This window comes from Hemicordylus capensis, chromosome 15, assembly GCF_027244095.1.
Source record: "Hemicordylus capensis ecotype Gifberg chromosome 15, rHemCap1.1.pri, whole genome shotgun sequence".
NCBI classification, from domain to species: Eukaryota; Metazoa; Chordata; class Lepidosauria; order Squamata; family Cordylidae; genus Hemicordylus; species Hemicordylus capensis.
Window position 1 is genome coordinate 5,332,924 of NC_069671.1, and position 142,388 is coordinate 5,475,311.

Sequence of the window (142,388 nt, forward strand, 5' to 3'; positions counted from 1 at the left end):
TGGCGAAGTCATAACTTCATTATTGCCAGTTGAGAAATGGAGGTGGGAGTAGAAAATGGAGCCGGTCTTATTCTAATTAGCAACTGACTGGAAAAACAACTCAAACAAGATGAAGGTTTTATTATTTGGCTTCAAAGCAAAATTTAGACCTAAGCAGAAGGAACACTTGTTATTCAGAGAGGAATTATACCTTATCTATCTATCTATCTATCTATCTATCTATCTATCTATCTATCTATCTATCTATCTATCTATCAACCAACCAACCAACCAACCATATTATCATATTTACCCGAATAGAAGGCAACTCCTGAATTTAAGACAAGCCTTAAAAGATGGAGGTTAAATACAGGTTATACCTACATTTACCCAAAGGAAAGAGGACTCTGAAGAATCTGACAACTCCCCACCCTCCCTATTTAACAGGGAACAACTGGGGGGTGGAGTGGACAGATGCAGACAGGCCTTCTCTGTCGCTGTCCTGAGACTCTGGAATAAGCTCCCTGCTGAAATTAGAGCCTCCTCATCTCTGACAATTTTTAAAAAGTCTCTAAAGATGTTGAGATTCGAGATGTTGTGTTTTAATTTGTAAACCGCCCAGAGATTTTATAGAGGGTGGTATATGAATAAAAGAAAGGAAAGATGGTTCCATCGAATCCGTGTCAACTCTTGGTGACCACAGAGTCCTGTGGTTGTCTTTGGTAGAATACAGGAGGGGTTGACCATTGCCTCTTCCCGCGCAGTCTGAGATGATGCTTTTCAGCACCTTCCTATATCGCTGCTGCCCAATACAGGAGTTTCCCATACCCTGGGAAACACACCAGCGGGGATTCGAACCAGCAGCCTCCTGCTCTCTAGGTAGGTTGCTTCCCTGCTGTGCCATTAGGTGACGTATGGTATAGGAATAAAGTAAAGTGTGCTGTCGAGTTGATTTCAACTCCTAGCACCCTCAGAGCCCTTTGGTTGTCTTTGGTAGAATGCAGGAGGGGTTTCCCATTGCCGCCTCCTGCACAGGATGAGATGATGCCTTTCAGCACCTTCCTATATCGCTGCTGCCCCATATAGGCGTTTCCCATAGTCTGGGAAACATACCAGTGGGGATTTGAACCAGCAACCTCTTGCTCCCTAGGCAAGTTTCTTCCCCACTTGCACCACTTAAGCTGGTTCATGGTATATGAATAGATAATTAAAATTATAAAAAGGCAAAGCAAACCTTTTTTTTTTTTAACCTGCTCCTTTCTATAAATTGATGCACATCAAAGCAGACATGGGTGATGCAGGCCATGTGCCTTGCATGGAAGAAAAGGAAGATGGAAGGAAAAGGGGGAATTTTTAACTTGAGGCAGGGCGTGGGAGGAAAACCCACCTTTAGGTCTGCTGACACTCCTCTCCACAGAAGCCAGCCCCTCTCTGTGCGAGCCAAAGCCAAGGAGAGATCACCCCAATGGCTCCAGAGAATCTGCCTCTGCAGACTGTCCCATAAGGGGTGGCTGATCCAGCCTGCTTGCTCACACAGCCGGGAGAGGAGGGGCCCTGCTGGAGGGCGGGGGGGGGTCCCCCCTGCTCTCTTCCTTTCCTCACCCCTGTCCAGCTGATGGTTGGAAAAATCCAAACCAGGGAGCCTGAATTTCAGTGCCCTTTCTTGGGTGGGTGCAAGCAGCAGCCGAAGCAGCAGCCCCTGGTCGCTGCCTGCTGGGAGAGACAGCCTTCCCCAGGGTGGGGCTCTGATTGGCTGCAAGCTGGGGACTGCTTGCATCCTGCTCCGCCTTCCCTTTTTAATGTTTTCCCTTGGCCAGCCTCGCTGATGCAGTAGCAGCAGCAGCAGCAGCAGCTTGGGCTGACACGCACAGAGAGAGAGAGAGAGAGCTTTTGTAGTCTGGGGGACAGGCATCCAAGCAGGGAGGAGGGTTTCCCGGAAAAAGGGAACTGATTGCCTCTGGAGGAAGCTGCCACATCTGGGGAGGGAACCCAAAGACCAAGGAAGGGACCCAAAGAAGACCGAGGAGTGATCTGCAAGGAAGCAAGATGAGCACAGGCATGCGGTATAAAAGCAAGCTGGTCAACCCAGGTAAGGTGTGTGCCTGCTTTGCTGTGCTGTATCTTTGCTCCACAAAGGGTGGACATCACCTTCTAATGCTGTGTTTTCTTTTTTTCTCTCCCCCCTCCTTCTGGATTCCTTTCCTGGCCATCAATTTCTGTCCCCAAATACGACCATTTCCCCGCAGAAGAAAAACAGGTAAGCCTCACATTTTTCTTTAAAATCCCCCCTTTCTCTCTCTCCCCCCCTTAAGTTAGTGATGCTGTGAAACCAGGAAGGAGAAATGGATGCATGGGACCCTTTTTCCTTTGCTGCTAGGTTCCCTTCTCTTTCCCCTGGTACCTAATCCTGAGGGACCTTGCCGTCTGGCGTGGGAGGGGGGGCAGGGTTGCAGACGCCCATGTGTCTCTTGCAGCCAACCAGGGTGTGCAGAGGAGCCGAGATTTGGGAAGAGCTTGTGGGGGGCGGGCGGGCGGGCGGGCAGGGAGAGGAAACCTCTCTCTTCAGGATTGCTGGAACAGAAATCCCACTGAGAAGCTGAGGGTATCGGTTCTCTGCGGACTTCTGTGCATTTGGACAGGCGTGTTTGGAAAGAAGGGACTCTATTGCATATGGAGTTGTCATCATCACGGATGCCGTTCGGTCACCCAAGTGGGTCAAGATGGCAAGGCCCGACCCATGATCCTCAGGGGACGGCCCTATCATGATTAAAGGCATGCTTTAATTCTTTCCCCCACGGCCTCGCCTTCCTTGTTAGAATCGGCATCCCTTCTGCACATGCAGACATGTTGGCCTTCATTTCTTTGCAAGATATCTTGCTCTCCGGAGAGATGCTTGTTTGCGTGAGGTTGGATGGGGTGATGTAATTCCATGGCAGCAGCGAGGCTTCTCTGGCTTTGCTTTTGGTAGTCGGCCCTGAGGGGGGGGTTGACAGAGAAGGCAGGGCTCACGGGATCTCGAATCGGGCTTTGGGATTCGGTGCGGCCAGTGGAACCGGAGTGAGCATTTGGGGGTTTGTTGAAATGGAAATGCTTTTCCTTCTCTCTTCTAACGACCCTCGTCAAGTGTGCAGGGAGTGGACCGGACTGTAGCTTGGCCCTCCAGTATCCTGAATGAATCATTCCTGATGGGAGATAGAAGGAGGGTGGAAGCGGTCTTACTTGGCTTGGCCAGTGAGTGTCAGGTGGACAGAGAATGCAGCATCAGGGGAAAATAAAGCCCAATTCAGACTAACACTCTGATATCTGGGAAACTGAACATGTGTTTGTGTGAATGACTGTACCTGTGTTCATGTTAAAAGTGAAACTGGGTACAAGCCAGCCTGAGTTCCAGGGCGGGGTGGGGCTTCTGCAGGATCCAGCCATTTGCAGCCAGCTTTTGCTGGTTCCGCAGCTCCTGCTTGGAGCTCTTGTCTCCAGCTACAGCCTTGCTAGACACAGGGATGGATGGTTAGGTACATAGGAACATCGGCAGCGGCCACATACTGAGTCAGACCATCGGTCCATCTTGCTCAGCATTGTCTACCCAGACTGGCAGTGGGCTCTCTAAGGTGGCAGGCAGGAGTCTCTATCAGCCCTATCTTGGAGATGCTGCCAGGGAGGGAACTTGGAACCTTCTGCCCTTCCCAGAGCGGCTCCATCCCCTGAGGGGAATCTCTTCTAGTGCTCACACTTCTAGTCTCCCATTCAAATGCAAACCAGGGTGGACCCTGCTTAGCTAAGGGGACAAGTCCTGCTTGCTACCACAAGACCAGCTCTCTTCCCTGTTATGTACCCATCCCTCTCTTTTTTGGACTCCTCCCTTTTTCTGTGTTAAATCCTTTAAATTGCACAACTTTGGCCATCCTGCTGCCGCCGGACTACAACTCCCATCATCCCCAGCCACAATGGGGGACGCGAGTCTGGGGTGATGGAAACTGTAGTCCAAGAAGAACCTTGCTCTAAATTCTTCTCTCTCCAAGTGGTTTTTCTTTCTTTTTTCTTTTTTAAAAAGACACTTGGTTTGCATGGAACATGCCATTTATGCCACACTGGCTCAAGATAAGAACATAAGATCTCTGCTGGATCAGGCCCAAGGCCTACCTAGTCCAGCATCCTGTTTCACACAGAGGCCCACCAGATGCTGCTGGAAGCCCACAGGCAGGAGTTGAGGGCATGCCCTCTCTCCCGCTCTTGCTCCCCTGCAACTGGGATTCAGAGGCATCCTGCCTCTGAGGCTGGAGGTCTTGTAGCCATTGATAGATCTGTCCTCCAACCTCCATGAATTTGTCTAAGATCTATGAGATTAGCATTTTGGGGCTAGTCTGTCGAGCTGAAAAAATCTGCTCGACCTGGCAATTCTTCCGTTCTTCTGTGTTGGTTATAGCCCGCTGTCCTATGTCCTTTCTGGGAAAGGTGACCGCCAGATTCTGCTTACACAGGTGTAACTTGAGGAGGACCCCTTCATTGACTAGCTGTGCCAGTCCCTTGCACAGAAACCTGAAACCTCTTGCCTAAGAACAGGATGAACTGCGTTGCTAGAGAGAGAATCTCTGCATCTCCATCCTGCCTTGTATCTAGGCAACTAATGGGGATGAGATCCTTCCCCAGTGCAGCATCCCTCCAGTGGCTGTTGCTGGTGTCTGTATTATGTTGCCTTTTTTTTTTTTTTTAAGATTGTGAGCCCTTTGGGGACAGGGAGACATTTAATTTATTTATTTATTTATTCATTCATTCATTCATATCTCTCTCTCTCTCTCTCTCTCTCTCTCTCTCCATCAACCGCTTTGGGAACTCTTGTTGAAATGCAGTATATAAATATGTGAGATAGCGTCTCAGACTTTTGGTGAAGATCAAGTGTAGATCTGTGTCTGTGCGTCTTTTGCTTAAGCAGGGTCTGCCCTGGTTTGTGTTTGAATGGGAGACCGCATGTGAATACCATAAGATATTCCCCTTAGGGGGATGGAGCTGCTCTGGGAGGAGCAGAAGGTTCCAAATTCCCTCCCTGGCAGCATCTCCAAGAGAGGGCTGGGAGAGACTCCTGCCTGCAACCTTGGAGAAGCCGCTGCCAGTCTGTGTAGACAATACTGAGCTGACGGACTAAGGGTCTGACTCAAGATAAGGCAGCTGCCTGTGTTCCTATAAGTGGTGGATCCATGATGTCAGAAAACCCAGGGATTTCTCTTTCAGCATTTATGGTGTAATGCCAATGTGGGAACTTTTCCTGGCACTGTTGATGGTGCTAGGGAGAGCAGGCTATTTTACTAATGGATGGTCCCAGTATGATCTAAACCCCAGAGAGGATGTCTAAACAGTACAATCGTTTTTAGGAGCAACTCCTGGTGAGTTAGTGGTAAATCCGACATTCAGAAACATGTCCAGAAACAATGCGGGGAAAAGAAAGCCACATCACTTTAGTAGGCTGTGCATCCACTGTGTTAAGTCATTCACATCCTGCATGGGCTCTGCCTACCTTGGAAATCTCCTTCCCTGGGTCCTGTTGTGACCTTTTTAGGTGGGTGGAGAGGGCTGGCTTTAATTATTCTGTCCACTTTCCACGCCTGCAAAATGGGAGAGATGTTCTTGATGGCTACCCACACCTATGGGGGCAGAGATGTCCAGCGTGTACCTGACCATGTGATGGACTGAAATGAAGAGCAGAATCTGGCCTAGACCTGACACCCAGAACATCATTCACGTGGGGCAGGCCTGCAGAACAGAAGGCCTGAGGGCCAGATCTGACCCACGAGGACTTGTCCCCTTAGCTAAGCAGGATCTGCCTTGGTTGCATATGAATGGGAGACTTGATGTATGAGCACTGTAAGAGACTAAGATTGTCTACCCAGACTGGCAGCAGCTTCTCAAAAAATGCAGGCAGGAGTGTCTCTCAGTCCTATCTTGGAGATGCCGCCAGGGAGGGAACTTGGAACCTTCTGCCTGCAAGCAGGCAGGAGCTCTTCCCCAAGCGGCCCCTTAAGGGGAATTTCTTTCAGTGCTCACACATGTAGTCCAGGGTGGACCCTGCTTAGCAAAGGGGACAATTCACACTTCAGAAAAAAGAAGCACAAAGCCATTCCTTCCGGGGAGACAGATAATATCAACAGGATATTACAGGATACTACCGAGGAATGACTGGAGAGAATCATTTCCCTTCCCTATAAGTTTTGCACTTTGTTGTAGACCAGCATCTGCAGGAGGGCTGAAGTTGGGCCACCCTGCCTTAATGAGATCTAGCCACCCTATTGCCGGCTCCCATAATGGCTCTCTGGTTCTACTTAGAATCTACTCAGTCTGGAGGTGTTTATAGGGATGGCATGTCTGGATAACAAAGCCCTAAACTGGGGTCTTCTTGGAAAACGCTGTTGGTCCACCCAGAAGGCAGTGGCGTCGCGATCACCTGCCTACAGTGCTTCTCTGTTGAATTTGCGCCTGCAAGTGGAAACGCAAATGCTGGAAATAGAATATAGACCGAAAACTCTTGAGTGGCAGGAAAAGGTCAGGAGGCCTCAGCTGCTTGAACAAACCCTATTGCATCAACCTTGCCTTGTTGTTTATCTCGGGCGAGCATGTGGCATATGCAGCAGATCCAGTTTTCCTAATTAGTTTTGGACTCCTGGCTGCTGCGTGGCCCAATTTGTGTGTGTGCATCCGGATGAAGCCAAGGGCTGTCTCTCTATTTGAAATCTCTTTTCAGGATCCGCCCACTCTGTGTAAATGTGAATCACAGAATCAGAGGGTTCCCTTGCGGGGAGGCCATCTGTGAAGCTGTCTGCTAGATGGCTTATCCCAAGAAGGGTATTATGGGCTGGAGGCACTGAAGGTGCAGGCCTTGGATTTTTCTGGATGGGATCCAGGGACACAGGAAGCTGCCGTATGCTGAGTCAGACCATTGGTCTCTGCAGCTCAGTATTGTCTTCACAGACTGGCAGCGGCTTCTCCAAGATTGCGGGCAGGAGTCTCTCTCAGCTCTATCTTGGAGATGCTGCCAGGGAGGGAACTTGGAACCTTCTGCCTGCAAAGCAGATACTCATCTGCTGAGTCATGGTCCCATAGGAGAGGAGAGCTGGTCTTGTCACAGCAAGCATGACTTGTCCCCTTAGCTAAGCAGGGTCCACCCTGGTTGCATATGAATGGGAGACTAGGTGTGAGCAGCACTGTAAGATATTCCCCTCAGGGGATGGAGCCCTTCTGGGAAGAGCAGTAGGTCCCAAGTTCCCTCTCTGGCTTTTCCCTGATAGGACCGAGAGAGATTCCTGCCTGCAACCTTGGAGAAGCCACTGCCAGTCTGGGTAGACAATACTGAGCTAGATAGAGCAATGGTCTGACTCAGTATATGGCAGCTTCCTAGGTTCCTAATACAACAAGTATTTATATGCTGCTGACCTCAGCCTTATATGGCTGACCTCAGCAGCTCTGGCTTTTCTGGGGACAGATGGTCTGTGCAGCGTGGCAAGGGAAGACGCCCTGTGCCAAACGAGCCTTGACAATGTCTGACGACTCCTCGCTTTGAGACGTTGGCGAAAGCCCGGCTGGTAAATGCAGCTGCCAGCAGCTGGAAGTCTGCTGATCAAAGCCTGCTGAGGGACACCATGGCGCTTCTTGGGGTCTCTCCTCTCTTGAATGCTACAAATGGATAAAATGGCCTGCCGGGAGAGGGAAGAGGCCTTCTGCGCATGCGCGGTGTGGTTTACATGGAGCCCAACCTCCATGCTCAATGGCTTTTCCATTCCCAACCGCCACCGAATCTCTCAGGCGCTGCGTCCCACGATTCACAGACAGGCTGTTTCCTGACAAGCCTTTGGCTGTCCTCGGGGCTTGGTAGGGCTGCCAATTCCGACCCACACTATTCCTGGAGACTCCCCCTCACTGATATTCCCACAAGATCAAGCCATCAACAGGCTTGCTTTCAGTGGTCACCTGGAAATCAGTCTAATCCGGATCTTATCTTATCTTATCTATCTATCATATTTATATTCTGCTCTTCCTCCGAGGTGCTCAGTGTACATGCTTATTTTTTATCCTCACAACAACCCTGCGAGGTAGGTTAGGCTGAGAGAGACATGACTGGTCCAGAGTCGCCCAGTGAGTTTCATGGCTGAATAGGGGATTCGAACTCGGGTCTTCCCGGTCCTAGTCCAACACTCTAACCACTACGCTATGCTGGCTCTTGGTGGCAAAACTGAGGCCAGTTCCTGTGGTGGGAGGCACAGGAATTGGCAATTTTCTAATCTTGTTTTCACGGTGGTGGCTTGAATGGATGTAAACCGCCTCGAGTCTGTGGAAGTCAGGCGGTCAATAAATGTGATTGATAAATAAAGTAGTTAAGTACATTTATTACGGTCCTTAGACCAGCTTAACAGGTAAAATAATACAATTATAATTTACACAATATTCAAATTGCTAATACATGCTCTACGAAGTTTGGATGCAACAAAACAGAATTTGGCTACATTGATAAATAGATAAATCGATCGATAAATAAATAAATTCCTGCATGCCCCAGGCCGGTTCTGAAGGATTGGCAACCCCCGTTGGGACAGAAGATTGCTGGGGCAGCCCTTCGTCTCTGTAGGTGGTGACATAATGGGATGGGGAGACAGAAGCGTGGCAGAAACGAACAGAGAGCCAGTGTGAGAAGCTCTGCAGATTAAGACTGTTACGAACTTTGCATCACATTTTTATTTTTTTATTTTTTATTTTTATTTTATTTTTGCATTTATATACCGCCTTTCGTTAAAAAGATAACCTAAATATTTTAGGCTGGAAAAGAGTGCTGTGGGACTTAAAAGTGGCTCACGGCCTCGTAGCAGTTTAGGTGCGGATATTTATATTGATCGCAACAAAAAGTTTGCGACAAAAGTTCCCAAAGCAGTTGACATAGATATAAATAAACAGATGAATGAAATGGCTCCCTGTCCCCAAAGGGTTCGCAGTCGAAAAAAGAAACATAAGACAGACACCAGCAACAGCCCCTGGAAGGATGCTGTGCTGGGGATGGATGGGGCCAGTTGCTCTCCCCCTGCCAAATAAAGTGAATCACCTCTTTAAAAAGGTGCCTCTTTGCTCAGTTAGCAGGGCCATTTAGGGCCATTTTTGTTGGCCCTAAAGAGCTCTCTTCTGAGTTTGGGCTGCGTCCCTTTTTCTTGGACTGTGGACAACCAATGGAGTCTTCTGAGGAGCTCTGAGGAAATTCTACTCTGCCCTGAACTTCATGAGATTCTTAAGAAATTTCAGTTCTTGGGAAATATAACTTCAGCACTCTGTAGTGCCTTCTCTCTTCTGTGTATGTGTGGAGGGTATTCTCTTGCGGGGAGAGAGTCTCTCTTAGCACTTTCAAGAGCTGTTTCCAGTGGTTATGAACATGGTAGAAGAAGTGAGAATCACTCCCAAGAGCTGGGTGTATTCTCTGAGTAATGCAGCTTGGCCAGTTTGCACAGAATTTGGTAACTTGGAATAGGCATCTTTTGATTTCAGTACATAAGCTGGCTGGAGGGATTGATACCATCTGGAGGGACAAATACTCATTACGCACCCCTAGAGATGGAAAATGGGTGATAGCATTGCAATCAGTTTTCAGTGCATTATCATGCATTTATTGTCCTGACCATCGGGCCTGAAGCAGCCAAATTTGCAATGATGTTTTAAAAGCTTTTACAAAGTTGTAAAAACACATCTTTTAAAATGTCTGTCTGTCTGTCTATTTGATTTCTATATTGCCCTTCCAAAAGTGGCTCAGGGCGGTTTCAATTAAAACAAAAACAATCGAATAAACAGTTAAAATCAGAAACTATAAAACAACATAAAACCATTAACATTTAAAACAGTGTTTTAAAAACCCTGGAAAACCAGGCCAAACACAGTTTTAAAACCCTGGAAGGCTAGGCCAAACAGACAGGTTTTAAGAGCTCTCATGAATCATGTCTGAAAAGATATGACCGAGGTGTATAAAATTATGCATGGAGCAGAAAGAGTGGACAGAGAAATTCTTCTCCCTCTCTCACAGCACTAGAACCAGGGGTCATCCCCATGAAACTGAAGGTCAGGAAATTCAAGACGGACAAGAGGAAGTCCTTTTTCACACAGCGCATCATTAATCAATGGAGTTCTTTGCCACGGGATGCGGTGATCACCACTGGTTTGGATGGCTTTCAAAGGGGTTTATTATTGTTATTGATTCAGTTTCTATACCGCCCTTCCAGAAATGGCTCAGGGTGGTTTACACAGAGAAATAACAAACCAATAATATCGATCCCTGTCCCCAAAGGGCTCACAATCTGAAAAGAAACATAAGACAGACACCAGCAACAGCCCCTGGAGGTCCTGTGCTGGGGGTGGATAAGGGCCAGTTACTCTCCCCCTGCTAAATCACCACGTTAAAAAGGTGCCTCTTTGCCAAGTTAGCAGGGGAGGGTTTGACGAATTCATGGAGGACAGGTCTATAAATGGCTACTAATCTGGTGGCTATAGGCCACCTCCAGCCTCAGAGGCAGGATGCCTCCAAATACCAGTCGCAGGGGAGCAACAGCAAGAGAGAGGGCATACCCTCAACTCCTACCTGTAGGCTTCCAGAGGCATCTGGTGGGCCACTGTAGGAAATAGGATGCTGGGCTAGATGGCCTTGAGCCTGATCCAACAGGGCCGTTCTTATGTTCTAAAAAAAACCACACACAACCCTACTATAAAATGTTATTGATTTTGTCAGAGGAATGGAAGTGAAAACGGGCAGGAATGTCCTCCAAAGATTACTCCATGGAGAGAGGACAAGAATTGGTTCCTTGTTACCCTAACCCTGACTTTTGCCTTGCCTCTTTGCAAAAATGACTTCGATTTTACCCTAATTGTTTTGGGAGGTAGGAATAAAGAATGGGTGATAGAACACAGAAAGCCGTAAATGCACCAATGCTATTTGCTGTTCTGGGGAGTGGAGTAGATATTGCCAATGAGTGTTCGTCCCCCCAGATGGGAAAAATCTGAGGGGGGTGGGTGGGCTTTGTCCCCTGAGATGCTACAAATGCCCAAAATTTGTGGGCCTGGCTCATGGGCGATTTAGAAGGAAAATCTAGTTCTCCGTCTTTGGTTGTGGAGGAGAGCTTGAGAATGGGTGGGCAGCAGGAGGAGCCAGTCTTCCATGAGGCAAGGTGGGTGCCTCGGGTGGCAGATTATTTGGGTGTCAACATGGGGGAAAGATGGTGAGGAGGTGCACACTGAGGTCTTGAGCTGCTCAGGGGGACAATCTCTAGACCAATACTAGAATCCGCAGAGTAGGTCGGCTTTGAGATTGTGCTGAAGTGTTACTCCTTGCCTCTACAAACTGTTCCCACTTCTTCCCAGTCTCCATATAACCTTGTCTCTGTCTGTTGCCTGGATCTTACAGGGGGCAATCTTTCCGAACCCGCCGGGAAAAGCTAGATTTGGGCAGCAACAGTCCATTTGGGTTGCAGAATATGGGTTTCTTGCAGCAGAATTTGGCTTCTGTGCTTGCACCGTAAGGTCAACTAGGAGGGAAACTGTAATAGGTCATTTGCTGGTTGGCTTGAAGGACAAGCATGAAGTTTTGGCGACCTCTGACAAAGGGAAAATTGTGTGTCTCTGTCCGTTGACAGGGTGTTCCTTCGTACATGGAGCCATTCCCATGGGGTCAGTGAAGTGGCTTTGCGTGTGTGTGTTTGGGTGTGTTTTACGTCCACACTATATTTAGCCTTGAAGCAAAGGAGAGTGGGCACCTTGTCTGTTTACTGTTGTGCATTGCCTGTTGAGATGTCTTCGTGCGATTCAAAAAGCGTATAGACTAATGGAGTGGAAGCAAGATCAAACGTCCCAAGGCCTAGAGGCTGTGGTTGGGTTTTCTACCCGGCTAATAGTTAATCGTTGATGCATTTCCTGATATTTCAAGGTCATAATCCAGAAAGGGTTGTACTGTTAGAAGGAGTTGAGGATAATTAGATTTTTGCCGATAGGAGACTGAAGTCACTTGTGCCTTGCATTGAACCAACACACACACTTATTTCTTTAGAGTTCCCAGCCTTGGGACCCCAGGTGATGGACTACAACTCCCATCATTCCCTGCCAGGGTGGCTGAAGGGGGTGATGGGAGTTGTAGTCCAATAACATCTGGGGGTTCAAGGCTAGTAGCGCCTTCTTTAGACTATGCCCCACTATTCTAGTCAAAACAGTTTAACCAGCATTAAAATGTTGAGCCAGTGTAGAATAGTGGTCAGAGCATTGGATTAGGACTGGGGAGACCCTAGTTCAAATCCCCATTCATCCGTGAAACTCACTAGGTGACCCTGGACCAGTCACGTCTCTCCTCTCTCTCAGCCTAACCTACCTCACAGGGTTGTGAGGATAACCATATATACTGCTCTGGGCTCACAGGAACATACGAAGCTGCCTTCTACTGAGACAGACCCTTGGTCCATCTAGCTCAGTATTGTCACAGACTGGCAGCAGCTTCTCCAAGGTTGCAGGCAAGACTCTCTCTCGGCCCTATCTTGGAGATGCTGCCAGGGAGGGAACTTGGAACCCTCTGCATGCAAGTAGGCAGGTGCATTTCCCAGAGCGGCCCCATCCCCTAAAGGGGAATATCTTAAGTGCTCACACATGTAGTCTCCCATTCAAATGAAAACTAGGGTGGACCCTGCTTAGTGAAGGGGGCAATTCATGCTTGCTACCACAAGACCAGCTCTCCCTTGGAGGAAGGAAAGGAAAAAAGATTGTGCCGGCGAGTCAGTGTTGACTGCTGGCGACCACAGAGCCATGTGGTTTTCATGGTAAAATACAGGAGGGGTTGACCATTCCCTTCTCCCGTGCAGTATGAGATGATGCCTTTCAGCATCTTTCCTATATCACTGTTGCCTGATAGAGGAGTTTCCCATGTTCTGGGAAACACAACAGTGGGGATTTGAACCAGCAGCCTCCTGCTCTCTAGCAGGTTGTTACATATTCAAGGTGGTTTACAATGTGTTTTTTTAAAAATCTGTTCTAAGCACTGAACAATAAACCAGCCTCCTCCCTTCCTCCCTCCCTCCCTCCCACACACACACACACTCACACACACACCAGCAACCAGCAGAGAAAAAGCTATCTGACTTCACGAGCCCCTCCTTTATTTTGGGCAATATTCTCTCTTATAGTCTTGCAAGCAGAAGATATTCTGCTCATTCAAGGGGAGAGGGCTGGGTTTCTTGCTGACCTCTCCCTCTTCCTTATGCTGCTTTGGACACCCCACAAATTATTTATTATTATCATTATCTATATCTGGGATTCTCCATGTTGGGTCCCCAGATGTGATTGAACTTCAACTCTCATAATCCCCAGCCCCAGTGGCCTTTGGTTGGGGACTATGGGAGTTGAAGTCCAGTATCTGGGGACCCAACATTGAGAATCCATGATATTTTATATGGTCATACCACCCTTCATCCGAAGACCCCAGGGCGGTTAACCGCAAGATAAAAACAGTAATCAAACTTCAATAAAAACAAACTGCTGAAATTTTTTTAATTTTTTTTTAAAATAAATAACCTGCTCTTGAGGTTCCCCTGTAATTTCAGGGGCTGCTGAAAGAAGCAGGAGAAGAGGTCTACCATTGGCTACTAGTCAGAGGGCCACCTCCAGGCTCAAAGGCAGGATGCCTCTGAGTACCAGTTGCAGGGGAGTAGCAGCAGGAGAGAGGGCAGAGAGAGAAGTTGCTCTTTCAACAACTGCCTGTGGGTTTCCCAGCGGCATCTGGTGGGCCACTGTGTGAAACAGGATGCTGGACTAGATGGGCCTCCTTGGGCCTGATCCAGCAGGGCTGTTCTGATGTTCTTATGTTATGCAGGGTGATGGTGGTGAGGGAAATGTGTTCTGGTAAGGATGCTGTCCAATGCTGAAGGTTCTTCACTGCCACCTTAAGAGGCATTCAGGGATTTGGTAGGAGCCCGTCCTCAGCTGACTCGAATGCCAAGAAAGCGGTTGTTCATTTGGCAAAGACAGAGTAGAAAAGCATAATTATCCTCCAATATGTGATCAGCACTTTCAGTATATATACACCACACAGCATCTGTCAGGCTCTGCACAGCCTGGTGCCTTAGTGTCTTTAAGCACATGACTCACACATAGTCAATATATATATTTTTAATGAGGCCTCCCCCCAAATGAAAAAATTGGGACAGTGGTTTTTACCAGGGACCGATGCCAGAAAACAGAGACTGTCCTTGGAAAATTGTGTAAGAAATTGAGAGAGAGAGAGAGAGAGAGAGAGAGAGAGAGAGAGAGAGAGAGAGAGAGAGAGAGAGAGAGAGAGAGGTGTTACTCATAGCAAATGATGCCAGAAGCCAGAAATCACAATCTGGGGAGAATTGCTGGTGATGAGGTGTGGAGGTGTACTGAAACCTTGGAGGAGTAACAAAGAGGAAGGGTGTAACTCTCCAGAAGAGTTATTTTGAGTTTCTGGGTCAGGTATAACTGGAAAAGTGTGTCCATTTTCTCAAGGAGATCTTCAGGTGAAGTAGAAGCATAGTCTCGGCAGCAGAATCTTGGGTTGGGGAAATCCCATGGGTTTTCTCTTCCATCTGATCCTGGAGTCCTTTCCCACAAAAGTGCAGCTCATGGGGAGATCTTTTTGAGAAAGCAGGACTTATTCTTTTTTATTTTGGGGCTCTCTTTGGAGTGGTCCTTGTTAAAACGTTCGTTTGAGTGTCTACATTTGCCATGGGTGTTAGTGAACTTCCTGGACCTGGCATTCTTCAGTTGGAAATAATCATCTATTGTAGGAATTTTAAACTTGCTCTTCACCAAGGTCTCAGGAAGGGCCTCCAAGTTAAAAGTAGAAGCAGAATATAAATAGTAGATTCAACTTCTAAAAAACAACAACAAGAGAGAGATAGAGGGAGATTGCAGCTATAAAAACTACTTGCGATTTGCCGGGGGTAGGAAATGCCTGTCCAGCCAGTTTGTCTTTGATAATTGCTGAAAACGTGGGAAAGAGATCTCCTGTGGAACAGAATTCTACAGGGAGGGGGCCACCACAGAGAAGACATGCAGGAGAACCTCCCTAAAGGGCAGGGTTTCTTAACCTTGGGTCCCCAGATGTTGTTGCACTACAACTCCCATAATCCCAGCCATGACCTTGGTAGATGAGGATGATGGGAGTTGTAGTACAACATCTTCTGGGGACCCAAAGTTAAGAAACCCTGCCCTATAGGATCTTAGAGACTGGACAGGCTTAGGTGGGAGAAGGCAGTCCTTCAGATACCTTGTCACATTTTCAGTTCAGTTCTCAGGGCTTCTAGAAATTAAATCTCAGTGTCACAAGCGGATGTGTCACTTTGTCGACGGAAGAGCATGAACGCTTAGGACAGCTAACCCCAATAAATCCCCCTCCCCAAACGGAGCGATGGCTCCGTTAACCTTGTTGTTGTGCTTGTGTGTTGCCGTGGCGTGTGGTGACACACGAGGAGACACCTGATGGGGAGGCTGCAAGCAGGGAGGCAAGCAGCCTCCCGGGCTCCAGGGTCTCTCCAAGATGCCCTCTGTGCTCATGGGGGGCGCCCTGTAACTTCCGGGGGCCACGTGGCCCATGATCCCCGCAGCCCCCGCCGGCTCTATGACAGAGCCAGCAGCCGTGTGGGAGGCCGATCCGGAGCCCGCTCTCCTCGTTGAACCCCGTCAAGCGCCTCTAGGTTTCATCTGCTTTTTTACATACTACAATTATTGAGATATATTTTGACTTATTATTATTAATTTTTATTTTTTACATTTATACCCCGCTCTTCCTCCAAGGAGCCCAGAGCGGTGTACTACATACTTGAGTTTCTCTTTCACAACAACCCTGTGAAGTAGGTTAGGCTGAGAGAGAAGTGGCTGGCCCAGAGTTACCTAGCAAGTATCATGGCTGAACGGGGATTTGAACTCAGGTCTCCCCGGTCCTAGTCCGGCACTCTAACCACTACACCACGCTGGCTTAACAACTTATTGCAGGACAGTTCTGTATTTCTGGTATATGTTTGACCAATAGAGCAACACACACCTGGCAATTTAAATGGGAAGGAGAGAGCTGATTGCAGAGTAACCCTTTCACCTATTAAGATAATCAGGGGAGGTTTGGTTATGCTTACCACCAACTGGTTTGGTGACCTAAAACTGGGCCTTCTCTAGGGTTGCCCGAGGGCTCTGGAACACGCTCCCAAGTGAAACCAGAACCTCCTCATCTCTGGCTGTTTTTAAGCGACTCTTGGAAACACGCCTGTTTTTATCCGGCTTTTAGTATATAATGTTTTAAAGTTTTATTGATGGTTATTTTAATGTATTTTATACGATTTAAGGTTTTCATTGTGGTTGTGGTTTAATGGGTAAACCACCCAGAGCTTTGTACAGGGTGGTATCTACATGCGATACAATAAATAAAATAAAGGCATACAGAAAAACAGAAGGCAGGGCAGAGCCTTCAGCAAATGTAACCAAGGGTGGTGGTGATTTGGACCATGATCTTTGGTATGTGTGTTGGGCTGTTACAAGTGTGTGCCTGTTTTCGTCTGTGAAATCTTGGCAGGCACACTGTCATCTCTGAAAACAATCTCTGTGCAGTTTGGGTTCAACCGCCCACCCTTCTGTGGAGCTCAACCGAGGAAAACTCCCAAGCGTTGACTCAGCCTAGGAAAACTCCCGCGCGCCGACTCCCTGTGCAAAACCGTTTACCTAGGAAAGGATCCCAGAGTTTCTCTTCCCTGGATGTCTCTGCTAGCTAATCCCCCCCGCCCTCTTTGCTCTGCTTGGTGTGTGTGAGTACTTGCCATCTAGAAGCTGTGTGGCGGTATTATTTTAAGCCGGCTCTCATTGGCGGCCGGTGAAAAGCTTTCTTGTTTGGTGCTCTGGGCCTTTTTCCTTTGGACAGCTGCTCGCCGGCTCCAGCCAGTACCAGGATCTTTATTGCGATGCTTGCTTTGAATTGCTGATCATCTCCCGGCATCTCCGTGTTCTGTGCCTTCTCCTGCTGAGAGCAGATGTCAGTAAATAGCCGGCTTGTTTGTTTTCTTGGTAAACAAGCAGCGGTGGGTACAGATTTTTCTCTTTGTACGTGGGAAGGATAAAGGAGTTGATGGATTTGGGGGGCCAGTCAGTGCGGCTGATGCCCCACCCCTAAATGGCGGGTTGCTCCAAGCTCTATCCAAGACGTTCCCACCAGACCAACATTGGACCCACATCCAACCAAGACCCAGCCTTACAGTTTTGGCTTGGCACAACAGGGAAGTAATTTGCCTAGGGAGCAAGAGGTTGCCGGTTCGAATCCCCGCTGGTATGTTTCCCATATCGGGCAGCAGTGATATAGGAAGATGCTGAAAGGATCATCTCATACTGTGTGGGAGATGGCAATGGTCAACCCCTCCTATATTCCGCCAAAGACAACCACAGGGCTCTGTGGTCGCCAGGAGTCGACATCGACTCGACGGCACAACTTTACTTTAAGGAACCCTTACAATTTTGTTTCCGCCTTCCTCTTCTTTGATGTCTTACATAGTTTATATTGCATATATGTGAATAAGAATACAACAAATATTTATATACTGCTTTCCAACAAAAGTTCCCGATGCAGTTAACATTGATATTAATTAATTAATTAAATGGCTCCCTGTCTCCAAAGGGGGGTGGAATTGGAAGAGTTCTCAATGGTAGCTTGTCTAATATGCAGCTGGTTGAGCTCTCTAGTGTTAAACCCTCCTGGACGGATACAGACCCAAATTAAAACACACCAAATTTAAGTTCTGCCCCCAATGAGTCAAAAATATAAACATTTCCAATCAGTGTTCCCCGTAAGAGGGATTCCCAGATATCACTGACTACAACTCCCATAATTCCCCATCCAAAGGCCTTGCAGCTGGGGATTCTGGGAGTTGTAGTCAACAACATCAGGGTCTCCCTCTTTCAGGGGACACTGGTTCCGATTCCAATATGCAGCCAGTCTCGAGAAAAATGCCTCCATTTCTAAGAGATTGAGTTTTGCCTGGCTCCACAGGGGATGGAGCCGCTCTGGGAAGAGCATCTAGGTTCCAAGTTCCCTCCCTGGCAGCGTCTCCAAGATAGGGCTGAGAGAGATTCCTGCATGTAACCTTGGAGAAGCCACCGGCAGGTGGGTCTTGAATGGAAGCCATCTTGGCAAGCATCACAAACATTGCTTTGCTGCGTTCTTTGGCACTGGGCTGGCTATTCCCACCCCAGATTGTAAAAGGGATGTATTCAGTGCCAGTCCACACCCCAGCCTTAGGGAACGTCTGGAATGGCATGCCATTTGCCTTGCTGATTAACGGCACCGTTCCCTTCCAAATAGCACGCAGCAAGCTCTCATAGGAACATAGGAAGCTGCCATATACTGAGTCAGACCATTGGTCTATCTAGCTCAGTATTGTCTTCACAGACTGGCAGCGGCTTCTCCAAGGTTGCAGGCAGGAATCTCTCTCAGCCCTCTCTTGGAGATGCTGCCAGGGAGGGAACGTGGAACCTTCTGCTCTTCCCAGAGCGGTTCCATCCCCTAAGGGGAATCTCTTGCAGTGCTCACACATCAAGTCTCCCATTCAGATGCAACCAGGGCAGACCCTGCTTAGCTATGGGGACAAGTCATGCTTGCTACCACAAGACCAGCTCTCCTCTGACCAGGTCTCTTCAAAAGTCTTCTCCAGCACCCAAGTTCAAAAGCGTCAATACTTTTTCTATCTCTATCATGGAGATTACCATCATGGTAATAGCTCCTGACAGAGTCCTCCTCCTTGAATTTGTCTTATCATTTTCTAAAACTATCTAGGCAAGTGGCCATTACCATATCTAGTAGCAGTGAGTTCCACAGCTTAATTAAACATTGAGCGAAGAATACCTTTTTGTGTGTCTGTTCAGAATTTGCTGTGAATCTGAAAACCATTAAAACATTAAGATGATTAAAATAATTAAATAATTTAAGAACACAAATGAAAACTCTAAAACCCGAAGCTTTAAAATCATAAACTCATAGACCTACCTGGCTAAACAGGTATGTTTTCAGGTCCTTCTTAAAAACAATCAGAGAAGAGGAAACTCTAATTTCATTAGGAAGCGCGTTCCAAAGTCCCGGGGCAACTCTAGAAATTATAATAAAACAATTAATTTTTTTAAAAAAAACTTTAGTATGTTTTGTGGAATTTTTTTTTTTAATGCCTGTAATCCTTTCTTGCTAGCCTGGTTATGTCCCTTCCCATAAATTGTCTGTCTCCTGTAGCTGCGGCATCCTTTTGCCTGCTAACCATTCACACAAACGTACTTGTGACGATTGCAATCCAGAGCCTTCTACAGCGTTGCCCTTGAGTGAAATGCAATCTGGCAAGCCGATTTCGCTTCCACTGCATTTCTTCTGCCCTCTTCCCCGTGCTGGGCACAGCTCTGCGTTTGTCTTTTTTGAACCGCCAGATCCTTTAAAGTTAGTCGTTCCTTTGGCTGTCTGGTCTAATGAGGCATCGGGTTTTGCTTCCTTCCTTGGCCTTGAAAAATCTTGTGCAATCATTTCAAAGATGACTTTTCCATGAACTCTGGTGCTCGCTCCTGAAGCATCCTGTGGGTTGGAACTGAGCACTTCTGATTTGAATGATTTTATACGGCAGTGCCAAGTTGCAAATGCTTTTCCAAGCTGGCATTATTGCAGATCAGTATTAGAGCCTTTCCTTGTGTAGGGCTGGCTGAAGGGTTTCTGGTGGCTTTGGGGGCGGGCCTCACCTGCATGGGCCCCTCCCTATCATTTGGGTAGGTGGTCTCTGTTGCCTTCTGTGGGACCCTATAATGACATAGCCGTGTAACATGGCCACATGATTGTAATCTGCCTTCTACTGAGTCAGACCCTTGGTCCATCTAGCTCAGTATTGTCCACCCAGACTGGCAGCGGCTTCTCCAGGGTTGCAGGCAGGAGTGTCTCTCGGCCCTACCTTGGAGATGCTGCCAGGGAGGGAGCTTGGAACCTTCTGCATGCAAGTATGCATATGCTCTTCCCAGAGTGGCCCCATCCCCTAAGGGGAATATCTTAAAGTGCTCAGATGTAGTCTCCCATTCAAATGCAAACCAGGGCAGACCCTGCTTAGCTGATAGGGCAATTCATGCTTGCTACTACAAGACAAGAGCCACTTAATGGTGCAGCAGAGAAATGGCTTGATTAGCAAGCCAGAGGTTGCCGGTTCGAATCCCCACTGGTATGTTCCCCAGACTGTGGGAAGCACCTGTATCAGGCAGCAGCGATATAGGAAGCTGCTGAAAGGCATCATCTCATTCTGCGCGGGAGGAGGCAATGGGAAACCCCTCCTGTATACTACCCACGAAAATCACATGGCTCTGTGGTCACCAGGAGTCGACAGCGACTCGACGGGACACTTTGCCTTGACTACAAGGCCAGCTCTCCTGACTGCCCAGAAACAGCAGTGTCAGGAACATGAGGCGGAGATGTTTTACAGACAGATAAAGGAGGACAGCAAGTGGGTAGCTGGGCAGGCGACGGGGACGGGAGGGCACCTGCTCAGTGGCCCCCCCACCCGTTTGGACCACAGTGCTCACGTCCGCTCAGAGAAGAAGCTATTGACTCAAAAAAAGGCTGCCTCCAAATGGAGGGGTCACATGGTGGCCAGGAGTCCCGCCCCTTTCTGGATCTCAGGGCAGCCCTGATCCCAAAGCAGGTGCCTGAGCTGGATCTCCCCCTTTTCCTGAGCAAGCCCCTTGGGAAGGACCCCTAAGTCCACACGAAGGTACTGGTTTTCCAGACTTCCTGTCGGCGGCACTAACAAAATTGGCCAAGGCCCCTTTAAAGGACAAGTCCTTCCTTAGCGAAGGGGTGAGGCCCACCCACTCCACTTGGGCAGCAGCCACATTAGGCCACCAGTCAGTTCCAGGCATTCACTGGAGCAACATCCTTCTTGCGCCGAGCTCTCCTGCTTGGAGCTATCCAAGGTCCTGAGCACTAAAGCACTATGCAGGACAGAGCCTGCTCGTTCTCACACTGCGTTTGCCCAGGTTCTTAACTTTGGGTCCCCAGATGTTGTTAGGACTATAGCTCCCATCCGTTGTATATGTGAATATGTGAATCAAGCCCACAGCAAGCGATGGAGAATGCGACGGATATTTCAACCCAAGTGCCCAAAGTGTTTTGCATAGATATAAATATAAATAAACAGCTCCCTGTCCCCAAAGGGCTCACAATTTTAAAAAGAAACTTAAGACAGACACCAGCAACAGCCCCTGGAGGGGTGCTGTGCTGGGGATGGATAGGGCCAGTTGCTCTCCCCCTGCTCAATAAAGAGAATAACTACTTTTTAAAGATGCCTCTTTGCTCGGCAGAGGGAAGGTAAAGTGCCATCTCCCGCACAGTATGAGACGATGCCTTTCAGCATCTTCCTAGATCGCTGCTGCCCGATAGAGGTGTTTCCCATCGTCTGGGAAACATACCAGTGGGCATTCGAACCAGCAACCTCTTGCTCCCTAGGCAAGTTACTTCCCCGCTGCGCCATTAAGTGGCCCAGCAGGCGTGGGCCACTTAATATGAGGGGAATGTGGCTCGCAAAGGGATTCTTGGTGTGCCAATAAGGCTTTTCCCATCACGTCCCCCCTTCTGTATCTTTGACATGTTGGAGAGTGTAACTATATTCCGATCAGGTTTTGTTTATTCCATAATACAAAGAACTCTGCAAGTTTTTCAACACAAGGCCCCCAAGAGGCCAGCATTTCCCCCCGTAAATGTTATTGTCTGGAAAATGATTTTGTTGGAAATTATATTTTCCCCCAAACAGTATGTAATGGGTGTTGAGTCACAGGAAGGAAATCTACAGTGTGGGGCGAAAGAAGAGTACTTAAAAAGTCCCCCCACCCTCATAGGACCATGATTTTTAATGAGAAACTTTCTTCTTTTTGTGGCGACGCCTGGTGTATTTTATGGGAGGCATGGAAGTGCTTGCTGTGAAAACCGATGAGTCATGTTATGTGAAAACTGATGAGTCATATGAGGATTCCAGGCTCTTGAGGCTGTGGTGAAGTCCATCTTCTCACAGCACATAATTTGGAAATTGCTGAACCTCAGAAGACTCCTACTGAATTGGACTCGGGGCCCGTTTAGTCTAGCATCCTCTTTCCCACGGTGCATAGCCAGATGTTTCCAGCAAGCCCCCAATCAGGACATGAAGACAGCAGCTTCCACTGTTCCCCTTCTCCCCAAAGCTCAATGACATACTTCCTCTGAACCTGGAGATCCCATTTAACCACGATGGCTAAAATGGCCATTCTAGACAAATCCTGCTCCATAAATTTGCCTGATCCCCTTTCTAGCACAAGCTTGGGAATCCCTGCTCTAGTCTCTCTAGCCAGTGGCCATCACCATATCCTGTGGCCGTGAGTTCCACAGATATGCATTGTGTGAAGTGCTTTCTTTTGCCTGTCCCCGATCTACAGTCCATCGGTCTCATGGAGTGGGCCTATCCCCTATTTTATTAATTTGTTTGTAGAGCATCTAAAAGTGCACTGGGTGTTATTTGATCAGTGAAACAGACCCTGAAATAAAATAAGTTTTATTTCTTTTCCCTTAGACCCCCCCCCACCGGTCTCAGATTACAAATAATCACTATCTACAGCCCCATCCCATGGGGAGAATGGAGTCGTAACTCAGTGGTAGAGTATCTGCTTTGCCTGTAGGAAAGTCCCAGGTTGAATCGGTGGCAGGGAGGGCTGGTAAAGGCTCCTGCCTGAAACCCTGGAGAGTGTAGACGCCACTGAGCTAGATGGAGCAAGGATCAGGGGAAGGACCATAGCTCAGTGGAAGAGCATCTGCTTGGCATGCAGAAGGTCCTAGGTTCAGTCCCTGGCAGCATCTCCAGGTAGGGCTGAGAAAGATTCCTGCCTGAAACCAAGGGTGTGGGGAAGGACTATACTGTCTTTCTGGGGAAGTAGACCATACTGAACTATAGGGACCAAAGTCTGACTCTGTAGATGACAGCTTCTTTGAGAAGGACCATAGTTCAATGGAAGAGCCTCTGCTTTGCCTGCAGGAGAGGAGAGCTGGTCTGGTGGTAGCAAGCATGACTTGTCCCCATAGCTAAGCAGGGTCTGCCCTGGTTGCATATGAATGGGAGACTTGATGTGTGAGCGCTGCAAGATATTCCCCTCAGGGGATGAAGCCGCTTTAGGAAGAGCAGAAGGTTCCAAGTTCCCTCCCTGGCAGCTTCTCCAAGATAGGGCTGAGAGAGATTCCTGCCTGCAACCTTGGAGAAGCCGCTGCCAGTCTGTGAAGACAATATTGAGCTTGATGGACCAAGGGTCTGACTCTGTAAAAGGCAGCTTCCTATGTTCCTGTGTAATGCTCCATGCCTCTCTTTGCTTGACTATTTAGGACACTCACAGATGGCTGTCCTTTCCTACAAAACAGTCAGTCCAAGATTGTCCTGTTACTCCAATAAGAATAGAAATACGATGAATATTTATATACCGCTTTTCAACAAAAAGTTCCCAAGGCCGTTTACATAGATAGAAATAGGCAAGTCAAGTCAAGTTTATTTACGGTCAAAGACCAGAATCCAAAACATGTGTACAAATAAGAATCAACAGTGCTTACAGTAGTTTGGTCTCAGCATAACAAATTAAAAAAGCAGAAAGAGACGCATTCTTAATGTTGGTTGGTTGTAGTCGCATCATAAGAAAGTGTTTGGACTATCTGGAAATGTTCTCCCCTTGTTTTAAAAAGAGCCGAATGGCTTGATGCTGTTTTGTGCACGTGGATTTCCTCACTAACGCTTCAGAGTTTGTAGTCTGGGGTGGGGGAAAGCTGGGTTCTGTATCTGTAGTCCACCCGGATGAGGGAGGAACTCTGGTCTTGTGGCAGCGAGCATGAATTGTCCCCTTTGCTAAGCAGGGCCCACCCTGGTTTGCATTTGAAGGGGAGATGACATGTGTGAGCACTGGAGAGCTGGGAGGAGAGCTGGTCTTGTGGTAGCAAGCATGACTTGTCCCCTTAGCTAAGCAGGGTCTGCCCTGGTTGCATCTGAATGGGAGACTAGAAGTGTGAGCATGGGAAGATATTCCCCTGAGGGGATAGAGCTGCTCTGAGAAGAGCGTCTATGTTCCATGTTCCCTCCCTGGCAGCATCTCCAAGTTAGGGCTGAGAGAGACTCCTGCCTGCAACCTTGGAGAAGCCGCTGCCAATCTGTGTAGACAATACTGAGCGAGATGGACCTATGTTCTGACTCGGTATATGGCAGCTTCCTGTGTTCCTATGTTCCACTGTAAGATATTCCCCCCACCCTTAGGGGATGGGCTGCTCTGGGAAGAGCATCTGCATGCAGAAGGTTCCAAGTTCCCTCCCTGGCAGCATCTCCAAGATAGGGCTGAGAGAGATTCCTGCCTGCAACCTTGGAGAAGCCGCTGCCAGCCTGTGTAGACAATACTGAGCTGGACGGACCAAGGGTCTGACTAGGTAGAAGGAAGCTTCCTATATTCCTGTGTTCCTTTGAACCATCTCAATCCTGCTACCACTCTTTGTTGGAAGAGAAACCATGAGCTTCTGAGACAAGTTTACTTGCCGAAGTCAAATTTGGACTGGCTTGAGCAATGTTATGAAATCCTCACCTTGGGCAATCCTTATCCATTGCAGCCTGAGCGGAGAAGCTGCTGAAAGGAGGAAGCTCCTTGCTCACTATTTTGGGTGTTGGTCTTGTGAGAAATACTGAGGTTATAGCATACTCAAGATTATTCGACACACATCACGCCCAAGATTGAAATGTCCAGAGAGCCAGCCTGCAAAGTCTTTCGGCCCTGAGATGTTGCAGTAACTCAAGTTTCACTTAAGTCTAGAACATGGGAAGCTGCCATACTGAGTCAGGCCATTGGTCCATCTGTCTCAGTATTGACTGCACTGACTGGCAGCAGCTTTCTAAATTTTCAAGCAGGAGTCTTTCCCGGGAGATGCCTGGGAGGCAACCTGGATGCAAGCAGCTGCTCTTCCAATGAGCTATCTTCCTTCCCCAAACCATGCTAGCTCAGTATTGTCTTTCTGACTGGCAATGGCTCTTTACCAGCCCTACCTTGAGACACTGTCAGGACTGAACTTGAGGCCTTCTGCATGCAAAGCAGACACTTGACCTCTGAGCTCAGACCCCATCCTCAAAGGTGTGGCATGCATGGGTCTCCTATCCATTGCTGGCCAATGACCAAAATAAAGACATCTATCTATCTATCTATCTATCTGGGTCTCCCATCCAGGCACTGGCCATCCCAAGACCTGCTTAGCTTCAGCACGGTGGCTGTATTCTGTGCCCTTAGACCGTGCTCGCAAGAAACCTGAGCTATTCCCAAGCATCAAGGTTCAGAAAGCCCATTCAGTGGCTCTTGGCAGCTTTGACACCGCTGGCATAGGAACAGGATCCTTGTCCCTCCAGACCAAATATTCTTCCCGCGGAGGTCGAGGGCAGCTTCAGCTGAGGGTGAGCCAGGTCTTTGACAGTCCTTGACAAATGCTTCAGAAAACCCATTCAGTGTCTCTGTGGCAGAAAATGGGGAGAGTGACATGCCAGAGGCCACTAGCAGAGTCAGTGCCAGAGATGACCTTTTAAAGCTGGCACCAGAACAGAAACCAGTGGGGAGCTTGGATTCAAAAGTGTGTTGAGAAGTGTGAGACAAATTTGAAAAGAAGCCCATCATCAGAGATCTTGTGGGGAGGGAACCGAGAGGTATTAGATTAGGCATTGAGGCTGAATCTGGCTGGCACCAGCCTTCGGAGGGCCTCCTGCAGGGTCTTTCAGCTTTGGGGTAACACAGAGCAGGGGGCGACACTGTCCAGCCATGACTGAGAGCTGAGGAAACCGTGAGCCCTTCCTCACGATCTGCGAGAAGGGCTCAAAGAGGCGATGGGAGGATGCGTCGAAAAGCTTATCTCCCCTGCAGACGATCCTTTTCTTGTTGCTGGGTGGCCGGATCTTCCATAATGCACTGCACAAGTGCGCAGTACATTATGCGGATCCCTCCTTCCCTCTTCAAAGCCAGCTGGGAGCCATGCAGTTTGCCAGCCCCAGCCGGGCCTGGCAGACGATCAGTAAAATGGAGGTAGGAGTGTTCCCTCTTTTAACCCCGTCCAAGCGGGTGGATCCAGAGGCGGGTTTGCTGCTGAGGCGCCACCAGGATCGGGCATGATCCCGGTGGTAGACACGCACAGGCACAAGCGGGCTGGACTCCCTTCGTCTGGTTTTGCCTGCACGTGTGAATAGCTTCACTGTCTCTTGCTCTCTGTTGGCCACGAAAAAGGGTTGGTTCTGTTGCAGGTGTTCGAGCCACTGTTGTCAGATACGAGGCACTCCTCTTTCAAAGGCAAGCAAGCCGTTGCTGTGGGAACGACAGTGCAGACCCAAAGACGTGCTCTGGTTGTGACAGTGGGGAGCATTTTGCCGCCTTGCTGGTGCCCCAGGTTTCTGCCGCCTGATGCATCTGCTTCACCAGGCCTCATAAAAGGGCCGCCCCTAAGAACTCAGTAAGGAAAGGCCCCTTGCTCCTGTCTCTGTGTCCCTTGCTGCTTTGTCAGGGCCTCGACTTCTGGCGTGCAGTATTAAGGATCTCAAGCGTACTGTTCAACTGATGGAGCATTCATTGGGGGAAAAAGAATTCGTTCATTCATCAAATAGCAACCTCCCTAATCGTGCCTGCACTTGACGGGTCAAATGGAGAGAAAGCACCTCCAGGCTCTTTGGTTTCCCTGAGCCAAGGATACGAGGACAAAAGAATGGCTTCTTCATCTCCTGCCACATTGGATATGAGAAGAGGATCAGCCTTTGTTCTGTGTATCTGGCCCTGCCGTGTGTGTGTGTGTGTGTGTGTCTTGTGACACTTTGCAGCTTTGATATCCCTGGCATGGGAACAGGATCCTTGTCACTCCAGACCAAATTTTCTTCCCGCGGAGGTCGAGGGCAGCTTCAGCTGAGGGTCTTTGACAGTCTTTGACAAACGCTTCAGAAAACCCATTCAGTGTCTCCGTGGCGGAAAATGGGGAGAGTGACATGCCAGAGGCCACTAGCAGAGTCAGTGCCGGAGATGACCTTAGAAGCTGGCACCAAAACAGAAACCAGTGGGGAGCTTGGGTTCAAAAGTGTGTTGAGAAACGTGAGTCGAATCTGCAAAGAGGCCCATCATCGGATATTTTGTGCGGAGGGAACTGAGAGGTATTAGATTGGGAGAACTGATGTGGAACAACCTAAACATGGGTAGCCTAATTTGTTTAAAGAAGATTATATACTAGCTGGGCCGGGCACAGAGCATCTGCACCTCTAGTTCTCGGCCCCTTGTTCTCAGCCCTCCCCCCTCCAAGGTTTTTTCCCCTCTGGCTGGATGCTTGGCCAACTGCTTTTTCCGGCTGCTGGCTGCCCCTACTGCCACTTTCTTCCCCCGCTGGCCCCTGACGCCGCTTTCTTCACTGCCCCCTGCTGCCTTCTCACTTTCCCTGGCACTCCTCTGTTGCCCGTCTGCCCTTTTCTGCCTGTTCGCTTCCCCGCCCCCCGGCAGCTCGCATGCGAACTCTCACGAGAGCTGCCACACATGAGGTTAGAGATGGGTACGCCTAAGAGAAATATACATATAGATATTTCTATATGTAGACATTCCTCTAGTTTCCTCTCCTCTACAATCAAGAACATTTTCCGACCAGTAACAGTTGCATTCCAACTGACCTTAACAATCACAGGCTCCTCCTCCCTGTCTGCATATGGAATCTTAACTGCCCAATCACTACGGTGCTTCTGCTCACAAACTCTCACGAGAGCTGCCACACACAGGATTAGCCATGGATACGCCTTAGAGAATTATATATATAGATGGATAGATATAATGCTTTGAGGACTTTGTTGTTGTTGAAAGGCATTAAATAAACTTTTAGATAATAATATATTGTAATGCACTGGCTCCCAACCTGTGGTCCTCCAGATGTTGCTAAATTACAACTCCCATCACCCCCAGCTACAGTTTATTGTGTTTGGGGATGATGGGAGTTGGAGTTCCTCAACATCTGGAGCTGGAGGGCCACAGGTTGGGAACCACTGTTGTAATGCCCTGAGGGGGATTTGAAAACTGTACTGATGGTTAAGCCCCTGTCTCCCATTGGCTGAGCTACCCTGATGTCACAGAGAGGTAGAGCAGACTGAAAGGACCGAAAAAGCAGGCGTTTTAGGAAAGGAGGAGAAGGCAGAGCTCTGAGAAGGCATCAGGCCGAGGAAATGTGGCTGGAAGAGGGAGTGGTTCAGAGGTAAAAGCCCTATCTTGCAATGGGACAAATTGTGGAAATGGACGTTGGACGTAACACCCCCCCCTCCCCGATTACCTGATGTGCCTTGAAATCCCCCACCCCCGAGTTACAGTACTACCTGCATATACTTCATAACCTTCTGGGTTTCCAAATCCTTGTGTGTAAATCTTTGTAGATATATCATGTACAAACAACCACTTTATATATAATTGTGCTTTGGCAACGTACTGTATGCTTTGGTAGTTTGTTGGTTCAATAAAAAAATCTTGTTCTATTAAAAAAATAAATAAATCTTGTCCTATCTTGGAGATGCCACCAGGGAGGGAACTTGGAACCTAGATGCTCTTCCCAGAGTGGCTCCATCCCTAGAGGGGAATCTCTTCCAGTGCTCACACTTCTAGTCTCCCATTTATATGCAACCAGGGCAGACCCTGCTTAGCTAAGGGGACAAGTCATGCTTGCTACCACAGGACCAGCTCTCCTCCTTAAAAAGAGAAGCACGAATGGAAAGCTTTGGCCATGTCACCATTTATTATTTGCAGATGGGACCCAGCGGCAGGAGGGGTGCCATTATATTCAGCCCTTGTCGGTTTTTGCTTTCTTCCCCCCCCCCCAACCTGGATACCAAAGCCACTTAATGGGGGAATGGGAAAATGCTTGACTAAGAAGCAGAAGGGTGCCGGTTCAAATCCCCGCTGAGGATGCTGAAAGGCATCATCTCAGACTGCGTGGGAGGAGGCAATGGTCACCCCCTCCTGTATGCTACCAAAAGAAAACCACGGGGCTCTGTGATCGCCAGGAGTCGACACCGACTCGATGGCACGCTTTGCCTTTAATCTGCTTTCCACCCAAGTTTGAATGTATAGACACTGCATGGCCACACCTTGATTTATTATGCATTGATTTTTATTTTATTTAAAATATTTCTATACCGCCCAAAACATGAGTCTCTGGGCAGTTTACAATTAAAATCATTTAAAACATTGACAAACGCTAGATGATGCTAGATGAAAATGAAAAACACGGCACTACCCAGAGGTTATTAGACGCGAAGCAATGATGAACAGCCCCTGGAATTGTATTGCATTTCTCTTGTTCCACGAAGGAGTCATGCAGAGCTCATTGTCTAGCTAATGGAAATAACCCTCCAATCTGCAGTCAACAGAAGGCGGCAGCAGCAACAGCCTGGACCATAGTCGAGTGCATCCCTCTAGTGGATGCACAGAATTCTGCAAAAATAGGCAGTATTAATCTATGCACAGGCTGTGTGTGTGAATGTGTGTGTGTGTGTGTGGGGGGATTCCTTGATGAGCAATTCTAAGACCTCAGCATGGTCTGGCGGATGCCATTTAAAAGTACCAAGACACCATTTTGGAGGCGTGAGAGCTTGTAATCAATGTCTGTGGCGGTTATTGTCTCATTTCCTCTGCCTTATCCAATTTCCTAGTCAGGAGATGATGTTGCAATCTTGCACAGATGGCAGTGTGCTACGGAGAAGGCACTCACTGTCTACGATCACAGGTTCTGAGATCTTGCATATACTTTCAGTCGAAGCAGATACAATCCTTTCCATACTGGAATAATGATACTGGAATAATGACACTCAAGACAACCAGTGTTTTCTCTGATTTTTTTCATCTGTGTGCGGAATGAGTTTTGTTCTGGGCAGGAGTGTCAAGGCAGTGTGCGTGCATCCAGAATTCAACCGAGCAGGATCTAAAATTAACTGAGTGGACGTCAGAAAATGTGTGAGCATGCGCACGCCTTAAAGGGAACCGTGAAGACAACCTGGAATCTTTGGTTTGGTTTAGTACAATGTCTGGTCAGAGTGTTGATAGCCGATTTGATTTTGGTGAATTTCTTTCCCTGCAGAAAATAGTGCTTCTGTTCATGGTAGATTGTAACCCTTGGTGTAAGTAAAATAAGTAAATAACTTTTTCTGCTTCCTCCATTTGATTCCCCCCCAGCCCCTGCGCTGAAGTGTTGACATCAAACATGCCTTGAAACCCATTTGCCTTTTGACCTAATGGTTGAATGCTGCAAGTTTTCAGCTGTTGCCCTCAGGACTGATTCTGACGTGCCCAAACTGACTTGGCCCAGCTCTGCCATACATTTGATGCGAGGGATTGCTTGTTCGAAAGATGTTGGTGCATCTGAAAAGATGCAAATGAAGAGACAGAAGCCCCACGGTGCTGTAAACAGGCTTATTTGAGCCCAATGGGTGTTGGCCGACGCCTTCTTCAGGGGCAAAATATTATCCAGTGTAATCCTGTTACAAAAACACTTCTTCAAAAACAGGTAACAATATCTTAGAGTGGCCAAAGCCAATGAAGCACATTTGCTGATATCTTCTAATGTGCCATGTTAGCTTTGTTGGCTCTAAGATATTGTTACCTGTTTTTGAAGAAGTGTTTTTATAACAGGGTAATATTTTGCCCCTGAAGGAGGCTTTGGCCAACATGTGTTGGGCTCAAATAAACCTGTTTACAGCACTGTGGGACTTCTGTCTCTTCATTTGCATCTGTATTTGGTGCTTCTCGTTTTAGTTCATCTGGTGCAGACAGCCTGTCTGTCTGTCCGTCTGTCTCTCTCTCTCTATTTCTCTAAGGCGTAAAGGTAAAGAGTGCTGTAGAGTCGGTGTTGACTCCTGGCACCCACGGAGTCCTGTGGTTGTCTTTGGTAGAATACAGGAGGGGTTGACCATGGCCTCCTCCCGCACAGTTTGAGATGATGCCTTTCAGCATCTTCCTATATCACGCTGCCCGATATAGGTACCCACAGGGATTTGAACCAGCAACCTCATGCTTGCTTGGTAGGCAAGTCATTTCCCTCGGTAGGCAAGTCATTTTCTCTCTGCCACTAGGTGGCCTCTAAGGCGTAAGGCGTACCCGTTGCTAATCCCATGCGTGGCAGCTTTCGAGAGTTCGCGGGTGAGCTCCTGGCCGGGGGAGAGGAAAGCCGCACCACCGGCGGACAGGCTTGCAGGAGAGGTGGGAAACAAAACGGTGGTGGAGGGTGGAAGAAAACAGTGGCGGTGGGTGGGCAGGTGGGGGAAAGAAAATGGAGGCAGTGGACGGGTGGGAAAAGGTGGTGGGCAGGGGGGAGAACTAGAGATGCATATGCTCTGTGCCCGACCCAGCTAGTACAAATTATTACATCTTTTATCCCAACTCTCCACATTCATGCTTACATAAGAACATAGGAGGTGTTAGACCAAGCCTACTCAACTTTGGCCCCCCAGCTGTTTTTGGACTACAACTCCCATAATCCCCAACCACAGTGGCCAATAGCCAGGGATTATGGGAGTCGTAGGCCAGCATCTGCCGGAGGGCCGGAATTGAGCAGGCCGGTGTTAGACCATCGGTGCATCTAGCTCGGTAGTGACTACCCAGACTGGCAGTGGTTCTCCAAAGTTTTAGGCAGGAGTCCCGCCCAGCCCTACCTGGAGATGCCAGTTATTGAACCTGGGGCCTTCTGCATGCAAAGCAGATGCTCTGCCACTGAGCGATGGCCTCATCCCTAAAGCTATGGCCTCATCCCTAAAGATGTCCCCATCCCTAAAGATGGCATACTTTGGTCTCCCATCCAGGCAAAAGCTTCAACAAGATAACTGTATCGTGTGCCCTTAGACCAGGCCTGCTCAGCTTCAGCCCTTCTGCAGATGTTGGCCTACAGTTCCCATAATCGCTGGCTATTGGCCACTGTGGCTGGGGATTATGGGAGTTGTAGTCCAAAAACAGCTGGGGGGCGCCTAAATTAAGCAGGCCTGCTCTAAGATGAAGCTATTTCTTTAAGAAGGGAATTGAGGTCCTGGTGGGTGAATCTCCACGACATGGGAGAACATTTTATGAAGGAGATGGTGGGAAGAGAGGAAGGTCCTTCTAATAATATCCTGGTCTTCTTAAATTTCTTATCAAAAGGCAAAAACGTAAAGCCCAAAGCAATGGCTTCATGTGTGATGGCTGGAAGTGAAGCAATAAGGAGGCAGCCCGAACCTCTTGGCGAATGGATGGATGGATTGATTAAGTGCCATTAAGTTGGTGTCGACTCCTAGCGACCACATCGAGAGATTCTCTCCAGGATGATCTGTCTTCAACTTGGCCTTTCAGGTTTCTCCGTGGCGCATTCATTGCTGTCGCCATCGAGTCCATCCGCCTTCCTGCTGGTCATCCTTTTCTTCTCTTTCCTTCAGCTTTTCCCAGCATTATGGACTTCTCAAGGGAGCTGGGTCTTCGCATAATGTGTCCAAAGTAGGATAGTTTGAGCTTGGTCATTTTGGCCTCGAGTGGAAATTCTGGATTGATCTGTTCTATGATCCATTGGTTTGTTTTCCTGGCTGTCCAGGGTCTCCTCAAAAGTCTTCTTGGCTATACCAGATTAGGTATGCCTCCTCTTGGCTATACCAGATGTTAATCCAGTTCCTAAACTACCTGCTCTCTCTGTAGCAGCGGATCGTATGCAGAATGTGTGTCCGTGCCCTAGTTACTTGTCATCTCTGACAAAAAAGGTTCCCGCCTCCCAAAAGGCAGACACTACCATAGAGTTCAGAAGATCCCAACCTCCGGGTCTCTTTCAAACTCACTTAAAGAAGTGAAACAAAATCTTTGTAATTCAAGGAAGCTGTTTGGGGCTGTGAATCAGGAGCGGCTAATCGTGATGTGATGCAACCAACAGCTGTCATGTGAAAGGGAGTTTCAGGCTCTTGGAACACTTCCCAGTTCCCCACTCTTTCCTACTTCTGAACAGCCCGCTCTAGTTCTATAAAAGTCTATTTTTAACGTCCGGAATGGTGTGGTGTCAGGAAAGCCAATTTGCTGGCATTCTGGTTTTCTGTTCTTCAGAGGCCTCCAACAGTCTCCATTCACATTTTCTCTCCAGTGGGAATTAAAAATTCAGTGTATGGTGTTCCTAGGGCCAAACTCCACATTATTTTGAAATGCATAGCGTGGCCCTTGCCTGCTGACTGAGCAAAGAGGCACCTTTTTAGAAGTGGCGATTCGCTTCTATTTAGCAGGGGGAGAGCAACTGGCCCTATCCATCCCTAGCACAGCATCCCTCTCTAGTGGCTGTTGCTGGTGTCTTATCTTATCTTTCTTTTTTAAGATGGTGAGCCCTTTGGGGACAGGGAGCCATCTTTATTTATTTATTATTGCTCTGTGTGAACCGCTTTGGGATCTTCTGTTGAAAAGCGGTATATAAGTATTCTCCACCGCTGCTGTCATCCCCATCTAGAAAAAAGAACAGGCGAGCTGCACACTGCCTGCACTTTTTGTTAAATAATCAATCAATCAATCAATCAATCACTCTAACCATTGCACTATACTACTGTACCCATCGTGTGTGTGTGTGTCTTTTAAATGTTTTGTTTTTTTAACTAATGTTTTACTTTCTGTTTTTATTCTGTTGTAAACAGCCCAGAGATGTAGGTTTTGGGCGGTATAAAAATATAATTAAGTATAATAAATAAATAAATAAATAAATAACTCGAACAAACAAACAAACAATAATAATAATAAAGGCCAGCTGCACAGATCTGAGCTGCAACCACCCTGTCATTAGAAACAAACAAACAAAAACAAACAAACAAACTTGCTCTAACCACTGCACCATACTGCCGTTCCCCTCCCGGGCAAAGACAGGCTGGCCGCACAGCCCTGAGCTGCAGTTTCCTTTGTCATCTTTTTGTTCCTTCTTTTCCCTTTCCCCCACTCTTGCCTGCTCCACCCTCTCCGAGGAAGACTGCAAGAGAAACCGAGGGGATTCTAGCCAGCTGGCTGTTGTGTATGCTCTCTGCCTTGCAGAAAGCCCTGGCCTCTGGGTGTGTGGTGTGTGTGTGTGGTGTGTGTGGGCGGGGGTGGCTGCCTTCTGGGTTTAGTCAAAGCTGGGAGGGCCTGCATGGGCTGGGCTTCCTCTTTTTTTGGCCCAGGGTGACTCCCGGTCTGGCCTGCCGTTGGTTATTATGGATTCAATCATTATTCAGGAGCGATTAGTGGAGCGGTTGCTTTCTCCCAGGACACAGACCCAGAGAAGCCACTCAGTGAAGCTGAAGGTACCAGGGTATATTTATAGTAAGATCCCAGCCGGAGAGCGGGAGGGGGTGAGAGCATGGTGCCCGAGGAGAAGCAGTTAGCCCCAGAAGAGACCCCCGGAGGGCAGAGGAGCAGAAGCAAGCTGGTAAGGAGGCTGCCGCCGAGGCCGGGGCCGGGAGGGGGCAGCGGATGAGGGACAAGGGAGGGGAGGCTATAAAAAGGCCAGGGACAACAGGCCAGCCGGTTCCAGTGCCCTTGATCCAGCTGACGGCTTCCCTGCTGCTCCGATGTGGATAGGTGGGCAGGGAGGGGGGAAGACACCGTTGCCGCAAGAGCGGGGTCAGTAGGTGGTCCCTGGGGTCTCCCGGAATCAGCCTCCATCTCCGAGTGACTCTGTTGAGAAAAGGAAATGGGGGAAAGGATATTGCGGAGGGAAAAGGTCTCTGAGAATCGCTTCAGGCAGAGCTGATTCCTATTCGCTTTGAAAGGGGGGGTCTGATTTCATCAGCCTGTGTATGAATGAGTGTATGGGTGGGAGGGTGGGTGGGAGGGGGGCTTCTTGGTTTCTCCCCCTCTCTCTTTCTGGGGGATCTTGACCGGTGACTTCTTCCACACTGTGGCCGGCAGCAGAGAGGGTGCAGATGGTGAGTTGCCAAAGGGGATGGCGGTGCCTTTCTGACCCAGTTGGGGTATTTTTGGGTCGCTTGATTCCCGTTGCGCCGAATGACAAACACCGGCGTTAATCCGCGGCAAGGAGGGAAGCAGGACGTGCATCATTTGGCTGGCTGTCGTTTTGCTTGGGGCGGGGGGAATTGGGCTGGAAGACAAAGACGTTCCCATGTGTTCTGCCCACCTTTCTTTCGGACGCCAGTTCCAGGCGGCTTGGGCAGGGGATTGGTCCCAGGGGGGTGGACACAGCCACAAAAGACCCTCTTAAAAAGACAGATGGCAGACAGCTAGAATTTGCACGGGGTCTTGCCTTGGTCTGTCTTCTTGGTCTGTCTTCCAAAGCCTTTATAAATAAGGAAGAAGCAGAAAGCGGTGGACGGGGGAGTACAGGCCCTTAATTCCCTCCCACAATTCAACCCTGGAGAAGCCCCTGCCCGTCTGTGTAGACAATATTGATCTAGATGGCCCTATGGTCTGACTCAGTAGAGGGCAGCTTCCTACGTCCCTAAGCAGCATCACTGCTGGAGATTCCATTTCATAGACATTGCTGTTGCATGTCCCAGAGTGCATGGGCCGTATCGTATCCTTTTGTAATCCTCACGACAAACCTGCCAGGTAGGTCTGAATTGTGAGCCCCAGATTGTCACGGCAGGGGGTGGACCGGGCTGAGAGAGCAAGGGCTTGCCTTGAGAGCGCAGGCGAGATTCGAACAAGGGTCTTCCTGTACCAGCCTCTTAGCAACTCTGCTAGACTACTCTCTGGTATTGGCTATGCCAAAGAACAATCATTTGCCAAACAACTAAAGGCCATTGTGGCTGGGGATGATGGGAGTTGTAGTGTGACGAAGTTTGAGAACCCCCTGGCTTATGTTTAACGATAGGAGAGCTGGTCTTGTGGTAGCAAGCATGAATGGTCCCAGGGGTGTAGCTAGGGGAGAGGGGGCCCGTGTTCACTCCTCTCCCCAGCAGCCCCTCGGAGTGAGGAAGATAATAAAGAAAATAGGGATGGATGGAGCGGTGGGGGGGGGGGCCCTCAGAAGCTTGGGGGCCTGAGTTCTTTGAACTCATCTGCTCAACTATAGCTACACCCATTTATTGTCCCCTTTGCCAAGCATTTAATTGTAAGGTGAAGTTTGCTGTCAAGTCGATTTCAACTCCTGGTGCCCACAAAGCCCTGTGGTTGTCTTTGGTAGAATACAGGAGGGGCTGACCATGGCCTCGTCCTGTGCAATATGAGATGATGCCTTTCAGCATTTTCCTAGATCGCTGCTGCCCGATACAAGACACATACCAGCGGAGATTCGAACCAGCAACCTCTTGCTCTCTAGGCAAGTCATTTTCCCGCTGCGCCATTAGGTGGCTTAAAGTTGTGCCATCGAGTCGGTATCGACTCGTGGTGACCACAGAGCCCTGTGGTTGTCTTTGGTAGAATAAAAGAGGGGATTACCATGGCCTCCTCCCGCGCAGTATGAGATGATGTCTTTCATCAGCTTCCTCTATCGCTGCTGCCTGTAAGACTACATGTAAGATATTCCCCACAGGGGATGGGGCCGCTCTGGGAAGAGCACCTGCCTGCCTGCTTTCATGCATGGGGAAGGTCCCAAATTCCCTCCCTGCCAGCATCTCCAAGACAGGGCTGAGAGAGACTCCTGCCTGCAACCTGGGAGAAGCCGCTGCCAGTCTGTGAAGACAATACTGAGCTAGACAGACCAATGGTCTGACTCAGTATATGGCAGCTTCTTACTCCTGTAACCCACTTTCCTGATTTTGGGTTTGTGTTTTTTTAAAGGTGGTTTTCTTTAAGGTGAACGTGTCCATTTGCAAATGGGTGCCGGATAGCCCCTTTGTAATTTTCCTTCGGCGTCCTTAGCTATGCGTTCATGTGACCCAGATCTGGCATCATGTCCGCCTGAGAGAGATTGGCCAGAAAAAAGAAGACAGTGTGAGCAAAAGGAGCCAAGGGGCTTTTCCTGGGAAAGATCTTCCTGCCTGCATCTTGTGCCTAAGAATGCCCAGGGGGAAGCACGCTAATGTCAAACTAGAAATGCTCAACTGGAACATACGACTATGCTCTTCTCCTTCTCAGAGAGCAGCTTATGAGAACAGGCCGTTGCAAAAACTGTAAGGATGGATCTCTAACGACAATCCATTTCTGTCGTGATGCTGGATCCAGAGTCGCCTGAATCCAGGATTGTGACTAAGTGAGGACTGGATTTGTGCCGTCATGTTTTTGAAGTTTGCCAGATTCATCGCCAATATTACGATCACCTGTTCTTTATAAGAAAACCATGGATGTGCTTTCCATGAGAGGATTTACAGTTTGATGTTTGGGTTCTCCCCGTCGGCATTTTGACATTGTCCTTTTTACTCCCTTTGTTTTCCTCCTCCTTTGTTTCATGGATGTCTTTGTGCCCTTTTACAGGCTCTTTTACTGATGCCTTTACATTAGAACAGCCCTGCTGGATCAGGCCCAAGGCCCATCTAGTCCACCATCCTGTTCCACACAGTGCCCCATCAGATGCCTCAGAGAAGCCCACAGGCAAGAGGTGAAGGCAAGCCCTCTCTCCTGCTGTTGCTCCCCTGCAACTGGTACTCAGAGGTGGCCTGTAGCCCTCCGACTAGTAGCCATTGATAGACCTCTCGTCCATGAAGTTATCTAAACCCCTCTTAAAGCCGTCCAGGTTGTTGGCGGTCACCACGTCTTGTGGCAGAGAATTCCATAAGTTGATTGTGCATTGGGTGAAAAAGTATTTCCATTTGTTGGTCCTAAATTTCCTGGCATGACCCCTGGTTCTAGTGTTATATGAGAGGGAGAAGAATTTCTCTCTATCTACTTTCTCCACACCATGCATGATTTTATAGACCTCTCTCATGTCTCCCCGCAGTTGTCTTTTTTCTAAACTCAAAAGCCCCAGGTGTTGTAGCCTTGTCTCATAAGGAAGGTGCTCTACATCTAGTGAGGAGAGATATTCGTCATCCTCATGTTTAGGGTTGACAGGCATTGGCCTCATAGGATAGATGTTCATGGCCCTCAGAAACCGGGGCGGCCATTACATGAGGCAAGGTGAGGCCATTGTCCCTGGTGGCAGATTACTGGGGCTTCAATTTCCCCCTGCTTCTGCCATAGGAGCAGCTCCGTGGGACTGATCTGACCCTTGCCAGCTTTACAAGGAACACCGTTCCATGCACACCTTGCCAGAAGTACAAGGAGAGAAGGGGAGGGTGCTGGCTACCCTCCCCCCCTCTGCCCCCTGTTCCATTTTCAAGGCTTGCAGGAGGAGGAGAGCTAGTCTTGTGGTAGCAAGCATGACTTGTCGCCTTTGCTAAGCAGGGTCCACCCTGGTTTGCATATGAATGGGAGACTTGATGTGTGAGCACTGGAAGATATTCCCCTCAGGGGATGGAGCCACTCTGGGAAGAGCAGAAGGTTCCAAGTTCCCTCCCTGGCGGCATCTCCAAGACAGGGCTGAGAGAGATTCCTGCCTGCAACTTTGGAGGAGCCGCTGCCAGTCTGTGTAGACAATACTGAGCTAGCTAGACTAGTGGCCTGACTCCGTATATGGCAGCTTCTTATATTCCTATGTCTATATGTGTACAGACACATGTACACTGTACAATGTCACCTCCAGATGTGGCTAGGGAACGGATGTCAAATGGGTGTTGTAAGCATCCGGGAGAAATCTGGGCTTAGAACTCAGAATCCTCTCCAGCTCTCATGACAGTGAGGTTACCCTGTGCAAAATAATAGTGACAATGTTGCCCCACTGTGCTCGCTGGCCTTGGCATGAGAAGACAAAATGTATCCAAGAAAGGATAACGGGTTGTGTTTTAAATGCAAGCTGCTACATTTCGACTGGCGGACTTTCCTGGTAACAGTCCCTGGTAAAACTCTGGGCTGGTTCTTCCGATTGACAGCTGGGTGGGAGAGGTATCCAGCCAGGCTCTCATAGAACATAGAACATAGGAAGCTGCCATCTACTGAGTCAGACTCTTGGTCTATCTAGCTCAGTATTGTCTACTACACAGACTGGCAGCGGCTTCTCCAAGGCTGCAGGCAGGAGTCTCTCTCAGCCCTGCCTTGGAGATGCTGCCAGGGAGGGGACTTGGGACCCAGATGCTCTTCCCAGAGCAGCAGCTCCATCCCCAGAGGGGGAATCTCTTCCAGGGCTCACACTGCTAGTCTCCCTTTCATATGCAACCAGGGCGGACCCTGTTTAGCTAAGGGGACAAGTCATGCTTACTACCACAAGACCAGCTCTCTTCTCCTCTCATGTGGGGCCCCTGCTAACTGAGCAAAGAGGCACATTTTAAAAGCGGTGGTTCTCTTTATTGAGCAGGGGGAGAGCAACTCTCCTTATCCATCCCCAGCACAGCATCCCTCCAGTGGCTGTTGCTGGTGTCTATCTTATGTTTCTTTTTAGCATTGTGAGCCCTTTGGGTGGCAGGGAGCCGTTTCATTCATTCATTCATTCATTCATTCATATCTATGTAAACCGCTCTGGGAACCTTTGTGGAAAAGCGCTATACAAATTTTCATTGTCGTCGTGAGAAAGGGTTCTGTGTATCAGCAAACGCTGAAGTCGGAGGAGGGAGACGCGACTGTGTGTTTGCTAGGGAGGAGGGCAGTGGCCCTCTCAGTATTGTATTGAAGGCGGAGGGAAAGCACATCCCACCCCATCCTGCTCGGATTGCCCGTAACACACAGATCCCCCTGGGGAAGGCATTCCACAGATCCAGGGGCCACCACCAGGAAGGTTCTCTCTCTGGTAAGCTAGTCATCGCACCATTGTGGGTGGCAACAGCTGGAGAAGAGTCTCCAAAGAAGAGCTGTAAAGACGGGCAGAAAGCTGCTGGAGAAGACGCTTCTTCAAGCAGATTGGTATGGAGCCGTTGTGCATTCACATAGTCCAGAGTCAGGGTGGTGTAGTGGTTAGAGTGCTGGACTAGGACCGGGGAGACCCGAGTTCAAATCCCCATTCAGCCATGAGACTTGCTGGGTGACTCTGGGCCAGTCACTTCTCTCTCAGCCTAACCTACTTCACAGGGTTGTTGTGAGGAGAAACTTAAGTATGTAGTACACCGCTCTGGGCTCCTTGGAGGAAGAGCGGGGTATAAATGTAATAATAATAAATAATAATAACAATCCAACATATGTATAATCCACCATGGATACGCTGGATGGCTTTGGATGCCTTTAAAAGGGGCTTAGACAAGTTCATGGAAGAGAGGTCTATCAGTGGCCAAGTCTGGTGGCTATAGGTCACCGCCAGCCTAAGAGGCAAGATGCCTCTCGATGCCAGTTGCAGGGGAGCAACAGCAGGAGAGAGGGCCTGCCCTCACCTCTTGCCTGTGGGCTCCCCAGCGGCATCTATTGGGCCATTGTGGGAAACAGGATGCTGGACGAGATAAGCTTTCTATCTAGGCCTGATCCAGCAGGGCTGTTCTTACGTTGCCCATCCGAGTTAACACTGAGACCAGCCCTATTTTAAAAGCCACGGCCAAATGACAGAACAGGGACAGAACAGGGGTTTATCCGGGACATCCCTGGTAACCAGGGCTAGCTGGAATGTGTGGAGTTATCTGTGTGGCCGTACATCCTGCTTGACTGTGCGTGCAAGCAAAAGGCGGCTATTGAAGGCACTCCTGGGCCATGATCAGAGCTCCAGGATTTGATAAAATATCACTTCCTCTTGGCACAAGTTTAGAAAGCAAACGCCAGGATCTCGAAGCATAAAGACGAAAGATATTAAAACTGGTCCTTTAGTGAGGAGGGAGGTAGTATGGCTTGGAAGAAAGAAGTCTCTGTGTAACAGAAGCAGGGAGCGTCCCGCGGCACCTCTGGAGTGATCCTGAGCGATGAATGGTTTATTCACAGGGTGTCTGTAGAATGGCGCTGGAATGCCATTGGCGGGAGGAGGCCCATGAATCTCTTCTCCCCTGGAGGGCAACAGGAAGAGGCCTGCCTCGTGCTGAAGCCAACATAAACACTGAGGGGATGGTGGCTTTGAGTTTCACACGTAGCCTTTCTCAACTTAGGAGTGCTGTGGGTCTCCGAGGAGGGCTCTCTGGCCTAGAGCTGTGAGCCTCTTTGGGCCATGTGAACCCGAGAACAGCCCTGCTGGATCAGGCCCAAGGTCTTTCTAGTCCTACATCCTGTCTCACAAAGTGGCCCACCAGATGCCTCTGAGAAGCCCACAGGCAAGAGGTGAGCTTTTCTCCATTAGCAAGGCTAGAAATGCAGATTCTGAACACCCTCTAGCCCTGTTGACCCATTGCCTTTAATGTGAGGATAGGGCTGTATCTGCTTTGCATGCAGAAGATTCCAGGGATCGCACCCACCTCTAGGTAGGACCGGGAAAGACTCCTGTCTGAAACATTGGAGAAGCCACTGCCAGTCAGTATAGACAAGGCTGAGCTAGATGGACCAATGGTCTGACTCAGTATAAGGCTTCTTCCTATGTTTGTGCAATCTGTGTATAGTGTAGAGCTTTGTATGCATGTACAGCAATTCACATGTTCTGTTCAACATATGTAGAGTTCTGTAAGTACATACTAGGGATGTGCATGAATAGAATTTTTAGATTCATTTCGAACTGGATTAGAAACTGGCCAATTTGATTCAAATTCAAATAGAATTGGCCCCAAACAGGCCGATTCAATTCAGATTTGAATCAATTACACCTATTTTGGCACCTTTTTTAACCAAGCAGAGTGCCTGAATAGTTTTTAAAAGGTGCCAAAATTACCCCAAATGGTTGTTGAATAGATTCAAATTGATTCAAATTCTAATCTGGCTGATGCAATTCGAATTCGACTAAAATTACCCTTTCAAGGGGTGATTCGATTCTAATTAGAACCTGTACTCAGATTCTCTTAAAGTGAATTCACACAAACATGTACATGTGCACATACAGCATAATGTCTGAATAGGGATTCTGCCATCCCTGTTTCTGGAGAGCTAGACCGGAGATGTTTTCCACCATATCAACTTGTACTTTGCTCATCGATTTCACCCTTGGACCTTTTAAAACTTAGGATTCCCTTGAAATATCTAATTAAAGGATCACTTTATTTCTCATTAATCAGCCGCAAACAGCCATCCAGATAATATGGAGAGGGCTAAGACCAATAAATCTCTCTCTCTTTTCCAGCCTTGGTAGACATTACTTAGAAAAGCATTCATCAGCGTATCCATCAATCAAGTAACGTAACCTTTCCCAGGAGACACGCAGAAGTTATCAGCTCAGTAGCCTTTCTCTCCTCTAAATCATTATTACGGCTGCTTAAAATTCAATCAGCTAGGGCCAACAGTGAATAGTGCCTCGAATAGGCCAGTATTTTATGTCCAGTGTGCGGAGGGTATCTGTCATTGGTTTGTGCCTGGACAGACCCCGGCGTATGCCAGCTTGATATAAACCGCCCTGAGCTGTTCTGGGCGGTGTATAAATGAAATGAAATGAATTGATCTGTCCCTCCTCCACGTCCTGTAGTAGTGTGTGCGTTCAGTGATGTGTTGTGTGAAGGAACAGCTCTTTCTCTCTCTCTCTCTCTCCTTCTGACTCCAGAAGTTCATCACCTCATTTCTTGTCGTCTGTGACTGATGGCTGTCTTATCTTCTTCCTGCAGGACCATGAGAAACAGTATGTGGGCTTTGCCACGCTACCCAACCAAGTACACCGGAAATCGGTGAAGAAAGGCTTCGATTTCACCCTCATGGTTGCAGGTGAACATTCCCAGGCACCTCAATATCTTCTTGGGCTTTACGGTCGTCTCCTCTATAATAACCACCATCCATCCCAGGGCTGCTCAACTTCAGCCCTCCTGCAGATGTTGATCTACAGCTCCCATAATCCCTGGCTGTTGGCCACTGTGCCTGGGGATTATGGGAGTTGTAGTCCGAAATCAGCTGGCAGGGGGCAAAGTTGAGAAGACCTGGACTATCCTGTGTGTTAAGAGAGTGTACCTTGCGTGTGAATTGGAGTCTGTCTTTATGGCTCATAAAGTGTCACTTCCATGAAATGCGTGTTAGGGAAAGTTATAGTTCGTTAGGGGTGAAAGATCAGGCCCCGGGGCACCAGATTCAGGACAGGAAAGAGAAAATTTATTTATTTTACATATTTTTATACCACCCAAAACTTATGTCTCTGGGCAGTTTACAACAAGATAAAACATTAAAACATTAGTTAAAAACAAAAACAAGAAATTTAAAACATAGCAATTTAAAATTATTAAAAGAATATTCTAAAACAACATTAAAAACAATCAGAACAGTATCAGTTAAAAGCCTGGGTGAACAGATGCATCTTTAAAGACTTTTTAAAAGCTGTCAGAGATGGGGAGGCTCTTATTTCACTAGGGAGCGCATTCCAAAGCCTCGGGGCAGCAATGGAGACGGCCCAGTACAGAAAATGAGGACATCCTGTGAAGGTGCAGCGGTGTGGCCAAGGGATGTAGGAGGCGGGGCCTACACTAGGCAGGAGGTGTGGCCAAGGAATGTGGGGGGCGGGGCCTACACTAGGCAGGAGGTGTGGCCAAGGAATGTGGGAGGCGGGGCCTACACTAGGCAGGAGGTGTGGCCAAGGAATGTGGGAGGCGGGGCCTACACTAGCCAGGAGGTGTGGCCAAGGAATGTGGGAGGCGGGGCCTACACTAGGCAGGAGGTGTGGCCAAGCAAATTGGGAAGCTTGGTATACCGCAGGGGCGCACAACTCAAATGCCCCAGTGGGCTGGAACCAAGCATGATGGTATGTGGGAGCTGCTGAGGTCAGTTTTGCGCACATACATTATTGGATTAAAATTAATTATTAGAAATATTAATGAAAGTGAGGGGCGGAGGGTTGGAGTCAGGGCGTAAGGCAAGAGAGAGGAGGGATGCCAGGGGTGGGGCCAGCAAGGTGGGCAGGAGATATCTGCTCCCAAGAGGCCAACTGCGTTGAGGCACTGCTGCTTGCCATGGGGACAAGCCAAGAACTCTTCTCGGGCTCTGCTGTTGCTGCAGCATATTTCTACCTCTGGGCCAGCAACACCCAAACCAGACCCTGTGGACTGAACCCAGCCCCTGGACCTTATGTTGTGCCGGCCGGGTATACAGTGTGTAGGAGTAACCAGGGAGGTGTGGCATAAAAAGTGCTGGTTATTACCTATGATGCCCTTAACGGCTTGGGTCCAGGGTATTTAAGAGAGCGCCTAGCTTCAGTATTGTCTACCCAGACTGGCAGCGGCTTCTCCAAGGTTGCAGGCAGGAGTCTCTCTCTCAGCCCTCTCTTGGAGATGCTGCCAGGGAGGGAACTGGGAACCTTCTGCATGCAAGCAGGCAGGCGCTCTTTCCAGAGCGGCCCCCTCCCCTGAGGGGAAGACCTTACAGAGCTCGCACATGTAGTTTCCCCTTCAAATGCAAACCAGGGTGGACCCTGCTTAGCAAAGGGAACCATTTATGCTGGCTACCCCAAGACCAGCTCTCCTCTCCCCAGGACTCTGGGGAGAGAGCGGAATCCGGGAGAAAGACAACGCTGGCAATTTGCATGAGAAAAATCCAGCAAGGTGTCCCCCCCACCCCATCCCCCCCACCCCAGAAATGAGGACAAAAGGCAAAAATAAGGACAAAATGAGGACCATGATTTACCAGGGACACATTCCAGAGAACAGGGGCTGTCCCTTGCTAAGGAGGGTCTGTGCCTTCAGGAAAATGAAGGCCATGTGAGGGACACTCTGTGTGTGTGTGTGTGTGTGTGTGTGTGTGAGAGAGAGAGAGAGAGAGAGAGAGAGAGAGAGAGAGAGCGAGAGAGCACAGATAAAAACGGATAAAAATTGGACTGGGGGAGCAGAGAGGCGATGTCAGTCCAAGGACAGAGGCTTCGGGATGAGAATATGACCTCCTTGTGGGAGCCCAAGTTGCTCCCACGTGCCGTTCCTGAAGGGTAACAACACATTGTCTCAGAATTCAGCAGCAAAAACCTCGCCCACGCTGTTTCTCTAATGCCGTTCTTGGGTTTGTCCCTCAGGAGAATCCGGACTGGGGAAATCGACCTTGGTGAACAGCCTGTTCCTCACAGACCTCTACAAAGACCGGAAGCTTCTCAACGCGGAGGGTATGTTCCATGAGGAGCATCGGAAGCCCCCTTGGTATCCTGAGGAATGACAACACAAGTCAGGCCTTTGGTCCATCCAGCCCAGTACTGTCTACACTGACTGGCCACAGGTCTCCAAGATTTCAGGCAGGAGCCTTTCTCAGCCCTACCTGGAGATGCTGCCAAGGCTTGAACCCGGGTCCTTCTGCATGCAAAGCAGATGCTCTACCACTGAGCTTACACATACAGCCCCACTGAGAAACCAGTAGTGATTGGCTGGTTTTGTGCATGGAATGCAATTGGCTTTATTTGTACAAAAATATTTATCTATCCATCTATCTATCTATCGAAATATATTCTGCTTTTCAACAAAAAAAGTTCACAAAGTGTTTTACACAGAAAGAAATAAGATGGTTCCCTGTCCCAAAAGGGCTCCCTTGGTTGCTCTCCACCGCTGCTTAATATGAGAGCAGCACCATTTTAAGAAGGCGCCCCTTCGTCCAGTGATTAAGCTGACCTTGAGGAGGTGGGGGGACACGACTAATTCATTAACAATTTAGCATCTGTCCACACTACTTTTTCACACACACACAAAGTTCCCAAAGTGGGTTTCATAGCAAAAATGAAGAGAAGGTGGTTCTCTGCCCCCAAGAGGCTCCCTGTCTAAAGCACAAAGGAGAGATCATCAACCACAACGTTCGCTGCAAGGGATGCTGGGCTGGGCTGAAGAGGGACAGTGGTTCTCTTCCTGCTAAACGGTTAGCGGGGGTCAGTTCGGTTGTGACTGGGGACATTTTTTTTTTTAAGGGAACATCTCTCTGGCCCTAACCTCTGTTGTTGTTGTTGTTTAAATCTTTGTAAAGAAAGAATCAGTCAGACAGTAGAGATTGTGAAGCACACAGTGGACATTGAAGAGAAGGGAGTAAAGTTGAAGCTAACGATTGTCGACACCCCAGGATTTGGAGATGCTGTTAATAACACTGAATGGTGAGTGCTCCCCCTCCTCCACATCCAAACAACATATTCTGCTGTTTCATTTTGGTGATGGGAGGTATGGAGAGGCATGGACCCCTCGGACCATAAGAACGCAAGAACAGCCCTGCTGAATCAGGCCCAAGGCCTATCTAGTCCAGCATCTTGTTTCCTACCAGATGCCTCTGAGAAGCCCACAGGCAAGAAGTGAGGGCCTGCCCTCTCTCCTGCGGTTGCTCCCCTGCAATTGGGATTCAGAGGCATCTTCTGATAAGCTTCATAGCCAAACAGGGATTCGAACTCAGGTCTTTCTGGTCTTCTATATAATCTACTACACCACACAGACTGTCAAGTGAAAATAATTTTGTTGTAGTAGCAGTGGTAGCAGGGGCGTAACAAGGCTGGAGTGGGCTCAGAGACAAAATTTTAAAATGGGCCCCTCGCTGATACACACACACACACACACACACACTTCACAATATATAGCGCACTCACACTCACATCCCCATTATGAATATGGTGTATATTTATATAGTTATAAACATATCATTATCAACATAACTATATTCAGACCAAGCAAGTAAGCACGATCCCTTCCCTTGAATCTCTTTTCTTGGTGAGTTTTTCCAAAGGGGTTGTGGCACAGCCAATCTATTTCAACTGCATGAATCAGCTGCTGCACACTCATCATCCAGCCAAGGCTGCATCCGGAGGGAGGGGAGGGGGACTGTCCTCCCGGAAGGCTTCTTGCCAGCTTCTCCCGAAAACTCCACTCCCCGGCTTTACCCCTCTGCTTGCCTCGTCCCTCCACCCTCGCCTTGGGGAAGAGCGCTCCCGGCTTAGAGTTGTTTCTGCAGACAAGGGCTTTTGCTGCATGCATGCCGCCTTTGCGGTCGGCTTGGGGTTGGCTTTTCCACGGCACTGTTTCTCTCCCCAGCAGCAGCAGCACATGCAGCAGAGCTGAGTTTCCCAGGCCTGTAGCCAGCTGCAAGAGGAGAGGAGTGTGTGTTTGGAAGGAGGGGGGATTGTAACCCAGCGATCTCTGCTTGCTCCTTCTGGACTTTTCAAATGCAGGTGAAGGGTGCCGACGCCGTGCACCCGCCAGCCAATGAGAGCCTTTCTGTGAGCCCTAACCAACGCCAGAGAAGGCTGGCTGGAGACGGGGAAGGAGGAGCCTACAAGGAGGGAGGCAGGGAGGGAGGATCGAGAGACAGAGAGAAAGAGATATACTAGCCAGTTCGAAGGAAGGAATCAGGATCATAATGAAGGAAGCTCTGCGGGTGTTGGAGAGGCATGTGCCTTGCCTCTGGGGGGCCCCTTGAGGCGTGGGGGCCCCCAGGCAGCCGCCACCCCTTGCCTAATGGTGGTTACGCCCCTGAGTGGTATTAATAATAATAATAATAATAATAATAATAATAATAATAATAATAATAAACTAATAATAAACAAACTCAATGAAACTGATAGCCAGGACTGACAAACGGAAGTGCTTTTTTACACAGTGCATAATATTATTGCATAATAGAATTATCTGCCACGGGATGTAGTGGTGACGGCCACCAGCTTGGATGGCTTAAAAAGGGGCTTCATAGGATCCATAGAGGACAAGCCAGGCTACTAGTCTGAGGGCTATTGGCCACCTCCAGCCTCAGAGGCAAGATGCTTCTAATACCAGTTGCAGGGGAGCAACAGCAGGAGAGAGGGCATGCCCCTTTCAACTCCTGCCTGCAGGCTTCCAGCAGCATCTGGTGGGCCACAGTGCGAAACAGGATGCTGGACTAGATGGGCCTCCTTGGGCCTGATCCAGCAGGGCATGTTCTTAACGGCTTCTCCAAGGTTGCAGGCAGGAGTCTCTCTCAGTCGTATCTGGAGATGCCAGAGGGGGAACTTGGAACCTTCCTCAAGCAGGCAGGTGCTCTCCCCGGAGCGGCCCCTTCCCCTAAGACAGGGGTGGGGGAATGTGCGGCCCTCCACATGTTGCTGAACTACAACTCCCATCATCCCTGGGTGTACTAACTTGTGGCTGGGGGTCATGGGAGTTGTAGTTCAGCAACATCTGGAGGGCCACACGTTCCCCACCCCTGCCCTAAGAGGAGTTTTACAGTGCTCACGAATGTCTCCAACCCAGATGCAAACCAGGTGGACCCTGCTTAGCAAAGGGGGCCATTCAGGCTTGCGGCCACCAGACCAGCTCTCCTCCCTCTCCTTCCTTCCCACCACCATCTCTGTCGTTTCTAAACTGGCAGGCCTGGCCTCTTCTTATATTCACTCCAGCTGGAAGCCCATCACAGATTACATTGACCAGCAGTTTGAGCAGTACTTCCGGGACGAGAGCGGCCTCAACCGGAAGAATATCCAGGACAACCGCGTGCACTGCTGCCTTTATTTCATTTCACCCTTTGGCCACGGGTAAGATGCTCCTTCCTGTGCTAGGCCCAGCATGGCTTTATGGGTACAGCATGGTGACTGCAACCAGACTAGCTAGCAAATAAAGTTTTGATGATGATGATGATTTTTTAAAATTCTAACCGTGGTCGCTTCCCTTCTTGCTCCTCTACCCCTCCTTTCCATCTCTTCACCACAGGTTGAGGCCAGTGGATGTTGAGTTCATGAAAGCTCTGCATGAGAAAGTCAACGTTGTTCCCTTGATCGCTAAAGCCGATTGCCTAATTCCTTCGGAAATCAAGAAGCTAAAAGAGCGGGTAAGTAATGCTATGTTTTCAGGGAGTCCTCAACTGGATGATATCGGCAATTTGGGTATCCTGTTTTTTAAAAAAACTACAACTCTCATCATCCCCGACTTTGGTTGTTGTGGCCAGGGATGGTGGGAGTTGCAGTCCCAAACCAATGAGTAGCACAAACCAGTTGGTGCGGTTTGGTCCAAATTAGAACAGAATTTGGACTGAAACTCAGGTAAGTGGGTTTGATGAACCAGCCTGGACCAGTTAAGAGCAGTTCGCAATCGAACTGCTCGAACCGTCCCAGTTCATGTCAGTCCAGTTCGATCATGAACTGGTTCTGCACATCCCTACCAATGAGTTATTCAAGGTTGGATTTGGACCAAACCGCAGGTATATAGACCAGTTTGATGAACCAGCCTGAACTGGTCTAGAGCGGTTCACAATCAACAACAACAACCGGAACCATTTGAACTGGCTCGGTTCACAGCAGTCTGGTTTGATCGTGAATTGGTTCTGTACATCCCTACCAACAAGTTATCCAAGACTGGATATTGGATGTGGGGCCCACTTTTTGGCTTCTTGGTCTTTGGGTTTGAAATGCCACTTTCATTGACCAGTAACTGTATTGTATCTACCTGAATCTAAGACTAGACTTCCCCAAGTTCTTTGATGTTAGAAATTGTGTGTGTGTGTGTGTGTGTGTGTGTGTGTGTGTGTGTGTGTGTGTGTGTGAGATCTTAAACTCAGAGTGCTGTTCCTTTGGGGTAAACACAAGTATAACCTGATCCTAACCTCTATCTTTTTAAGGGGGTCATCTAAAATTCTGGGTTAGGGTTGACTTCGGGTGAACACGGGTACTTTCTGTAACCTTACCTCTTCTCTGCACATGCAGATCCGGGAAGAGATAGACAAGTTTGGAATTAAAGTGTACCAGTTTCCGGAGTGCGACTCCGATGAAGACGAAGATTTCAAGCAACAAGACAGAGAGCTGAAGGTGAGGAAGGAGCCATGACTTATGCGGAGGCAGGAACGGCAGCCGTGTGGGGGAGCTGGGGGCCAATTGACCCACAAGCTACTGATTTAGTTGGAAGAGACTGTTCCCACTTACCTCCCCATAATTTCGTGGTGGTGATGGTGGTAGAGGTCTTACACTCAATCAGTCAGTCAATCAATCAATATACTGCCTGACTCCAAAGGCTCTAGGCGGTTCACAAAAACAAACGCCAGAAAAACAAAATAAAACAAACTGTTAAAAGCAGTAATTTAAAAATTTAGAACATTAGAGATTACTAAAAGCCTGGGTTTTTTAATTTAAAAAAAAGTGTCTTAAGGGCTCTTTTGAAGGCTGGCAAAGTTATTAAGTGTCGTGAATCTGTTAGCTCGGCTAACCCAACGGGATTTTATAAGCCCCTTCAGCACTCCCCCTGAGAGTAACCAGAAAGCAGCAGCGAAACCAAATGAAGAAAAATAAAAGGCTCACAAAGCAATTAGTCAATGGATTAAGTCCCCTGAACTGGAACTAGGTACCCCTCTCTAACACTAACTGAGTAATAAGTGGAAGGAAAAGACAAAACAAGGAATGAAACAAGTGAAGAACACAGAACAAGGAATTAAGGGAACAATGCAGGAAAATACAGACAAGTCAAACTGGGACACAGAAATGGTTGAAATTCAAGAGCACACTATCTGCAGCCAACGAAGTTGCAAACAGCATCAGAGCAAAGAGAGACTGTTGAATATATATGGCTCAAGAGAACCAGCAGCCAATCAGGCTTCCTTGAGTCAGCACTTTGGCTTTCTTTCTTGGGATCTCCTACACCTACACCAAAGACTCCTACTGAGCCTGCCTCTTGAGACGTCGTCTCAAGACAGGTGAAATCCCAGGGTCTTCCCCATCAGATATCATGTCTGGCAGCTGTTGTGAATCCTCAGCTCCAGAGTCTGGTTTCTCTGCCAAATCGGCTGTGCCTCTAAGCCAGGCCTGCTCAACTTCGACCCTCCTGCAGATGTTGGCCTACAATTCCCATAATCCCTAGCTATTGACCACTGTGGCTGGAAATTATGGGAGTTCTAGTTCAAAAACAGCTGGGGGGCCTAAGTTGAGCAGGCCTGCTCTAAGCCCTCACTAGCTGGTAAGTTGTCCTGCTCTGACTCTTCTGAGTCAGAAGTCTGAGCCATGACATTAAGCCATGAATGTCTATAAGGAGCACATTCCACAGCCTAGGAGTGACTACAGAGAAGGCCCACTCCCGAGTCACCACCAGATGAGCTAGCGGTATATGGAGATGGACCTCTTTCGATGATCTCAATGTGCGGTGGGGATCATGCAGAAGAAGGCGCTCTCCTAGGCAGCAGTAAAAGGAGGAGCATTGGACTAACCCCTTTCTTCTCCATCTGGGTTTTAAAATTTTTTGACAAGGGCTATACCCCTAGAAGCCTCCTAATGGCACAGTGGGGAAGTAACTTGCCTAGAGGTTGCCGGTTCGACTCCCCACTGGTCTGTTTCCCAGACGATGGGAAACACCTGTATCGGGCAGCAGCATTATAGGAAGCTGCTGAAAGGCATCATCTCATACTGCGTAGGAGGAGGCAATGGGAAACCACTCCTGTATTCTACCCAAGCAAACCACATGGTTCTGTGGTTGCCTGCAGTCGACACCGACTCGACGGCACAACTTTACTTTACTTTACACCCCTAGAGATGGAAAATGGGTGACATCACTACAAGACTCCCAGCTTTCAGTGTGTTCTCATGCTTTGATTGTCCTGGCCATCAGGCCTGCAAGCAGCCCAATTCGCAGTGGTGTTTTAAACACACACACACACACACATACACACACACACACACACACACACACACACACACACACACACACCACTACTATAAAATTCTATTGAAGTTGGAAATGAAAATGGGCAGGAATGTTCCCCAAAGTTCACTCCATGGAGAGAGGGCAACTATTTGTCCATTGTTACCCTCACCCTTTCTCCTGTGCAAAAATGACTGCAATTTTACCCTAATTGGGGAGCGGGGGTTAGGGAAAAAGAAGGGGCGATAACACAGAGAAAGTTGTAAGTGCAAGAATGCGTCCGTCTATTTTCTACCCCTAGGGGGCAGGCATGGCCAAAAATCACTATGAGCATTCATTCCCTGAGACGGTACGGTCAAAAACACCATGGTCAAAACTTGTGAGCCTGACTCACGACTGAGGTGCGCAGAGGCCTCGCCCTTGCCTCTAAAACCCTCTTGAGTGCTCCCTGTCTTCTCTCGTCCTAGGAGAGTGCACCCTTTGCCGTCATTGGCAGCAACACCGTGGTTGAAGCCAAAGGCCAGAGGGTACGAGGGCGACTCTATCCCTGGGGCATTGTGGAAGGTAAGCCTTGTTCTTGCAAGCTAGACCGATGAATGCAAGCTGGAGCTATGAACATCTGATAGCTGGATAGAGCCTCTGGGTTCAGAGGCAGTATACCAGATTAAGATGGGTTCTGGTGGGATCTGGGAAGGCTGTTGGTATGGTCTTGGTCTATGTCAAGACTCACCGGGACTCTGACCCGGAGGAGACCAGCCAACCTCTCCAACTCTGACATCTCTCTTGCTGCTGCTCCCTTGGAGGAACCCTAGAACCTGGTGATCCAGTACCCCCCTGTAAGGCTCCTTAGGAACTCCCCGCCAACCCCTGCCCCCGATAAAGTCAAAATTAGTAAAATCCTAAAAAAAACCCCCACCCCTCCTTTGTCGTACAAGATGAGTCTGCTGTAGCAAAGGTCCAATCGTGTATCCAGATTTTGTTATGTCGTTCCAATCCTTGAAGAAGGGTGTGTGTGTGTGGGGGGGGTGTTCAGAAATATCAGCTCGCCAAGGCTTAGCAGGGATTTGAACCCAGGGCCGACCCCCTTTGAAGCTTGGCACTGCCCACCACACCGCGCTGACTCTGTCTGCAGACAGGGAGCAGCTGCCCTTCAGATCCCCACCGAAAGTACAGGACACAATTTGGAACGTCAGGTGAGTTGAACTTGTGTGCCTGAAAGCAGCCCCCTCATCCAAGACTTTCCGCGTCTGGATCATAATAATGCCTGTTGCTGGGCACAAACGCACACGCCTCTTGTCTGCTGCCTCCCCAGTGGAAAACCAAGCACACTGCGACTTTGTGAAACTGCGGAACATGCTGATCCGGACGCACATGCACGACCTGAAGGATGTCACCTGCGACGTTCACTACGAGAACTACAGAGCCCAGTGCATTCAGCAGATGACCAGGTGGGCCCCGATGCCTTCTTCCCTTAGGAACCTAGGAAGAGGCCTTATATTTTGTTCTTTTCGATGCCGGGTGGAGACCTTTCTGTTCACTTGGGCGTTTTAAAACGGATTTCTAAATGTATGTATGTATGTATTTAATTTTTACATTTTATATCCCGCTCTTCCTCCAAGGAGCCCAGTTTAAAAACTTTAAACTTTTTAAAGTTTAAAAAATGTCCTGTATTGTATTTTGTATTTTTTTGCTGTTGTGTTTGGTGTGTTTTTACTAGATGCTTTTTAATGTTGTGTTGTGAGCTGTTCAGAGAACAATTTGTTATGGTGGCCAACAGTTTTATGTATGTATGTATGTATGTATGTATGTATGTATGTATTTTATTATAGCAAGTCAGACCCTTGGTCCATCTAGCTCAGGATTGACTACACGGACTGGAACACGGCTGTCGTATACTGAGTCAGACCATTGTTCTGTCTAGCTCAGTATTGTCTTCACAGACTGGCAGTGGCTTCTCCAAGGTTGCAGGCGGGAATCTCTCCCAGCCCTATCTTGGAGAAGCCAGGGAGGGAACTCGGAACCTAAATACTCTTCCCAGAGCAGCTTCATCCCCTAAGGGGAATATCTTACAATGCTCACATGTAGTCTCCCATTCAAATGCAACCAGGGCAGACCCTGCTTAGCTAAGGGGACAAGTCATTGCTCCTTGGACCAATGGCCTGACTCTTATAAGGCAAGCTTCCAATGTTCCATCGTCAAAGAGCTTTATAATGGTATGTAATTTACTGCATTGAACACTGACACCTAGTGGTGAGATGGTGCTAATTCTGTCAAGGGGACATCTTCTCACTCTTTCTTAACAGTTTCCAAACGGCAAGTGACGTTTGACTGTGGAACAGTCTGCCTCATGCTTTTGCTAGAGTTTTTCAAACAGAGGCTGGAGGGCCCTCAGTTGGGATGCTGGAGCCAATTCCGATACTGAATAGGGGGTTGGATTGGAAGATCTCCAAGATCCCTTCCAACTCCAAAATCCTTGGTTTCCATGAAATCCAGCATGGTTTAACAGCTGCCCTCTTTCCCCTCCCATCTCCTTCAGCAAGCTGACTCAGGACAACAGGATAGAAAGTCCCATTCCGATCTTGCCCCTCCCGACGCCAGATGCAGAAACGGAGAAGCTGATCAAGATGAAAGATGAGGAGGTAAGAACCTGTTTCAGCTTCACCAGCTTGAGATGTCACCCAAACGGACCGTCATAAGAACATGAGATCAGCCCTGCTGGATCAGGCCCAAGGAGGCCCATCTAGTCCAGCATCCTGCTTCACACAGTGGCCCACCAGATGCCTCTGGGGACCCCACGGCAAGAGGTGAGGGCATGGCCTCTCTCCTGCTCTTGCTCCCTTGCAGCTGTTATTGAGAGGCATCATGCCTCTGAGGCTGACCTATAGACAACAGGACTAGTAGCCATGGATAGACTTGTCCTCCATGAATTGGTCTAAGCCTCTTTTTAAAGCCAGCCAAGCTAGTGGCCATCACAACATCCTGAGGCAGAGAATTCCATAAGTAAATGGTGCACTGTGTGAAGAAGTGCTTCCTTTTATTGGAAATTTCCTGACCTTCAGTTTCATGGGATGACCCCTGGTTCTAGTGCTGTGAGAGAGGGAGGAAAAATTATATCTGTCCACCCTCTCTACTGCATGCATAATTTTATACACCTCGATCACATCTCCCTGTAGTCGCCTCTTTTCCAAACTAAAGAGCCCCAGATGTTGTAGCCTTGCCTCATAAGAAAGGTGCTCCAGGCCCCTGGTCATCTTGGTTGCCCTCTTCTGCACCTTTCCCAGTTCTACAATGTCCTCCTTAAGATATGGTGACCAGAACTGTACGCAGTACTGATGGCACCACAGATTTGTATGAGGGCATTATAACACTAGCATTTTAATTTTCAATCCCCTTCCTAATGATCCCTAGCATGAAATTTCTGCCTTCAGAGCTGCTTTGGGACAACATTAAAAACGCCTCTCTAAAAATATTCTTTACAAACCCTGAGGGAGGGAACATGACAAAGCTCTTCCGGGAGGGCGTTCCAAAGCCGAGGGGCCACAACAGAAAAGTCCCTGTCCCTAGTCCCTGCCAACCAGATCTCTGGTAGAAGCAGGGCTGTGAGGAGGACCTGAGATGTGTCGCTGTTGTGAGAACAAGCTGAGGCTGGTGAGGGATGCTAAGAGCAACAAAAAGGGCTCTTTCGAGTATATTTGGAGGAGCGGAAGGAAATTGTAGGCTGGCTGCTCAGTACGGATACCTAAAATCTCCTTTAACTTTTGTCTTGTTGCAGTTGAGAAGAATGCAAGAGATGTTGCAGAAAATGCAAAAGCAGATGCAAGACCAGTGAGAGAAGGCAGGGAGGAGAGGCAAAGGGAACCATCCTTGTCGCCTGTCTGCCGTTCAGCCGGAATTGCGGACACTCTAGGAAGGACTTTCCCATTGCACAGAGACTTGTGAGCAAGGCTCATGCTCCCTCCAACTCAGCAGTAGCAACCTTTTGCCATCAGGATGTCTGAGAGACGGGAAGGGGGGTGGGAGAGAGATTGGTCCCTTGCGGTTGACCGAAAGCCCCTCCTGCGTTGCGAATCTAGCCAAACACAAGCCTCCATTTCCTACTCTTTCCCTCTGATGTACTAAACTCTTGTTAAGGGAATGTTCTGGTATTTACAGTCCCGATGTCTATGGCATATGAATCTGAGGACTCTGTGTAAATACTCGTCAATGTTTACTCCTAACCAAGGTGCTGTGATCTGCCCGCCACCCTTCTCTTCCCTTTAACCCCAACCTCTCGGAGGTTGTAGTAGACGCTGCAAGGCCAACGATACCTCTGAACAAAGTGCTCGTGAGGATGGGCCCAACCAGTGACCTCTCACCTGGGGGCATTCTGTGCTTTTCCTGCCACTTTGAGTGGACCAGCAGCCATTTGTGTAGATATTCAGTGAAGGCTGATAGGTTGGACTTGGGGTCCTCTTCATTGGTTCTCAATTCAGTGAAGGCTGATAGGTTGGACTTGGGGTCCTCTTCATTGGTTCTCAATTCAGTGAATGCTGATTGGTTGGACTTGGGGTGCTCTCTGATGGTTCTCAACTCGGTGAGAGCTGGTAGGTTGGACTTGGGGTGCTCTCCGATGGTTCTCAACTCAGTGAATGCTGATTGGTTGGACTTGGGGTGCTCTCTGATGGTTCTCAGTTTGGTGAACGCTGATAGGTTGGACTTGGACATTGGGTGCTCTCCAATGGTTCTCAGTTTGGTGATTGCTGGTTGGTTGAACTGGGGTTTCCTTTGATGGTTCTCAACTTGGTGACTGCTGATTGGTTGGATTTGGGGCGTTCGTCATTGTTTCTCACATTGATGAATGATGGTTGTTTAGATTTGGGGTGACCTTCACTGGTTCTCAAAACATTCCTAACTTCTTTTCCTGCTAAGAAACTCAAGGCACTTTTGCACCAGGGGGAAGGAGATATGGGCTTGCTTGTGGGGAAACGTAATACAAACCAGTTTCAGCTACACTTGTTTTAGGTGAGACAGACTACTACAGAGTGGCATTTGGATGTTGGAAGCTCCTAAATGACTGAGGTAAGAATCTGTAAGAAAAGCCGTCTAGCATCATTTCCCCATGCTGGTCCGTTCTCGTTCTCTCTTGCCAGCAATGCAGAACTCCAGAGAAAATTGTTCACCAGGCTTCTCAGTGGTTTTCCTCAGTGCTCTTTCAAGTCTTAGGTCTTCTTTAGGGACTTTACCTAAAATATAGAGCAAAATGTGTCATTTTTCCCACTTGGAATTGTGTTGTGGATTTGGAAGAAAGGTTACAGAAGATGCCACTCCTTCATTCAGATCCACTGTGCCATGCAGAATCGGCGTACGTTTTGCTTCTTCCTCCTTTTGCACTTACTCAATTGGCATCATGGGTTTTGTAACCTTAAGGCTGCGCACAGATCCAATGCTAGGAGCTGTGTAACCACAAATGCGGCATAATTGTGAGCAAAATACCTGTGCGTGATTGCTATACTGTTTATACAGTGACTGTAGATTACAAAGCCAGTGATGCAGTGAGACTGAGAGCAAGAGACACATGAAAATAAGGCCTCTTCCTTTGCTTCTGTGTTTCAGGTGGGGGGAATCCTGGCCCTGCCTTGCCCCATGAAAGGAACCACCTCTTTTAAAAAAATAAGCACTGAGGTTCTGTTATATGTGTTTCGGTGTTAACTCCTGAAACAGCGGAAGTGGAAATTCCAGAGGAGCTGAGGGTCTGTATGTGGCTTAAACTGGAACCAGAGAAACTGGCCATCTGGGACTCTTAGCAACTTAAATATGCTTCCTACCGGCTTCATAGCACACAATATTCCCTCTGGCTCTCTTTCTCTCTCTCTCTCAAAAACATCTACACAATGCCCCAAGGGTACCGCCTGCTTTTCTGCACCTCCTAGGCCGGCCACATTTTGGTCTCCTTAGGGCCCCGGCTAGGGAGCTGTTTCATGATCTCCCTCCCGCGGGGAAAGCAGAGAGAGAGAGAGAGAGAGAGAGAGAGAGAGAGAGCGCTGTTGAGCAGAGATAAGGTTGCTGTATCTGCAGTGTGGCCTGGCTTTCTGTGATGCGCTTAACGCTAACCTCATGTCCAAGAAGGAAAATCATTGGCTGTGTGGCCTTCTCTGATAAAGCAGGACTTGAGGAGTATTTTGAGAAGGTTGCATGGAAGGCGGAAGGCAAAATGTGAATTAAAATAGAGCCTAGCCAGCTCTTTTCTCCCCCTCCCTCTTGCTAGGTTGCTAGATGAAGCCCCATATGAGAGGATTCTTTCCCATAGGTATAACTGAGTCGAGGTCATCACAGCATCCGTAATTCACATTTGCAGTAGCAGAATGAGAAAGCGTTGGCGAAATGATTCTCCCTCACCCCGCAAACGTCACTGCACATATTTGCCCTACATCATGAAGAAGAAAAATTATTTTAGGCCAGTGCTTACATTATAGTTGTAGTGTGGTTCTTCCCATCAAGAACATCAACCACATAGGTGGCCATGTTTATAAAGTGGCTCAGGCAATTTTAGCCTGGAAATTCCCCTTCTTTGGGGAGTGGTTTTGCTTGGGATGCTAAATGGCTTGAACGATATGTGTTACCACTTTATACAGTTAGCTTCCCATTCAATTAGGAGTGTGGCTGAACTGAAGCACGATTTTTCTCAGGTGAGGAGGGTTCTAAACAGGAGCAAGTCAGCAAGCCCATTCCGAGTGCTGACAGGAAGCATTGCCCTCACTCTGAATTGGCCTTGTGACCTTGTTGCGTAGCCAGATCTGATTGGCTTTGCGGTGTTGACATCACACTGACTTTGTGGTCCCTGATGGGTTGGGCTCATTATTCCCAGCAAGATGATTATGATATTTTGTTTTGTTTTTTAAAATGGTGGAAAGTAACTGCCGAGAGGGCCAGCAAGTAACTAGAAAACATTTATCAGTTGTGGAGTTTGGGGGAAAATTTCAAGCCATCCAAGATTATTTCTGCACAGCCCTGATTTAAAGAGCCTGTGTGGTTTGTGTTCATAGCAGCAACCACACGTCCTGTATAAGGTAAAGTTAGTCCTTAAGTCCCTTGATTCCTTGCAGTTGTATTCTTTAGAAGTCTATGATGGCCTTTTTGAGAAAAGAAATCCTCTAGAGAAGAATGAACTGATTTTGTTAGCTCATCTCCTAGCATCATAATTCCATGATTACCGGAGTTGTATGCTCTCAGCCGAACTGTTATGGTCAAGGAAAAGTATTCCTAGGTTGTCATCAGCTGCTGCTGGGGGCTGTGTGGTGTTATGACATCACACTGACTTTTTGATCCCTGATTGGTTGGGCTCACTAGTCCCAGCAAGGAATAGTGACTGAAATGTTTGGTTTTGCTTTTTTGAAAAAATGGTGACATCACACTGACTTTTTGATCCCTGATTGGTTGGGCTCACTAGTCCCAGTAAGGAATAGTGACTGAAATGTTTGGTTTCTACTTTTTTTTTAAAAAAAAAATGGTGGCAAAGTAATTGCTGAGAGGGAAAGGAAGCAACTTGAAAAAGTAATCAGTTGTGGACTTGGGAGAATGGAGATGTGGAGTTGTCCTCATTCCTTGTGATGGAATCTTTTCCCTTTTTGGAGTAAATAGCTGCTAACTCCGATCCAGACAGCTGAATTCCACAGCTATGAGCAGAAGAGGAAACCCTGAAATATTGATGCAACCGCTGTTCTGCAAAGGGTAGAGCATAGGGCAGGAAAGGGAACTAGAGAACTGAAATCTGCAAGCCACGCGAGCATGGGAAGGCTCATATATTTCTGGGTTGCCTTAAAGATGCGAGTATAAAGGCTCTCAGTCTGTGGGATGGATGCCCCAAGGGGGTCAAGGAGGGAGAAATCCTGAGGCCGGTGGAACTCCCCGCCGCCGCCACCTCCACGCAAATTTGGTATTTCCATTCAGCTCTTTTAAAATTTCAGTTTCTCATTGGGAGAAAACCTGAAATTCTCTTTTGAAGTTCCAGGGACGTTGACAGCTCAGTTTTTTAGTACCCCGGTCCTCCGCATTGCCTGACACTGGTGGATGCATTGGTGATCAATAGCTCCAAAAACTGGAAGAGAAGGCTGGATTCTTTAGAGAAACCAGGACACTGCCTTAAGGACAGTTGCCTTATGTCCATTACGCTGGGTTCTGTGGATCTCTGTTACCAGTTGCATCTGGCCAAGGGAAAACCACACTGGCACTAGCACAGAAGTGTGGAGACATGTGGAATGGGCCACCCCAGCCCGTTCAGGATATTTCCCTCCGTATTTGGGAAATGGTGACCCTCTGTTATGGGTCTTATAAGAGCCTGCTCAGCTTAAGTTCATGGCCCTGTTGGCCACATGTGGGACAGTCCTAAAATGAAGAACGCTGACCAGTTTTGTTGCTTTCTCCGCCTTCCAGTCCCCCCTGCCGACTTCCTTTCCACTTTCATACACACACACACAAACACACACTGACGTGCACGCCTGCTAGTGTGGTGTTCTGTTTGGGAATCTCTCGGGCAGGGGGCAGCACCCCCATACTTACATGAGCAGTACATGGGGTTGCCCTCTTACAGGCATTCGTATGCTGTGCCCAACCAGAGAGACGAGGGCACAAGCTGAGTTTTGCACGCATACACTGATTGCTGCTGCGATTGGTAGTTGGCCACAGAATGGTACTGGCTTTTTGCTTGCTCTCACAGATCTATCTCCGCATGCCTTTCCCCCCTCTCTGTGTGTGGGAGAGTTGTGTTCTCTGTACAATGGCTCTTACCTTTCTTAGGCATCCTCGCCTCCCTTTCTCACTGCAGCTTGCTTGTGCTTTTGTGACACCTACCTTGCCTTGCTCTTTTCTGTACATATCTCGTCGGCGCTCTCTCTCTCTCTCTCTCTCTCTCTCTCTCTCTCTCTCTCTCTCTCTCTCTCTGTAAATTTCTGTTGAACATTTTGTCATTGTGACCCAAGAGAACCTTTTAAACATATCCATTTTATTAAAATTATTATTGTTAATATTCATAATGTTTACTACCTGAACTGATCAATGAAGTAAATTAAAAACAAGAACCAACCATCAGGTCTCTGTGGCTGATCATTGCTGACGTTCTCTGTGGGAATTGGTTCCATCAAGGACCACCCATAGTTTATTTATTTTTATTCATTTTATTTTTGCATTTATATCCCACTCTTCCTCCAAGGAGCCCAGAGAGTACTACATACTTGAGTTTCTCCTCACAACAACCCTGTGAAGTAGGTTAGGCTGAGAGAGAAGTGACTGGCCTAGAGTCACCCAGCAAGTATCATGGCTGAATGGGGATTTGAACTTGGGTCTCCCCGGTCCTAGTCCAGCACTCTAACCACTACACCACACTGGTGTAGCTCTTGGAAGCCTCATCGAATATATGGGAGTATCGTTAGTCAGGTTGCATTGCAGATTTGGGTTCCAGTTGGATTTCTGTGGTTACTTGATGGAACCCTATAAGGGATTTGGTTTGTGTTTTATTGTGTTGACTAGATTCGTGTTCATAGATTCAGGAGGACCGAAAAGACCAAATCGGCCCACAACTGAGTGTGCCAAGATCCGAATACGCACTAGTGACATCCAGTGGTGCTCTTTGGACTGGACTTCCGGGCGGAGGTCCAGTCCCCCCACAAGCCGGGGGGAGCTCCAAATGCTGAGTGGCCCACTAATTTAAGTAACAGGATTGCCCATGCAAAATGTGGTATCTCTCTGCAAGTCAGTGGGAAGTATCTTATTCAGAATCTCTTCTACAAAAAAAAAGTGTCTCCAGCTTTCCCTGAGCATGTTCTGGTATAAAAAAAATAGCGCATTGCAGCTTATCTGGTGGTGACGGGCAAAAGGCCTTTAGGCCCAAGCTCCAACAATTACCTAGGTGCACCTCTGGTGACATCCTGACCTTTGTTTAACAAAGTTGTGTTGGCACAGGAAGATTGCATCGTGGTGCTAAAAAAACTGGGATTTGCAGTCTTGTGCAGAAGTTCCTTTTGAAACCAACGAGGCATATTGTGCAAATGTCCTTACCAAAGGGGCCACCTTGTTCCCGAGGCCTTCCTTTCATAGACTCGGATGACTCAACAGCCATTCCGAGTTCAGAAGGAAGTTGACCACATCCTGTGCTGTGAGGAAGTCTGCTGGGGAAGAGATGATCGGGGCTGAATTGCCAGTCAGCCAAGACTTGGGGGCCCCTGAGCAAAAGCAAGCCTTGGCCTGCCATCCTTGAGTGCAGGGGTGTCATTAGGGGGTGGCCCATGGGGCTCAGGACTCCAATGAATGGCTCCGGGCTCTGGATTTCATCAGCCCCTTCCTTCGCAAATGGGGGTGGGTGGGTGGGCTTCTGTTGTTCTGCTCCTCTTGCTCCAGCAGGAACGGTGGTTTCTTAAGGGAGGAGAGCTGGTCCTGTGGTAGGAAGCATGAATTGTCCCCTTTGCTAAGCTGGGTCCATCCTGGTTTGCATTTTAATGGGAGACTACATGTGGGAGCACTGTAAGATATTCCCTTTAGGGGATGGGGCCACTCTGGGAAGAGCATCTTCATGCTTTCACGCAGAAGATTCCTAGTACCCTCTCGGGCATCTCCAAGGTAGCGCTGAGAGAGACTCCTGCCTGCAACCTTGAAGAAGCCGTTGCCAGTCTGTGTAGACAATACTGAGCTAGATGGACCAATGGTCTGATTCAGTATATGGCAGCTTCCTCTGTTCCCTGAATGAATGGAATGAATGAATGAATGAATGATAAATGTATTACTCTGCTTGGTAGCAAACAGACCCTCTGACAAGCAAAAGGAGAGCTGGTCTTGTGGCAGCATGCATGACTTGTCTCCTTAGCTAAGCAGGGTCCACCCTGGTTGCATATGAATGGGAGACTTGATGTGTGAACACTGGAAGAGATTCCCCTGAGGGGATGCAGCTGCTCTGGGAAGAGCATCTAGATTCTGAGGTCCCTCCCTGGCAGCATCTCCAAGATAGGGCTGAGAGAGACTTCTACCTGCAACCTTGGAGAAGCCGCTGCCAATCTGGGTAGACAATACTGAGCTAGATGGACCAAGGGTCTGACTCAGTATACTGCAGCTTCCTCTGTTCCTGTGTAAGTATTTGCTGCTAGAAACAGGTAAGATTTTCTCAGGTCATGTGTGTTTTTGTGTGAGATAGAAAGGGAGAGAGATTTTCAGCTAAGAGTCATCCACAGTGGCTGAGGAAACATTGTTCTCTAGCCAGATGCAGGAATCAAATTTATTCCATCAGCTCAAAAAAACCCAACCACATTACAGGCCAACTTCGTGGGATCTCTAGGGAACTACGCATTCAGAACAGGCTTCCCTTATCTCTCTGCTGCACCCTGGGGATTTATCAGGATGTGTCAGCTGTTTCACACAAGCTTCTCACATTCTCCACCAGCAGCAGATGCTTCTTGCTCCAGAGGGAAACTAACTCCGAACGGTGAGTCTAAAATAATTTCCTTTTCCATGGCACTGGAGCAAGCCTGGAATTGTCGCCTGTCTCCATATGCAGGTGACACTTTAGGGAGAGTCAGAAATATTGCCACTCTATACAGCTGCATCTGGAAATCTGAGCCACAATTTCTTGCCGTGTTGCTGCTGGTGCTGGGATCGAGCCCATTTGGTATAGATGCTCCCAGCCAGGGATCCACAAATGTAGGCTTTTCTAATCGGAACATAGGAAACTGCCATATACTGAGTCAAACCATTGGTTTATCAAGCTCAGTATTGTCTTCACAGACTGGCAGTGGCTTCTCCGAGGTGGCAGGCAGGAATCTCTCTCTAATCCTATCTTGGAAATGCTGCCAGGGAGGGAACTTGGAATCTAGATGCTCTTCCCAGAGTGGCTCCATCCCTGGAGGGGAATATCTTCCAGTGCTCACACTTCTAGACTCCCTTTCATATGCAACCAGGGTAGAACCTGTTTATCTAAGGGGATCAATCATGCTTGCTACCACAAGACCAGCTCTCTTGCTTGGCATAGGATCTGTTTGCTAAAGTGTTCCGTCAAGTCAATTTCGACTCCGAGCGCCCACAGAGCCCAGTGGTTTTCTTTTGGTAGAATACAGGAGGGGTTGACCATTGAGATGATGCCTTTCAGCATCTCCCTATATCGCTGCTGCCCAGCAGGGATTCAAACCAGCAACCTTCTGCTTGTTAGTCAAGCATTTCCCTGCTGCAGTAGCTGGCACACTTTTTTCTCCCCACCCCGCCACTGGCTTTCTTTCCCTTCTCTCTCCCATCCCGTGCATCCCCAGGGGTATGCGTACCGCGCATAGAGAAGCCATGCCCGACACCACACTGCCTTGACGTAAATTGCAACCTCAGAGGAAGGATCATGGAAGTTAATGCTAGCTGCAGGCAGTTCCTCCTGATAGCAGCCGGCCATCTCGTCCGTTTCTCTTTCCCTCGCACTCTCTCGCTTCCTTGCTTCCTACCAGGGCGGCCTTTTCATGAAGCGGGGTGAGGGGGTTGCTTCATGTGGAGGATTATTGGGGATCCAGAAAGATGGCAAGACACCGCCACCCCCCCGCCGTCGGACAGATCCCTGCTTTGGGGTGGATCTGCAAGCTTTACGAGGTGCATGGAAATCAGGGAGTCCGCACAGTCATAGGGACATAGGGAGCTGCCTTCTGGAGTCAGACCCTTGGTCCACCTAGCTCAGTATTATCTACACTGTCTGGCAGCAGCTTCTCCAAGGTGGCAGGCAGGAGTCTGTCTCAACTGAAAAGAACCAACCAACTAAGCTTAACCCTGACCAGGGAGGGGACTTGGAACCTTTTGCATGCAAGCCTATGCAGAGGTTCTTCCCAGAGCAGCCCCATCCCCTGAGGGGAATAATGCTCACGTGTCTCCCATTCAAATGGGAACCAGGGCAGAGCCTGCTTCGCAAAGGGGACCGTTCACGCTTGTTACCACAAGACCAGCTCTCCTCTCTGGCTTGGGGTCAGATTTGAAAGGGTGCTAATCCCCACCCTTGACCCCCATGGGGTCAAGTCTTAATGTCAACTGCCTGGAGGCATTTTTGGAAGGGTGGTATAGAAATTGATCGATCAATCGATCGATCAATCAATCCGGCAGCGTTTGGCATCTTGTTGCAGGCATTTGCTATAGGGGAGAATTTGAACCAGTTTAGCCGAGAAACCCAGTTTGAGGAATTCAGGGAGGAGATCCGGAGACAATGGTTTAAGGTCCAAAAGAAACAAGGGTTTATTTGAAGAGGTTGCAAACCTAGATAGAAAAGCCTGCACCCTGTGCTAGCTACCGTGTGGTGGAAAGCAGAAGAGAAAGAACACAGAGAGAGAGTACAGAAGAAGGGAGTGAGAGAGAAGGCAGGAGAGCTGGTCTTGTGATAGCAAGTATGGATTGTCCCCTTTGCTAAGCAGGGTTCACCCTGGCTTGCATTTGAATGGGGGACTGCATGTGTGAGCACTGGAAGATATTCCACTTAGGGGAAAAGAATATAAGAACAGCCCTGCTGGATCAGGCCCAAGGAAGCCCATCTAGTCCAGCGTCCTGTTTCACACAGTGGCCCACCAGATGCCACTGGTAAGCCCATAGGCAAGAGCTGTGGGCATACCCTCAACTTCTCTGGGAAGAGCATCTGTGTGCTTACACGCAGAAGGTTCCAAGTTCCTTCCCTGGCAATATCTCCAAGGCAGGGCTGAGAGAGACTCCTGCCTCCAACCTTGGAGAAGCCGCTGCCAGTCTGTGAAGGCAATACTGAGCTAGATGGACCAAGGGTCTGACTCAGTAGATGGCAGCTACCTATGTTCCTATGAGTGTCCGAAGAATCTACTGCCAGGAAGAGATTTGGAGAAAAGATTAAGAGGGAAGCGAGAACAAGGGGGCCGTCCTACACTCTTTGCCTTAATACCTGATGTCCAATAGGAATGGTTGGTGTTGACAGTCGATGCCTACAGATGCCTACATCCCCAAAAGAGCCATAGGAACATAGGAAGCTGCAATATACGGAGTCAGACTCTTGGTCCATCTAGCTCAGTATTGTCTTCACAGACCGGCAGCGGCTGCTCCAAAGTTGCAGGCAGGAGTCTCTCTCAGCCCTATCTTGGAGATGCTGCCAGGGAGGGAACTTGGAACCTAGATGCTCTTCCCAGAGCAGTTCCATCCCCTGAGGGGAATATCTTCCAGTGCTCACACATCAAGTCTCCCATTCATATGCAACCAGGGCAGACCCTGCTTAGCTAAGGGGACAAGTCAGGCTTGCTACCACCAGACCAGCTCTCCATTCCTGGCCTCATTCCCCCTTGATGGTTGTCTCGTCTAAGCGACGTGTTTGTGCATTTCAGGGTGGAAGATGCGTCTCCTCTGGGGGTCCCTTTTCCTCAGCCTTCTCCCCCTCGTCACTCCCAGCTGCCCTCCACACTGCCAGTGCGCCCAGAGCATCATCAACTGCATGGCCACAGAACTCACGGACGACACCATGCCCACCTCCTTCCGGCCCTCGACCACCATCCTCTACCTCAACAGCAACTATCTCACCTTCATCCCCAACGGGCTCTTTGACGACCTGAAGAGCCTTCAGATGGTCCACCTGCGGCAGAACCCCTGGCATTGTGACTGCAACATCCTCTACCTCCGGGCTTGGCTCCAGTGGCAGCAGAATCGGACCTTGTACCGGGACGTAGTGTGCAGTTCTCCTTCTCACCTCCAGGGCAGGATCATCAGCTACTTGTCGGAGGACGAGATCGTCACTACGTGCCCCTTCTGGTACTGCGGGGTGGCCTTCATGGTCCAGATCAGCCTTTTTGTCTTTATCTTCGTGCAGGCCATCCTGCTTGGCTTCATCATTGCTCACCTGTGCCGGTTCCACACGATAGTCAAGCACGTCCGGAGGAGAACCGCCGAGCTCTACGAGAACGCAGAGCTGTGGGCGCCTGCTTCCTAGAAGAGGGGTTCCCAACCTGTGGTCCGCAGGCCTCTGGTGGTCCATGGGGGTACTGCAGGTGGTCTGTGGAGGTATTAAAAAGTGACACCGAATTTACCTGAATCCAAGATGGGGCTCCCCCCCGCAACCCTCCACAAGTTCTTCCCTGTTAAATATGGGAGTGGGGGTCATCTTAAATTCAGAGTCTTCTTTCTTTGGGGTGAATATTTAACCACTTTTTCAAGGCACCATCTTCCATTCTGAGTTGCCGTCTATTTGGGTCAATATGGCAATAATAATATAATCAAAGTAAATAGTGTTGGTACATTAATTGGTCTGTGGCCAGTGCAATATGTTGGTGAGTCAGCAGAGTGAATGATTAGAAACCGCTGCGTTATTCATATCCCTTGATAGATAAGTCCAGCTCCTGCCAGCCATAGGCGATGTTGAAAGGATTTAAAATGGTTTGCTTCTGGGGTGCTCTGCAAAAGCTTTTGAGGGTGCTGTAGTGGTCTGCAGAAAGGAACAGCTTGGGATGGGAAGAACCGCAGACGAAAGCTCGGTTCACACGTGACGTGCCATCCGTGTACAGCGAATGTGTGTACAGATCTGTCCGCGTGGACAGTTATTCGCATGTTGAGTTGAACACACTGAAAAGCAGTTGGCTTCCGATCTGTACCTGCATTTGAAGGACCTGCAGACAGGGTCACTTTTAAAATGGGTCCATGTACAGTACTCCCTTCTTCTGTGCTCTCTCTGTCTTCTCTTCTGCTTTCCACCATGAAGGAGCTAACAAGACAGTCCAGTAATGCACACAAAATGTCTACATGTGTACAGACCCCTGAATGTACAACATCAAGGTCTGAATAGGGCCACTGACTAAGCCATGGGATGAGTGGCTTGGCACAAAGCAAGAGAATCGAGGACTGGATTTGTCACGTTTCCTACAAGATCCTGCAGTTCTAAAAGCAAACAACGTAGAATACCCGGGGAGGTGGTTGCCAAATGCTGAGATCTTCACGCCCAGCAACTGGATGCTAAAGGAGATCACGGCACAGAGCAAGGGCTTGGCCCAGGAAACCGCCAAGGTCCCTTTGGACTCTCTGATATTCTGTTTCTAGAACTGTTGGGCTCAGAGGATCAGCAACATACAAGCCAGACTACAGCGATTGCATTTTAATCCCCTTAGCATAATGGGGCACAGCATTTCGAAAGGAAAGCAAAATGATGGCATAATTTTTATTAATGGTTGCAAGCTGTCGAATATCTCCAATTGAATAAATCGGAATTGATTAACTGTGCATTTTAGTCTACTAATCAATGAATGGTTTAAATCTGTTTAAATTGGTCTACGGGAAAACCAAATCTCTATATATGGCAAAAAACCCAAACCATATATATATGGCATACCCATGGCTAATTCCATGTGTGGCAGCTCCTGCGAGAGTTCACGAGCAGCTACCAGATAGCGATGGGGATAGGGGAGAAAATGGCAGCCAGCAGCCGGCCAGCTGGCAGGCGGGCAAAGAAAACAGTGGCGGGTGGTGGCAGGTGGCTGGCCAGCCAAAGAAAACGGTGGTAGCAGGTGGGGGAAGAAGACAGCGGCAGGCAGGGGAAGAAGGCAGGGCGGGCGGGGGAAGAAGACGGTGGCGGGTGGGCAAAGAAGAAGAAGGTGGTGTATGGGGAAGAAGGTGGTGGTGGACGAGGAAGAAAAAGGCAGGCAGGCGGGCAAAGAAGGTGGTGGAGGGGGCGGGAGTGTGGGCGGGCAAAAAAGCAGCGGCAGGGTGTGGGGGGAGAAAGCGGCAGTGAACTAGAGGTGCAGATGTTTTATGCCCAGCTCAGCTAGCTCCATGGAAAACAGCATCTTTTAGGATTAGCCAGCCTTGATTCTCCAGCTGTTGTTGACCTACAACTCCCTTCATCCCTGGCTGTGGCTAGGGATGATGGGAGTTGTAGTGCAACAACAGCTGGGGAGCCCGGGTTGCTTACCCCGGCTTTAGGACTTAAGAACAGCCCTGCTGGATCAGGCCCAAGGAAGCCCATCTAGTCCAGCATCCTGTTCCACACAGTGGCCCACCAGATGCCGCTGGGAAACCCACAGGCAAGAGCTGAGGCCATGCCCTCTCTCTTATTGTTGCTCCCTTGCAACCAGGATTCAGAGGAGAGCTGGTCTTGTGGTAGCAGGCCTGCGGGGGGAGGCAGGGAAGGAGAGCTGGTCTTCACATCCCTAGTCCACAATTAATAGACTAAAATTAACCCTGACTTCACCCTGACTCAGGAGTGAACTTTGTATGTGCCCTTGATCTCGTATTTTTGCTTCACATGGTGTTGTTTCCTATACTAAATTCCGAAATCTTTTTCATGAGTCTCAGTGTCCAGGAGGTGGCACTCAAACCTCATTGTAGCCTTTCTCTTTCCTATGACCTGATCTTTCATCACCGTGTTAGCAAACCAATCTTTCCCCCCAGGACGAGACTTTAATTTCCTCCTATTGATCATCGCCAAAGAAGAAAGGTGAAATGGAGATTTTCGTCCCAAGACAATGGCCTCCTTATATCAAACATGATTCCTTTGTGCAAGCACAGCCTGTGAAATGAAGGCACTTCCCGGGACCTGTTCTATCCTTTTCTCATGACAATTTCTAGGTCTTCTCTGTTGTCTACATGCCGGCAGACAAGGGAGCTGAATTACAAAACCTTCACATTCCACTGATGGAGGTGATAAACCAACAGACAGCAGGCGCTGGGTATTATTTTGTAATGGACTTTTGGAAAGGACCCCAATATTTCAGTGGCAGGCATAATTATATTCTGGCAGAGTTCGGCATCTTTCCTGGCAGAGGATGATAAAACTTTGATGAAAAAACGGTGCACCTTTCACACAGCTCTGCCAGCCTAGCTGAATGGACTCCTCTCTTGTGAAATCTCACTTCCCATACACTCTTCGGTTATGTGGCCAAATTATTTTGGACATGTCTGGGACCAGAATATCTTAAGGACTACCACCTCCACTGTGAACTTATAATGGACTCAGATCAGTATTGAAGACATAGGATCATAGGAAGCTGCCTTATACCAAGAGAGACCATTGTTCCATCTGCTCAGTATTGTCTACCCAGACTGGTAGCAGCTTCTCCAAGGTTGCAGGCAGGGGTCTCTCTCAGCCGTACCTTGGAGATGCCCAGGATGGAACTAGGAAACTTCCTCATGCAAGCGTGCAGATGCTCTCCCCAGAGCAGTCCTATCTTCTAAGGAGAATATCTTACAGTGCTCAGACATGTAGTCTCCCATTCAAATGCAAACCAGGGTGGACCTTGCTTAGCACAGGGGACAATTCATGCTTGCTACAAGACCAGCTCTCCTCTCTCAGAGGCCTCCACAAAGACCTCTCTGTGTTCCTTTGCTGTCTGAGATATGGCGGGCAGGCACATGATAAAGACCCTTGTTGTCTTGTCCTGGTCTCCCATGGGTGCTAGCAAAGTGAGGCCACTCTGCAGGACCATGGAGAGCTCCAAGAGAGAAACTTGTCCCAACAGAGTCCTACCTCCAAATGAGCCCTTTTTATACCTTCCTCAGGCTCCACCCCTCTCTGGTTGAGTGTAGAACCTTAAAGGGGCAGCTCTCCTCTCTTCATCATCTCTTGCCTTTGGTGCCCCCTTGCAGATGCAGTGGGGAACTGAAGGCCGAGAAGTTCCTAGCAATATCGCACAACATGAATCCCTAAGATGATTATAATCCATTAAATAATGAGCGTTGTCATTATTTAACTGATTATAGTTGTCTATAACAAAGCATGGGATTTAAGTACCTGTAAATGCAACGGTCATTTCTTGGTTATTTTCCACACTGCCATCCCCTTTTCATCATGGTTCTCTCTATATAGTACATGATACTAGTCATCCGTCAATTTCCAAGCAAGCTTGGCTATCCAGGAACAAATCCCCAATGTGTATTTATTATTTTATTTATTAGAAACATTAAATATACCACCTACTCCAGAGACTCCAGGTGGTGTACAAAAACATGTAAATAAGGCAACATGAAGGATTGCATTGTAAATTTAAAACTAAAGTAGCTAACGGAAAGCAAATGAAGTAAAATACAGGGCAAAAGCCTGGCAAAAAAGAAAAGTCTTCAATAGAGACTTGAAGATCAGTAAGGAAGGGGCTAGACGCATCTGAAGGAGAAGAGAGTTCCAAAGAAGTGGGGCAGCAACCGAAAAGGCCCCTTCGTGGGCCTAGAACTCTGAACCACTTGAAAATCAGGGACCAACAAAAGGGCCATCTGAGATGATCTAACAGGACGGGATGTAACTGGGTGGGAGAGGCAGGTCTGTAGGAAAATAGGCACCAAGCCCACACGGCTTTGAAGGTAAGAACCAGGACTTTAAATTGAATTTGGATGCGAATGGGTAAATGTTGACAAGACAAGCCTCAGAGGTTTAAAACACCACCTATGACACAGCTGATTATTACCCCAAACAGCCTTCATGGTGGTGTCTTTACAGTACACTGAGCCATAGAGCATTCGCCAGCATAGGTCGTCCTCCGTAACTGGTCCCTAATCATTGGCCAGTCCAGCTTTCAATAACCCACAACAGTCCTAGTAAACCTTGTGAGATCTTGGCCTGAAACAAGATCTCATTCCAAGATCTCACGAGAGTTCTAGAAGACCATTTAAACTCAGCCCCATCACCCCTGGAGATCACTCTTCTCTGCTGGAGCCATGAAAGCCTTCAATGGTCCCTATTAAGCCCATCATTGGCCACAAGGCTTAGCTAAGCAGGGTCCACCCTGGTTGCATTTGAATCAAAAGTGTGAGCACTGGAAGATCTTCCCCTCAGCAGGGGATGGAGCTGCTCTGGGAAGAGCATCTAGGCTCCAAGTTCCCTCCCTGGCAGCATCTCCAAGATGGGCTGAGAGAGACTCCTGCCTGCAGCCTTGGAGAAGCCGCTGCCAGTCTGTGTAGATAGCTAGATGGACCAATGGTCTGACCTGGTATATGGCAGCTTCCTATGTGCCTATGGTTGGTCCTTAAAATTTTAGTTTGAACTATCTCTATGGCATTCTGATTGATATAAATTCCCACCTGTGCCCCATATAAAATTTGGGCCAGTAATGAATAATGAAATCCAAAATAGATTGCGAGGAGCTCCAAAAGGATCTCTCCAAACTGGGGGAGTGGACAACAAAATGGCAGATGCAGTTCAATGTATTCAAGTGTAAAGTGATCCATATTGGGACAAAAAACCCCTCCCAAAATTTCACATATTTGCTGATGTGGTCTGAGCCGTTGGTGACTGCTCAGTTCAAAGAGCTTTAAAGCTACTGGAATTATTTCTCCTCCTTTCATGAAAAAATATCTTTTGATGGCTATCCAAGATTTCAATGCTGTTTGCATATATTAAATGTATATTAACCTAAATCTGGCAACTTTTGAAAAGGCACTGAAGACTTATTTATTCACCCAGGCTTTAAATTCGATTTATGGTTTTAAATTTTTAATGTTGGTTTTAAATGGTTTTAATGTTTGTTTAAATGATTTTTAATGTTGAAATGATTTTAATTGTTTAATTGATTTAGTTTTGGTTGTAATTATTTTTTTTAAATATATAAACTGCCCTGAGCCATTTTTGAAGGGCGGTATATCAAACAAACAAACAAATATAAGTTTGGGCTGGGGCATAGAAATATTACTGTAAGTATATTTATAAGTATGGAGGGAGCGGTTCATATAGGAGAAGATTTTTCCCAAGATACTCTGGGTACAGATCTTTTGAGGCTTTAAAAGTAAGCACTTTGCCCAGAAACATATAGTATTTACCCAAATAGAAAACAACACTGAATCTAGGACGACTCCCTCTGATTTCTAACTTCAAATAACTTGGAAGAAAACTAGTCTTGGATTCCGGTACAAATGGTACAATCAATCACTGAAGTGGCTGCAAGATTCGTGGTGTAATACGTTCCTGTCAACCTGTGCCAGTCAAAACTGGCGATTATATTCTGCAACTATGAACACAAGGTGTGAGCAAGCCCAGCAGTGGCTCCATTATGAACCAAAGTTCTTTGTCAAACCGCAGAAAACCTTTCAAAGAGGAAATGACATGTCAGATGCATAATACAGGTTACCGTGGGAGCAGGAAAGGAGAGGGAAGGAATCTGTTTCCCATCTGAGCAGACAGAAGCTCCAGTGGAAACACTTTGAGCCCACTCAGAGGTGTCGAGTTCTACATGTCGACGCCTCAGCTATCCGGGACTCCGTGACATCTCTCTGGTTTCCAAAGAAGAAGCATTTTCGGGAGGGGTGCTTCCCTTCCGTTTCCGTCCCATTCATCAAGGAAACAGCTGGATGGTCCACCCATGATGAGATGCTTTCTGGAATTGAATGGAGCAGGCATCAGAGGGAGGAGAACGTGGCCAGACTCACAGTTGAAGAATCTCTGCTTTGACCAGTACACCATATCCTTTTCAGGAAATGGTGCTCATCTTAACCTAAGGACAAAGACCTGCATGCAGATTGTAGATACGGGCCTACTTAGGGGTAGTGTCATAGTGGCCTTGGGGGTGGCCTGTGTTGACATTTTTTGGTGGGCCGTGCTGCCTCTCAACGCCATGTCCCCCGTCTTCCTACTGCCTCTGTGGCAGCCCCACTGTAGTAGCTGCGGCCAGCTTGCTAAAGTTTGCCAGCTGTGGCACAGTATAATGATGTCATGACTCAGTGCCTGTCGCCGGGCTGTGATGTCATCATACCGCGCCACGTCCAGCAAACCTTCACAAGCTGTGGCTACTGTGGGCTTAGTGGAGCCACCACAGGGTGGGGGGAGAGATAGGTGAGTGGGGGGTCCGGAAAACAGAAGCAGCAGGAGAGCTGTGCACAGTGGCCCCTCTTCTGGGGCAGCCTGTGTTCATGGAACATGTCTGCTCAGTTCTGGATCCACTGCTTCTAAAGACAATGGTGGTTTTTTTTAAAGATCAGTTTTAAATTGCATAAATTCTTACTACAGAAAAACATTACAGATCAAAAGACAAAGGCCCAAATACAGAGTACCAAAGACAAAATGACTGATTGATTAAGTGCCATCAAGTCGGTGTTGACTCTTAGCGACCACATAGATAGATTCTCTCCAGGATGATCTGTCTTCCACTTGGCCTTTCAGGTCTCTCAGTGGTGCCTTCATTGCTGTCGTCTTCAGTGGTGCCTTCATTGAGTCCATGTTCCACCTTGCTGCTGGTCGTCCTCTTCTTCTCTTTCCTTCCACTTTCCCCAGCATTATGGACTTCTCAAGGGAACTGGGTCTTCACATAATGTGTCCAAAGTAGGATAGTTTGAGCCTGGTCATTTGTGCCTTGAGTGAAAATTCTGGATGGATTTGTTCTATGATCCATTGGTTTGTTTTCCTGGCTGTCCATGGTCTCCTCAAAAGTCTTCTCTAGCACCCAAGTTCAAAAACATCAATACTTTTCCTATCTTGCTTCTTCAAAGTCAGCTTTCACATCCATGGAGTGTCACAGGGAAAACCATTGTCTGAACAATTCTAATCTTTGTAGGTGTAGACACGTCACGGCATCTAAATATCCTTTCCAAGGCCTTCATTGCAACCCTACCAAGTGCTAGTCTGTGGCGTATTTCTTGACTGCTGGATCCTTTACTGTTGATGGTCAATCCTAAAAGGCAGAAGCTATCCACCTCTTCAATGTCTGCCTTGTCAATTCTGAGGCTGGTTGCTGTTATACAAGACCAAAGATTTTGGTTACAAAATACAAGACCAAAAATAGAGCAAACCCATACAAATTAAATACGAAAGCCAGGACAGAGTCACCTAGATGTATGAATCAAAATAGGCTGCATAGAATATCACAGTGACTGTACCACAGAAGCCCTCAAATACATTAAAGAAGAATAAAACAAATTAACCCTCAAGTAATGGGAGGAGTCGACTCCGGAAGCCAGGCCCAAAATGTCCTCCATTTTTCTTTACCTAGGGTCTCTTTCTCCACTCTTGACAGAGTATCTAACCTACTAACTTAGCTGCTGCTTAGCAGCTGAAGCAAAATTGCAGGATCGACCTTTTTGTTGGGTGTTCAGTATTGCACTTCTACTTTTGTTGTTGTTGTTGTTCAAGGCCTCCATGTGCCAAATGTCACCCCGCCAGGTGCACCTGTGTCCCCTTCTCCCCACTTTCAAAAGCAGAGGGCATATGGCGTCCGGGCCACCTTTCTGGTGTCCCATAACCTGAGTCGCATAAGCTGCCTCACCTTGCCTCATGAAAGGGCCCGTCCATCTGCTCTCTGACAGGGTCTGTGTCGTATGAAAGGGCCAACGTGTATTTTGAGGCGTCCAACTTTGAAGGTGGTGATAGGCACCATCCATCTAGCTGTGCGACGGAGCATTAGCAAATCTGGGCAAGTTCAACTCAAACAGGAGCAGGGACGGGGTGGAGAGGGGCCCAAGAAAGAAAAGGGTCTTGGCCGTCCAGCTATTTTCTCTCCTGGTGCCGCTTCACGCCACTTCTGACAGTGATGAATAGGCTCCCGAATAAAATGTTAATCTAACTGGGGGTTCTTTGGGCCAGGCCTCTGCCCCCCGCCCCGGCCTCCTGCTGACCTTGCTTCAGGAATATGGGAGAGAACACACAGAGGTTTTGTGTCTCCCCGCTGAGCGCTTGCTGCGGGTGATTAATGAGTGGACGGGCCCAGCTCTTGCTTCATGGCATCTCTCCCCACGGCAGAAAAATAAGCAAAAAGTCACGAAACGTGACACAGAAAAGAAAAATCGCAGCATTTAGTGAGCTCCAAGGAGGTGTGGTGGTGAGGGGGGATGGAATCGAAACCCCAGTTGCAGGGGAGCAACAGCAAGAGAGAGGGCATGCCCACACCTCTTGGCTGTGGGCTTCTCAGGGGCATCTGGTGGGCCACTAGGGGGGAAAGGATGCTGGACTAGATGGGTTTTCTTGGGCCTGATCCAGCAGTTCTTATGTTCCACCCCAACCGGTGTGGGGGATAAAGTAGGTTCGGGGAGGGGCAGGCTGGCTGGCTTGGGATGGGTATTTATTTAGATAAATTGATGGATTAGTAATCAATGGATACCAGTCTGAGCATTATAGGCCATCGCTAGCCAACGAGGCAAGATGCCTCTGAACAGAGGTGCTCTAATCCCTGGACTTCTGAGCTGAAGTCCAAGGCCTCTATACTCCGTGGAGGCTCTCAAATCCTTTTTAGTCTGTCCCGGGGTGTGTGGTTGTGTTAAAAATACTGTGTGGGGGCTGGGTGGGTGGGAGGCCTCTAAAAGCCTTTAGGCCCAGGCTCCAAAATTACTTAGATGCATCTCTGCCTCTGTATACCAGTTGCAGGGGAGTCACGGCAGGAGAGAGGGCATGCCTTCAGCTCTTGCCTTTCGGCTTCCCAGCGGCATCTGGTGGGCCACTGTGGAGAACAGGATGCTGGACTAGATGGGTCTTCTAGGGCCATATCCAGCAGGGCTGTCCTTCTGTCCTTATATTCTGTCCTTATATTCTCAAGACACCTTGATCATGAAGGAAGTGTACCCATTGTGAGGCTCATCCATTGCACTGCAGGTGTGCTGACCCCTGCAATTTCCCCAAATGCAGGAAACTCAACTGCATAATTTGTGGCATAACTGTGGTTTGGGATTTGGTCCAAATCCAACAGCGGAATCAAACAATTCCTCGGATCGGAGAGTGGTTCAGAATACACATGTGTGTGCATGCGTGTCATAAGAATGGAAGACCCTGTCCAAAATAACCGTGTGCATTCTTTCCCCCAGAAAGTACTGACCACCCCAGCTGGTTTAGGTACTCTTTTAGCTGTTATGAATACAAACACGACCAATTTTTATAAACCGCTTTTCAACAAAGAGTTCCCAAAGCACTCTACATAGATATGAATGAATGAGTGAGTGAATGAATGAATGAATGAACGGATGAATGAATGAAATGGCTCCCTGACCCCAAAGGGCTCACAATAAAAAAAAGAAACATGACAGAGACCAGCAACAGCCACTGGAGGGACGCTGTGCTGGGGTTGGAGAGGGCCAGTTGCTCTCCTCCTGCTAAATTAAAGAGAATCGCCACTTTGAAAAGGTGCCTTTTTGCTCAGTTAGCAGGGGACTAACTGAGCAACTTTTGGTCCATTTGGGCATCGGGACGAGGGGGGTCACACAAAATCCATGATAAGGGGATGAGCAAGGCCAGGTCCTCGGCACCATTGTAACCCTGGTTCCGCTGGGATTGGCTCGTCTTTCTTCTACTGGCCGCAGAACTTCCTTGAGGTCTACTCAGGCCTTGACAGGCGTGTCACCTGACGTGGCCGCTGGGCGACATGCCTAGGGGATGCAGCCGTCCCGGCTGACAACTGCTTTGTCCCACCATGACGGATGGCTGTGAGCCTTGAGTCTGGCCATTGTCTGCTTGGCCTGTGGCCCTTGCTTCCGAGATCCTTATCTCTCCGCTGGCTATTCAGGACCTTTCGGACAGGTGACCGGGCTGAGTGTGCTTGGCATCCACCTATTGTGTTCTTCCCATCGAGGAATCTTGAGCACTGGCTTGCTCAATGGCTGCTTCCAAGGTACCGAAGGAAGAGCCCTCCTGTTTACTCATGACCGGGGGGCATTTGCTTCTTATTTAGCCAGGATGGAGTCCCCCCCCCGCAACCGCCCCCTTCGCCAAACAATAGGCTGTATGGCCAATGTGGAAGCACTCATGCAATTGCGATTCTTTGGCGATCACACACCCCTATCTTGTAAATCAACGATCCATCACTGTCAGCGGGCCTTGTATTGTCTTGTAATTAACTCGGCAAACGGCAAGTGCATTCTGGCCGTCTTTCAGCAGTACAGGAGGGACAAAAGGTGCTTCAGACAAGGGAGGCTTCTTTCTTCCCTACCCAACCCTCTCATCTGATTTTCAGGGGCAATCCTGATTCGAAGGCGGCCTCCCCTTCCGTTTCTGAATGAAACACGGCTTTGCAAAAGAGCTGTCATCAATAGCAAAGCAAGTTCACCAAGAGGTGGGGTGACAAAGGACGTTTTAACCTCTCCTGATGGGATGTACCTACGACCTATAGTCTTAACTCTTAGAAGAAGATGGAGAGCCCTTTGGAGATAGGGGACCATATTTCATTGGAACTTGGAGAACTTTTTGTTGAAAAGTGAGATACTGCAGGCCGGAATGGGAAGCATTGAACTGAATGTGTCTTGGTATAAATGCGTCTGTTTCTATTTTGCCGTTTAGCTGTTGCTGAGCGGCTAGGGAATAAAGGATCCTATAATACCTTACGGCAATGGAGTTCTGCTTTCCAGGCTGGAGGGCTGAAGCGATTGAGTAAATCTGATATGTAATCATGACATCCCATACGTGATTTAGGCTTTGTGCCTTGGAAAATGATTTTGGTGGTCTCCAACTCTTGAGTATTCACATCTTGATTGCAGTGTATGGATATTTTGAGGGATTATCATCATTATTATACTCCTTTCCAACAAAAAAGAGCTGTTTTAATAATAAATAATAATACTCATTAATAATGATGATGATTAATAATGATTAATAATGATTAATAATTAATAATAATTAATAATCATCATCATCATGAATAAGTGATATAATATGGTACTGTGTCCACACAAAGTCCTCACAATCTAAAAAAGAAACTCAAGGGGATGACCAGTAACAGTCACTGGAGAGATACCGTGCTCAGGCAGGTCTGAATAGGCACCGTGTTCTCCTCCTGCTAAAGATGAGAGAACCAGTACCTAGGAATGCAGGAACGTAGTAGGGATGTGCATGAAACTGGATTTTGCACTCTGTTTCAAGCTCAAAGTGAAATGCAAAACGGCCAAAATGTTTTGTCGAAACAGCAGTTGAGCTGGTTGTTTCAACGGAACAAACTGGAAATGTTTTGGGTGTTCCGGCTATAGGGAATAATGGGGAAACTCAAAACCCATGTTCCCCATGGGTAGCTCCTAGGGATACCAAAGTGGGTTATGTGAAAGGGCATGATGGGTGCTACCTATCACCCAACCGACAAAAGAAATGGGCAAGTGGGCAGTTTTTAACAAATTTTTAACCTTTTCCCAAACATAGGATCCTATGTTGAAATGTTTTGTTCAAAACAGGAGTTCTTCTGCTCCAAGCTCGAAACAGATCCTTTATTTAAAGGGTGTGCTGTTTTGAAACACTTGAAATGGCCCATTTTGAATCAAAATATTTTGCTGGCAAATTGTTCTACACATCCTTAGAACATAGGAAGCTGCCTTACACTGAGTCAGACCTTTGGTCCATTTAGCTCAGTATTGTCTACTCTGACTGGCAGCGGCTCTGCAGAATTTTAGGCAGAGATTTTTCAAAACCCTACTTTGAAATGCCAGGAATTGAACCCAGGACCTTTTTGCATGTAGGACAGATGCTCTACCACTGAACTAAGGTCCCAGCTTAAAAAGAGGGCCTCTTTTCCCAGTTAGCAGGAGTTAATGGAGTTAATATGGACTATTCTATTTTATATAACCAAAGTGCAGAAATTTAGGATTTAACACTAAGCATGCAGTTTATGAAATATTTGCTTAGGTCTGCTTGCATCTCCAGGTGTCTTTTATTGCGGAACACTCCCTCCATAAAGAGTAAAAAGAACCAGTCTGACTACATCTTTGCAACAAAGAGGTCTGTAGTTCTTAAAGCCTCACCAGGGTTATGCAAGCCCTATGAAGTACTTGGAGGCATTCCTACAGAATCTCTGCCTGTTGAACCTGTTCCGTGATTGTGTGGTTCTCAATGACAGCAGCATTTTACGCGAGCGGTACTGAATGTCGGAATCCACAGTTCTCTTTTAATTTCCAGAATTGGCCAGCTTCCAGAAAGGCAACATTAGAAGAAGAAGAAGAAGAAGAAGAAGAAGAAGAAGAAGAAGAAGAAGAAGAAGAAGAAGAAGAAGAAGAAGAAGAAGAAGAAGAAGAAAAGGAAAAGTGGTAGATCTGTGTCTGTGTCTGTGTCTGTGTCTGTCTCTCTCTCTCTCTCTTCTTGTGCAAACTCTGTTCTCTGCATTCTCTGTTCTCTCTCAGCCTAACCTACTTCACAGGGTTGTTGTGAGGAGAAACTCAAGTATGTAGTACGCCGCTCTGGGCTCCTTGGAGGAAGAGTGGGATATAAATGTAAAATAATAATAATAATAATTCCAAAATTCATGCTGGAAGATAACTAGATTCAAATCCAAGGCATTATAGAACAACAGAATAATAATTGAGCAGAACAAGGGAAATGCAGCAATATGTGTATTTATAATTAAAAAATAGTATCTGCCATCTCGTGGTCCAAGTATCTTCATCCAGATTGGCAGCTGAGACCCTGGTTGGTTGTAATTGAGCCGTGTGTGTGTACACACGCACATACTTTGACCTTGTCCACAACCACAAGATGAAGTGGTGATGGCCACCAGTTGGGTGGCTCTGAAACGGGGTCCGGCCAGTTCAAGGAGGACAAGGTCTATCGATGGCTACTAGTCTTGATGGCGATAGGCCACCTCCAGATTCAGAGGCATGATGCTTCTGAATATGCAATGCAGGAGATCAACAGCAAGAGCGAGGTCATGGCTTTATCTTCAGCTGATGGACTTCCCAAACGCACCTGTTGGGCCACTGTGGGAAACAGGATACTGGACTAGATAGGCCTGATCCAGCAAGACTCTTCTTATGCTGCAGGGTGAAATATACAGGGTAACATTCAGAATGGAGCCCAGCACGGCTCTTCAGGTTACTTACTGAAACCTTGGTTCCACAAGGTCCTCAGCTAGCTACAATGAGACCCAGTAAACTCGGGGAGCCCCTGCCCTGAACCACCCGCCTTGTCTGTAGATGTGGTTCCCACTCCAGGTTCAGAATCAGGGTACCTCTGAATCCCAGTTACAGAGCAACAGCAACGGGAAATGGGGCAGGCCTTCAGCTCCTGCTTGTGGGCTTCCCTGAGGCATCGGGTGGGCCACTGTGGGCCACAAGTTGTTGGCCTAGATAGACCTTGTTCTACTGTTCTTAATAGTATTGTGTGAGACCCTTGCCCAAAGTTGGCAGGAGGGCCTAAGTCGGTGCATCAGTCACCTTGCAGTAGAAGGCCTAATCTTTGAGCAGTTCCTCAAAGGCCCAATATTACGAGGCTGGATTGCCAGGATGGAGTTCCCATGCCTTGCACTAACCTCATATTTCATAACTGTGTCAAGTGTGAAGGTGCCAGACAGGACAGATAAATCTTGCGTCTTCTTCCTTCTGTCAGGTTTTGATGATGATATTACCACAAACGTTGCAAAATCTTGTGCCAGGGCTTATACGACCAGGAAGCTGTTGACTAAATTACCCAACAAGTGTTGTTTGGGGGACGGGTAATAGTTGTCTCAAAGATGATAGATTTATTGATTTCTTAGTTTTGTTTTACGATCTCAAGAGTATAAGATATTATTCTATGTATTAATTCATTTTGTCTTTATTAGATACTTTCTTGTTTTGTATTATTCACTTTGTGCTGTTCGATGACTGCAATAATCAAATCGATTCAAGTGTGAAGGAATAGGTTTATTTATTTGGTCACTGCCACCTACTAACTTCCTTATTTTGTACTGTTTGTTTTGTGCTGTTTGATGACTGTAAAAATCGAATCGAATCGAATCAAGTGTGAAGGAATAGGTTTATTTATTTGGTCACTGCCACCTACTAACTTTCTTGTTTTGTATTATTTGTTTTGTGCTGTTTGATGACCGTAAAAATCGAATCGAATCAAGTGTGAAGGAATAGGTTTATTTATTTGGTCACTGCCACCTACTAACTTTCTTGTTTTGTATTATTTGTTTTGTGCTGTTCGAAGACCGTAAAAATCGAATCGAATCGAATCCAATCAAGTGTGAAGGAATAGGTTTATTTATTTGGTCACTGCCACCTACTAATTCCATGGTGAGTCTTGGTGTGTAGATTTTAGTTCAGGGGCAGGAAGGTCTACTTTCCATCATTTTCATGTTAAAATGTGAGGTGATTCAGCTTGGACATGGGATGTGAAATGTATCCCTTGTGATATTTGTGGCAGGCCAAGTCCCGATCATAAAAAATAATGTTGCTTATGTAACCTCTGACTTAGAATTCTATTTATGTTTCTAACTAACTAAGTTTCCCGAGGCTGTTCTTGGAGCTGTAAATTATACCGCCTGGCCCTGCTGTAGGCAACAGCCAAGAATGACCGTTGGATGACCCCCAGGGACCACCTCATGCTCCGATGTGTCCCCAGTGACCTGGCCGATGATATGGGTATCCCAGCCTGGCAAACTCCCCTATGCAGGGCCAGTGAAGCACAAGGTCCCTAAATGGTGTCAGGCAGAAGGGCTTTTGCCACTCAACTGAATCTGAATGGAGAAGGGAAGACTCGGTTGTGTTTAGGTTTCAGGTCCTTGGATTGACTTAATTTCTAGCCGGAGGCCAGGAGCTAATTGAAGGGCCATCGAAAAGAAGGCAGCTGGTTGGGCAACGATCCTGCCATGGACCGCAGGGTGGGATGTGGGGGCAGGGGACGCATCCATGAAGCATCCTTTATTTGAGGGCCATGCCTGGGGCATTGGGAAAGAACTTACTTTTCCAGATCTGTCCTAAACCCAAGTAAGTAGAACAGCGTAAGGATAACTTCATGGAGAGGATCACTTCGTGGAGGAGAGGTCTATCAACGGCTACTATTCGGAGGGCAATAGGCCACCTCCAGCCTCAAAGGCAAAGTTCCAGTTGCAGGGGAGTAAGCTCCTGCCTGTAGGCTTTCAGTGGCATCTGGTGGGCCACTGTGCGAAACAGGATGCTGGACTAGATGGGCCTCCTTGGGCCTGATCCATCAGGGCTGTTCTTCATAGAAAGAATGCTTTTTCATTGGTTAAGGCATTGGACTAGGACCAGGAGAGCCAAGTTCAAATCCCCGTTCAGGCATGAACCTCATTGGGTGACTCTGGGCCAGTCACTTCTCTCTCAGCCTAACCTACTTCGCAGGGCTGTTGACAGAATAAGAACATCAGAACAGCCCTGCTGGATCAGGCTCAAGGCCCATCTAGTCTAGCATCCTGTTTCACACAGTGGCCCACCAGATGCCTCCAAGAAGCCCACAGGCAAGCAGTATGTACATGCCCTCTCTCCTGCTGCTGTTGCTCCCCTGCAATTGGTATCGAGAGGCATTGTGCCTCTGAGGCTGGAGGTAGCCCACAGGCACCAGACTAGTAGCCATTGATAGACCTGTCCTCCATGAATTTGTCTAAACCCCTCTTAAAGCCATCCAGGCTGTTGGCGGTCATCACATCTTGGGGCAGAGAGTTCCATAGGTTGATTATAAGAACATAAGAAGGATAACCTTGTGAGGATAAACATATCCACGTGAACCACTCTGTGTTCCTTGGAGGAAGAGTGGGATATAAATATAAAAAATAAATTTGAAAAAATATAATGCAGGACAAGATCCTCCAGGCTATTCCCTGCCCCTCAATATATTTTTCCAATAGATTCCATATTATCAAGACTCTTAATGGTCTTCTGGAGACTCCAGGCCTAGTAGTGTTAATTGGTGCCTACTGTTAGTTGAGAATGTGCCCTAATATATACCCCAGAATCCTTAGCAAGGCTCAGGAGTTTTGGTGGTGCACATGAATGGGTTTCCCAACAGATACGTCAGATGTGGAAATTGTTCCCCGAGGACAGACCTTCTGAAAACACGCCCCCCCATGAAGTGAAGCATGCTCTATTGGACCTACTAGCTGTAGGTTATTTAATCCCACACTTATCACATGTGAGCATTCCTGGATGCATACCACTTGAGATCAGAGGCACGGTGCTTTCTCCTCTGTTAAAGTATCTCAGGCCATCCTGTTCAGGTGTAAGCTAGTTCCCTGTATATCCATGACTGTCATCACCCCTTCAAAGGAGCTGAAATGCACCACACAAGAATCAAGCCCATCGCTCTCACAACAACTCGCCTTTCAGCAAAGGTGTCAGCTGAATCTCTGAAGCAAAATCCAAGGCACCCGTTGGCGACAGATAGAATTGCTGGGAACCAGCAAATGGCACCCATTTGAATTCAAAGGCTTTTGTTTCGAAGCGGGCAAAGTGGTCGTTCCTGTTCCCTTCATCCGTGCAATGCACATGAAAGCCATTTGACTCTCCAGAACCCAATTGCCCTGGGTGTGTCGCTCTCCAAAGGATTTGGAGGAAACAATATAGCTTCCAGCCCTTCGGGCGGCTAGTCTAGTCACTAGTGCATAGTGTGGACAGCGAAGGCCCCATCTTGTTCTGATCATGCCATCAGCCTGAAGAACTCTATGATCTTCTGCATCACCCTATATATGGTGATCCTGGAGAGATGCTTATTCTAGGGCTATTAAATGGAACTAACTGGGCAGGGCATAGAGCATCTGTGCCTCTAGTTTCCCCCACCCTCCTGTCCGTCACCACTTTCTTTCCCTGCCCACCTGCACCGCCGTTTTCTTCCTCACCTGCCACCACCATTTTCTTCCCCCAGCCCGCCCACCTACACTAACAGTTTTCTCCCCTGCCCGCCCAGCTGCCACTGCCCTTTTCTTCCCCCCACCGCCAATTTGTTTTCTGTCTCGCTCGACTGTCCGCCGTCACCACTTTCCTCTCCCCCTGCTGGTAGCTCGCTTGCAAACTCTCGCGAGAGCTGCCACACATGGGATTAGTGCGGGTACGCCTTAGATAAATATATAGATAGAAAATACTATTAATAACAGACATAAGTATGGAACGTCAAGAAAACATTGCAATATATTCCTGGTGTGCATGTGTGACCTGAGTCTGTGCCTGAGAACCTAGACACCTTTCCCCCTCCAAAGCAGAAGGGGTTGTGACTGTCTTGAAGGAGTATTCTTTATGCTGAGAAGTGTATGGATCTTTTTGCTCAAGCCCTCCTTCCCCATCCTGACCACTGAGTTCCATTAGCTCCACCCACCTGGTTGTCTGTTAAGTGTCCTCTGAGTCTGTGAACATTCCACTCCATTGAGTTACATTGGGGTAGTTTGTGGAGGGGCTTTTGTGTGTGTGTGTGTGTGTGTGTGTGTGTGTGTGTGTGTGTCCACTTAGGTTTTTTCCTTTCAGATTCTTGTGAAACCAACATATCTGTGGGTTACCCCGAGTCTCCTGGTACCCCTCTTTCACCCACAGGTGCTCCACAAGGATCCTAACATTTCCAGTTCTGACAGAAATAGACATATTATTTCTGAAACTGGTATTTTGGAGTCCCAAACATAAATATGGGGAGCTGCCTTTAATGCAAGTTCAACATTATGACTCCAGCATTCTTCTCCAGCACAGATTAAAATCCAAACTAGAAAAGAATGGCTTCCCTACTTCCACACTATCTACCTGTCTGCTGGTGATATAAAAACTCCTACATGTAGAAAACTAGACTCTCAGAGAGAAGGCTAGGCTAGAATCTTTCTTTCCAACAGGCTAGCTTTCCACAGGTGGGAGTTCTTGACACAGGGAACATCCATACATTCAACCCACACCCGTCTTGCAGGACGGTACCACCTGGTTTTAGCCTACTTTCTTTAAGGAAAGCAAGCTTATGAGATCAGCCAGCTTTGAGCGTGTTGTGTTTGGTGCAGCTGTAGGGACACACCGGGATACTTCAACGATGTCATTTGTGATGATGTCATCCACTCTAATTCAAGATGGCGGATGTATGAATGTTTGAGGAGCAAGTGGGCTACCGTGTGAACTGCCAGGCCGATTGGGACCAAACTTGGTACAGTTGTAGTGACGCATCTGGACATCCCAATGGCATAGTCTGCGATGATGCCATCCACCCCAATTCAAGATGGCGGATGCATGAACGTTTGAGCTGCAAGCGGGCTAACTTGTGAAGATGGTAATTATCAATTAAGGTTAGCTTAATTGTGAATGGAATGTTATCGTGAATGGAAAGTCGGCAGATTCATTCTTACCAGAACTTCTTGTTTCCCCCTGAATGAGCTAGTCGGTCCTCAGTTGAAAAAAGAGAAGAAATTTAACCGGCTTTATCCCAATCTCCTATTTTGCTTAGACAAGGGGCTGGTTTTTTTCTTTTAGTTTTTTTGTTAAGTAGCTGATGCTCTGAAACAATCTGGACTTTTTTTGGTATAGAACGCTTGGATTTCTGCCACTGGGAAGACGTCTTCTGTGGGCAGGAGGGAGAGGTTAGGAGATCGAATAGGGCTGCTTTCTCGGCTTTCAATGATATCTGAAGAAAGAGAGATCTCGCAAAGGGGGCCAAGAAAAGCATAAGCACCGTGATGTGTGTCCAGTTGTTTCCTAGGTGGTAGCTGTTCCAAGCTCTATCTGGAATCGGCAGCTATCCAGGGAACCTGTCACAGTACCCACAGCTCCCCTTGAACTCTCAGCATTTGCTGCTTGCCTGGATAGGCTGATCCAAGCCTGCAACAGCAGGGGAGAATTTGCCAGGGAGCAGGCCTGCCCTCATGTAACTGCTGAGGAGGTGCTCGATTCCATACCTGCACGCAGAAGGCCCCAGGTTCACTCCCTGGCAGCATCTCCAGGTAGGGCTGGGATGTCCCCCTGCCTGAAGCCTTGGAGAGACGCTGCCGATCAGTGTTGACAATCCTGAGCTAGAGAGCCTGACTCAGTAGGAGGCAGCTTCCTGTTTGCTTTCTCCTTGATTCCTGTGCAGTGCAGCTCCGCAAGACAAGGCACAGGGTCATCCAGCTCCATTGTCAGGAAGGGGCCTGTGCAGAACAATGTGCTGAATTCCTGAGGAGGGGCCGACTTCTGGCATCTGTGCAATGGCCTCCCCCGCGAGGCTCACCTGGCGTCATCACTTTGTTCTGTTAGACGCCAGGTGAAGACCTTTCTGTTGGTTCGGGCTTTTAAAATTGGCTATTAAAAGTTTTTTAAATGTTCTGTACTGTGTTTTCTGTTTTCCATTGTAATTTTTTGGTCTTGTTTTTATTGGATGTTTTTACTATTGGGTTGTTGTGAGCTGATCAGAAAACAATTTGTTATGAAGGGACTAACAAATAAAGTTCCTCCTCTCCTCCTCCTCCTCCTCTTTTCCTTCTTCTCTTCCTTCTCCTCCTCTTCCTCCTTCTTTTCTTCCTCCTCCTCCTCCTGCTGTTCTTCCTCTTCCTCTTCTGCACCTCTTCCTCCTCCTCTCCTCTTCCTCCTCTTCTTCCTCTTTCTCCTCCTCTTCCTCTTCTGCTCCTCTTCCTCCTCTGCTTCCTTCTCTTCCTCTTCCTGTTCCTCTTCCTCTTCTTTCTCCTCCTATTTCTCTTCCTCCTCACTCTCTCCTCCTCCTCTTCTTCCTCCCTCCCTCCTCCTCTCCTCCTCCTCTTCTTCCTTTTCTTCCTCCTCCTCTTCTTCCTCCTCCTCCTCTTCTCTTCCTCCTCTTCCTCCTTCCTCTTCCTCCTCCTCCTCCTCCTCCTCTCTGTTTCCTGAAAAGCTAAGCAAGAGCTAGTTTAATTTTACTTTTTAAAAAACCACCTACCTTGCCTTTCTTCCGTATTTTGGAAACTCAAAGAAGCTAGCAGGAGAAGGGAAGGTGGTCCTTGGTGGATGGGTATCTGCATTGTGCACAGATGGTCCCGGGTTCAATCTCTGGCCTCTCCAAGTAGAGCTGGGGGGGAAATAATCACCCAAAGCCCTGGGTTGCTGCTGCCAGTCACCGTAGACAAACCTGAGCTCGATGGCTGGGCCAACTTGGTTTAGACTGAGGAAAGGAAAATTAAGGGGAGATATGAGAGCTCTCTTCAAGTGTTTGAAGGGCTGCCCTGTAGAAGGAGGAGTGGACTTGTTCTCTGTTGCTGCTAAGGGCAGGCTTAGAACCAATGGGTAGAAAGCACAAATAGGCACATCAGGCAAGCCCTTGGGAGGATTTTTCTGTTGAGTAGTGAAATGCTCTGCCTTGCACAGTGGTGGGCCTTCCTTGACTTTGGAGGTTTCCAAATAGAGGCTGGACAGCTGTCCATTAGGGAGAGTCCTGCATTGAGCAGCGGGTTGGAGTAAAAGACCTCTCAGGTCCCTTCCAACTGAAATTCTGGTTCTGTAATGCAAGCTGCTCTGAGTGGGCCAGCAGAGGGCACCATTACCCTAAGAGAATGTGGCGAACAATATCATGTCCATTGAGCTGTTGAGGATAGAGTCAGAAAATGTGGATGTCACTGTATGTATTTGGACAGGATGATACATGGTTTGAAGGTGATTTGGATGTTGGCCATGGTGACAAGACCCCCACACCCCACGGATAATCGCAGTAAGGCCTGAGTGTCACTTGTATGTGTTCTGTGTCTAGGATATAATGCGTGACCCCATATGGTACAGAAGCAGGCGTAAGAAGTAAGTAAATAAGTAAATATAAGTAAGTAAGGAAATGCTTTTATTGTCTAAGCCATAGGTCATAAATGAAACAGGAAAGGACACCACACACACACACTTATATGTGCAATAAAAGAAAAACAAACTTACAACTGTTAAAATCTACATTTTAAAGGGAGAATACAAGTAAATGTATACATATATAACATATAAAAAGGATTGCAAAAAAACCACAAACCCTTAGTTATTATGCTCACTAGCAACAAGACAGCTTAAAAAGTTACAGAAGCCAGATTAAGTCACCCAATTTCTATTGGGTAAGTTGCCCGATTGGGTAAGTCGCCCAATTTCTCACCTTTGGGGTGAGTGGATGATCACAGACATGGCACATGTGTGTATATGAACGTACAGGCAGACCTTGATATCCAAGGATTTGTTACTCGCAGATTCTCTATCCGTGGATTTGCGTATCTGCGGTCAGGTAAAAGACACCCAACCTCGGCATACATGGAAAAATGGGGGGGGGGAATGCCGACCTCACGTATCCGCAGGTCAGGGGTGGCCAGAAATGACTGTGGAGGTCATTTCCAGATGCCATTTTGTGCTTCTGAGCCTCAAAATGGCACTGTATTTTTTTTAAAATAGGGTGTGTGGGTGTGTCACAATTTCTGGGTGTTTTTTTGGGCACAGCACAACTCAGGGGACCATCGAAGCATGGTAGGGATCTTCCGCACACGCACGTGCGCGCGCACACACACACACACACACACACACACACACACACACACACACACAAATGTTGCTGATTTTCGATAATTTTTGATCATTTCCCCAATGACCGGGAACCTAAGCCCCACGATCCCATAGCTCCAATGACTCAATATTTGCTGTTTCCATATCCATGGTTGCATCCGGGAATGGAACCCCCATGAATATAGAGGTCTTCCTGTAGTACGTACACGCCCCCCCCAATGTTGCTTCCTATACATGCTTGCAGGAAGCTCTCTGTACCATCTGAAAATAGGTCCCCAAGGGCTATGCAGCCCTCAGGGGCATTGGGTGGCGCAGAAGGTCTGGGGGAAGGGGAGGGCGTGAGAAGTTACCACTTCCCCACAGCACTGGGGCAGTTAAGAAGTCCTATTAGGCTGCTCTCTTGCTGAACTGGGGCATCCTTGCTTGGTATGTCAGCCATTGCTCTGTGGGAAGGACATCTTTGATCAGATTGATGTGGATGTAACGTGTCCCTCGGGGAGTTGCTTGTAACAGAGTGCACCCCATCCAGCTGTTTCCCACCAGTCTTTCCCTCCCTTTCAGCTTTCAGTGCCAGAAAAATGGCAGCTTTCTTCTCCTCTCCTTTTTCAAGTGCATTCTCTCCCCAGTTCTTCTGAGTTCAGATGTCAGAGACCTCCCAAAGTGAAACATAATGGGCCTTAATGGGGCCACTTGAGTGAGGAAAATGGGCAAGGGGAACCGAGAGTCGGAAAAAAGGGGGAAGTGCCCGAAACGGCTATTTGTGGTTATTGTAGAACTGGGATAGGTGCAGAAGAGGGCAACCAAGACGATCAGGGGCCTAGAGCACCTTCCTTATGAGGCAAGGCTACAACACCTGGGGCTATTTCGTTTAGAAAAAAGACGACTGCAGGGAGACATGAGAGAGATCTACAAAATCATGCATGGTGTGGAGAAAGTGGATACAGAGAAATTATTCTCCCTCTCACATCACAGAAGAACCAGGGGTCATGTCATGAAATTGATTGCTGAGAAATTTAGGACCAGCAAACAGAAGTATTTTTTCACACAATGCATAATCAACTTGTGGAATTCTCTGCCACGAGATGAAGTGACAGCCAACAACCTGGATGGCTTGAAGATGGGTTTGGATCACTTCATGGAGGAGAGGTCTATCATTGGCTTCTAGTCGGAGGGCTATAGGCCACCTCCAGCCTCAAAGGCAGGATGCCTCTGAGTACCAGTTGCAGGGGAGTCACAGCAGGAGAGAGGGCATGCCCTTAACTCCTGCTGTAGGCTTCCAGAGGCATCTGGTGGGCCACTTGTGAAACAGGATGCTGGACTAGATGGGCTTCCTTGGGCCTGATCCAGCAGGGCTGTTCTTATGCTCTTATGAGGTGTTAGTGCCGCTTTTCCATGGCTGAGTATCACAGAACTCTGGGCATCTGTGATGGCACTGGCAATTGCTTGATTCTTCCGTTGGTCAGAACAAGAAGAATCCCTCCAGATTAGAGAAAAGGGCCAGGGAGTCCAACCGCCTGCCGCCTGGCAAAGGGCTTCTGGGAAGCCACCAAAAGAGCATGAAGGCAACCCCCCTTGTTATCTGCCACCCACCAGCAACTGTTGTTAAGGTATACTGTCTCTGACCATGGAAGTTCCATTTAGGGATCAAAGAAAGAAATACATGTATTTTGTGCTTTCTGACAAAGGATGGGATAAGCAAGGATTCATCTGCAGTTGCCACCGCCTCCTCTGGTGGCTACCCAGGGACAGGCCTTCTCTTTTGCTGTCCTGAGGCTTTGGAATGTGCTCCCTGCTGAAATAAGAGCCTCCCCATCTCTGACAACTTCTTAACAGCAGTTAAAACACACTTGTTCACCCAGGCTTAGGAACATAGGAAGCTGCCACATACTGAGTCAGACCAACATTGGTCCATCTAGCTTAGTATTGTCTTCACAGACTGGCAGCGGCTTCTCCAAGGTTGCAGGCAGGAGTCTCTCTAAGCCCTATCTTGGAGATGCTGCCAGGGAGGGAACTTGGAGCCTTCTGCTCTTCCCAGAGCGGCTCCATACCCCTAAGGGGAATATCTTACAGTGCTCACACTTCTAGTCTCCCTTTCATATGCAACCGGGGCAGACCCTGCTTAGCTAAGGGGACAAGTCAGGCTTGCTACCACAAGACCAGCTCTCCTCTCCCGCTTTTAATCAGCTTTTGATCAGACTTAACAGTTTTGATCATTGTGTTGAATTTTAATTTTTAAAAAATGTTTTGATGTTTTAAATTTGGTTTTAGTTTGTACTGTTTTATTGGAAACAGCCCAGATATAAAAATTTGGGGCGGTATAGAGATATGTCAAATAAGTAAATAATAGATAGATAGATAGATTCCACATATTTTGGATCATTTCCATTGCAAAGGGTTCAGAATAATGGTTTCCAAAATCTGTTGCCTTGGAGTCTTCTTCAGAATATCTGAGCAGAAGGATGATTTCCCCCCGTGGACGATGCAATGATAGATCAAGCAAGAGAGAGTCCTTTAAGCATCGTGGCAGGACAGCCCTGCGGCATCAGCTGACGTGTAACTGAAACCTTGCTACTTCTCGCCAAAATATCTTTACCTTCTGTGGCATCACCGGCCGACTCAAGGTCATAGGGAAAGGGCAAAGGGCAGCCCAACTTGGCCTCCGTCATTTGGAATGCCAAAGGTTATCTTGATTTCATTACAGTTGCAAAAACACGGGGCTGTTTTTACTCTTCTAATTTGATGAGCTCTGAGGAATGCTTAGGGAGCCACTCTTAAAACAAAGGGTCAGGGGAGTTGGGGCTGGTGGTTGGGGTGCCTATCCTAAAAGTGTGCTGGGGTCCCCCACCCCCCGCCACAGTTGAACACATCACTGGAACATCGGGAGGAGAGGTGGTCTTGTGGTAGCAAGCATGCCTAGTGGGGATTCCCAGATGTTGTTGACTACAACTCCCAGCATCCCCAGCTGCAGGGGCCTTTGGATGGGAGTTGTAGTCAACGACATCTGGGAACCCCTGTTACATAGGAACATCGGAAGCTGCCATATACCGAGTCAGACCATTGGTGCATCTAGCTCAGTATTGTCTTCCCAGACTGGTGGTGGCTTCTCCAAGGTTGCAGGCAGGCAGGAATCTCTCCCAGCCCTATCTTGGAGTTGCTGTCAGGGAGGGAACTTGGAATCTTCTGCTCTTCCCAGAGCGGCTCCATCCCCTGAGGGGAATCTCTTCCAGTGCTCAAACTTCTAGTCTCCCATTCAAATGCAACCAGGGCAGACCCTGCTTAGCTAAGGGGACAAGTCATGCTTGCTGCCACAAGACCAGAGCTCCTCCCCTTTGCTTTGTTACAGGGAACACTGGTCTGAACCATGTGTATAGGACCATCGGAAGCTGCCTTCTACCAAGTCAGACCCTTGGTCCATCTAGTTCATGATGGTCTGCACAGACTGGCAGCAGCTTCTCCAAGGTTGAAGGCAGGAGTCTCTCTCAGCCCTATCTTGGAGATGCTGCCAGGGAGGGCACTTGGAACCTTCTCTTCCTAGAGCAGCTCCCACCCCCTGAGGGGAATATCTTATAGTGTTCACATGTAGTCTCCTGTTCAATTGCAACCGGGGCAGCTCTTGCTTAGCAAAGGGGACAAGTCATGCTTGCTACCCGGGGAAATGACTTGACTTAGCAAGCCAGAGGCTGCCGGTTCGAACCCCCACTGGTATGTTCCCCAGACGATGGGAAGCACCTCTATCAAGCAGCAGCAATGTAAGACGATGCTGAAAGGCATCATCTCGTACTGTGCAGGAGGAGGTAATGGTCAACCCCTCATGTATTCTACCAAAGACAACCACAGGGCTCTGTGGACACCAGGAGTCAACACTGACCCGAGGGCACACTTTACCTTCACCTTGCTTAGCAAAGGGGACCATTCATGCTCGCTTAAGATCAGCTCTCTTCCCCTTTGCTTTGTTGTTGAGCATAGCATCTTCCATTGTCCTTCTGGTGCCTTGGCCAAGACCCACCCAGTTGCAGTGGCCTTTAGCACAGTATCGCCATTCAATACATGGTCTTCACTGTAGCCCACTACATCCGCCTGATGGGGAGGGTCTCTCTCAGCGCACCTGCTTTCCACATGGAAGCCCCCAGCCATCTCTGGTAGGAGGCCTGAGAAACCCCACTGCCCGAGGCTTTGGAGAGCTGTATCCTGAGACCCTACCGTGAGTCAACAGGCTGGGATTGACAGTCCATCGATCCTTCCTTATCTGCAGTGTTGACTTCGAGATCTGTTTGTCTGCAAAAGCCTTTATCAGATGGATGTCCCCGACTGAAAGAATTCCTTGTCCCGTCTTGTGCTGCGAAAAGGGTACAAACAACCCTCTGGCCCCTTCAAGACTCATTGTACGTTGCCATTCATGACAAATGAGCCTCTGACCCTAATATGTACAAATTTCTTCAGAACTGGCTCAAGGAGAACTCACATGAGTTCTCACTTGTGAAATGAAAGAGCCAGTGTGGCGTAGTAGTTACAGAGACCAGAGAGACCCGAGTTCAAATCCCCATTCAGCCATGAAACTCACTGGGTGACTCTGGGCCAGTCACGTATTTCTCAGCCTAACCTACTTCACAGGGTTGTTGTGAGGAGAAACAACCATGTACTCCACTCTGGGCTCCTTGGAGGAAGAGCGGGATATAAATGTAAAAATAAAAATAAAATAAAAATAAAAATGCACGATTATATCCTATGCCCCGTATGCCTGGAACCATCTCCAGGATTGTCGACGTGGGTGTCAACCATCTCTTCCTTCAGCCACAATCTTGTACAAGAACATGAGAAAAAGCCCTCCTGGATCAGGCCCAACGCTCATCTGGTCAAGCATCCTGCTTCATGCAATAGGAACATAGGAAGCTGCCATATACTGAATCAGGCCATTGGTCCATTTAGCTCAGTATTGTCTACCCAGACTGGCAGTGGCTTCTCCAAGGTTGCAGGCAGGAATCTCTCTCAGCCCTATCTTGGAGATGCTGCCAGGGAGGGAAATTGAAACCTTCTGCTCTTCCCAGAGCGGCTCCATCCCCTGAGGGGAATCTCTGAGAGTGCTCACACTTCTAGTCTCCCATTCATATGCAACCAGGGTAGACCCTGCTTAGCTAAGGGGACAAGTCATGCTTGCTACCACAAGACCAGCTCTCCTCTCTTAGACTGTGGTCTCCTGCCATGGCCAGCCAGGTCGATTTGGGGAGATTGTAAGTAGAGAAAAGAGGGCAATTTCCCTCTCCTGTTGGTGTTCCCTAGCACCTGCTGTTCTGGGTTAGTGTTAGTATTCGGTTAACCCCTCTGATCCTGATGGGAGCACAGTGATGAGAAAAAGTCTGCACCCCCCACCCCAGGATGGTCTGTAAAGGTAAGTGTGCCATCGAGTCGGTGTCGACTCCTGGCGCCCACAGAGCCCTGTGGTTATCTTTGGAAGAATACAGGAGGGGTTGACCATTGCCTTGTCCCGCACAGTGTGACTCAGAGGCGGGCCTTCTCTGTAGCTGCTCCTGGGCTGTGGAATGCACTCCAGGCAGAAATCCGCAATCTCAATTCTTTATTGACCTTCAGGACAGGCCTTAAAACCTATCTGTTTGGCCTGGCCTTCCAGGGTTTTTAATTAGTTTTAATTGTTTTAATGCTGTAACCTGCTTTCCGGCGTTTTTAAAATTGTTCTGATTGTTTAATTGTTTTTTTAATGATGTTTTAATTGTCAACTGATGTTTTATATTGTTTATATTTCTGTTTTAACTGTTATTGGTTTTAATGGTTTTGTTTTTAATTGTGAACTGCCCTGAGCCATTTTGGAAGCATGGTATAAAAATCAAATAAATAGTAATAAATAATAATAATATGAGATGATGCCTTTCAGCATCTTCCTAGATCGCTGCTGCCCGATATACAGTACTTGTTTCCCATAGTCTGGGAAACATACCAGCAGGGATTCGAACCCGAAACCTCTGGCTTGATAATCAAGTCATTTTCCCGCTGCACCATTGGGTGGCTAGAGGATGGTCTGTACATGAGCAGACATGTACATGTTTTCTTATCCAAAACCTGATTGCAGAAGGGCCTCCAAAATAAAACCATGAATGGTGGCCATGAATAGTGGCCATGAATAAAACCATGAATAAAACCATGAATGGTGGCCATGAATGGTGAGCCGTGAAGACTGTGCCAGAAAAAGGAGATGAAGGGAGCTTCAAGGCAAGGAGGAAGTGGGAGAAACTGTCAGGAAGGAGAAGAAGGCCACCCTCCCAAGCGAAAGAGCATTTTGCTGTCCGATACGGGACTCGCTGAATCCGGATCTGGCTTCAGTGGGGAGTTCAGCAAATGCTCCATTCTCTTTAGGGATCTGCTGGAGAAGAGGAGAGACTTTGTGTTGTTTCTGGAGGGTTGGTAGAGGATGGAAAATAAACAACTGGAGGGGACCCCCCCCCGCCCCGGGCTGAGCACAGCTGGGGTCTTCCCTCATTAGGGCCCGGAAGGATTTGGTTTCCCAGTGAAATTGAGAACCAAGGGCCTTTTCCCAGCAGCTTGGCCATCTTTCCTTCAGCTGACAATCCCTCCACCTGAGCACCTGAAAGCCTGCTAGATGGAAAATAGGAACTTCTCCTTTCACCCACCCCAGTCCCACACATGGTCTACAGCTGCAAAAGCGGGGATAATAAGTGGGTTATCTCTTGCCGGAATTGCAGCTGAGGGCAGATCAGAGCTTTTTCGGGGAGTTAAAAGTCATAGGAACATAGGAAGCTGCCGTATACCAGGTCAGACCGTTGGTCTATCTAGCTCAGTATTGTCTTCACAGACTGGCAGTGACTTCTCCAAGGTTTCAGACAGGAGTCTCTCACAGCCCTATCTTGGAGATGCTGCCAGGGAGGGAACTTGGAACCTTCTGCTCTTCCCAGAGCAGTTCCATCCCTTAAGGGGAATATCTCACAGTGCTCACACTTCTAGTCTCCCTTTCCGATGCAACCAGAGTGGACCCTGCTTAGCTAACGGGACAAGTCATGCTTGCGACCACAAGACCAGCTCTCCTCTCTAATTGCAGAGCTGTCGTTGTCATATTGTAGAGCTGTTGTTGCCAGTATTCTCAAATGTGGGTCCTCAAATGTTGTTGGACTAAAACCTCCATCATCCATAGCCACAATGGCCAACAGCTGCGGATGATGGAAGTTGGAATCTAGTTCCTGCCTGAAGCCCTGGAGAGCTGCAACCAGTCAGAGTAGACCATACAGACGATCTGATCTTGCCCCAGCGGGCATAAATTGTCCCCTTTGCTAAGCAGGGTCCACCTTGGGTTGCATTTGGATGGGTGACTACATGTGAGCACTGTGGCAGTAACATATTCCTCTTAGGGACTGAGGCCGCAACTCAATGGAAGAGCATCTGCTGAGCCTACAGAAGGTCCCAGGTTCAATCCTTGGCATCTCTTGGCAGGCCTGGTAGAAATCCCTGGCTGAAACTTTGGAGAGTCACTGCCAGTCCGTGTAGCCAGTACTGAGCTGGATGGGCCTATGGTCTGACTCAGTATAAAGCAGCTTCTTATGTTCCCAATATGGGCTGCTCTACCAACCTGGCTGGGACCAACCACCGGTTCGTTCCTCCTTCCCTAGAACTGCCTCATGCTCTGGCCATGGTCCTGGAATTTGTTTACGTCCCTCTTCCCATCCTGTACCTTGTCTTTTTTGTCTCACGTCTATAAAGGCATTATTTTAAGTAGTGAACCGCCTTGAGCGCAATTTCAGAAAAGGCGTATATAGGTATAAAAAATGACGAATGCAACCTCCGTCTCCCTCATTTGTGGCCATTCCCATAGAAGTACAAGAAGTTCTCCCAAGATTCATAGGTCAGCATATCCACCAATTATAAATGGATCTCCATGGCTCTGTTCTCATGGAGCTGGTGTCACTACCCCATGGCATTCCAAAATGCCAGAGCGTTTCCTTCCTGTTCCATTGAGTTGTCAATTGTCACCACATCAGCACAGCATGAGCTGATGTTATTGACACACTGGCCATGTTGAAAGAGGCCGTCCGTCTGTAAGGATCCCAATTAGAGCGGATGGGCTTTTAACGCAGACAACTGTTCTCCAGATAATTGTCAATTGCTAAAGCAGATATGTCAGCAACCAGTCTTTGATTCCACCAAGCGGGTGTCAGTTCATTACCTTGGTTCTTGCAATCTATTGTCTTTTTCAGAAAACGAGACTTCTCTTTGAGCAACCCGCAGTCCGAGGACAACGTTGTGGGCTGAAACGACCCTAAATACTCACACGATGGGTCATCAAGTCATCTGTAACAGCAATATTCCACTCCTTGCAGATAATCATGTTGAAGGACTCTACCTCAGTGGAAGAACATCTGCTCTGCATGCAGACGGTCCCAGGAATCTCCTGATAGGATAGTCAGTTTAGACCAGGGATTCTCAACGTTGGGTCCCCAGATATTATTGGACTCCAACTCCCATAATCCCCAACCAATGTTCACTGGGGCTGGGGATTATGGGAGTTGAAGTCCAATAACATCTGGAGACCCAACGTTGAGAATCCCTGGTTTAGACTATCTAACTGAGCAAAGAGACACCTTTTAGCCGGGGGAGAGCAACTGGCCCTATCCAACCATAGCACAGCATCTCTTCAGTGGCTGTTGCTGGGATCTGTCTTAGCTTTGTTTTTAGACTGTGAGCCCTTTGGGGACAGGGAACCATCTTGTTACTTTATTATTGATTTCTCTATGGAAACCGCTTTGAGAACCTTGATTGAAGAGTGGCATATAAATATCTGCGGTGGTGGTGGTGGTGGACAATAATCAGGGAAAGGGTGTCGCTTAATGGAAGGGCATCTGCTTCACATGCAGAAGGTCCCGGGTTCAATCCCCGGCAGCTCCAGGTAGGGCAGTCAGAGTGGGACAATCTGAGCTAGATAGTCCAATTGTCTGACTCAGTATAGGACAGCTTTCAATGCAACCTACAAGACCCCACAGCTCATTGAGAGCGTCAGGAGGGGTCTATCTTCAGGTGCCACCAGTTCATCTGGCCATGACCTGGGACGGGGCCTTCTCTGTTGTTGCCCCTAGGTTGTGGAATGCGTCCCCTGTGTGTATATAAGGGGACGGACTTCCTTGGAGGCCTTCAGGAGAGCCATAAAGACCTATCTTTTTTAGCCTGGCTTGGAATGAGATTTCGTTTTAATGCTATTTTGTTTTAATTGTAATGTTAATCTGCTTTTAATTGCTTTTTGATTTTAACTGTTAATTGATTTTAATTGTTTTTGTTTTTCATGTCCAAAGATGGCCTTGAGCCATCTTTGGAAGGACGGTATATAAATCAAATAAATACATACATACATAAACATATAAACAAGCAAACATCCTCTATAATAAAATGCTTAGGTGTAATCCCGTATCTGCCCGTGTCTTTCTCGGCTGTTCTGGGCATGCGCAGAGCGCATGCCTAGAACGTCCGAGAAAGATACGGCCGCAGAGACATGGCGGCCATGTTGGCTCCCGTAAAGGGGGAAGGAGAAGCGGGAAGCGGGGACCGGGGAGGGCAGAGGCGGCAGTGGCGGGAACGGCCCTGCCTCTGAACCAAGAAGGAGAAGCGGGGACATGGAGGGGGGAGGAGGCGGCGGGGGAAGCCGGCCGAGGCCTGGCGGCGTGGAGCAAAAACGGCGGCAACGGGACCGGCAGAGGCGGCGGCGTGTCCAGGCCAGCCACGGGGATAGAAGAGGCGGCGGCGGGTCTGGCCTGCCCGCCAAAAAGAACAGGGGCAGCAGCGGCTGCAGGGAAGGGAAAGACGCCAGGGGCCCAGGCACAGGAAGGCCAGAGGTGGCCACGAGGAGGGCAGAGGCGGGGGCGGCGGGTCCAGCCCAGCCGCTGGAAGAGGAGAGGAGGCGGCAGTGGGTCCGGCCCGGGTGCCGAAAACAACAGAGGCGGTGGAGGAAGCCGGGCAAGGGGGAGAGGGCGGGCCGAGTGCGGGGAGAGGAAAGACGGCAACAGAGGCCGCCCTACTAGTGCCCGTTATTTTAACGGGCTTGAAAATACTAGTATTAAATAAATAAGCTTTAAAGACCCATCTTTTTACCCTGGCTTTTAATGATATTTCATTTTAATGTTATCCAGTTTTAAGTGTCATTTTAATCTGCTTTAAATTGTTAATCGATCTTCATTGTTAATTGATTCTAATTGAAAACCACCCTGGTATGTTCTGGTTTGCTTCACCATCTGTCAGCCCATAGGCAGAAATCTGGCCTTTGTTTGGGACATTTCTTCGGAGAAATGGATGGTGATATACTGAAGATGAGCAGGAATGCTTCGGATGAAGGTGGAAAGACGTCTTGCTGCCGGAGATCTTTGCTGCTTCCTTTGATAATGTTTGCTTCTCTCTTGGGGGCTGACGGTGTTTAGGTTACTCTGGAATGCGGTTTCCTCCGTGTCCACCCTCTGTGTTTTCCGAAAGAGTGACAGGGGACGGAGGAGGCAACCTGAACCCGCCCAGCCAAACACACAGGTTGCTGCCACTGGTTTAACTTCAACTTAATTAGCTGTGTGCCTAATTAGCAACAGGCTCCCCTGGGTGACCCTGAAACCGAAGCCGCTACCTCAACTGGAGGAAGGCCCTCGAGAGACTTGTCAGGAATCAGAGTGCATTTCCATCTGGTCTGTGCCTCCTCTTTAATTTTTCTTTTTTTAAAGGACAGAGATCTGGGGGCCTCATTGTTGTTCATCTGGAGACACCGGGGAAGCTCTTCAGAAATATTATGGGATCAAGAGCTGGGGAGTTGCCATTAGACAGCCCCGGACTTGAACAAACTGTTATATTCCATCCTCAGTTGCAAGTACCCATGGAAAAACAGGTTCTGCTAACAACTCATCTGGCGGCTACTTGGGGCCTTCTCCGTGGCTGCCCCTGGGCTTTGGAATGCGCTCCCTGCTGAAATAAGAGCCTCCCCATCTCTGGCAACTTTTAAACAGGCACTGAAGACACATTTCGCCCAGGCTTTTAATTAGATCTATAGTTTTAAATAATTTGAATACTGGGTTTTCAATGTTTTAAATGTTTTAAATGATTTGAATTGTAAACTGCCCAGAGAGGCAAGTTTTGGGCGGTAGATAAATATTTTAAATAAATAAATAATACAATAAATAACAGATGTTGCTCATGGCTGTGTTCACCTGCTTTTAAAAATTATTATTTCTTGTTTACACAGTCAGACAGGTGTTATTGACCGGTTTGTTTTATCCAGACATCGAGTCCTTCCCAAGGACCTGGGATGGCTGGATTTTATTATCAATATTGTTATTATTATTATTGATATCGTCGCAGAATATAGGCTGTTCCCAGTAAAGCTGCTTTTTGTAATTGGCTGAGGGTGATTTCTGTGGCCCCTCTGGTGTTGAGGTGCTCTTCAAGGTCTTTTGGAACTGCACCCAGGGCGCCAATGACCACTGACCACTGGGATTATTTGGGTCTTTTTCTGCCACAGCCTTTCAGTTTCAATTTGTAGATCTTTGTATTTGGTGATTTTTTCTATTTCTTTTTCTTCTATTCTGCTATCCCCTGGTATTGCTATGTCGATTATTATTATTATTATTATTATTATTATTATTATTATTATTATTATTATTATTAAAAAAGAAAGGTACAGAGATGACCGCAGGGCTCTGTGGTTGCCAGGAGTCGACACGACACCGACTCGATGGCACATTTTACCTTTAGGATAGGTCATCCAGCAGCTTCCTGTTTTCCCACCCTGGTGGCCTTGTGATGTTAGTGAATCTAAAATAAATACGTTAATTTAAAATGTTAGTTTAAAAGTTAATGGGCTTTTTTCATGGGATGGAGCCATAGCTCATTCGTAGAGGGGTCACCCTATTTCATTCATTCATTCATTTGATTTATATCCCGCCCTTCAAAAGATGGCTCAGGGTGGTTTACATTAAAACATTTAAAATCAACTAACAATTAAAATCAAAAGCCAATTAAAAGCAGGTTAAAATTACAGTTAAAAAGAAATTGTTTTAATTAACCGCCCTGAGCCATTTTTGGAAGGGCAGTATATTAAAAATAATAATAGATAAATAAATAAATAGATAGATAGAGAAATAGATAGCATTAAAAAGAAATAGCATTAAAAGCCAGGCTAAAAAGATGGGCTCTCCTGAAAGCCTCCAAAGAAGACAATCCTCTTCTATCCCTGGGAAGCGGGTTCCGGAGCCCTGTGGTTGTCTTTGGTAGAATACAAGAGGGGTTTACTATTCTCCCGTGCAGGATGAGATGATGCCTTTCAGCATCTTCCTAGAATGCTGCTGCCCAATATAGGTGTTCCCCATAGTCTGAGAAACATACCAGTGGGATTCAAACTGGCAGCCTCTGGCTTGCTAGGCAAGTCATTTCCCTGCTGTGCCATTAGGTCTCCCCCTAATATTCTTCCTCAATATTTTTCCACATATCCCAAGGTATTCAGGATTGTTTTCAAGAGTCACTAGATGCTGGCTGATTCCTAGGGTCTAGGTCTCTCTTGAAGAGTTGGCAATCCCATTGACAAAAGGCAGAATGCCCGATTATGAATTCGGAACCTGTGCACATTAAGCTCTTTAAAGGAGAGCTGATCTTCTGGTAGCAAGCATGAATTGTGCCCTTTGCTAAGTAGGGCACACCCTGGTTGCATATGAATGGGAGACTTGATGTATGAGAACTGGAAGAGATTCCCCTTTGGGGATGGGGCCATTCTGGGAGGAGCAACTGCCTCCTTACATGCAGAAGGTTCCAAGTTCCCTTCCTGGCATCTCCAGATAGGGCTGAGAGAGATTCCTGCCTGCCACCTTGGAGAAGCCGCTGCCAGTCTGTGTAGACAATCCTGAGCTAGATAGACCAAGGGTCTGACTCAGTATATGGCAGCTTCCTATGTTCCTATGTCTACATACCTTAAGAGGCAGGAGTTTTCAAACTCAGGCCCCCAGACGCTGTTGGACTACATCTCCTATCACCCCACCCCCACCACGATGGTGGATATGGCAGTTGAGATGGCAGTGATGGTGGGAGTTGTAGTCCAACATCTGGGGACGGGAGTCAGGGATGGGGATGATGCACACGATCCCACTTTCTCCACCTTCTTTCCTTGCACACATTCCTTGTTTTCGCTCAGAAGAGCCTTCTTGCAGAAAAGACGGCCCCCTCCGGACTGGAAGGGGACTGGAACAGATTGGTCAAAGGCTGACTGAAGTGAAGCCAACCCAGTCATATGAGTCCTCTTGGACGCTGTGATTTGCCAGTTTGCCTTTTTGCTGCGTCCACTCAAACAGCCTTGTTTTCTCCGTCTCCCTCCAAGCGCTCCCAGAGAGTCGTGTTTCCAGACACAATTGATTAGAAACTTTAGATTATGACGGTGTTTTCCCCCCTTCCAAAAATGCTGACTTTACATGGGACTGCAGGCCGGCTTGGAGACAACCCCCTTGGGTCCTTTCTTCCTGCTAATTTATAGCCATGTTTGTTGATCCAAGGAGTGATGGTCTGTATAAGACTTGCTGTGAGCCTTTCATAAACTCTTTCTTACCCTGACAGGGTACCATAAAGACATGGCTCGGGGGTTGGGGGGAGAGATTGAGGCCTGAGAAGGATATTTTGGTTAAAATCAGCTGGTTTCCAGATGGGTTGCCTTCAATGCGGCTTCTGATCTCTAGGGTGCTATCAGCCGGCCTTGATTTTGCCCCTTACGAAAACGGACACCAGCAATCCTCTCCGTTCTCTTAGACTTCTATAAACACACTTGCACTCACACTGTCAAGTTTTTTAAGGAGGTATAGAAGGCCCCTTTCTTTCTGCTTGGATGGGAGGAGAGCTGGTCTTGTGGTAGCAGGCATGACTTGTCCCCTTAGCCAAGCAGGGTCCGCCCTGGTTTGCATTTGAATGGGAGACTCCATGTGTGAGCACTGCAAGAGATTCCCCTTAAGGGCTGGAGCTGCTCTGGGAAGAGCATCTAGGTTCCGAGTTCCCTCCCTGGCAGCATCTCCATGATAAGGCTGAGAGAGATTCCTGCCTGCAACCTTGGTGAAGCTGCTGCCAGTCTGTGTATAGCTCAGACAATACTGAGCTAGATGGACCAATGGTCTGACTCAGTATATGGCAGCTTCCTATGTAGCTATGTAGCACTCCAGATGCAGCCTCCAGAAAAGCGGACTTTTCACATAATTTACGTCTTGCTGGCTTGTTTTCCCAGAAGGAACAAAAGGGTTGGGTGGCAGTCTATGAACTTGGACATTTGTCACTGAGGCATGAAATGCTCCCACATGCGGCATTCTCCTTAATCAATCTGTAAATGAAGGGGGGGGGGAAAGATTCACATTCTAAGGGTGAATGGAACTTCCCACTGGAGAAGGTGGTCTTGTGGTAGACCAGCTTTCTGGAAGAGAGCTGGTCTCGTGATAGCAAGCATGAATGGACCCTTTGCTAAGCAGGGTCCACCTGGGCTTGTATTTGAATGGGAGACTTCATGTGTGAGCACTGCAAGATATTTCCTATAAGGAATGGGGCCGCTCTGGGAAGAGCATCTGAGGTTCCCAATTCCCTCACTGAGATCTCCAAGATAGGGCTGAGACTCCTGCCTGCAACCTTGGAGAAGCCGCTGCCAGACTGTGTAGACAATACTGAGCTAGATGGACCAAGGGTCTGACCCAGTAGAAGGCAGCTTCCTATGAGAAGGCAACACTATGAAGCTTCAGTTTTGCCCCGGAGTGGACAGGTTCTGGATTCCTGCTCTAACCACTGGTACAGATGATCATTGTGCCATGTAACCAATTCTCATGAGGATTAGTAGGACAGGAGAAGCTTCCTAGGGTACCTTCTACCCTAGGGTAGGGAAGCCTCTTACCCTAGCTTGAGAGCTGTGTGGGTTTCCCGATAGTCCATCATGAGAATTCTACAAGCAAGGTAGTGTAGGATAGAATTGGAATCAGGCAGTCCCTGAAGCAAAGTTGGACTCTTCTTAGCTTTGACATTTGACAGTGCTTTCTGAGGAAAAAGGTGGCCCAGGAGACCTCCAGTTCTGATTGCCTCTGTGCCCGTAGGATGGAGCAGCCCAGCACCTCCCCACGTGCTTTGGACCATTTCAGGATTAGGGTCGCAGCGAAAGGGAAATGTTGCTGAAGAGAGAACTCTTTCTCCCCCCCCCCCCGCCTTTAATTTGAGGCATAGCCTTCGATTGTCATCTCAGCTGATGCATGCAGAGTTGTTAATTTTCCTTTATTATTGTTGCAGAAAGGTCCAGGGCTGCGAGTCATGAAAAACCCCTGGAAGATCCCTGGTCAGGACTGGGTGTGATTTATACATTCATCTGTTTTCCATTACAAGCCAGATTAATTGTAGAGAGATCCTCGGTGGTGAGGAGGGGGGGAATGCTCAAGGAGGAAGAATAATACGTTGGGAGGTGTGACTTTGGATGTTTTCTCAGTGTAAAGTATGTGTAAAAGTAGGCAGGCAGGCAGGCAGGGCACCGTTTTTAATGTGATGTATTATGGAAAGCCAGATGTTCCTTTTGGGAGCGGGGCCTTGCGAATGGCATCACCGTTCGGAACTGACAGCGCTCCAATTCCTGTTCTCAGTTACAGTGTGGATGCCTGTCCCTGAAAAGTGATCTTCAGGCAGACCTGTAGGCTTCCTATGTTCGTATTTGCCCCCCACCCCATTCAATCATAGCTATGTTCCTGTGTGGATGCACCCCAAATCCGTTCAAACCGATTGAACAGGGTCCATGTGCAGGTCCCCTTTACGTTTCTAGAATGTAAGAGGCACAATTATTTTCATCCGGGCCATTTTAGACACGCATGCACATATATGCACACACACACACACACACACACACACACACACACCCTGTCCCCTGTCACAAATGCCTGGATTGTTTACAGGCCTGTACTTCTGATTGGGTGTGAAGGCTCTGTTTTCCAGACCTCTGCTGGTGGAAATGAAGGAAGGAATAGGAAAGGACCCTTTTAGAAAAGTGATCTTTTGCTATGATGTGCCGTATGATTAATGAATGGGTCTCCACTTATGGCTCAGAGATAAGCTCTCATAAGGGACAGGTTGTGTAGCACTTGCCCTGGTGAAACTCTAGTGGAGAATGTAAACACCACGTTCTCTGTGGGTTTGTATCAGTGACATGAAACAGGTATTCATGTCCCCTTCCAAATAAACCAGCTTCTTCGTCCCATTCAAGCCCAAGGGTATACTGCCTGTGAAAGTCCATGGGGATTGCAGCTTCCAGTGATTTTCTGAAGCGGGGATTTGCTTACAAAAGGTTTCATATGCAACTGGCATCCTAGTCCCATAAATATATGAGGGAAAGGAACACCCACCCGGGCGGCTTGAGCTGATGAAGCCATCTAAATTAGAAGCAACTTGTTGTTTTTTAAATCTGCAATTTTAAAAAAAAGTTTGAAGCAACAGATCTGCCTTTGCAGTGTAGAAAATGTTTTTAAGGTTGACCCAAAGGGCACATTTACACACACACAACACACACACACACTGTTTATGCATATGCCGCTTTTTGACCACATGGGCATCTAAACAACTACAAAAGTTAATATGTGTTTTTTTTCCCTAAAAGTGTGTCAAAAATAATAAGCAGACCTAAAGAAATGAAACAATGTACAATAATATAGAATTTGGTCTGTTGCAATTCAATTTTGTTTAGCGTCTCATCCCTGCTATACTTTCTCTCTGCTCAGATCTGCGTTGTGCAAGAGAGAGTTGTACACAAATCTGCTACACTGATTCTTTCTCTCTCTCTCCCTCCCTCCCCCCCTCTCTCCCCCCTTCCTTCTTCCTTCCTTCCTTTTCCTTCCTTTCTTCCTTCTTTTTCCTTAATGGCCTTTCTTAGGTATGTTGACCAGAAATGTACACAGTACTCCAAATGTGGCTGCACCATAGTTTTGTATAAGGGCAATCTAATATTAGCAGTTTTATTTTCAATCCCCTTCCTAACGACTCCAAGCATTGAATTTGCTTTTTTCACTGCTGTCACGCACTAAGTCGACATTTTCAATGAGCTGTTCACCACGACCCCAAGATCCCTCTCCTGAGATCTTGGGGTCTGACAGCTCAGACCACATCAGTGTTTATGTGAAGTTGGGTTTGTTGGCCACAGTATGTATCACTTTACACTTGCTAACATTGAACCGCATTTGCTGTTTGGTTGCCCACTCCCCCAGTTTGGAGAGATCCTTCTTTTCCAGTTCTGTTAATTTATTGCTGCTGGTGCTGTGCTTTGCTTTTACTGCTGCTAGCACTGTGCTTTGTTTCTGTTTCTGCTGGTGCTATACTTTGAGTTTTTTTGTTTCTGCTGGCGCTGTGCTTGAGGGTTGTTTTTTTGTCGTCCTGCTGGCACTGCACTGTGTTTTGAGGGTTGTTTTCTTTGGTTCTGCTGGCATTATGCTTTATTTGTATTTTTGCTGCTCGCACTATGCTTTGTCTTTATACTAGCATTCAGTTGTCATGCAAATCCTTTTGTGTGGCAAGGTGGGGTATCAATATTTTCAACATAAACATAATAAGTAAATTATAAAAGGGTTCGCTTTGAGCACTGGAAAGGGTATCAGTCACTACAGCAGCAGGACCAACCACATTCTCACCCCCATGGCAGCCATATGAGAAAGGGTCGTGGTGGTGGTGCATCTTCTTGCTTATCCTTGTGCAGTTGCTGTGATTTACTGCAGCAGCACTCTTGGCCCATGGGGAGGTCAAAGAGCTCCAGACATTTGCCCATAATGGGAGACCTGGACTCATTTATAACCAGCCTGAATAGGCATGGTCAAGGTAGCTATGCTGTAAGTCAACAGCTCCATTCAGTTCCCTGGGGGTGTCTATATAAAGGAGGAGAGAGAGAGAGAGAGAGAGAGAGAGAGAGAGAGAGAGAGAGAGAGAGGAGACCCTTCATCATTGCAGCAGATGGAAATCGATTGCCTTGGTCAGCTCGATTGCCTTGGTCAGATCATTCTCAGGGATGGCCTTACCACACTGCAATATGAAACAGATGCATTAAACTGCAGGTTTCAGAACAGGTCCCCTGTCCTGCCTCCAAATTCTATCCCTGTGTGGGCTATATTGAGCTAGGTGGACCTATGGTCTGACTCAGTTTATGGCAGCTTCCTGTGTTCCTATGCTCTTCTCTTCTCTAATTAATTAATTAATTAATTAATTAATACATTTCTATACCGCACAAAACACAAGTTCTCTGGGCAGTTTACAAAACAATAAAAATAGGCAATAAAAGATCAAAACATTTCAGCCATTGAAATTTAAAAAGTTAAAACTATTAAAACACAATTAAAAACACAATTACAACAATATCTAATTAAAAGCCTGGGTGAACAAATGCGTCTTGACTGCCCTTTTAAAAGTTGTAAGAGGTGGGGAGGCTCTTATTTCAGCAGGAAGTGTGTTCCAAAGCCTCTGGGCAGCAATGGAGAAGGTCTGTCCCTGAGTAGCCCCCAGACGAGCCGATGGCAACTGCAGACGAACCTCTCCAGATGATCTCAGTGGGTGGTGTGGTTCATAGTGAAGAAGGCGTTTCTCTTCTCTTCTCTTCTCTTCTCTTCTCTTCTCTTCTCTTCTCTTCTCTTCTCTTCTCTTCTCCTTTGGAACTGCATTTATGGAACCAGTTGGGACACCATTAGATTCTAGATTTTGTACTTGGAAATTTATAGCGACATCAAAATAAAAACATTGCAGACTGTGAGGGTGAAAGTGATTCTGTGTGATCACAAGGTGTGCATGTGTTACCTGAGTCTACATGTTACCAGAGCATGGAGACAGTTTTAGGCACCTTTTGGCTCAGCACCAAAGGGATTGTGGACTGTCTTGAGGGAGTATTCTTCGAGCTGAGAATTTTCTCACTCTTTTTACTGAAGCCCTCCTTTCCCCCGTGCCACTGAGTTCCATTCACTCGGCCTACCTGCTTGTCTTAACTGTCTGAGCTCACAAACATTCCACCCCATTGTCTCACATGTTTTGGGGTCTCCCCCTCCCGACTTTTTCTACAGAGTTTTATGAAACAGATGTGTCCGCAGATCACTTTGTGCCTGCTGGTACTTTTCACTTGCTTGCAGGTGCTCTGATTCTCCATCCACAAGGATTGTAATGATCCCAACTCTTTCAGAAACAGTATCTAAATGAAACCTAGATTAGATATAATGCAGCCAATTCTGGGTGTTGATGTGCAATCCAATCCAATCCAATCTTTATTACGGTCATAGACCAGAGTACAAAAACACAAAAACGAACAGACACAGAAAAACAGAAAACATAAGAACAAATATATCAAGAGCAAACATTTAAAAACCTGAATGGATTTTACAAATTATATAACAGTACCTGGCCACTCTATTAATACCATTCTCATCAGGATTGGCTAATAAAAACTTCAGATAAAAATCATCAGGATGCCCTATAAAATCAGTCAGCAAAGGGGAGATTAATCCTAAACGGGCAAGTTGATGTGCAATTGCACAATTGAACAATTGCTTTAATTTCACCATATTTGCCCGAATATAAACCAACTCTGAATGTAAGACAATGCCTTAAAAGATAGAGGTTAAATATAGAAAAGGAGACTGTGAAGCTAAACCACCACCCCGCCAATATTTAACAAACAAGAACTAAGGGGGAAACTTATTTTAGATTCAGATAAATACAGTGTGTGTATCTTGAGAGCATGCAGAGAACCAAAGATGAAAAGTCTAAATGTTCGGTCACGTTTTGTGGAGAGGTCCAACAGGGCCCTGAAACAGATAACCGCATTAAGCCCTTTGGCTTTTTTAACATACAGGTGTGTCTGGGGACATTTGTCTGGACCGGGAATGGGGTTTTTTTGCAGGGGGGGGCATTGTTTTGTTTAATTATAAGCGCGCTCTGTTCGGAAACAGCATCTCTGCTTCGTGCCTGTGTTTGTCTAATCGCCCTGTAACAGAAACTGTCACCATTCAGTACACAGGCAGAGGGGGCAGCCCCGTGCTCTGTCTTTTAATTATCGGAGAGGTTCTCTTATTTGTGAAGCTTTGAGAGGAGGCCCAGTGGAAGTCCAAAGGAAAACAGGCAAGGTCAACAGAGGTGTTTGCATGCTGGGCTGCGGGGGCCATCGAATGTGGAAACAGTTTCGACAGGGTAAACAGTGTGTGTGTGTGTGTGTGTGTGTGTGTGTGTGTGTGAGGGGGGGGAGGCTTCTGTGACTAGAGGCTGGGTAATGCCATAGGTGGCCCTCTGGCATCCCCACTGGCTATTTTGCATCTGAAGGAGAAAGAGAGAGAGGCAGAGACTAGAGGTGATGACAAGAGGCCTGGAGGATAAATAGACCCGAATGCAAAGCTGAAAGATGGCAACAGGTGAGCTGTTAATAATAAAACCCCAGCTCTGACTTTGCTCTGGTGGTAACAAGAGGCAGCAAGCCGCAGCTGGAGTGAACTTATAATTGAGTTCGTTCATCACTGAACTTATCATTCATGATAATATTTGAAGTTTGAGCCTTGCCAGCGCTGATGGGCAACCATTGTTGGTTTCCTTCTATACAGGACATAGGATATGGGAGGAGAGCTGGTCTGGTGGTAGCAAGCAGGAGTTGTCCCCTTTGCTAAGCAGGGTGTGCCCTGGTTTGCATTTGGATGGGAGACCACATGTGAGCACTAGAAGAGATCTCCCTATAAGATGGGCCGCTCTGGGAAGAGCACTCGCAACAACAAGAGCCAGCGTGGTGTAGTGGTTAGAGTGCTGGACTAGGACCGGGGAGACCCGAGTTCAAATCCCCATTCAGCCATGAGACTTGCTGGGTGACTCTGGGCCAGTCACTTCTCGCTCAGCCTAACCTACTTCACAGGGTTGTTGTGAGGAGAAAATGTATGTAGTACACTGCTCTGGGCTCCTTGGAGGAAGACCAGGATATAAAATGTAAAATAAACAAATAAGCAAATCAAAACAAAACAAAAAATTTCTATATACCGCTTTTCAACAAAAGTTTCCAAAGCGGTTTACATAGAGAAATAATAAATAAATAAGAAGGATCCCTGTCGCTAGAGGGCTCACAATCAAAAAGAAATGTAAGAGAGACACCAGCAACAGTCACTGGAGGTCCTGTGCTGGGAGTGGATAGGGCCAGTACTCCCCCCCCCCGCTAAATAAAGAGAATCAACACGTTAAGAAGGTGCCTCTTTGCCCAGTTAGCAGCGGTAAATTCAGTATGTGCATGCAGAAGGTTCCAAGTTCTCTCCCTGGCATCTCTGGAATAGGGCTGAGAGAGCCTCCTGCTTGCAACCTTGGAGAAGCCGCTGCCAGTCTGTGTAGACAATACTGAGCTAGATGGACCTGTGGTCTGACTCAGTATATGGCAGCTTCCTATGTTCCTTTCTCTGGATCAAAACATCTCAAAATCCAGCCCCAAGTGCTGCTTTCTTTTGAAAAAAGAAACCAGCTTCATTTTAAAAATAAGAAACCTTTTTGTTCCTAAATGCCCAGTGAGTTGTTCTCCAGGATGCATTTCCAGAAAGCCATGACTAGACTAATCACTACCCTTAAGATGGGATTTTAAAAGGACAACTGCCCTCTTCCCTTTCTCTTAACTTTCTCTGTCGTTATATACCTGCTCCTATCCAAGATATGGATAAATCCACAATGGGACATAATGAAATCCTGATAAATAATCTGGAGATATTTGCTCCTGCTGACTAGTAACATCCTTCTACTAAGCTGAGAAGTAAGAGTGTATACAGGGTCTCAGCCCTCCTGTAGATGTTGGCCTACAACTGCCATCACCCCCGGATAATAGCGATGTGCAGAACCGGTTCGATTGTGAACCGGACTACTGCAAACGGGGCCAATTCAAGTGGTTCAGTCATGAACTGCTTTGCACCAGTTCGAGCCGGTTCATCAAACTGACCAGCCCAGCCAATTGGTTCAACTGAAACGGTTCGCATATCTACGGTTCGGTCTGAATTCAGTTCTAATTCAGACCGAACCGCACCAAACGAGCCGTGCACATCCCTACCGCCTTCTAGCCATTGGGACTAGGGATGCTGGAAGTTGCAGTCCAAGAACAGCGGGAGGTCTGTTGAGTTTGTATGACCCACAGTTGGGGAAGAGCCCCTTTGGAGTTTCTCCAGAGCCTCTTTTAGAAACACCGCTTGAATTTGCTTCTTTGCGTTCCCAGTATTTTGTGTCTGTGGTTAAGCAAACTAGGGCAGTAGACTTTCAAGATTAATTAGGGGTTTGCCGTTCTAACTCGATAGGATTCGTTTGTGTTTAAAGCAATTATTTAACTATTGACTTTGGGAGGAAAGAAGCTAGCAATTAAAACAAGCAAATGCTGCATATAAGAGTCGATGGGACTATTGTTTCTGTTTTAACAGCTGCACATGATTCCGATTCTAAAATTGGGTTTCTATTCGTTCTCTTAACGGGGGAGCCAAGGTCAATGGTGAAACCTAATTTCTGGCACCTTCTAGACTGATCTATGCAACCTAATAAGAGCCAGCATGGTCTAGTGGTTAGAGTGCTGGACTAGGACTGGGGAGACCTGAGTTCAAATCCTCATTCAGCCATAAAACTAGCTGGGTGACTCTGGGCCAGTAACTTCTCTCTCAGCCTAACCTACTTCACAGGGTTGTTGTGGAAGAGAAACTGTTGTGGAAGAGAAACTCAAGTATGTAGTACACCGCTCTGGGCTCCTTGGAGGAACAGCGGGATATAAATGTAATCATCATCATCCCTTCTCACCATCTTTTATTTCTGCAATGTGGATCTCCCCCCCCCCCAGACCACAATGTGGTCACTGAATTGGACAGAGAGCTGAGCCAAAATACGGGTCATTTTTCGGAAACAGTTTTGCTCCATGTGTATCCCTCCTTCCAGGCGGGTACACAGGGGGCTTTGAAGTATTTTCTTTTATAGGAGGTGGGGGTTTGGAGGGAGGGAGAGGCAACACATCTCTCTGAAATCACGGTGGCATGACAAAACCAGCCATCCCTGAGAACAGGAATATGTTCTCTCTCATCACACCCTGAAGCCCATTCAGAGTGATGGCAATGCCTTTTGTTTTATTTCTTCTCATTTACATCGACATATAAATCAAACTGACTGGCTGCCTGGTGTCATGGTGGGTTAGTGATCCCTGATCAGCCAGGATTACTCCAAAAAGAACAGAAACAAGGTGCCGCCACCACAGCAGCCCAGGAATGATTTTGAGCAGTTCTAGACAAGGTAAACCAGATCTTTTGGGGAACAGAATTCCAGAGGGAGGGAGTCACCACAGAGAAGGCACAGAGAAGGCACCACAGGGAAGGCATTTTATTATCCCCGCCCAGAGCACTGGCTGTGAGTATCACCCTTAGGAGGCAAGAACAGCGTTGGACCCACTGGGCCAGATCCCGAGAGAGGTGGTGTCCCCTCAGAGCCTCAGCCCCCTAAAGTGGCAGAACCCAAGCCCAATGGAGCTGACCTCTCCCACAACTTCTCACTCCTTGATAGCTGCATGCCAGCACCAACAAGAGGCTAGGCAGGACCAGTTAAAGAGCAGAAAGAGTACAAGACTCAGAGACAGAAGCTGTCTCTTTAAGGCTTTTACAATCCAGGCCAGGAGGTGGAGTAGCTTGGGACGTATCTATGAGCCCAGACTATGTCTGAGTGGTGTCATAGGAACATCGGAAGATGCCTTATACAAAGTCAGAGCATTGGTCCATCGAGTGTCTACCACTGTAGACCAGTGGCAGGCAACCTTGGCTCTCCAGAAGTTGTTGAACTACAACTCCCATCATGCCCAGCCAGAATTTATTGTGGCTGGGTATGATGGGAGTTGTAGTTCAACAGCAGCTGGAGAGTCAAGGTTGCTGACCACTGGTCTACACTGACTGGCAGCGACTCTCAAGTTTCAAGCAGGAGATGCTCCCAGCCCTACCGGGCGATTCTACCAGGGAGTGAACCTGGGATCTCCTGCCTTCAAGCAGAATAGCAGATGCTCTAACCCTAACCCCAAAGCCACATCTCCTAAGGGAAATGTCTGACAGCATCCAAATGCAAACCAAGGCAGGCCCTGCTTAGCAAAGGGGACAATTCTGGCTCACTGCCACAAGACCAGCTCTCTCACCTCCCACGTATCCCACAGAGCTGTGAGCACAACTTATACCATGGAGCTGTCTGTGGTGCTGCAAACTATCTTGTCTCCTTCCAGACATTGTGGGCTCTTGTCTGTTGGGCGGGATGAGACAATCGCTGCCAACAAATATGTGGAAATGGCAGCCCATGCAGGAATCCTATCAGGTCTAATCAGTCGGGCAAACTCATGTGGGAGAAGGTGGTTCCTCAGATACTCTGATGAGTAAAGAAGGAAAATGAGCAGAAGCTGAAATTGTATTGAACATTTCACATCACCTACAAATGGATCATCCATCAATAGTCAAGGATCCAACAGTCAAGAAATATGCCACAGACTAGCACTTGGTAGGGCTACAGTGAAGACCTTGGAAAGGATATCTAGATGCTGTGACATGTCTTCACCTACAAAGATTACCATCGTTTGGACAATGGTTTTCCCCGTGACACTCCATGGATGCGAAAGCTGGACTGTGAAGAAGCAAGATAGGAAAAGTATTGACACTTTTGAACTTTGGTGCTGGAGAAGACTTTTGAAGAGACCATGGACAGCCAGGAAAACAAACCAATGGATCATAGAACAAATCCATCCAGAATTTTCACTTGAGGCACAAATGACCAGGCTCAAACCATCATACTTTGGACACATTATGCGAAGACCCAGCTCCCTTGAGAAGTCCATAATGTGGGAAGAGTTGAAGGAAAGAGAAGAAGAGGACGGCCAGCAGCAAGGTGGATGGACTTGATGATGACAGCAATGAATGCACCACTGAGAGACCTGAAAGGCCAAGTGGAAGACAGATCATCTTGGACTGAGAATCTATCTATGTGGTCGCTAAGAGTCGACATTGACTTGACGGCACTCAATCAATCAATCAACCAATCAAACAAATGTCTAGGCAACAGTCTGGCTTCCCCCACTTTTTCTTCTCTGGTCCACCAGAAAAGTCACCCCTGCTTTGAATACTTGAGCATCCACTCCAGAGAGATTAGTCCTTTTCTCCTTAGCTGTTTGCAGACACCTGGGTGGTATTATCTGATTTATCAGAAGAGTCGGGGAGACATTTATCATTTCTTATGTACACTTCTTGGTATTTATTTTGTTTTAAAGCTAATTCAATCTTGAGAAAGCATGACAGATTAACAGTCCCAAACTCCATGCGTCTGTTTATTCAGCGAACAGTCCAGCACTGTGGAAAAGGCTCGGCTTTGTATGTCTCTATTAGAATTGCATAAATCTGTATTTTATAGGGCTGAGAGGATTTGGAGAGGTGGTGAAGGCAGACATTATGGGTGAACCCGACCTTTGTCAGAATTCTTCACAAAGTTTCTGTGTTCCCTGCTAACTGAGCAAAGTGGTGATTAAAGTGGGGATTCTTTTTATTCAGTAGGGGGAGAGCAACTGGCCATATCCACCCCCAGAACATCATCCCTCCAGTGGCTGTTGCTGGTGTCTGTCTTATGTTTCTTCTTAGATTGTGAGCCCTTTGGGGACAGGGAGCCATCTTACTTACTTACTTACAGTAAAGTGTGCCATCAAGTTGAAGTCGGTGTCGACTCCTGGTGACCACAGAGTCCTGTGGCTGACTTTGGTAGAATGCAGGAGGGGTTGACCATTGCCTCCTCTCGCACAGTGTGAGATGGTACCTTTCAGCATCTTCCTTTATCACAGCTGTCCGATATAAGTGTTTCCCATAGTTTGGGAAACCTACCAGCAGGGATTCAAACAGGCAACCTCTGGCTTGCTAGTCAAGTCATTTCCCCACTGTGTCATTAGGTGGCTACTTACTTACATATTCATTATTTCTTTATGTAAACCACTTTGGGAACTTTTGTTGAAAAGCGGTATATAAATGTTCATAGTAGTAGTTCCCTTCCAGCCTGACCCAGAAAGAGTTAAATCTGACCCAGAAAGAGTTAAACCCAGCCCTTCAGTGCTTAGTAAACCACTAAGAGGAGCTGGTCTTGTGGTAGCAAGCATGACTTGTCCTCTTAGCTAAGCAGGGTCTGCCCTGGTTGCATATAAAAGGGAGACTAGAAGAGTGAGCACTGGAAGATATTCCCCTCAGGGGATGGAGCCACTCTGGGAAGAGCAGAAGGTTCCAAGTTCCCTCCCTGGCAGCATCTCCAAGAAAGGGCTGAGAGAGATTCCTGCCTGCAACCTTGGAGAAGCCGCTGCCAGTCTGTGTAGTCAATACTAAGCTAGATAGACCAATAGTCTGACTCAGTATATGGCAGCTTCCTATATTCCTATATTCCTAAACTAGACTGCCAGCAAATACACCGTACACACACACACACACACACACACACACGTTAGATGATTTTTAATAGTTTTAACGTTGCTTTAAGTTTTAAATTGTTGTAATGTTTTAATCTTTCTACTTGTTGTTTTTATTGCTTTGTCATGAACTACCCAGAGAGTTGCATTTTGGGTGGTATACAAATATGTCAAAATAAAATAAAATAAAATAAAATAAAGCTGGGTATCCACTGTGGTATGAGGACTTCTGTGGTCTGTGGACATGCAACTCCACCTGGAAACTGGGAAGGGCTGGCTTGGTTAAAAGGAACATACCTAAATGGGCTCCATCATTTAATCGGTTAATTCAGGGCTTGACAAATCCCAGGCGCCAGGGAGCCATGGTGCCTAGAAATTTTAACTAGGACCTTCAGAGACAGAGCTACTTTTAAAAAGCTTTATTTATTTGTCCCAAACGGCTCTGTTTCTGTTGTATTTTACTTGGACGTAGGGAGCTGCCTTCTACTGAGTCAGTCCATTGGTCCATCCTGCTCAGTATTGTCTACACTGACTGGCAGCGGCTTCTCCAAGGTTTCAGGTGGGAGTATCTCCCCTGCCCTACCTGGAGATGCTGCCAGGGATTGAACTTGGGACCTTTTGCATGCAAGCAGGTGCTCTTCCACTGAGCTACAGTCCCATCCCCCAAGGGGAATATCTTACAGGGCTGACATGTGGCCTCCCTTTCAAATGCAAACCAGGACAGACCCTGCTTAGCACAGGGGACATTCCGTGTTTGCTAGCGCAAGACCAGCTCTCCTCCCTTAAACCAACTCTGCTCCCTCCCATATGTTCCTACATTCCTGACTCTACTTCGGAGGTTCCCTTGGGTCCCCAGATGGTTTTGGACTACAGTTCCCATCAACCCTGGCCACAGCCCTTGGGGTTTGTAGTTCAACAACAGCGGAGAACCTGAGCAGTGTTTCCTCTAACAGGGATTCCCAGATGTTGTGGACTACAACTCCCAGAATCCCCAGCCAATGGCCATTGCAGATGGGGATGCTGGGAGTTTTAGTCAACAATATCTGGGAATCCCTGTAGGAGGGAATGATAGACCTGAGGTTGGGAACCCTTACAAAAGGGTTTTGCCCTTACAAAAATGGCGGCGACGGGATTTCGCCCACCAGGGCTCTAATTTTGGATGCCACATGTTATGGTTCCCTGTTGCTCCCAAGCCAGCAGGTGGCAGTGTTGTGGTGACAACCACATACATTGCACATCTCACCAGGGCAAGCTGATATCCATTCCCTAGTCCATTCAAAACACTTGACGTTTGGGTGAATGATTGAAAAACAGGCTTGTGAGAAGCTACTTGCCTGGGTGAGCATGAATCTCCTCCAGCTATGGAAATGTTGGCAAATAAAAAGAGATTTGCCTTTTTCTTTGTGGGAACCTAGTACGCTGCCATAGTGAGTCAGACCATTGGCCTGCCTTGCTTAGTATTGTCATCACAGACTGGCAGCAGCTTCTCCAAGGTTGCAGGGGGTCTTTCCCTGTGCTAGCTGGGGATGCTGGGCGGTTGAACCTGAGACCTTCTGCATGCAAAGCAGATGCTCTACTACAGGGAAGGAGAGCCAGTCTTAAGGGTAGCAAGCGTTAGCAATCCCCTTTGCTAAGCAAGGTCTGCCTTGGTTTGCATTTGGATGGGAGTGCTAGAAAATATTCCCCTTGGGGGATGGGGCCGTAGGTCAGTACAAGAGCATCTGTGCACATGCCAAATGTCCTCCATTCACTCAATGGCATCTTCAGGTAGGGCTTGGAGGCACTCCTGTCTGAAACCTTGGAGAGCCTGTCAGTGTTTGTTTGTTTGCTTGTTTACTTACTTAACACATTTGTATACCACCCAAAATGCAAGTCTCTGGGCAGTTTACAACCCAACAATAAAAACAAGTAAAAAGGTTAAAACATTACAATTTAAAATGTCAAAAGTTAAAACTATTAAAAATCAAACAATCAAAACAGTATCTAATTAAAAGCCTGGATGAACAAAGGTGTCTTGACTGCCTTTTCAAAAGTTGTCAGAGATGGGGAGGCTCTTATTTCAGCAAGGCGCACATTCCAAAGCCTCGGGGCAGCATCGGAGAAGGCCCATCCCTGAGTAGCCACCAGACGAGCTGGTGGCAACTGCATACGAACCTCTCCAGATGATCTCAATGGGTGGTGTGGTTCATAGCGAAGAAGATGTTCTCTTAAATACCCAGGGCCAAAGCTGTTCAGGGCTTTATAGGTAATCACCAGCAGCTTGTATTTTGCCCAGAAACGTATCGGTAGCCAGTGTAGTTCTTTCAACACAGGAGTAATATGGTCTCTCCGACATGACCCAGAGACCAACCTGGCTGCCACATTCTGGACCAACTGCAGTTTCCAGACTACGTACAAAGGCAGCCCCACTAGAGTGCATTGCGGTAGTCAAGTCTGGAGATGACCAGCACATGTGTTGACAATATTAAGCTAGATGGACCAATGGTCTGACTTGGTAGAAGGCAGCTTCCTGTGTTCCTACGGCAATTAGCAGTATAGAGCTTCTGAAGTTGGATTTCTACTCAGCCACCATGGCTGACGTTTCACCATGACTGTCTGATTCTCTTGCATTAGGCTAGTCACCATGGCCATAAAGGCTGAAGGTGGATGAGAGCTGAACGCTAGCATCTCGGGACCCAAATTCGAGAACTCTGGATAAGTCCAGGGCAGATGGCCGAGGGTTTTGCTGTATCTGGGCAGCTGACTTGGAGACGGTCTTCTGCACCTTGGTCATCTTCCCCCAAGATCAGATGCAGACGAAATCAGGTTGAAACTCTGAGCTTGAATTTCTCTAAACATCAGCTCCATAAGCTGCCATGTGACATGGGTTGGGGAAATCTGAATTTTCATTGGGGGGGAGGTTCCCGAAACGGTGACTCAGGGAGCTCTAAACCGTCCCACTTCTAAAAAAATTTAATTGTGTCTTAATTGTGTGTTAATAGTTTTAACTTTTAAAATTGTAATTGTTGAAGCGTGTCAGTCTTTTTTGTAAACCGCCCAGAGAACTTATGTTTTGGGCGGTATATAACCAGTGATGGTCATGATAAGATGTCAAATAGATGGTAATGAATGGAAACTGTCAAAAAGATGGTAATTAATCAGCAGATACGGATCCGGGGATTTATGCTTTATTTCCGCCTTTAGAGACATTGTAGGGAAAGCAGATATTTAAGTGAGAAAGAAAAAAATAGAAAAGTAGTTACAGTATTTAGAAAATAGAAACTGGGGCAAAATACTTAAGTAAAAATAGTGCAAAGAAGGTGTTAGGTAAAAATAAAAAAGAGATCCTTCTTTAAGTTTAAAAAATTAGAAGTCTTTTATTATACACACACACACACACGTGTGTGTATGTGTGTGTAAAATAAACTGTTCACTCTTTAAAGTAAAAGTAACACAAAAGTAGTTAAATATAAATAGAAAAGTAAGTATTTAGAAATACTGTATTTCTGCTCTTAGAATGACTTAATTCTGCAGAATGCAGCTTCAGGTGCATAAGACAGACACTGAAAGAAAGTCAGGAAACATTTGCCCCTCCTTACTAAGAATCAATTTACATTGTAGATGCAGATCCTCATATTTTGCCCTGGTATGTGACTATTAGAACTCTGCTTCCTGCAACTTCGCTGCTAGTTGGTTGATGTCTTAGTTTTCCGTCAGGTCCTTTGCTTCTTGCACCGCTTTGAGTCTGGTGTGTGGGGCTGGCTTGGTCTCTGGCTTGTGAATGGTCTCCAGGTCTGCCTTCTGCTCACTCGCCAATGCCATCCAGGAGCTCTCTCCATTCCTGGAGACAGAAGTCGTGGACTCAGCTTTGGATCCGTCAGGTTGCATCCAAACGTGGTTGATCACCTCTTCGATCTGCAGCCGCCGGCTCACATCTGGCTGCAGCATGCGATAGATCAGGTCTCTGCACTCCACACTCTGGTTTTTAGACTTGGGGAAATGTACTCGGTGTTCCTTCTGGAGTCTCAACATTTTCTGAATGTTGCAGTCATCGTAAGGCATGGAGCCACAAACCATGATGTACAGGACAACGCCGAGACTCCACATATCGTAGGTCTTGGGCTCGTAGGGGATGCCCTGAAGCACTTCTGGGGCTGCATAAGCCGCTGAGCCACAAAAGGTTTTGCTGTGGATCACTCTGCCCTCTTCATCACGGGCCAACCATTTGGAGAAGCCAAAGTCCGTAAGCTTGATGTGATAATCTTTGTCCAGAAGGAGATTTTCACACTTCAAGTCCCGGTGGACAATGTCGGCATCGTGACAATACTTTATGGCTGCGCATAACTGACAGAACATCTCGCGTGCAATTTCCTCAGGCAACGCCCCTCTGGTCTTGATAAACTCCAGCAGATCCCCATGGATGCCAAGTTCCATCACAATATACAATTTGCCATCTGACGTTTCAAAAATCTCATAGGTTTTTATGATGGATCGGTGGTTCACTTTGGCTAAGATGGCAATTTCTCTCGGAAGAAACTTCTCCAGAAAGTCCTGAGGAGCCCTTTTCTGGTCTATGATTTTTACAGCGACATCGAACTTCAGTCGTTCGGAGTAGGCTGATTTCACCTTGGCATAAGAGCCTTCTCCTATATTGCCTCCCATAATGTAGCCTCTTTTCTTGAGGACTGCTGCATCATCCATGGCTCTATAGGCCACTGCAAAGATCAGTTTGGTCACATGGTTAATTTATGTTTCCGGCCAGTTCATGTGTATCCCATGGAGGTCATCTCGAGGTTGCCTAGTTCTTGGAAGATGCGGAACTTTGAGCATTGTGTAATACGTGATGTCATAGAATGTTAGCGTTGGAAGGGACCTCGACTGTCTTCTGGTCCAACATCCTGCTCCATGTGATGTCACAAAGCTGAGCTAAGAGGAGTAATTCGTGAATCATTTTTATTTATTTATTTATTTATTTATTGGATTTCTATACCGCCCTTCCAAAAATGGCTCAGGGGCAGTTTACACAGAGAAATAAATAAATAAATAAATAAGATGGATCCCTGTCCCCAAAGGACTCACAAACTAAAAAGAAACCTAAGATAGACACCAGCAATAGTCCCTGGAGGTCCTGTGCTGGGGGTGGAGAGGGCCAGTTACTCTCCCCCTGCTAAATAAAGAGAATCACCAGTTAAAGTTTCTTGTTCAGCTCTAGTATAAAGGAACTGGAAGCTATTCTGGCTCATCCTTGACTGTCATCCCATCTCTGAAAGGAGAGACTAGAAGTGGAAAAGGTACATCAAAGGGCAACCAAAATGATCATGGGGGTTGAAGCATCTTCCCTATGACGAACGGCTGCAGCCCAGGGTGGTTCTTTCATGAGGCAAGGTGAGGTGGTGGCCTCAGGTGGCCGATTATTGGGGTGGCAGCAGGATGGCAAGATGCCCCCCTCCACAGCCATCAGCTCTTCAGGACCACAGATACTCTCAAGCTTTGCAAGGAGTGCCTCTCCTCATGCTCCAAGTGCAAGGCATCAGCAGCAAGTGCTGAGCAGGGGTGGGGTCCAGTTGTTGGCATCCCATTCCTGCCAACAACAACAACTCCCATGTTGACACAGAACCAGGTAAAAGGCAGCCTGCTGAAATGGTGAGTCCAAACTTACCAAGATAGCTTTTTGCAGTATTAAACACAGGAACATAGGAAGCTGCCGTATTCTGAGTTGAACATTGGTCCATCGAGGTCAGTATTGTCTACACCAGGGATTCTCAACATGTGGATCCCCAGATGTAATTGTACTTCAACTCCCATAATTCCCAACCAAAGGCCACTGGGACTGGGGATTATCGGAGCTGAAGTCCAATTACATCTGGGGACCCACACGTTGAGAAACCCTGGTCTACACTGACCGGCAGGGTTTCAGGCAGGCGTCTCTCCTAGTCCTACCTGGAATTGCTACTTGAACCTGGGACCTTCTGCATGGAAAGCAGATGTTCCACCACTGAGCAGCTCAGTCTGAGCTACAGCTCTTCATTCCAAGTTTGGCCAGTGCTTTGCCCACCTTAGAGGAGGAGGGAAGCCATAAACAAAGGGGGGAAACAGAATAGTGGCAACGGCCCAAGTAGAATGTTCAGAAAGAACTCATAGAACAACTAAGAGTCCTTGGTGCACCAGCTCCACTTGGGAAGCAAAGCCAGACAATCCAGACCTCCAAAAACTGGGTAGAGAACTCAGAACGAGCCAAATTCCGGATGTATCCCGGAGTACAGCATGGGGAGAAAATAAACCAACCTGGAATTCTGAATTTTGCATCCATACTGCTGAAGCAATTTCTGCATGGGCATGGCAGCCCAAGCCCCACGCTTGGTTTTTCCAACTACCCCGTCTCTGAAGGCAAAACAAAGCCAAGACAGCTCACTGGGAGGCCCTGCTGACCAATCCATTTGGCTGGGCTGTTCAAGGGCCCTTCCTTCATCACTGGCCTTCCTCTGAGCACAGCCTTCTCCCATTTGCTTCGCCAGGTGGCACTGAGGAATTTCACCAAGCACGAGCCCCTTCTCCTCTTTCAGCCCCAGCCGAGCCGCTGGCGGATAATTTCCCCTCCGCCCTCCTTTCCTCGAGGAGGGTCTTCGGGCCAGAAACTCTAGAACGGCCACAATTGTGTGTGAGCACTTGAGATCAATCGAGGGACAGGCTTGTCTGTACCGAACAGCCTTCAGGACCAACAGTGGAGGCTTCTGCTTCAAAGGGCCACCCAGTTCCTGGCCATGTGTGTTTACTATAAACAGCACTTCCTATGGTCTGTGCGGGTGGGCATGGTGGAAATGCACCGGCGGCCGATACCCTGGGAAAGGCTGCACAGCGAGGGTGGGTGAGTGAGCAGACACTGAAGTGTGGGAAATGCCTGGCATCCTTCTGAGGGTGTCCCAAAGGGAGGGGTAGTCCCCTCCCCTGTAATTACTGTAGGAACTGGGGTTAAATTAGCTTCTGAAATGCTTGGAAGGGGTGCTGTTGTGGCATCTATAGCCTTAGGTGCTGTAAGGGATGGGGGCTTAGCTCAGTGGAAGAGCCTCTTCATGCTTAAGTGGGGGAAGCATCTGCTTGCAGGCAGGCAGAAGGTCCCAGGTTCATTCCCTGGCATCTCCAGGTAGGGCTGAGAAAGATCCCTTCCTAGGGATGTGTGAACCAGTTCTTCCTGGTTCGGTCCAGACCCAGACAGACCTGCCCCCAAATTCGGGGGGTTCGTGATCTTTAAATTATTTTAAATTTTTTAAAAAATCTTTTACGCCCCTCGGGAGAGTTCCTGGAGGTGGGGGGGGTGTCCCACGGAGGTTCCCCCCCATTGGCCTTCTAAATCACCCCCTCACCCAGCTCTGGAGCTCTTTGGCTGGTTTTCGGCCTTCACCCGGTGGCCCGGCGGCCATGTTGGGGGCTGGGTGCCTGCACACCAGGCAAGGGGGTGATTCAGAAGGCCAGCAGGGGGAGGGGGAACCTCTGCAGACCCTCCGCCACCTCCAGGAACTCCCCCGAGGGGAGTAAAAGGTTAAAAAAAATTTTTTTTTAAAGAATTTAAAGATCGCGAACCCCTCGAACCAAACCAGGGTGCGGTGGGGGGTTGAGAGGGTGCCAGACCCAACTGGGCCAGCCGGTTCCATGCACATCCCTGCTCTTGCCTGATGTTTGGAGAACCATTGCCAATCAGTGCAGACCAAGACTGCTCAACTTCAGCCCTCCTGCAGATGTTGGCCTACAATTCCCATAACCCTGGCTATTGGCCACTGTGTCTGGGGATTATGGGAGCTGTAGTCCCAAAACAGCTGAGGGGGCCTAAGTAGAGGAGGCCAGTTGTAGACAACACTGAGCTAAATGGACAGCAGAAGGCGACTTCCTATGGCCCTATGTTTTGTATGCAGAATTTCCTAGCTCCAACCCCTGGCATCTCCAGTTAGGGCAGGAAAAGACTCTTGTCTACAGCCGTAGAAAGATGCTGCCAGTCAGCGTAGATAGTATTGGGCAAGACGAATTACTGGTCTGATTTAGGATTAGGCAGCTTCCAACCTGCGTTGACACAAGCGAGTCGCTCTGGTTAAAAGCCCGCATTTCTGGTGACTGCATCCCATGATGGCAGCAAGACAGAAAAGCAAACGCCCAAGGGTGTTGGTGGGGTGAGGAATCCTCTTGACAAGGGCGAGGGACTTCAGGCCTTTCTAACGTCTACAGCATGCAGGGTGCAAATCTCGGGCTCGGCAAACAGGCTTTGGCCGACACGAGCACAATGTGATTTATGTATCGCCTGTAGCTGCGGTGTCGGAGAGCTGGAATGTGCCACGATTCACAAGCATTCAACCAAGGAGAATGGTGGGAGCCTTCCAGGTTTTGTTTCCCTTTAGTGGAAATGGTTCACACCGGCAACATTTATTTGAAATAACATCATGGGCCTTTTGTTTTCATTGGGTTGTTATTGTTTCTGGCTCTCCCCCCGCCCACACACCCTTTTGGTTCAACTTAGAGAAAAAGAAGGGAAAGAACATGAGGGAAAGGAGTGTTGAAGAGGGAGTCATACACAATAGGGATGGAAACAAACTTGTACTGTAGTTACCTTAATCCAAGTCTAGGTTTTTTCCAAGTTAGAAATTGGGGGATCGTCTTCAATTCAGAGTCTGGTTGCATTTGGTATAACCTGTTTTTAACCTCTGTTTTTAAGGGTGTGTGTGTCTTAAATTCAGATCACCTTCTATTTGGGTAAATATGGTATCTTATTTTTGCATCATGGATGGAGGAGACCTTTTACAAAATGGCGGATACATGGCAAGAGAAAGGGCTGGTCTTCAGCATGTTGGTGTCCTTGCGGTATTTGGAATGGTGAGCTCTCCATCAGAACTTGGAGGTCTCTTAGGCTTGGAAGACCCTCCCCATAAATCTGGACTACCTTGCTGTAGATTTCTTTTTCAAGTTAGGATCATAAGAAGCTGCCTTCTTCCAGGTTAGCTCCTTTCTCCACACTGACTGGCAGCTGCTCTCCAAGATTTCAGGCAGGGGTCTTTCCCAGCCCTTCCTGGAGATGCTAGGGGTTGAACTGGGGACCTTCTACATGCAGTGTAGGCCTCCTGCCACTGAGCTATAGCCCATCCCAACTGGTATTCCTACCAGTTGTCCAGGTAACTAGGGTCGCCAACCCTGCAGAACTGGCCTGGTGTCCACACAAACAGGCATCACTCTCCAGGTGACTCCTGTGGCAAGAAATCCAGTTGGTGTCCTCCCTACAGTAGTAAACTAAATAAACGACCATTTACATCCCTTTTAACAGGGTCTCCAAGATCCAATGAGATCTGGAAGGCAGCAAAGTAGCAGAGTCCCAGCACCACGGACAGCTCTGTGGGATAAGTTGCTCCAGCACAAGCCAGAGGTAGTCAGAGCCCTTAAATACCTCTGAGCTCAGGCTAACCCTCCTGTAGACTGTATTTCACTAGATGGACCAATGGTCTGACTTAACAGATGGCAACTTCATTTAGTTCTGCGTCAGAACGTCACAGGGAATCGGAGGTCTGAGTGCACATCTTACAAGGAACCCTGGTAGCAACCCTAGGCTGTGGAGTTAACCCTGCAAACTGAGCCAAGAAGCATCTTTGAAAGTGATGATTCTCTAGTGTTTAGCAAGGGGAGAGCAACTGGTCCTAAATCCAGCCCCAGCTCAGCATGTCTCCACTGGCTGTTGCTGTTGCCTACTTTATGTTTTTTTTTTAGACTGCGAGCACTTTGGGGACAGGGAACAATCTTGTTTCTTTTTTAGTTTTCTGTGTAAATGACTTTGAGAATTTTGGTTGAAAAGCAGTATATAAATATTTGTAGTAGTAGTAATAGTCTTGATTGACACCGTATGAACTGGATTCATCCATGGTTTGCTGGATGAGACGGGACAGGTAGGGACAGCAAGGTCTGCTTATTGGTGGTTGCATTTCAAAACTCTGAGCTTGTTTTCATACGGCTTTTACAGGAGCTTAGATTTCAAGGGAGTCAACTGGCAGTCAACTGGGAAGTGGGAGAAAAAGCAACCAAGGCACCCCCCCTTTTATTCTAAAGTTGAAACAAAGAGTTTGCTTGAATATGTTTACCAGCTTGTCTGAGGCCGGTCCAGCTGGGATCATGATCAGGGATCTCTGTGACGGGTGTCATACATTTGAGGTCTTTATTCACGTGGGATTAGACGGCTGTCTGGCTGTTGGCTGGAAAATCATTACTTTTAATGCTCCGTCCCACTTGGGGTTTGTTCTCTGTAAGACAATGAGCCGCTGGGATAGTTTCCCCTCCCCTCACCCACTCCAGGCTGCTCCTCACATAAAAGTCTTTTCTTAAAAAATTAATTGAATCCTCTTCTGCTTCTTAAGGAGTGATTTCTCTTCCCTTGACAACAAATTCATTTCCTCAATGGGAATGATAGATTTGGCTGTTTTGAAGGTCCTTCTCATCTGTTTCCAGAATGAAGATAAAAAGAATTTGAAAGAAAGAAATTTGAATGATGAATCTTGGGAGTTTGGATGTTTTCAGTTTGTAGATCCACCTCGGTTCCCGCTTTAGGTGTGAAATTAAAATATCCACTTCTATCAAGCTGTTACCCTTCGGAATTAAACCAACAAATATAGAGAATTCTAGTAGGAATGTTTTGGGAGGAAAGCTAGAGAAGCCTCAAACCATATCCCACCCCCTCTTGTTATATTTTTGCAGCATTCCCCCTTTGGGATACTGTTGGGGATGGGAATTTTAGGGGGCTAAACCCCACTGTGTACATATCTGCCAACTGCCCCATTTTCCCAGGACAGCCCTGTTTTTTATTTTGGCTCCTGACCTCATGGGAAGGCCTGCAAAAACTCCATTCCCTCCCCTCCCCCTCCCCCCCTGGCTGGGGTGCCTTCTCCTCTCTCCTCCTCTGGCTCCATCAGCTGTAGTCTCACGAGACCTCTGACAAGATCTGGGATCTTGGCCTCAGACGGAGCTGGAGGAGGAAAGAGGAGAAGGGAGGAGGAGCAGTCTCTCAGAGACTCCTCCCAAAGGGTGCTGGTGGCCAGATTTGGCCCTATAAAATCCCTGCCCACAAGACATGCTGCATTTGAGCACATGAAGGCAGTGAGAGGGACAGAGCTTTTGCTTGATTTATCCAGTCTTCTGGGCCTGATTTCTTTTGAGAGAGTGCTGGCCTTGCTTTTCAGGGCTATTTCTCCTCCATTCCCTGCAGAATTGGATCTGACTTCATTTGAGAGCACATTTGCTTTTCAGAGCTATTTCTTCTCCAGTTTAGTCCCTATAGGGCCTGATTTCACAGACTTTGCTTTTCAGAGCTATCGCCAGTTTATACGGAATAGGGTCTGATTTCCTCTGAGAGCACAGACTTTGCTTTTCAGAGCTATTTCTCCAGTTTATATTCCCTGCAGAACAGGGTCTGATTTCCTTTGAGAGAGCATTTATTTTCTAAAGCTATTCTCAAGTTTATATTATAATTCCTACAGGATCTGATTTCATGAGAGAGAGAGAGAGCACTGGCTTTGCTTCAGAGCTATTTCTTCGGTTTATATTGTAGTCCCTACAAAATAGGGTTAGGGTTTCAGAGGCTTTGCCTTTCAGGGCTGTTCCCCCAGTTCATATTATCAAAATAATACACACAGATTAGGATCTGGTTCAAGAGTGGGGCTGCTTGGGGCTGTTTGTTTCCCCTGTTCATTCATTCATTTGATTTATACTGCGCTTCCAAAAATGGCTCAGGGCGGTAAATAAGATGGCTCCCTAACCCCAAAGGGCTCACAATCTAAAAAGAAACACAAGATAGACACCAGCAACAGTCATTGGAGGTCCTGTGCTGCGGGTGGATAGGGCCCGTTACTCTCCCCCTGCTAAATAAAGAGAATCACCACATTAAAAGGTACCTCTTTGCCATATCATCAAGAACAGGGTCTGTGAGTATGAGAGTGCAGGCCTGGAGAGGGCAGGGAGTCGATAAAATTAATTCCTGCCCAGCGGGGGTGGTGTCGGTGGTAGTGAAACGATTTTGCCCTTTTCTCCATTGTCCCTTTTTGGCAGGTATCTGTGTACGAATGTTGGATTTCACAGAGCAAACATGCTGATATGCAACACAATTGCTAGGAAATGCAACCTGATAGGTTTTTGTGTATCTTTTAAAAACCCTATCCAAGTCAGATGCCAAAAATCAACATTTAAAGCATGCAAAAATGCCGGAATGGACATTTTAAAGACGAGGGAAGAAACCTCCAGTGAAAGAGTGCCCTGTGTGAGGCAGGCAGTTCCACTGTCAAAACAGCCCTTACAGTCAGGACGTTCCTCCTAACGTCTAGGCTAAATCTGCTTCCTTGTAATTTCAGGCCTCTCTCCTCCACCGTTGCCATGTAGGCTTTTCCCATGGGTGGCACATCTCTCTCTCTCCCCCCCCCCCCCAACCCCGCCTGCCACAGCAGTCCAGTGAAAAGTCTCCCAGGAGCCCTCGGTCTATGGTTTGAGGGCATAGCTGTCATTCCATTAGGCTTGGCTGGGCCTGTGTTAAAGCGTGTCATACAAATTGAGGGGATCCAGTCTATTGACAGACAGATATTTAGCATGTAATTGCGCTCCGAGTGGAACACAAAAGCTCTGGGAGGTACAAGGAATGGAGGATTTTGAACGCATGAGATCCCCTTGGCGTGAGGTTGGAGCCTCCCCCCGCCGCCCCCGTGCTTTTGAGCTCTGGAACAGGTGTTATGGAAAGGGCCCGATACATCATCTCTCAGCTACTAGGTCTGTGTCTGATTCTTTGCCTTCCAGTCCCCCTCGTTCCTGCCCCCATGCTTGCTTAAGAAATATTGTCTGATACAGTATCTATTACAGAGAAAGCAAAAGCCTTCCATGGTTTGGTGAAACCATCTCTCTCTCTCTCTCTCTCTCTCTCTCTCTCACACACACACACACACACTACTGCATAGAGATTTCTCAAAGCAAAGTTTCTTCTTCTTCTTCTTCTTCTTCTTCTTCTTCTTCTTCTTCTTCTTCTTCTTCTTCTTCTTCTTCTTCTTCTTCTTCTTCTTTTCCCAGGCAGTTCGGATGAGTTTTATTTTCCGGATAAGTTTTATCTTTCTGTCTGATTGGGTTATTTCTGATAATGTTGCTAGGTTTTGTTTTTCTGCTTGCACCTGTTGTCGTAAACAGATTCAATGACATATATTTTGATTGGTTTCGTTTAGGTGATTAATGAGGTTGAGCCCTCTTATTGCTTCTATTATGCTCTGAATGTAAGATTGTATTCTGGTTTTGTACTTTTGCTGGTCCATGACTGTAACAAACAAACAAACATAATAATACCTACTCCGTTGCACAATATGAACTCCACTCATGTGAGGTGCCTGGATTCACATGGATCTCAGGGCTCCTGCCTAACTCCGCCTAACCCCAGCCTAACCCCACTCCCAAGCCCGACTCTTAGCCGGGGTTAAGGGAGCAAGTTCCTCCTTAACCTGGCTGCCTCCTTGGACAGCATGCAGCTGGAGGGGACAGAGAGACAGGTGCCTAGAGCAACCATCTGGGGCGGGGGGGGATTCCGTTGATGCCCTGCACGTGTGGCAGGTGTGCATTGTGGGAAATCTGGAGGCTGGGACACATTGTCCTGGCCTCTGGAGCTTCATACTGGTCACGCAGCACAGATCATCTGGGAGGGAGCATGGTCAGCACTCACAGCAGCATGTTTGTGCTCATCTAGGGGGAAAGGTCCTGCCCCCCACCCCACCCCTGGTTGTGTGAATGGCCCCAGATTTAATTTTGAAATGTTTGACTTGTCTGTCAGTGTTCTGACAATCTAGACAGGTTTAGGGTATCTCGTCAATTTTATTTACTGGAAGAAGCGTGAACGCCATGGCTTTATCACAATTGATTTTATTACAGCAATTTTACAAAAATAATAATCATCCCAGAGTGGTTGGACAAATGTTACACTTGTTTTCTTCTGGCTGATCCGAATTCCCAGATTTCCAAAACGGTGACCAAGTTTTGTGCAGCTGCTTGAGTCTGTTGTAATCTTTTGGTTAAGTAAGCTAATAAACCATACGTTTATTTTTAAAGAGTAGGATAAACATGCTTTTGTGGTTCGATTAATTATTGTGTTTACTACTGTTTATATGTATGTATGTATATATGAAGCGACCAAATGGTGCAGCAGGGAAATGACTTGACTAGCAAGCCAGAGGTTGCTGGTTCAAATCCCCGCTGGTATGTTCCCCAGACTATGGGAAACTCCTATATCGGGCAGCAGCGATCTAGGAAGATGCTGAAAGGCATCATCTCATACTGCGTGGGAGGAGGCAATGGGAAACCCCTCCTGTATTCTACCAAAGACAATCACAGGGCTCTGTGGCCACCAGGAGTCGGCACCAACTCGACGGCACACTATACTTTTATGTATGTATATATGTATGTGTGTGTGTATAATATATATATTGTTTACACAGTCAGACAGGTCTTATTGACTGGTTTGTTTTATCCAGACATCGAGTCCTTCCCAAGAACCTGGGATGGCTAAATTTTATTATCAATGTTGTTGCTGTTATTATTATAGATATTATTTCTTGTTTTTTTATAATAATAATAGTAGTAGTAGTAGTAGTAGTAGTAGTAGTAGTAGTAGTTGTTGTTGTTCGATTTCTATACAGCCCTTCCAAAAATGGCTCAGGGCGGTTTACACAGAGAAACAACAAGTGTGTGTGTGTGTGTGTGTGTGTGTGTGTGTGTGTGTGTGTGTGAGAGAGAGAGAGAGAGAGAGAGAGAGAGAGAGAGAGAGAGAGAGAGAGAGAGAGAGAGAGATTCCTTCTTTGATCATGATGATTAACTCTGTGGCCATCAAAAAAGGCAAGTGTTTCTTTCCTTCTATCTCAACCACCTTCTTCTCGCTTCAAATCTGTACGATTCAGTCCCGTATCTTCCTCAATAAACACGGTGCAAACACAGAGCAAATGGGAGAGGTTCCTCCACCAAGTCTGTGCCTGTGTGGCTTGGCTTCTCCCCCACTACCCCATAGCTCAGGGGAGCTCCTAAATCATGGCAACAGCTGAACTTTCCTCCCTTCTTCCTTCTGACTGATGGTGTGAATTTACGGTTGGTATTCCCCTTTCTCTCCCTTGCATTATCTATGAAGTGACAGCCTGGCAAATTTCCTCTGGATGTTACAAAGGGAAGGAGTTGGGTTTTCCTTCCCAGATGTTGCTAGGAGAGGAGTGCCGAAGCAGGCACAGTGGGTCATGCTCTGCAAATCTTTCAGATCCCACAGCTCAGGCGTTCTCAAACTCAGGTTTCCAGATGCTGTTGGACTACAGTTCCCATCACCTCCTGTCACAATGGCCATGGTGGCATCTAAAATTGGGTTGGAACCGAAATGCCTACAAAGTAAAGTTCGCAAGAGAATGACAGAATTGCTCCCAACTGAAATTCAAAGAGGAATTTCAGGATTATCCCAAAGAGAAACTTTGGAGAATGTTCTCAGATGGTTTCTCTTCATCTCAGCTCTACAGTTATAAATCTTTAAATATGAGCCTCTCAACTATGAGCATATTGTTGAACAATTCTTGGCAATTCAGGTCAATTATATCTATTATCAATTTCTGAAAGAGCTAGAAATGTTATGATCCTTATGAATTCATCACTGGAGCACCTGCAGGTGACTGGGACATATTAGCAGACCTGGGATAACTTGCAGATATGGCCGTTTCACAAAAGTCCAGAAAAAAACCCTAAGGGAGCTAACCCCGCCCCCCCAATCTGCACCAATATAATTCAATTGAGCGGAATGTTCGCAGACTCAGAGGGCAGTTAACAAGGTGGGCAGAGCTAATGGACCTCAGAGGCAAGAAAGTGAGAAGACGGGTTTGACTAAAAAGAATGGGAAATTCCTCAGCTTGAAGACTATTACCTCAAACCAAGCAGAATCCCTTCCTCTTCTGAGGCAAACAGATACCTAAAGCTTTCACAACGCTTGGGGATAGGCTCAGGTAATACATGCATACTAGGGATATACTATACTGCTACTTTATATTGTGGGTCTAGGCTATATAGATAAAGATACGTTCCATGTGGCATTATTTTACATACATGTACATACAGTAACTGAGGATTTAATGGAGGAAGAATTCTTCTCTAGCTTTTTGCATATGTGCTTGGAGAATCCACCTTGCATAACTCTTGTTTCTCTTGGAAAGGAACCATTTGAACGTAGTATCTTTGGGGAGGCAAAGAAGAAAAATGGAAAATTGGCAGAGTGGGGAGACGAGAGAGAGTCTGTTGAAATTTAAACTTGCCAAGTTGCTGAGAGAATGTCTAGGCCACCTAGCAGATGAACAGCATATGTTTTAACATTAAGGAGAGAATCCTCTCACTGTGATGAACATCAAAGAAGATTGTGTTGCCTCCTGTATTGGGGCTTAGTCAACATTTTCATGGCTTTCCTCTTCCTCCCATGATCTACAACACACACATTCGTTGCCATGCTTGGTGCTGTTCTCGAGTTGGTTTGGAACGGACATTTTCTCAACCAGGTATTCTCGGGGTTGGGTCCCCAGATGTTATTGGACTCCAACTCCCATAATCCCCAGCCCGGAAGGCCTTTGGTTGGGGGTTATGGGAGTTGAAGTCCAATAACATCTGGGGACCCAACGTTGAGAACCCCTGTTCTAAACCACCGGTTGACCTCCTCCAAAGGACGGGGCCTTTCTCACCATGTTCGAGGTGGAATATAGGAACACAGGAATCTGCCATGTATTGAGTCAGACCCTTGGTCCTTCTAGCTCCGTATTGTCTACCCTGACTGGCAACAGCTCTCCAAAGTTTCAGGCGGGAGTCTTTCCCAGCTGCACCTGGAGATGCTTCCAGGGATTGAACCTGGGATCTTCTGCACGCAAAGAAGATGCTTTACCACTGAGCAACAGCCCCAGCCCCAAAGGTGGATACATGGGTCTCCCATCCAGGTACTGACCTGCTAGCTTAATCAAGGGGGCTGCATTGGACACATGCGCTGGGACCCCTTGCAAGAGTATCCACTCACAATGCATCTATTGCCTCTCTGGAGGCCTTGTATTACAAGCTTGTCCCATGCTTGTATACAGTGATGGGGACAAAAGTTAGCACAGTTTTAATGCGTGCGTTTGTGTGTGTGATGAGCCCATTGTCAAAGTAGCTCAGTATGAACCAAGATTATCCACAAGCACAGGCTTGCTGCAGTCTGTTCGACAGGCCCACATTCAAACAAAGCATATAGATGTTCTTTTGTGAACCTGTCTATTGTTGACGTTTTTAGCTGCTGCTATTTTTCTTGCTCCTGATATTTGTTTTCAAAAGGATGCTTCTATGGTGATGTTTACATCTTTATATGTTGTTAGCCATGTTGGGCAGGGTATCGTTTGATGGGAAGGTGGAGGACAAATATTTATAATAGAGGTACACTATACCCCAAAAAAAATCCCTACACGCAGAAAACTAGCACCGGAGGGAGGAGTGAGCTAGTCTAGCTTCCTTCCTGACATGCTAACTTTCTATGTTGAGAGTTTAGATAGAGATCGAGATAATAGAGATAATAGAGATAGAGATAGAAATGATATATAAAAGGTAGAGTTAGAGATAGATAGCAAGACCCCCCAAACCCTTCCCCAAAGTCCACCCCCCCACCAAAAATCACTGAAATGATTTCCCCATTTCCACTGCCCCTGAAATTGGCCTCCTGTCCTGCCCACCCCAAATTTCACCCATCCCCCAAATATCAAGCCCAAAGTTCTCAACTGCAAAAAACTTCTCATCTTCACATGTTTCAGTGTTGCAAGCAGGGAGGAAAGCAACGTTCCATTATCAGTTATCCCCTGCTAATTGTGCCAAGAGACACTTTTGAAAGTGGCAATTCTCTTTATATTAAGCAGGAGGAGGAGACCAACCTTATCCAATTCCAGAACAGCATCCCTCCAGTGTCTGTTGCTGGTGCGTACTCTGTGCTTCTTTTTAAATTGTGAGCCCTTTGGTAACAGGGAGCCCTTTGTTCCTGGTTTTTCTTTTTCTATGTAAAGTGTTTTGAGAACATTTTGTTGAAAAGCAATATATAAATACTACTATTAGTAGTATACTGATAGTAAATGCTACTACTTGACTTTGGAATTAAGAACGACTACTATTCTGGCTACTACTACCACCACTACTATTAGTAGTGGTACTACTATTAGTAGTAGTACCATTAGTACTACTATTAGTAAAGTAAAGTTGTGCTGTCAAATCGGTGTCGACTCCTAGCGACCACAGAGGCATATGGTTTTCTTTGGTAGAAAACAGGAAGGGTTTACCATTGCCATTTCCTGTGTAGTATGAGATGATGAATCTTCCTATATTGCTGCTGCCCGATATACCAGCGGGGATTTGAACCGGCAACCTTCTGCTTGTTAGTCAAACATTTCCCCACTGCGCCACGTAAGGTGACTAGGTGGCATCTTATTTATTTGTTATTTCTCTGTGTAAACCACCCTGAGCCATTTTTGGAAGGGCGGTATAGAATGAATGAATGAATGAATGAATGAATGAATGAATGATGCCTTTCAGCATCTTCCTATACCGCTGCTGCCCGATATAGGTGTTTTCCCTAGTCTGGGGAACCTACCAGCAGGCAATTGTCTAGTCTATGATCAAAATAAAGCTCACTACTTCTACCAGCAGGGATTCGAACTGCTCTCCTACCTAGGGTGGGGGCTTCTCGTACACAGGGTAGGTGCTTCTCCTACCCTGATATGAACAAGCCTATTCACCCCCTCCAGCCACCTAATGACACAGAGGTGAAGTAGCTTGCTTAGCGAGCAAGAGGTTGCCGGTTCGAATCCCCGCTGGTGTGTTTCCCACATTATGGGAAACACCTGTATCGGGCAGCAGGGATACAGGAAGGTGCTGAAAAGCATAATCTCACACTGCACGGGAGATGGCAATGGTCAACCCCTCCTGTATTCTACCAAACACAAGCATATGGCTTGGTGGTCACCAGGAGTCAATACCTACTCGACAGCACAATTTTACCTTGACTTTATTAGCTCCCTCCAACTCTCCAGGATGAAACTTTTAAATCCAAACCAAAGGGCAGGCTTCCATGCATTCAGAGACCCAGAGCTAACAGTGCGCTCCGACCAGTAGCTGCCGCATGGATCTCTTCCGACGACTCCAGGTAGTTGAAGCACTGCCCTGAACTCTTTGAGAAAGTTCAGATCGTCATACCGAACTGTGTGCCAATTTTTATCTTGCAAAGTCCTGCTTGATCCTGAAGCACCGACTCCGATGCCTTTGGTGTTTGGGTGGGTTTGGGGAGGTGGGTTAGTTTCTGAATGAGATCCAGATGATGAATTATTCTTGTTGCCCAATGCGGGATTTGTTGTTAAAACAACAGAGCGCTTAGAACTTGTAGCCTTGCACGTTCAGAGTGCTGTACAAACAGTCACTCAATTGCCGACATGATGAGATCAAATAGCCGGTGATTTTGCACTTCTCAAAGAAGGGCGGGGAAGGCTTGGAATTTTAACTCCATGTACTGCGACTTAATTGGATTCCAAGGTTACATCGCCCGTTGCCAGGAATTTAAAGTGCATGTTTATTAAAATAAAATGAAATGCATCGATTCCGTACAGGCGGCGCCTTTGCAGATTTCCTTTTTTTCTCTTCCAGGTTGTCAGTTTATTTTGGACACTTTTGCCCTTGCATTATCCCAGTATGGAATCAAAAACGCATTGTTTCCCAGTGTTGGAGGAAACTGCACCACAGTTTTAAAAATGCCAATGCTAAAAGCAGATTACCTAAGATGGCCAGGAAATTTAGGACCAACAACAGAGGTACTTTTTCATGCAATGCATAATCGACTTGTGGAATTCTCTGCCACAAGATGTGGTGACAGCCAACAACCTGGATGGCTTGAAGAGGGGTTTGGATAATTTCATGGAGGAAAGGTCTATCAACGGCTACTAGTCTGAGGGCTACAGGCCACCTCCAGCCTCAAAGGCAGGATGCCTCTGAGTACCAGTTGCAGGGGAGTCACAGCAGGAGGAAGGGCATGCCCTCAACTCCTGCCTGTGGGCTTCCCGCGGCATCTGGTGGGCCACTGTGTGAAACAGGATGCTGGACTAGATGGGCCTCCTTGGGCCTGATCCAGTAGGGTTGTTCTTATGTTCTTATGTTCAGTGACAAAGAAGAAGCCTACTTTGGATGTAAAACCTGGGGATGAAACTTCCCTTCCATCTCAGCTAGTGTGAGCACAATCTTTTAGCTCAACCAGAAGGTAGAGAGGAGGAGAGCTGGTCTTGTGGTAGCAAGCATGAATTGTCTCTTTTGCTATGCAGGGTCGTTCTTGGTTTACATTTGGGTGGGAGACTACATGGGAGCATTGTCTGCTGTAAGATACTCCCCTTAGGCGATGGAGTCGTAGCTCAGTGGAACAGCGTCTCTGCATGTATGAATAAGGTCCCAGGTTCACTTCCTGGCATTTCCAGGTAGGGCTGAGAAAAACTCCTGCCTGAAACTTTGGAGAAGCTGCTGCCAGTCAATGTAGCCTTCAAACCTCCGGTTGGAGCAGCAAAACTCACTACAAACCGAAGATTCAAATGACGGTTTGGGCTTGAGAACCTCGGGTCCCTTTTGTGATGAAACCGCGGTTTCATGCATTCGGAGGGCCACGAAACAGAACCCCTGCCCCCTTCACCTCCGGTTTGGCGTGACGGGCGAAGGCGGCCAATATCTGTAACTCACTTCAATTCTTGGGTACCAATCTAGAGTCATATGAAGCAAGTCGGTTAGAATAAGCTGAGATTGGTCATTTTGGCTGACACTTTATTTGTTTCTTTGTTTGTTTATTCGGTTTATATACTACCCTTCCAAAAATGGCTCCTGGCAGTTTACAACAAAATAAAAACAATAAAAACCAGTTAACAATTAAAATCAAAACTATAAAAACAGAATAAAACCAATTAAACATTCAAACAGTTTAAAACCCTGGAAAACCAGGGCAAATATTTTAAAAAAATTAAAGCAGTTGACTACGATTTAAAAAACATGGAAGGCCAGGGCAAACAGACAATAATGAACTCAAATTATGGATTTCTGCCGGGAGTGCATTCCACAGCCCAGGAGCAGCTACAGAGAAGGTCCGCCTCTGAGTCGCCAACAGACGAACCGGTGGTAACTGGAGACGGACCTCCTCAGATGACCTTAACATGTGGTGGGGATCACGCAGAAGAAAGTGGGAACCATGACCAATCTCCATTTATTTTAACTTAAATAACAAGTAGACACTCGTGCGGGGATGGGAGAGGAAAATGCTCATTCCCGAAGCCCAGGGATGTCACACAGAACCCAACTTTATACATGGTTTACTGTAATCTCAACCAGCTCCTAGGGAGAGAAAAGAAGGAATTTGTTAACACAACCTTCAATTCCTTAGCAGAATCCACCTCTGCTGGAGCTCTTCACCTCCAGAGGTGGAGAGCTGGTCTTGTGGTAGCCAGCATGAATGCCCCCCTTTGTTAAGTAGGATCCACCCTGGTTTGCATTTGAATGGGAGACTACATGTGTGAGCACTGTAAGATATTCCCCTTAGCAATAGCAATAGCACTTACATTTATATACCACTGACCTCGGAAGGATGGAAGGCTGAGTCAACCTTGAGCCCCTGGTCAGGATCGAACTTGTAACCTTCTGGTTACAGGGCGGCAGTTTTACCACTGCGCCACCAGGGGCTCTTAGGGTATGGGGCTCTTAGGGCATGGGGATGCTTTGGGAAGAACACCTGCATGCAGAAGGTCCCAAGTTCCCTCCCTGGCATCTCCAGATAGGGTTGAAAGAGACTCCTGCCTGCCACTTTGGAGAAGCTGCTGCCAGTCTATGTAGACGATACTGAGCTAGATGGACCAAGGGTCTGACTCAGTATATGGCAGCTTCCTATGTTCCTATGTTCCTACTTATCCCTTCTTCAGTAGTCCAATTATGGGTATTATTTTCCTCATGTAGTAAATGGTGCAGTTAAGTTCTTGTCATGTTACCCATCCGTCTTAATTTTAACAGGTTCCTGAGAAATTTTCCTTGGGGGGATTTATCTTAACAACTAACCCCACTGATCAACCCAACTTGGCAGGTAAGTAAAAGAATTAATCGCCTGCTAATGAACCTAATTATCCTCCCGAGAATGCAGAAAGCTTCAACTTATTTTTGCCTGTCAAGTTTGACGCTCAGAAACATCAGCCCCAGAGAAATCGCCCACGTTGTGGTGGACTGATAGAGAAGTCCACCTAACCAAGCATAACTCTCCAGGAAGCATTGTGGGGCCTTTTGTAAATACTCACACTAAAACCTCTGACAACTCTGAGAAATCCGGGGGTCTGTTGAAGTTTCTGAAGAGTTTAAGATTACCTGCTGCACCACATGCATATAAGAATCCAGCTCCCACTCTTGTATAGACATGATAAGCTAGAAAAACATTTCATTACTTAGGGCCTAATAATATGGAAAATACAGCCCTATCGTTGGCAATGATTATTTTGTGTCTGATTTATCATTCTCAGGAATTTCTTTATGGGAGCCTTGCAGGCATAATTCTATGTTACACACACACACACACACACACACACACACACACACACACACAGAATTAAGCACCGTAAGGTTGATCAGTGTGCGGGGAATAGAAGTATCTTGGATTGGTTCCAATGAAAAGGAATTAAAAACACTCCGTTTATTGAAGGGTTTGATTGTTTTAGCTGCGAGAGCAGGTCAGATTTGTCTCAAGTGTCAGGAATTGATTCGTAGGGATTGATGCTAAATCTGGGTTCGGTCTCATAACCCTTCTTTCATAGCCTGCAGAGATTCTTGGATGTGGTCAGATAGCTAGAAGTCAAGGGTGGCCCTTTGATGGAGAAAGGTGAGGGGCGTAATCAGGGGGCAGAGAATTGAGGTCAGGGGTGTAGCAAGATTGAAGTGGGCGCTGGAACAGAAGTGAAGGTGGGCCTCTTCCCTGCAACCCCACCGTTTCCTCCACCCCACCTCATGTCTTTGCTGCAGAAGAATTGTAAGGACACAGGTACAGTAATTCACATGTTCTGTTGAACGCAGGCACAGAAGAACACTTCATAGGAGCATAGGAAGCTGCCATATACTGAATCAGAGTACCAGCTGCAGGGGAGTAACAGCAGGAGAGAGGGCATGCCCTCAACTCCTGCCTGTAGGCTCCCAGCGGCATCTGGTGGGCCACTGTGTGAAACAGGATGCTGGACTAGATGGGCGTTGGGCCTGATCCAGCAGGGCTGTTCTTGTATTCACAGTTCTGAGATCACTATCTTCAAGAAACGGGCGCAGCTGTCCTTGCAACCGAAGTTGATAGAAAGCGCTCCTGTCCATAGCTTTAGTCCATAGCTTTAACCTGAGAAACCCAAGTGAGACCTGGGTCCAGAAGCACTCCCAAGCTACGTACCTGTTCCTTTGGCTGGAGTGCAAACCCCATCCAGAACAGGAAGATCTATCAGCATGATGTCTGAACCGTGCTCTTATCACAGCACTGATGCAGGATCTGAGCCAGTATGAGTGTAGACTGTCAACCAAAGCAGGTGTTTTTTTATTATTAAAAAAAGATCCTCCCATCTCTCCTGGATGTTTGGAATTGGAGGCTCCTGTCTCATTCAAATGGGAGCTGGTCTTGAGCTCAGAGCCAGACGCATGCACAGCTGGCCTGCCTCAAACCGTCTTTCCCCATCCCTCAAAGGTCAGTCCTTCACTCAAAAATGTGTTTCTGATTACATTTTGCCCCCTTGGCAGATAACAATGCAGTCAGTGACAAATCTGGGAGAAGAGGACACAGGCATTCTGAGCCACTTCAATTCCACCAGCTGACACAGCTCATCTGGTTTCACTTCGGCATGACTTCTCGCTGCCAATCAAGCGTGTCTCTGTTTCATACTCAGACTATCACTCCCCACCCTTTTCAAAGGAGCTGCATATGGCCCGGGAAAGCGTATGTGTTCTTTTTTTGGCAAGACAATAATTGCTTGCCCTAGCTAAACTCAAATAAAAATAAATTAGATAGTCTTCTCTTATAAATACACATTTTCCCCTGCCTTTCTTAAATGTGCCTTCCCCACTTCTCTCTCTTTTAACCAAAGAAAGAAAGAAAGAAAGTCAAGAATTATCAACTGGTTAAACAATTATTTGTTGATGAATCATCTAACTTTTAATGGAGTAAATCATTAATTGTGTTTAGTGAAATACATTTGCAGCTTAAGAAAACCTTATATTTTCCTTATATTATATAACCAATATTTTCTCCAATATTTTTCACATCAGGCCATTAAAAGCTCTAGGTTTCCATTGTCACCTAGAGATTGATAGTAACTCCAGGGTATGCCAGGCCTCTCTTGGAGGGTTAAACAACCCTACTGACAACTCTGATGGAAGCGAGGATTCGAACCGGCTTCGAACCCCGGCAAGTTGTCCAATATTTTCCACAACATTAAGCCGTGAAAACCTCCAGGTTAACTTTCAATAGTCACCTCACCTAGAAATTATTGTCTATTCCTGAAGACTCCGGACCTATCTTGGAATTTTGGTAACACGATCTGCAACAGATAAAAATATGGAGATTGATTGACAGGGATCAGGAAGTCAGGACCGATCCTGATTCCCTGCGAACTGATCATTCCCCTGCTAACTGATCAAAGAGGCACCTTTTAAAAGTGGTGATTCTCTTTATGTAGCCGAGGGAGAGCAACCGGCCCTATCCAGCCCCAGCACAGCATCCCTCCAGTGGCCATGCTGGTGTCGTGGCTATCTTATATTTCTTTTTAGACTGTGAGCCCTTTGGGAACAGGGAGCCATTTGATATCTATCTATCTATCTATCTATCTATCTATCTATCTATCTATCTATCTATCTATCTATCCTGCTTTGGAAACTATTGTTGAAAAGCGATATATAAATATTTGTCATTTTAAAAAAATTAATAGGGACCATTGGACTCTATGTTTAGGGTGAGACCATCTCTGAGGATAATTCACATAAATGCACTAGATAGAGGTACAGTCACCAGAAAACCAACAGGAGCGATTTAGACATCCCAATATGTCTCCTTGACATGATTCATGAGCTGTGCACACCGTTTCGTGTGCCGTTTCGTGATCCTGTCGAAGCAGAAACGTCGCTTCGGAGTGGGAGGAAGTGCTCGTCTGGAAGCGAGGAGTTGGGTCGGACAGCGTTCCCTTCTACCTCAGTAAAGTGCCGGGTAGTAAGTTAATCTTCCGACCCAGCTCCTCTCTCCCACACGAGCACTTCCTCCCCCTCTGTTTCCCTCGCACACGATCACAGAACAGGAGCACAGCTCCTGAACGACCCTAACTGTAATTGTGTGGACAAGGCTACTATTATTTTCAACTGATGGAAGAAAGAGAGAAGCCCTCCCCCCAAAAGGCAAAGTTAATCCACTCTGGTGACTAAGGGCCATTTGGCCTCCCCTTGTTGTCGTGAGCTGAATTGGTAGCCGAGTCACAAACATGTGGTCATTGTCAAGAGGAATTTTTGACTCCCAGGAGTGCGGCCTCCTCCGCCTCCCCTTCTCGGCCATTAATTTCTCCCATCATCCTTCCAAGCTGCCAAGGGTTGAGGAGGAGCAGAGCTGAAGATGAAAGGAAACGGCGGCTGCCCTGGTTTCCAGGTCTTTCAAATATCCAGCCTATAATAACTTCCACAGCCGAGGGAAATTGCCCAGCGGTGGGAAGAAGGTCAGCTCTGAGGGGAAGAGAGAAGCCTCTTCGGCAACAATGATGTAGTGGCTCCTAATGGAAGAAAGCTGTGGAATTAATCAAGGCCCCGGACCTCATTTGTTAATGACAGCGTGGTTTTAGTTTGGTTTGGTTCTCGAAGCGGCCGCCGGCCAGGAGACGGGACTCTGGCTTCCCAGACAAGTCTTGTCAGACTGACAGGGTTAAGGGCCGGATTCCTGAAGCAGAAGAGGTGGCAGTGAGTCAGCTGAGATATCAAGATGGCCGCCTCCACTCTCCGCTTCAGCGGCTCTCTTCAAAGGTCGCAAAACGAAAGGGTTCCTTTTCTCATGCTTGGTCCACTAGGGTTGCCAACTCTGCAGGACTGGCCTGGACTACCAGTAGCGGTCCAAAGATGCCCTACTGCCTCTGATACCTCCATCCTTTCTCCCTTGCTGCCTCTGATGCCTGGAATCACATAGGAACAGAGGAAGTTGCCTCCTACCAAATCAGACCCTTGGTCCATCTAGCTCAGTATTGTCTGCACAGATTGGCAGCGGCTTCTCCAAGGAGACAGGCAGGAATCTCTCTCTGCCCTATCTGGAGATGCATAGATTAGCTACCAAGTTGCTACATTTGCTTTATTGTCTTTTAAACTCAGAAAGAGACGTATATTTGTTAAGCCTAAATTGTAGCTTTCGGCCTAGTCTTATTTTATATACTACCTTAATTGTGATAACTAGCTATTTTAGGCTATTATTTTTAAATTGTATTTTATTGTTGCCTTCCTTTTCCTGTTAGGTCATGCTTATGATATGTTATGTTTTGTTTTGTTTTGTTTTACTTGTTTATTTTTACATTTATATCCCGCTTTTCCTCCGAGGCGCTCAGAGCAGTGTACATAGTTATTTTTATCCTCACAACAACCCTGTGAAGTAGGTTAGGCTGCAATAGACATGACTGGCCCAGAGTCACCCAGTAAGTCACATGGTTCAATAGGGATTCGAACTCGGGTCTTCCCAGTCCTATTCCAACACTCTAGCCACTATGACCAGTGGCTACAACAAAAAACTTACACGTAATTGTCTGATGTAACATTTACCATTGCTCTTTTCCAGTTTTTCAGTTTCATTTGCATCAGTGTTCTTCTTGCTGGTGGAAGGGTAGGAAATACCCATCCAAAACCCCAAAGTGCCTCTGACGGTCAGCACAGCATCAGTGAGGAAGATGAACCAAGAGTCCAAGTTGGCTTTCTCTGTTCTTCTGGATTTTTCTCTCACTACATATAAAATATCATAACAGAAAGACTCTTGAGATGCTTTATGTGGTGCTGTAAAAAGACAACAAATATAGAAAGAACTCTCTTGCTTTTTGTAGGATTGGTTTAGAATTTGATACTTTCAGATTCTTTTATAATTGCTTGTCTGCATGTACATGTGTGTGCATTTTTTAAAAACATAAAACGTCCTTTTTATGTGTTCTGTTTCCATTAAAGTATTAAATATTGGCTAAGTCCATAATTAAGTCCTCTGTGCCCTCATTAACGTATTAAGTCATTATTAAACATTGACAAAAAATTTTTTTTTCCATGTTCTACCTTTACTAGGCTGTGCCAGAACTCAGGATGCGAATGTTTGCTGGTGCTATTAAATCATGGAGAATTTCTCTCTCCCCTCCCCATCACTTTCTTCCCCAGTGCAAAACTGAGCAGCCGCAAGAACATGTCAGAGCGTGTTGAAGCTCAGATTAAACAACCTTATGAAATATTTTGCAAGAGAT

At 47.4% G+C, this 142,388-nt stretch overlaps 3 protein-coding genes, 1 long non-coding RNA gene and 1 other non-coding gene across 10 annotated transcripts; 3 read left to right on the forward strand and 2 right to left on the reverse strand.

The window, feature by feature from the left end:
* The first annotated feature begins 1,787 nt into the window (after window positions 1-1,787).
* Window positions 1,788-60,540, forward strand: SEPTIN5 (septin 5). Of its 5 annotated transcripts, XM_053279307.1 has the most exons (12): window positions 1,788-2,068; window positions 2,226-2,236; window positions 42,579-42,675; window positions 44,954-45,040; window positions 45,883-46,006; window positions 48,266-48,400; window positions 48,576-48,693; window positions 49,565-49,666; window positions 51,950-52,046; window positions 52,795-52,930; window positions 54,019-54,121; window positions 55,255-60,540. In XM_053279307.1, the coding sequence occupies exons 1-12, from the start codon at window positions 2,026-2,028 to the stop codon at window positions 55,309-55,311; spliced, it is 1,110 nt and encodes a 369-aa protein (XP_053135282.1). In that variant the 5' UTR covers window positions 1,788-2,025; the 3' UTR covers window positions 55,312-60,540. The 5 variants fall into 5 exon arrangements, with proteins under 5 accessions (XP_053135282.1, XP_053135279.1, XP_053135281.1 ...); XM_053279304.1 differs by lacking the exons at window positions 1,788-2,068; window positions 2,226-2,236 and adding an exon at window positions 34,086-34,304; XM_053279306.1 differs by lacking the exons at window positions 1,788-2,068; window positions 2,226-2,236 and adding an exon at window positions 34,293-34,429.
* LOC128337857 (uncharacterized) lies at window positions 16,800-19,417 on the reverse strand. The gene is made up of 4 exons (XR_008312448.1): window positions 19,280-19,417; window positions 19,001-19,100; window positions 18,860-18,893; window positions 16,800-16,987 (listed from the first exon to the last, which is right to left on the reverse strand). It is a non-coding gene; the product is annotated as an uncharacterized LOC128337857 (long non-coding RNA).
* A 2,007-nt stretch (window positions 60,541-62,547) lies between the features above and the next one.
* GP1BB (glycoprotein Ib platelet subunit beta) lies at window positions 62,548-80,895 on the forward strand. Of its 2 annotated transcripts, XR_008312436.1 has the most exons (3): window positions 62,548-62,925; window positions 65,795-66,464; window positions 79,222-80,895. XR_008312436.1 is itself a non-coding variant. In XM_053279168.1 (2 exons), exons 1-2 carry the CDS (start codon window positions 62,841-62,843, stop codon window positions 66,391-66,393), a joined length of 684 nt encoding a protein of 227 aa, XP_053135143.1. In that variant the 5' UTR covers window positions 62,549-62,840; the 3' UTR covers window positions 66,394-67,673. The 2 variants fall into 2 exon arrangements, 1 of the variants encoding a protein (XP_053135143.1); XM_053279168.1 differs by lacking the exon at window positions 79,222-80,895 and having other exon boundaries at window positions 62,549-62,925; window positions 65,795-67,673.
* Window positions 80,896-97,292: 16,397 nt separating this feature from the next.
* TRNAV-CAC (transfer RNA valine (anticodon CAC)) lies at window positions 97,293-97,361 on the forward strand. Its single transcript has one exon. It is a non-coding gene; the product is annotated as a tRNA-Val (tRNA).
* A 20,669-nt stretch (window positions 97,362-118,030) lies between these two features.
* On the reverse strand, window positions 118,031-119,667 carry LOC128338094 (testis-specific serine/threonine-protein kinase 1-like). Its single transcript, XM_053280013.1, has one exon. The coding sequence runs from the start codon at window positions 119,557-119,559 to the stop codon at window positions 118,561-118,563; it is 999 nt and encodes a 332-aa protein (XP_053135988.1). The 5' UTR covers window positions 119,560-119,667; the 3' UTR covers window positions 118,031-118,560.
* Window positions 119,668-142,388: the final 22,721 nt, after the last annotated feature.

Coding starts and splice junctions, on each gene's coding strand:
- GP1BB (XM_053279168.1), top strand. CDS start 62,841: ATGTGTCAGCTGTTTCACACAAGCTTCTCACATTCTCCACCAGCAGCA. Junction 62,926..65,794: donor AGGGAAACTAACTCCGAACG/GTGAGTCTAAAA, acceptor TGTGCATTTCAG/GGTGGAAGATGCGTCTCCTC.
- SEPTIN5 (XM_053279304.1), top strand. CDS start 34,215: ATGGATTCAATCATTATTCAGGAGCGATTAGTGGAGCGGTTGCTTTCT. Junction 42,676..44,953: donor TTTCACCCTCATGGTTGCAG/GTGAACATTCCC, acceptor TTTGTCCCTCAG/GAGAATCCGGACTGGGGAAA. Junction 48,401..48,575: donor ATTTCACCCTTTGGCCACGG/GTAAGATGCTCC, acceptor TCTTCACCACAG/GTTGAGGCCAGTGGATGTTG.
- LOC128338094 (XM_053280013.1), bottom strand. CDS start 119,559: ATGGATGATGCAGCAGTCCTCAAGAAAAGAGGCTACATTATGGGAGGC.